This window comes from Coptis chinensis, chromosome 3, assembly GCF_015680905.1.
Source record: "Coptis chinensis isolate HL-2020 chromosome 3, ASM1568090v1, whole genome shotgun sequence".
NCBI classification, from domain to species: Eukaryota; Viridiplantae; Streptophyta; class Magnoliopsida; order Ranunculales; family Ranunculaceae; genus Coptis; species Coptis chinensis.
The window spans coordinates 90,369,120-90,492,605 of record NC_141458.1 but is presented as its reverse complement, the minus strand read 5'-3'; the positions used below and the strand labels follow the sequence as shown (position 1 = coordinate 90,492,605).

Below are 123,486 nucleotides of genomic sequence, written 5' to 3'. Positions count from 1 at the left end.
AACGTAGGAAATGCTAAGAAGCTTTCCCATGGTTAATGCCCTAAATGCAGTATGTAAAATATAAATCACGCACGCAACTATGCTATAGAATCTTGAATACAGTGTTCATCACAGTGAAGTTGCCATTACACAGTGCTTCCTTAGATGCAAGCATTCTTGAGATGTACGCTGGAAAATGTCCGCCATAAAGATAAAATACAATTGGTAAAATCCATACCTAGCCTTACCCAAAAAAAACTCCCTCAAATACATCTCACAAAAAAGGAAGTTGTTGAGAAAGGGGAAAAAAAAAGGTGGAGTCATAGGCTTGTAGCGGTGACACAGATGTACGTATTAAGTTATTAGCATGACCCAATTCAAAGTTTAACACTTCCAATGTAAAATCTTTCACATGTTCTATATATCCATTATTACTTCACAAAGTTTTGTTGATTATTTCAGTTATTAATCAATGGACTTATGTGGCATATTATGAATCTTCAACCTATATTATTAGTATAGTAGGCGGGGTGAAAAATTCCCCATCGAATGGCCTAATCTCAGGAAGCAATTGTTGTCTGTTATAACTTAGAACTAGGACATTCCTATATCTCCTCTAAACTAACAGATGATCAAATAATGACACAATGAAGCATAACGAAAAAGAAGAAAAACTTATTTTCGCAGCCACTCAACCATTCAAATTAAATATAAAGGATACACAGTTTATAAGAAGTTGTCACGTTAATTGAAATGTTGATTAATCTACTCGTAGCAACCCCAATCTATCCGCGTTCCCAAAATCCTACCCAGGGCTAGCTCATGGGAATCTTTCTGGGCTTCTGTTACGAACTCTTCCAACTTACTCTTCTCTATCAGCCTCTAAATCAACCATTTCAGTGCGTAACAATCATTAGTCTTATGGTTCATGATCTGGTGATACGCATAGTACGGTTTACCTGGCATCTCAACCGCGGTACTATGCGGCCCCTCGTAATATGCGGTTCGCCTAATTTTTTCTCCATGAGAATTGCGGCTTAACGTCTCCCCACTAAATATGGAATTGATCATTCGTAGAATCCTACCCTAGGACAACTCATGGGCGTCTTTCTAGGCTTCTGTTACGAACTCTCCCAGCTTACCCCTCTCTATCAGCCTCTGAATCCACCTTTTCAGTACGTAATAATCATTAGTCTCATGGTTCCTGATCTGGTGATATGCACAATACGGTTTACATGGCATCTTAATCGGGGTACTGTACGACCCCTCGTAATACTTGAGACCTTTGATCATTGGTAAGATCTCATTCAACGGCCTATTCAGTGAAGTGTGCTTTAGCTCGTGGTATGGTTTTCATTCTCTATTTTCTCTCTTGGCCACATCTCTGTTCCTCTCTGTCCGCGATGAGTCCCCACTATACCCACTCCCCCCCTTTTCTTGATCTCTCACTTTTCCGGCATCCTTCGATTTTCCCCAAGGATAGTATTAGCTTCCCCGACCTTTTGTGCTCCTTTTGCATAGTATCCATTGTCACCAAGTTAAAAAAAACGCGTTTAAAACCCGAGATATTGGCAAGGCGTTCCGGTTCGGTTTAAAACCGGGTTTTGAAAAACCCCGCGTTTTAAGTTTTAAACTTAAAAAACGTTTAAAACCCGAGATTTTGAAAATCTCCCGTTTAAATTTTTTTTTTTTTTTTTTTTTTTTTAATCTAAAAGAAAACACAAAGAAGAATAAGGGGTTTTGGAATTTACCTTTTTGAAGAGTGGGCGTTAGATTGAGTTATTGAGACATTTTTATTTTGTTTTGGACTATTAAGAATTAATTATAAATTTTAAAGTTATTAACTTTATTTGTAGAACTTGATTATGCCATTATGGTTGGTAATTAGTAGTATCTTATTTAGAGTCGTGTTTTGGTACTGAATCTAAAACTTCTAGTATTTGGATGAGTAATGATAATTTGATACTTTCATGTATTTGAATTTTCTTTCATTTGTATTATTTTTATTTTTATTTTAAGTGTCAATTCTTTTTTCCACTCTTATAAAAAAATCAAATTCTTTATCTATTATATTCTTTATCATTGGTTTTTACCGTTTTTTTTATGTATTGTACGTATTATACATTTTAAACCCGTTTTACCGTTTTAAACCCGTTTTTTATGCCCCACGTTTTTTTACGCTTTTTTTTTTCCGTTTTTTTCCCGAGACGTTTTGTTTAAAACACGAACTAAGTTTTTTTTTTTCAAATACACCGTTTTAAACCACGTACCGTACTTGGTGACAATGATAGTATCCTCATACCTTATGTATTTTTTCACCCGATACAAATCATGTAAGTCGCAATCTCATTTTTAGCCACAGATTCATGTACTCTCGTTCTGGGGTGTAACCCCCTTTCAAAACCTATCACCGCTGTCCTTTCGTCCAAGTTTTCCACCTTCAGTATCTCAGCCTTGAACCTGCATAAATAATCTCTCACTAACTCTGCGGATCTTTGATGAACATTGAACAAAGCCGCAATATCAACAATACACCTCTTTTGATGTATGAAGTGGTCTATGAATGCCTGCTCTAATTCTTGAAAGCTATTTATGCTCTTCGGTGTTAGTCAGTATTACCAATCCAAAACCCCACTCTTTAGGCTAGTGAGAAACATCATGCACTGCAGACCATCATATCGAGCTTCTTGCCATAACGGCATTTGTTGTCGAAAATGGTGAATGTGATCCGCGGGATCTCCTTTCCCATCATACCTCTTGAATATGGGTTGATTGAAGCGCTTCAGAACCTCAGAGGTCCAAACAACGTCTGCCAATGGGTTGCAGTTTAGACCTGCCACCACTTGGTTAGCCGCTCCTACTAACCCTCTCGTCTACTGTTGATTTGTCTTGCGGTCATTGGCTATCATCTCCATAACTTGCTCCATCGTGATGCCGGCCACTGGGTTTTCCACCAAGTTTGGTCTCTCCTCCTCACCATCCTCCTTTTTGCTAGATTCCTCTCTCTTTTCCTCTTCCGTTGTTTCCCTTTCTCTTCTGAGTCCGTCATTCTCTTCCCTCAACCTTGCAATCTCCTCTTGCAGAAGCATTGTTTCCTTCGAAAATGACCCCATGGTCTCTTCCTCTCCTTAGTCTCCCCCCTCCCTCATCTCTCACTAATTCCCCATCCACCTCTTGAACTACCACCTTCTTTGGTTTGCCTTCTCCTCTTTTTGCTATCGTTACCATCTTTGAGTTGCTTTGTTCTCTCGTATCCCCACAGACGGTGCCAAATGTTATATCGCCCTTTCTCTTCTCTCCTCTTTCTCGATCTCTAGGTTTTCCTCTCACTCTCTAATGAATTTGCTACCTCATCTCATCTAATCTCTTTTCCTCTTTATACCCCATCTCCTCTCCTCTTAGTCGTCCACCTATCTCCTTATCTCACGGTCTCCTATTCTCCACGTATGAGTTTTTCGCCCCGTGGTTTAGGTATCCGCGATCATGATACAATACCTCCCGATTCTCTTCATTGTCTTGCTTCCAGATCAATCTACCGCTGATTCTCTGTACTACCATGGATTGAGCCACTACAGAAGATTTCCTTTTTCACCCTCTTAATACTTAATATTGAGCTTTGGTTCTCCAGACCACCATATATTTTCTATGTAAGATACTTCATATGGATGGGCTGCTGGTGTTTGTAACTACCGTTTGGTTTAATTGATAAATTTAGCGAGTTTGGGCCATGTATCTACATTCTACACGATTCATAAACAGTACAGATCAACTCATTGCACAAACACAACAGCTTGTACATGGTGTTAAAATGCTGATTTATACACCAGACACCACGTTCAAAGGTATTCATGAACATAATGTCATTGATTGACCAATACTTCGGTCCAAAGCAAATCTAAGTTATACAAGAGCTTCTAGCTTAATTGGTTGTATACCCCTCTCCTCATAGGAGAGGTTGCAAGTTCGAATCCCACCAAGTTTTGGTTGGGATTTCTTTCTTGTGTAATTATGTGATAGGCCTTTAGGCCAGGTGAGCTTTCGGGCTAGAGACATAGTATTGCTACGATAGGTAGGCCGAGGAGCGAAAGCAAGTTTTCATGACAAGGCGGAGGTTGTTGGGTCTACTCAAAGTGGCACATCGGCGAGAGCCTTCGGAGTTGATGAGCCCTTCGGGCAATATAAGCCAAGTCTTCATGACAAGGCGGAAGTTGTTGGGTCTACTCAAAGTGGCACATCGGCGAAAGCCTTCGGAGTTGATGAGCCCTTTGGGCAATATAAGCCTTTGTGCTAGGGTCTTTCAATATAAATATAATCGATGTAGGTTTGCCTTAACCATCTAAATATTTCCCAAAAAAAAAAAAAAAAAAAAAAAAAATGGTTAACGAAACAGATTATTTTGATATATCCCCCAAAGGTTGGATCAAAGGCATTGAGCTCGGACTGGGCAGCCCAAGTTACAACTATTACGTATTGCCCAAACCAAGTCTAGCCATAGACCCAATGCAATCGATACATTTAACAAATAGAAATTAGCCTAAAAGAATTCGAAACAAAGTAGTTTCACTAATAAATGTTTATTAACAATAAATAAATAGGATCCAAACACCCCTGTTTAGAAAAACAGTTTATGTTAAATGTCTCTCAATTTCTCAAACCAATAAGAGGCTAATAGATGTCCAATAGGACTTCAGATTTATGGATATATGGAAATTTACCGAATTGGACTTAATTTTTTTTTTCTTACGGGCTTAGAGCCCATTCTAACTTTTAAAGTATTGAAGCATGTCATTGGGCCTTTGTTGAAGGATTATTATTTGCAGATCCAATTGCTTTCAGTTCAATAGAATCCATATTAGAAGTTCGAAAACGTTATCGAAAAAAATATATATTAGAAGTTCGAACTAATGTCGACTTGGATGGCTGGATCTGAAATTCAGTATTCAGGGCTACTTATTTGATGAGAAGTTCCAAAATAGAACGGGTAAATCAAACAGTAGTTAATCTCACGAACTTTGGATAGTTATGATGACGGTAGTATGAGGTGATAATCATCTCTGTATTTAATATTCAATTGATCCCTTGTCCACTTGGTCATTGCCAAATTTAACATTTTCAATGAGCCAACGGAAAGAAGAAATGTCAGGAACTTAAACAACATATTAAACTATTTACTTTTGGATCCACCAAGTTGTAGGACAACGTTCTTGGGCCGCTAGAAGTTTAGAACAGTACCTAAGAAGTCCAACTATCATTCATTGGGCTGAGAAGTAAGTAAGTAACTGATGAGACTCCGGCCAGCAAATTGGCCAAGTTGGTCTTGCTGGGGTGTGCAACTTGAACTTTTTGCTCCAAACTAGATATGGAATAGGATTTTTGTTTTATCTTATTTTTAATTGGAGTGTTAAGTTTGAAACAGATTAGATCGATCTCATAATAATACTTGTCCTAGCAAGTCTGGTCGGGAATCATACTAGGCCCAAGTGTCACCGACACGTCCCGAAACATGTGTTGAGAGGGTCCGTGCGGCGTACATGATCGAGTAGCTCGACCATGCATAAGCCTGATAAGTATCCAGTGCTCGAGTAACTCACGGATAGTCAAGACTAAGGGTTACTCTGTTTGCCCACAATCGAAACCTCGAATGCATCCGAGAGGAGACAAGCACACCAGTCCCATGTCATAGGACTGGATAACTAAATACACCATTGGGACGAGTATCTAGATGTTCCCACATGACCCAGCGACATGACATAGCGCGAAGCACTAGGACATGGTATTGGCAACCTCTTTTCCCTACAGTACTACGTATGAATGCTCCAAATGTGATGTCTCTAGACCCATCCTAGAGTCATTGAGAATCCATGACGCACCCTTCATTGTTGTCATGAATTGGTTATGGTATTGCACCAAAGAAGTTCCTAGCGATAGTCCGAAGACCATGACGAGTGATGAGAACTCATCCCTCTCTAATATAGTTAATAAGGATTTTCCACTGTAACCAAAAGAGAATATAAATCCAGGTGTGAACTTCTACTAGGCATAACTTCTAACTCAGTGATCCGAATTAGGCATTCGACCACTCCATTTGGTGTGTCTCGAAACATACTAAAAGATGGAAGTGGAATTAGAAGCACTCGACTCATGGTTTGACCATAAGCTGATTTTTGTTAATTGTTATCGCCCGTGATGTTTGGATAGGTTTGGGCCTTTCATTTGGTATATATAAGTTCACTTTTGTCACCCCGTCACAGTTCACACCAAGGCAGAAGCTATATATGGACGGGCAGTCATCCCCACAAGGATTTGACCTCTATGGAAATTTTTTGGAAGTATCATTCCCTAGCCCCCTCCTAAAAAAAATAATAGTAATAGTAATTTTCTACGATTTTGGCAACTTGTACTGCGCTTGCCCTTTTTATTTTTGTATGATTTTTTTTTCGATAATCAATAAAATATGTTTATTGGTTTAAAAAAGAAAAGAAAAACAACAACATGAAAGTAAACAAACAAGCAAACTTCGCATGCCCGGCTCAAGCCTAGATGTGGCCTTAGGCAACCAATCCAAGCGAGGCCTTTTTTTCTTTAAAAATTTATTTAAAAATTGAAAGTAGTGTGTGTGTGAGAGATGTTGAGAAAGAGAGACGTTGCTTAATATGCATTTAATATGTCTTTAATTAGTTAAGTTGAGAAAGAGTGGAAAATGCGCTATAGAATATGGAGATTCTAGCATATACTGTGGGATTTTATATTTTGTTTGATTCTTTCTAATTAAGATATCTAACTAAATTAGGGCCCTCCCACAAAAATTAAGATAACTACGCACTATCAACCATTAGATTCATCCTATAACTCCAAGATGCAAATTGTGTAGTGGTCTATTGGATCAAATTTTCTTCAAACCAATTCACTCCCAATATTTAGTGTGTGGAAGAAAACAAATAGACTCCTAGTATCCTTTTTTGTTTATTGTTTTCTTTATAAAATATGGTAATATCAAATTTATGTAAGGAGAAATAAAGAAATTTGGAGGCCGCCGCCTAAGTCGCCTTATGGATGAGTCGGCAAATAACTCATGCTCATGAAAATGTATTTGATCCGATATTACTCACCAAATGAAGGCAACAAAGTTTATTGCCATTTCTTGCAATGGGCTTGGGGCCTTGTTAGCAATTCGCCGAATTATTCACGTTTAATACTTCCGAATGTTTGAAAGATTCGGAATAATTCACGATTTTTTGCATTGAAACGTATAATACGGTTTTTGGCAAATTTTTCAAAAATTCGACCAAAAAAAAAGAATGAAAATTCAGTTGTGCTTTTGTTATTTTTTATGTACTTTATGTTCTCACTCTTACTTTAAGTCCATCACTCTTATATTCTTAGTGATAAATTAATCCAAAAATTTTGATTTTATACTTTTTGGGCAACATTTAAATTTTTATGTCGTGGTATGTATATTTTAAAGTTTGAACTATAATTTCAATCCAAGAACAAATAAATGAAGGTAACTATGTGGACCGTTCAATTAGCTAGTTTCAATATTTTCGTAGCTAAATTGTTTGGATATGTTGTAAAGAATGACAACTATTATTAATATTTACTAACATAATATCATGAAATTTTGACTTCCGAATTTTTGCAACCAAACGTTTAAAATGCGTATTAATTAAACACTATATAATTGCTGTATTGCGAATTTTTAACCGAATATTTGACCGTATCGTACTTTTGAGTCACCGAATAATTTTTGAATTATGTCCGTACCGAATTTTTGCCATATCTCAAATTGCTAACAAGAATTTGGGAATGAAATATTCCTGGGTAAACTCATCCGTAAGAGAAAATGGCTGATTGAGAATTTGAGACCAATGCTCGCCATCAAATGGCCCATGAAATAATTGAGGAGAGCTACTGCAACTCGTACAATTATACAGCTCAGTACTCTGTAGTCATAAAGATGACGTTCTTACCACCAACCAACTCTTGAATATTATCGGTCAAATATTCCGGAGGACAGGTTTTTACGTTTAAAGTATATAGCATAATGCAATCTGGTAGGTCCATTTGAGAATTGAGAAATTTGAGAGGAAATCTGGACTACTTTATTTCCCCTCAGGCCCTCACGTACGGTTTTACTAATAGTCAGCGCATGTGTGTCGTTGAAAGAAAAATTGATCAAACTAGTGCCTTCATCTGCAATGTTGAAATTTTGAATGTTAGGGACCACGATCAAGATGTCGACGACCAATCGTCAATGCCGACTGAATATAGCTTTCTTTGACAGCTGAATTACCTATTTATATGCAGAATAAATAGGATGGACGTACCAAGGATAATCAAAGCCATATCCATGTTGGTCATAAGCTCCACCCGTGGTCCACTACTGCTTCATATTATGTTGGTATACAATGCCTAACCGCTAAATGAATTTAATAGTTAAATTGAGCTGATATTTTGTGCGCAAATTAAAAGTACTCAGAAAATCAAATTATACTAGGTTACAATGGCCATGAGTATAACATGGTGGTGAGTTACATATATCATTGATACACTGATCGATCAAGTTCCCAACAATCAATATAGTTTGGTGAATTTTCGTTATTTTGAAATGCAAAAAATTAGGACTACATCACCAAATATACTTCCACTCTGTGGTGATTCATAAAAGGAGAAGAAATAACATTAATAGGTTGGTGAATTTAAATGGTGAGGTGTTGACACAGCGGCAGGAGATTGGGAATCATTTGATAGATTATTACTCCTCTTTACTGACCACCCTGACACTGATGAAATGCTAATGGATGTGATCCCACTTCTGGTCACTCAGGAGGATAATGCTTCTTTGAGTAGAGCAATTTCGCATGATGAGATTTGGCGGGCGGTTAAGAATATTGGATCATTCAAGGCTCCGGGGCCTGATGGATTTCAAGCAGTGTTCTATAAAACATATTGGGAGGAGATTCACCATAAAATAAATACCCTTGTTTAACACTTCTTTATCTCAGGTACCTTCAGTAAAGAGCTCAACCATACCAATATAGTGCTTATCCCCAAAGTACAACATCCATCTGCAGCTGAGCATTTCAGGCCGATTAGTCTAACAAATGTGAGTTACAAGATCATAGCAAAGATAATTGTCAGAAGAATGAGGCCGATTCTCCAACGAATTATAGGTCCCCAACAGAGCGCTTTTCTACAGGGGAGGTCGATACATGATAATGCCCTTCTAGCTCGTGAGGCCTTTCATGTTATCAAGAACAGAGCAAATGTGAATGCCAAACTCTTTGGTCTGAAGCTGGATATGCACAAAGCCTACGACAAAATTGAGTGGCCTTTTCTTGAGGAGGTTCTAACTAGATTTGGCTTTGAGGAAAGTTGGATCAGGAAGGTGATGTTCTGTGTAAAAAGCCCAACGTTTTCTATTCTACTCAATGGATCCATGTATGGTTTCTTCTCCCCAACACGTGGACTTCGTCAAGGCGATCCTATGTCGCCTTTCCTGTTTGTTCTATGTGCTGAGGTTCTCTATTTGAATATCAATAGACTTCAAGGGCAAGGGCTGATTCATGGCTCAAACTCTCCAGAAATAACTCACCGATCACTCATCTCATGTATGCTGACGATACCATTATTTTTGGAAAAGGATCGGTGGAAGAAGCAGAAGAAGTTAACAGATGCTTAGACAGATATTGTGAGGCCTCAGGTCAGAGTATAAATAAAACAAAGTCACAATTTCTTCACCACAAAAGGTTACCGGAGAGTGAAATAAGGATCTTTCATCGGATTTTTAGCACGCCATATACCTTTAAGTTCCCTACTTATTTGGGTATCCCACCGGTGTTTAGTGGAAAGAATAAACGGAGTCACTTCTTGCCGCTGCTGGAAAATTTTAGCAAAAGATTAGCATCGTGGAAGGCTTCCTTACTATCCAAAGGGGCGACTGACTTTAATCAACTCTGTCTTGTCGGCATTACCTACACATATCATGGCATGTATCCAATTACCGATGAACATTATTGAGGAAATGGATAAAATTAGAAGAAATTTCCTATGGGCGCAAGAACCGGGGGAAAGGAAAATGCATTACTTTGGATGGGACTTAGCGTGTACACCACTCCAGTTCGGAGGTTTGGGAATCAAGGACCTTCAGATGCAAAATTTGGTGTTATTGGGGAAGAAGGCATGGGAATTATGCAATCCCAGCTCATTATGGGCGACACAAATGAAAGATAAGTACTTCAAGAACCAACAATTTATGCATGTCCATCTTACCACAGGTGCATCAAGAACTTGGAGATCTATGCATTATCTCAGGAATATGTTGGTTATAGGAAGGAGATGGAAGGTTGGGGATGGCATCTCAATACGAGCGTGGAGGGATAACTAGATTCAGGGGACTCCTATTAAAATCCCCTTGATTGAAAAACCGAGTGGTTGCCTGATGGACCGTGTGTGCGATTTCATTGATCCAGTCCATAGACAATGGAATACGAAACTTATCAGGGAGTTCTGGCCACATGAGTATGCGAAAAGGATCATCTCTATCCCTCTTACAATCATAGCAAAAGAGGACTCTACCTTTTGGTGGCCTAATAAATATGGGAGATATGATGTCAAAAGCACCTATACTATGATGGAAGATTACTGTGAACCAAACAAAGAGAAAGTTCCTATCTTCTCCAAAAATGGAAAAACAAAATGTTAGACCTTGGCGGTTTAAAATGTTAGACTTTTTTCTTGTGGGGTTACCATGTTGAGGCTCGATGTTCAACGTGTTTGGAGGAGGAAGAATCATGAAGCATCTTTTCATCCAATGTCCTTTTGAGGTATGTATGGTTTGGGATTAGGATTTGTCATTATCCATTGCACACTTCGACATCACCCAGATGAGTGAATGGTTAAACCATATGATGAAATGCCTTGGAAGTTCTGATGATTCAAGAACATGGATTACAATATTGGGTGCTGGTCTCTAGTATATCTAGCTCACAAGAAATGAAAAAAAGTTCACCGATAAAAAGCAAGTTCCACTGGGATGTGTGATAAAATCCAAAAAGATGGCAGCAACAATGGAGCAAATTGATGGTGGAAGCAACTCTAACGAGCATAAGATGATGGAGATTGGTGTCAAATGGGACTGCCCTAAACACTGATGGATCGTCGCATGGGAATCCTGGAGCTGCTGGGGCTGGCGTTGTATTAAGAGATGATAGCGGGAAATTTATATTGGCCATGGCAGTTCCAATTGCATATGAATCAGCTTTGATGGCGGAGACTTTGGCTCTGAGGATAGGAATCAAAGCTGTCAGAGAATTAAACCTTGATAATGTGGTCGTGGAAACGGATTGTAGCCTACTACATTGAATCGTAACTAACAAGGACTCTCAAGCTCCAGCTCTAGTTCACGACATGATTATGGAAATTCGTGATATGATGAATGAGGGGAATTTTGTCATGCGATGGAATTATAGGGAAGCAAACTATGCTACTGATGATGTGGGTGGCTAACTTCGCAGCTCACAAGGCTGAAGAGATGGACTGGGAATGCAACACAGAACATTTTGGTCAACTTCCGGAGAGCTGGAGACATTGGATACCAAAGTTCGCTTTTGTTTGGAATGTAATTCCACCACCTTTCTTAGGAGGTTGGATTAATCATGATATGCAAGACATCTGTATTCCGAGGTTGATTCATAGATAATGAAGTTATCTTTAGCAAAAAAAAAAGACTTTTGCAATTAGTACTGTAGTAAACTTGGACAGGTTGCTTAAAATCTCAACAGTTGCAGGGATTGTATCTCTGTACGTCTTCCGTTATAAAGGAGCTGGATTCTTATATCTAGCAACAACAACGCATGCCATGAAATCTTTAGACTCCAAAACATTTGTATTGGCTTTTCCTAATCAATGCATGTTCATTTATAAATTAAATAACAAAAACCAAATTTCCAAATCACATAAGAATGTACTCTGGATCCATGGCACTATAGCGGATAATCGAAACGGTGGCTAAAGCGATTATTATGGTCAATTATTACCAATCCTACTAGAGAAATGTTTCACTTGTCAAATAATCAATATTGTTTTCCTCTATCAAAACAGTAATTCCAGGGTGACTGTGTTATGTTGTTTTTGCCATGTATACGACTGTTTATTATGTTGGTTAAAGTGTAGGGTTTTTACCGATATCTCATGCATGATTCCAACGATATGTATAATTACACTATATCACATGCATAAAATAAATAAATGTGAAACAGAAAGATCGTACATTGGTCACGACTTTCAATTTGAAGTTCCAAGCTTTGATCTGAGGAGAAGATGATGTTCTTGGCACACTCAAGATTTTCTTCTTCTCAACTTATTTGGAGTCAAGTTCCAACCACGAGCGGGAAGCAACCTTTGTTCACGAACCAAGAACCGACAATGGCTAGGGAGGTTACCACCTATGGAATCTCCACAAATTACTAGCTTTTTCTTTAGAAAATGTTGGAGGCCACCATTAAAGGAGAGAAAGCTTTTCTTTCTTGGGATGATCAATATGTGAGGGGTGGGGGGGTCTATTTATAGAGCTCTCCCACCTCTTCAATATTGGATAGGATAGAGTCCTATACTCATCTAATATCAGATAGGATAGAGTCTTACACTTATCATAATACCTGGTGGTTATCCTTATCTTGGTGGTTTATCCTTATCCTGGTGGGCGTTTATCCAGCCTTATTTCTAACATCTCCCACTCGCCCACAACGGCGAAGAAGGTTTCTAAGAGAAGCATTTAAGTAGAATGCTCAGCCATTTTTGTGTCTCACACGGCAAATGGTTCGTGTGACCCTAGCACACGTATCATGATATCTATGAAGTAGCAAGTCGCAATGAAAAGCGACGACGGTGATCTACCATGAAAGTGATCTTAAAGAAGATGAATCGAAACCTAATATCGGGAGTGTGTGTATACCCCAAGATCTGTTTGTTTCATCACTTTTACAAATAGCACTCATCCCTATGAGTCCACACCATAAAATCAAAAAACGTATCACATGATTCACAATTATCAACAATTGTCCTGGCCAGGTAGAATCCTAGTGATTGTGTGATAAACCTTCAGTTCTTTTACCCTTTGCACACAAGTCATTGTCGTCAGAGTTCTACCAACTTCCCAGTATGCATCCAGTCAGCCTTTTAGTAAGAGCTTGTGGGGAGCAAACCAAAGTTACGAGTAGTCCTCTTATTTTCTTGACAAGGTCAAAAGTTTAAGGAGGGTACCATTCGATATGTCTTAAACAAAAAACATATCAATAGAGCTCACATAGCAAGAATTTTTAGGGATATTTATTTTCTTGCTCTCAGGTGGTCAACTATACACATGTTGTGTGAAAACATGTCATGGCAAGAGTATCTAATTTGTTTACTCAACAATAGATATCTGTATGTCCACTCATACCATGCAAGTGTTGTCATCCCTAATGACAATTCAATGATACTTTGCTCCCACTTGGCAACAATTTGTTTGTAGGTTTAGGCAGAATCTTCTCTATGAAGCCTACTTCTTTTTATCTAATTATAAGAAGGGGCATGACTCGCACTAGGTCCACCCTTCCCATAAGGTTTAGTGACTTGTCAAGCTAAACTCCCAATTGTTTAAAATGGAAGTGACTATTCATGTGAGTGAACCGGTTAACCCCTTACCGACATACATATGAGATGATAAATAGTATAATGAGAATGCAATCGATCTGGAAAGAATGCACATTTATTCATTAAACCATCAAAGTGTTCTTAGCATAATCATATCCTCTTTAACCCCAAGCATTTTTACATGTGCAAGGAAGAGTTTCTTTGGAATAGGTTTGGTCAGTGGATCCCAGAACCATCGATCGGTGGATATATGTTGTAGAACCACTTTTTTTCTTCAGTATCATTTGTCGTACGTAGTGGTACTTTAACTCTATATGCTTGGTTCTTCCATGGTACTTTGGATCTTTAACATATGCAAGAGCGAGCAGCCATGCTGTCAGTCCAGATGTGAACCCCTAGTTCAGCAGCTCTTGAGAACACTGACAAGGGTTTGATGAAATCGTCGAGCCACCACTGACCTCTGTGTGGGTGGCGAGCAAAGATGCAATATACTCAGCTTCTATAGTTGAAAGTGCTATGGAAGTTTGCTTTTTGCTGCTCTAGGATATAGCACCTCCATTCATTATGTAGGTATATCCTGAAGCTAACTTCCTCTCATCAAGGTCTCCAGCCCAGTCGGCATCGGAGTACCCAATCAGCTTAAGATCTTTCCCTTGGTAGACAAGTGAGTAGTCCACGGTGCCTTTAAGATACCTCATTATCTTCTTGACAACCTTCCAATGTGCGACCCCAGGATTTGTTTGGAACCTTGATACTAACCTAACTGCATAGCAGATGTCTGACCTTGTACACAACATTGCATACATAAGGCTTCCGACTGCGCTTGAGTATGGTACATTTTTCATAGCCCGAGTTTGGTGGGATTCTTGGGAGACATTTTAGAACTCAAAGACTCTCCTAGACTTACTAGGAGATCCACTTGCTTGTCGGTCATGTTGAATCTTTCCAAAATCTTATTAATATATGTCTCACGAGACAAAGATAAAAGCGTTTGGGCGATCCCGAGTTATTTTAACTCCTAAGACATAACTAGCTTCACCCATGTCCTTCATTTGAAGTTTAATGACAACCACTCCTTAGTGGAATTTATTAATGCCTTATTGTTGTTACCGCTAACAAAATGTCATCCATATATAGAGATAGAATCACAAAACCATTTTTAGATGTCTTGACATATACGCAATGGTCCTCATTTACCATTTTGAATTTGTCTTGAAGCATAGCTTCATGGAATCTCAGATTCCACTGTCTAGAGGCCTATTTTAAACCATATATGGATCTATTCAGTTTACACACTTTGTGTTTCGAATTTTGATTGAAAAACCGATTGGGTTGATCCATATAGATTTCCTCTTGCAATTTTCCATTGAGAAAAGCAGTTTTGACATCTATCTAGTAAAGCTCTAAATCTAAGTGGGCAACCATTGACAAGAGGAGACGTATGGAGGCAAATCTCACTACTGGTGAGAAGGTGTCCTCATAGTCTATTCCTTATTTTTGGGTGTAACCTTTTGCAAACAAGCGACTTTGAATTTGTCTATGTTCCTTCTCGCATTTTTTTCTTGATCTTGAGAACCCACTTGTTCCCAATAGATCTCCTATTTGGAGGTAGATCAACTAAGTCCCATACTTTGTTTTTCTTCATCGACTTCAATTTTTCCTTCATAGCTTCCATCCACTTATTTGTATTGGACCCAGAAATAGCCTCCTTGAATGTTTTAGGTTCATCAGATATTTCTGTAAGTGCATTGGTCATATTTATCTCCCTTTCAATCTCAAACCGACGTTTGGGGATATGGCCTCTAACACTCTTACAAGGTTGGGATTGATCAATCAGTTGACCAATGCCATTGTCACTGGAATCAGGGTTGATGAAAGTTTCATCTTCGCCTTGTTCATTAGCAGTTATAAGGTTGTTAACTTCTTAAAGTTGTATATCCTTATCAACCTCACCCCTCATTGGGTATTGATCCTCTAAGAATCTGACGTTATGTGCTTCTATTTCTGTGACATGCCCTTGAGTATCCTCCCCTAGGAAGACATACCCCTTAGAAGTCTCACTGTATCTTATAAAGACACACTTCTTTCCAGGAGCACTCAACTTCCCAAATTCTCGATTTTGAGAAGTGACAAAGGCTGCACACCCCCATGGTCTAAGGTAGTTCAAAACGGGTTGTCTACCAGTCCATAGTTCATAGGGTATTTTGTCAACAGATTTTGAAGGAACTAGGTTAAGTATGTGTGCAGCCGTTAACAATGCATCACCCCAAAATGAGATGGGCAAGTTAGCCTGAGCTATCATAGATCTAACCATTTCTAGCAGGGTTCTATTCTTTCTCTCAGAGACACCATTCTGCTGAGGGGTATAAGGAATAGTTAGCTGTCTAGCTATACCCTTATTTTCACAGAGTTCCTTAAACTCATCGAAAGATACTCACGTCGCGCGGTGGAGTTCTTAAGGCCTTTATTGTCTATCAAGTTGATTATCAACAAGGTTCTTGTACTTTTAAAATAGTCAAAGGCGTCGATTTTGTGAGACATCAAGTACACGGTCCCATAACATGTATAGTCATATGTGAAGGTAATGAAATACAAAGCCCCATGCCTTGATGTTACATTCATTGGTCCACAGATGTCAGAGTGAATAAGTTGTAAATGATAAGTTGCCCTTTGGGCTTTCCCAAAAGGTTTCTTGGTGGATTTTCCAGCAAGACAACTTTCACAGGTTTCCATTTTAACAGAGGTTAAGTTACCTAACAACCCTCCCTTGCTAAGCGGTCTATCCTACTATGTCCAATATGTCCTAGTCTAGCATGCCACAATTGGCAACCAACCATTTTACACATAAAACTTCGGTTTGTGCTAAGTGTAATGTCATAAAAGAATTCATTAAATAAGCATGACCTATCAAACTATTATTTAAAGATATATCTCAAGCGAGTTCGGGAAAAATTAAACACATAGGATTCTTGAAGTAATTTCAAACCGATAAAAGATTTCTCCTAATTGAGGGTACAAAGAGTACTTCTTCAATAAGGATGGATCTCCCACTTGCAAAATCTAACCTACAAGTGCTGTGCCCAAAACATCAGCTACACTTTAGTTTCCCATGTGGACTCTCCGAAGTTCCTTGTGGAAGTTCAGGAAATCTTCAAACGGGGACCTATCGGCTTATGTGGTGCATCATTGCTGAATCTACAATCCAATATTGTGATGAATCGATGACATGATGACAAGATTTATCACATTGGCAAGATTACTTAAAGTAAAACTTACCTCGGGGAGAAGGACATAGCATAGTGTCCCATCTGATGACAACGGAAGCATTCAACACTAGTCATGTCTATCGACTTCCTAGGTTTCTTTTGTTGTGGGTCAGGCTTGGCCTTTTCCTTGCCTTTCCTTTTTCCACTTTTCTTGTTCCAAGGAGCCTTCCTCTTTTTGGAGTTGACAACATTTGCTTCAGTTTGAACAACATGCTTTTCATTGAGAAGCCTTTGTTCCTCAAGCTCACATTTCCTCTGCACATGTACAAAGTTTGTGATACTGTCGTCATGCATTAAGATAAGATGAAATTGTTCCCAAGTTTTAGGTAAATACCTAATGACAGCTTGAATTTGTTGTTCATTTGATAGGACCTGTCCTGCTTGGGCTAACTCAGCAACCATGTTCCTCATCACCGTGCAATGTTGTGTCATAGAGGTATGGGGCAGCTTGATAAATTTGTCAAAGCTCATTTGTAGCCTCCTCGGTTGTGCGATAATCCAAGGTACCCCCAAGGTCGCCTTTTCGCTTCCCATAGCTCTTTAGCCGATCCAAGGCCATCATACCGCATCATGAAGTCATTCCTCATGGTGCCAAGTATGACAATCGGGCAACATTGTCTTTGCTTGTATACTCATTGTACTTCCTAAGTGCGGCGATATAAAGCGACTTATGTTATTCCTTCCGACGGGTGGTTTACGCTACTATTTCAGGTTATTACGTCAATGACCTTCCTATCTGCCAGAATTAGCCTAACTTTCCTAGACCAAAGTTCGTAATTCTTATCGTTTAACAAGTCCTTTTCAGGTAGCATTGTAGACATGGATTTTCCATCGGGTGCCATTCTATCAAGTTTGAATTCCAAAACTAAGATACTACGAATAAGAATCACCTCTTAAAATAAATCTAAGTAATCCACATTTTCACATATGAGATGATCATGATAATCTACTAGCATGATTCTAGCCATTAAATAAAATCAATGCATTTGACTATAAATAGCATAGAATATGCAAAAAATATACTACTTAAATTTCCATTTAATAAAATTGTTTCTACACAAAGGAGTTTTCTATCTTTCAAAAACAATGTGGAACTAAAAGAGCTAGTCAACCATGAACATAGAAACGCCCCGGGTGCCTGGGGAGTCATCCTCATCCTCACAGTCATTATCGGCTATTTGAAAATTACTAGCCACTTCCCTCTGTTTCCCTGTGAGGTGGGAAAATAAACCCGATGACACATCATATGGATTTGGTTCCTCAAAGATCGTCCATAATCGATGTAGGAGAGATTTAAGTGGTCGAGCCTCATTCCTATCCCTGAATAGGATTTGGGGACCTTTGGTGTATATTCTAGTGATGGTGGCTCTGTCTTTATCTTATCAGATTTCAAGACAATGCTTTTTGCAAAACTCTCTTATATTGCTTTTGTCATGCGTTTCTTGGAAGCGATCTCCCAAGATCCGGTTCAATTTTTCCTACAAGTCTCGGGTCTATGCGACTTAGGCATTGTGCCTTAGTTTTCATATGACCCGTTGATAGAAAAACATACAATTTTATTTACATGCAATAGTAAAAATCCAGATTTAAATAATTACTGCATGGTAAAAATAAACATCCTAATGTCAATTTTTAATCGTGGAAAAATAAAAAATTTAAAGGAAAAAAATTTTCCTAAAAAAAAATTTCCACTAAAATAGCCAAATTATTTCCCATAAATAATTTATTTTGCAAAAAAAAATTAAGCAATTTCTAATTAATTTTAAACAACCTAATTATTTAAAAATTAATTAAAAGATTTTGAAAAAAACAGTTTTCCAAAAAAAAATGTAGATTACAAGATCAAAACTACAGACAAAAGCATGCAAACCATAGAAAACCTGGCTCGATGCCAATGCAGGGTTTTTACCGATATCTCATGCATGATTCCTACGATATGTATAATTACACTATATCACATGCATAAAATAGTGCAATTGAAAATAGAAGATCGTGATCTTGGTCCTGACTTTCAATTTGAAGTTCCAAGGTTTGATCTACGGAGAAGATGATGTTCTTGGCACACTCAAGATCTTTTCATTCTCAACTTAGTTGGAGTCAAGTTCCAACGCGAGCGGGGAAGCAACCTTTGTTCCGCGAACCAAGAACGGAACAATGGCTAGGGAGGTTACCACCTATGGAATCTCCACAAATTACTAGCTTCTTCTTTAGAAAATGTTGGAGGCCACCATTAAAAGAGAGAGAGCTTTTCTTTGTTGGGATGATCAATATGTGAGGGGTGGGGGGTCTATTTATAGAGCTCTCCCACCTCCTCAATATTGGATAGGTTAGAGTCCTATACTCATCTAATATCAGATAGGATAGAGTCCTATACTCATCTAATATCAGATAGGATAGAGTCTTACACTCATCCTAATACCTTGTGGTTATCCTTATCTTGGTGGTTTATCCTTATCCTGGTGGGCGTTTATCCAGCCTTATTTCCAACATAAAGTTTTGGCAAATGTTAAAATGATTAGAGGAGATCAATTTCTTCTCCTAAGAGCAAGTCTAATGGAGAGCTACTAAATTGGGCTGCTAAAAATGCCACATAAGTGTCACATAGGCTTTTTAGCTTGCCCAGCCAAATTCGATTCCCCAAAATAAAAAAACCAATCCAATCGTGTTTTCTATTTTGAAGTGCTAAATGATACGGACGGTATAGTTTCTGCCGTCCATCCATTATTTTTTGAATTTTTTTTGAAAGGACGACACAATTTCAGCCGTCCATCGAAAACACATAGATGACAGAAATTATGTCGTCCGTCTTCCGAACTTATTATAGCAGCTGCTAGCGAAGGTCTTAACTTTGACTAGATTTTTGACTCTTTCAAAATTTAAGACCCTTTTAGCAGCTCCATTAGAATGACATTTTTATGGTTGGGGTGCTATATTTGCCTTTAGCAGTCCATATAGCCCCCCATTGGACTTGCTCTAAAAGCATTCCCAATACAAGTCATTTTGAGGGGAAATAACAATTCGTCATTTTTATGAGCCAAAAACAATGGCCCAATACAAAGGCGATAATGAGGGCAATTTTTCACTAAGTAACAATGAGAATAGCACTTGCTACCGAGATTGATAAATTTCGAGTTGTGAACTTGAGCGGAACCTTTTATTATATATATATATATATATATATATATATATATAATATTATATATATATATATATATATATATATATATATATATATATATATTTTTTTTTTTTTATTTATTTATTTTTTTTTTTTTGAATTTGAAAATCACATTTGCATTGAACAATAACCTCTAATAGTTTCTCACCAAAAAGATAACTATAAGGGGAAATAGTTCTATGTGGCGTATATAAAGAGCCAACAAGTTATTGCTTGATAACAATCTTTCTTAAGAACAAAATAACATGTGTTAAGATTTCTATGAAGTTGGGAATTGCTTCAATAAAAAGCTTGTAACAATCTATGATAAAGACAGGGCGATGTGTTGTTGACTGGTTGCTAAAAAAGAGAACCCGATACTTTTGGCGGAACACAAATTTTCGACTCTTTTTATTTTTTTGGGTTTGCCTACTCTTTTTAATTTTTTAATGGGGTTTGAGTATGAACTGTCTTTTTGGACGGTTAATAATAGTCAAGTGTCTTTTAATTCAAGGAGAGAATTATCTCTCTTTATCATTTGCCTTTGTGTTGAAGTGTTGAACGACATAGCTAGAAATCATAGAATTGAGCTAACCAGTACCAGCAGACATGACGTACAAATTATGAGTTCTCACCTTTTTGCCGTTAAAGAAAGTTCAACAAATTTCAGTACGTACGATCAAGACATCAATCATGTCAAAGGAATATGATTGATTTCTGATGACTGGCATATGAGCTGTTGATGCGAGAAGAGTCTTTTTTCAGTACTGTACTACTGTCGACTAAAAGTGTTTGTATTGTTTATTGGCGGTGCAAACTGCAAAGTAAGTAGGTATTATTTTGATTTTTGCTTTTTAAGGCTATAGAAGTGTGTACTATTTAATGGACTCATTTGACAATGTCATTAATTAGGTAACAGTTGCAGAAATGGTACCCGGTTATAAACGAGCCGGACTCTTTATTTACCTTCAGCCTTCAGACTACAAGGGCAAATAACGTGGTCACAATTGTGGATTTCAAAATTTAACTAAATTACACAAGACAATGTCAGTGTAGTGGGCTGACATCTCTGCGTGTCGCCCAAATTGCAAGTGAACAGACGTGGCTTAGGTACTAAACACATATAGTCGTTGTCAACTTGTCATTGGGCTTAAAATATAACCACCGTCCTTTTCTATCGTTTCCGTTATCTTGTCTCAAAAATCAACAACCCGAACCCGGGGTCAGCGCGTTGCCATTCCCTTTTTTCGCAACTCATTCTAACGTCCAAACAAAGCTTTACAGATCCAGGTCATGCCAAACCGGCAAACCACGTCCATAGCATTTAATGTTTTTAAGATTCTTCAAAGTATGACGTCATCTGATAAAAAGGTTGTCAGATCATCTTCTCCTCTTCTAGTTCTACAGTAATTCCGTCACAAAATTGCTTGGATCCTAAGTAGCAATCTATGCCGTATGAGGTGAAAATTCACTTTATTGAAACTTAACTTTTTAAGACATGTCAAATGAAGAGTGTAAACAGTATAAAGTGGAAAGTTTACATTTCAAGTGCCAAAAAACTTCTTCCAATAGAGATTATATATCGTAGGTAATAATAGATTATTAGTCAATAGATAGAGTGGAGAATTTCCCATCCGGTTATTAGTTTATAAAAAAAAACCGGGACATTACTTATAGTAACGTTTGTGTAATTTAAAAATTCGGATGTCACTTCAAGTGACGCTTCAAGTTTTAATTTTCTGTTTGCAACTGTCTAAGTCCGTCGCTTAGGGAATTATAACTATTACAAAACATGGACTTTGTTTTGAGTGTCGTATGAAAGTGGACCATTATATGTTTTAAGCCTTTGCGACAGACCAAATTTGTCATTTTTTTATTATTTTGAATGGTCTATAACAGTTTAAATCTGTTGTTATCTCTTTTTACACATTTGCCTCCACCTACTATTGGAAGAGCCATAAGTAATAAATATATAATTTATGTATTTGGGAGATAGATAGAGTGTATAATCCTAATAGCGCCTATGTGAAGGTAGATTTTTACATTTTCCATTGGAGATGCCTTTAGTATGTACTATATGCAACGAACAGTTAGTGTTGTAAAATTTTTGTTTTCTAAATCTTTCAATATTATTCCAACTAATCACATTCATATTGCGGAATTTTAAAGTGTATTAATTCTTTTGTATATGAAAATGTACATTTTCCATCTTCAAATATGAGCAACAACTTTGGAAGTAGGAACTGCACCATTAGCAAATAGATATGGACCATGAGAAACTATTTTTTGTTTGCCTGTGTTGGACAGTGGGTTTAGTCATTCAGGTTGGGCTTTGGCCCATTGAATGTCTATTTCATCAATTTTAGGCTCTTAAGGCATCTCCAATGGGGGTGAAAAATTACACCTCCACATAGATTCTACTTAGGTGCCATTAGGATTTAACAACTCCACTTAGGGCATCTCCAATGGGGGGTGTTGTCAGGGCAAAAAGTTAACCCGACACTCCCGATGTAATGGGGCTTCCGAAAGCTTGAAAGAGATGAGATTATATATTTTGGAAGAAGAGAGACTGCACCAATGTTCTGGTTGCCTACGTACCCAGTAAGGAATTCGGGATCAAGTCTCTTAAAACGTAGTTCTGGAGGTTGCAGAAGCCTCCGTATATATAATAATCTCCTGCCTTGGCGGCCAAGAAAGTGATTCTCGGAGATTGCCTTCCTTAATGAATCCTAGTATAATCCTATCTAAAATAGGATCATTCCCAAAGATTTCATTCCATCCTTGTGCAAAATCTTATTGGATTGCACTAGGATTCCTCGCCTCCGCGGATTGGGTTACTAGATCAGAATCATCCGAACGGATTGGATCCATGAACTTGGGCCACCCGAATGGGCCCTGGACTTGTTGTGAACTCTGACGGATTAGAGGTCCGGATGATCCAAAAGTGTTTATTTGATAGCCACCCAACTAATCCGCCGCTGGTCCCACTCCCCATCCATGGCCCGAGTACGTTATGGATTGAAAATATAATGTAGGGTACACACATTGCCCCCTCTTCAACAAAGGAACAAATGAAGATGAAGGTGGTATGTTGAAGAATTAAAGAAACGTGAAAAAGGGATTTAATTGAAAAAATGTGAAAAGGAGGGGCCAAGTTAAAAAGATAAAAGTAAAAAAGGTTGGTGGGGTGGTGAAAAATGTGTAATAATTGGGTGGGGATGAGTGATATGATCATGGAAGAGGCTTATCCAGTTTAAAAACTTTGGACCCGGTAAGAAAACAGGCGGAATTGGCAAGAAAAATGCTGACCTAGCAAGAAAAACTGCTGACTCGGCCTGAAAACCACCTGAACCAGCTGGAAATAGCCTAGACCGGCTATAAACCGCCTAAACCGAGTGAAAAAATGCCTAAACCGGCCAAAAAAAAATGCCTGAACCAATTGAAAAAACACTGAACTGACCAAAAAAATGCTGAACCGGCCAAAAAACGCTGCCGGTGCCGGGCACCGGTGGTGGAGGGTCAGCATAAGACTGATGGAGTTTTGGATGGGCCGCTTGGTTTGTTTTGTTTTGTTTGTTTGTTTTTTTTTAACTGGCTGGGATCAAAATTGTACCAAGCACTTGGGCTTTACCAGCGCATGGGCTTCATAGGCCATCGCTAGAGGGGCTTTTGTTTGTTTGTTTGTTTTTTTTTTTCTTTTTTCTTCAAACAAAATATGATACCAAACTTGGATACCAAACAAAGCTCGGATTTTGAGAATATCTTATCCACACTCTGACAGTTCGGATGGGCCACATTTCTAGTATATGTCGACACTCAGACTGATATCAAAATATTTTTGTATCCACACCCGGAATTAAAATTGGACGATTCATAGAACCTTCGAAGATATCGGCATAGAACCTTTGAAAGCGTACGTAACACGAATAGGATATGTGTAATATCTAACTATCTTTAGAAATTATTAGACGGTGGTCTACCGTTGTTGTGACTATGTCAATGTAACTAAGTCACTTGAATAACAAGCGTAGTTCCATTGCGAAGATTCTCCACCAGACGATCCTTGTGGAGACCAAAAGACAACCAAGAAGTGTCTCATTATTTAGTTGGGTTTAAATTTGAGTGTAGTTCGGACTCCGCCACCAAGGGTATCCGCTTGATGTAATCGGAACAATCGCACCCAGACCATAAACGATACAATATCGTTCTTGGGTTTTCATTGTCGAACCATGATACTAGGCATAGGCACACTGCACCACGCAAGCCTAAACTGAAGTGCAAGATGGCCTTTGCCACCCCGGGTTTAATAAGTGTAAAACTAAATGAACAATTGGAAATTAAAACGCAACGTAAATGGAAATGAAATTTATTGATGATAAATGGAAGAAAAGTACAATGTATGTGAAATTTATTGGTGGAACTAATGATAAGTAATTTACTGGTGAAACACACGCAAATGAGATGCGTTCCAGGGTTTGGTTAGAACATCATCAGTCAAGTTCTTGAGAAAATAAGAACCTTTGGATGCGAGCCTTTCAATGATAAAAGGGCCCTCCCAGTTTTCACCGAGTTTTCCCATGTTGGGTTCTTCGTTGCTCCTTTGCCTTGTACGTAAGACCGAATCACCTGATTTGAATGCTCGTGTGCTTAACTTCTTGTCATAACTACACTTCATAGAGTCCTGGTAAGTCATGAGATTCTGCAGGGCTTCATCTCTAAGCTCATCCACCATGGCTTTGTCACGAGCCAAGATGCCAACACTCGTCTCTGTGGAGATGGTTTGTGTGCGCGCTGTTGGAGCGATTATTTCAGTTGGGAGTACTGCTTCCGTTCCATATGCCAATGAAAAGAGTAACATTCTTGTTGAACGACGGGGGGTTGTCCTGTAAGCCCAAAGCACCCCCGGTAATTGTTTTGCCCAGTTTCCTTTAGCTGATTCAAGCCTTTTCTTCAATGCGTCAAGAATAACATGGTTCGATGCTTTTGCCTGTCCATTTCCTTGGGGATAGTAAGGCGCAGAGAAGTTATGCCGTATCTTCAGGGATTTACAGAAGATATGGATCTTAGTAGAATCAAACTATCGTCCGTTGTCCGATACCATTTCGGCTGGGACGCCGAATCGGCACACAATATCATGCCAGATGAACCGTTTGACATCTGAAAACTGAATCTGACTCAAGGATATAACTTCAACCCACTTTGTAAAGTAATCAGTTGCGACCAAGAGAAACGTGACGTTACCTGGTGCCTTAGGTAAAGGACCCACAATGTCGAGTCCCTACTTAGCAAATGGCCAAGGGCTAAGAATGGGATGAAGCTCATTTGCGTGAAGCTTTAACGATCCGAACATGTTTACGCATGGTACACATAATTGGACAAATTGTTTGGCATCCTTTTGCATATATGGCCACTAATATCCTTGGGTGAGAGCTTTTTGAGTGAGACTCTTACCACCCGAATGATTTCCAGAGATGCCTTCGTGAATTTCTTTTAAGATATGTTGTCCCTATTCAGGAGTAAGGCATCGGAGGAGTGGGCTTGAACCCATGGGTTTTTTGTAAAGGCGGGATTCCCCCTCCGAGGACGGTAACAACATAAATTGCCACGCATCCCGTTTGACTTTGTTAGATAAAACCTTGTCTAAGGGGAGTTCTCTAGTCTGTAAGAATTCAACCAGATTTTGACGCCAATCGGGAAGAAGAAGTTCCATTGACTCGATGTCGGAAAACTGATCGTCTGGTACTTCAGGAGTATTGTCAGCAAAATTTGTTCCAGAATCAATTGCAGAATCTTCCTCCTGTACAACCTCAATTTCCCCTGTTGCCGAGTCAGTATCCATCGTGGGGGAGATGTTAGTGTCCTGCTCATGGCTGCGAGGAGAATCCTGAATGGGATGCTCTTGGTGCTCGTCCCGCGCTTTGCTGCGCGTCGTGACTGCGTAAATCTGCGTGAATGCCTTGCATTCGGCAGCATAGACGTTAGCCATATCTGGCAATGGGAGGTCGATGCTAGGCATTAACTGGACTTCTACCACTACACCAAAAAAGGTTTTTACTAACAGCTATACCCGTTACTTATATTTTTACTAACGCTTATATCCGTTAGCTCTGGGGTGTTATAGTCACTTAAGCAAAATTTAGTAACGGATATAACTGTTACTTAAATTAATCTTAGTAACGCTTATATCTGTTACTATAATTCTTTGTAACGGATAGCCAACTGTTGATCGGCAGTTTAATCTATTCATTTCTAACGGATATAAGTGTTAGTAACGCGTTTTGCTTTAGTTACTTTTCTGGCGGGAAATCAATTTTCATATGTCACAGATATATCCGTTAGTAATAGATGTGCCACTTGCTATTAATATCGATATGTGTAACGGATACATCCGTTAGTAATAAATGTGCCACTTGCTATTGATATCGATGTGTGTAACGGATATATCCGTTACTAAATTTTTGTCAGTTAAAATATATATATATATATATATATATATTTATTTTTTTCCTGGGTCAAAATGTCAAAAAAAGTTCACCCTGCACATATGAATATTCCATCTTATAGAGATATCACATTCCACAAACTTAATCAACATATAATAACAAAAAACAAAACCACTAAATCAATTAAACATTATTATAAAAATATAGACACTAGTCCAAATCCCAATTTACAAATCAAACTTATATAGAAATGACTTCACCTAACCTAATCTTGGGATGTCTAATATCTTTGTCATAGAATATCCCATTGTATTGGTAGATCATCGGTCGCTGTTATTGCTCTCTCGAAAGTGTTCCCCATCAATTTTAGGGGTGCACATCTGCAATTCCCATAACTTCTCCCACGATATCACCACTTATTTGACAAAGCCTGGCAAGAATTGAAATATCTAAGAAACATTGACACAAGTGTGTGTTGGTTTCTGACATGGCAACCTATATGAAGTAGGACATAGTTAGGTAAAAAAATATTTCAATCCTCTAGTTACACAAATATTTCTTGGGGTTAAAACCTTATAAAGCGCCTCCTTACAAGGAAATCAATGCTAGGGGCATCTCATGGAATTGTGACTATATGTTAACAGAGAGTGTTCTTAGTCTATCAGGGTAACCACAATTAGAAATTTTATGCGTCAATGTGTTTGTGTCCACACGGATATCACGGATACTTATCTTATTGGGCACATATTAGCATTTGTTTCGAGACACAACACAAACCTTTCCCTACTAGAAATTTTTTTTTTTTCTGCAAGAGTCAATTCATTCTCGAGGCTGTCAAAATATGAAGTATCCATGTCACATAGCTTAATGTGCTACTAAAGTACCAAAGAGAAAGGCCAAACCACCAAGGCAATGCCTTGCAATTTATCCTCTTTGCAGCCTAATACTTGTTCGGCAAAGACAATATTATTTCCTTAAATTCTAACATAAGCATAAGAAGTTTGTAACATCAATTGTTTGAATGAATCATTTAGCACAATAAACCACATCCCTAGTTGCTCAAAAACAGACATAAGTTTTCAAAGTTGGTACAAAGTTACCTGAGTACTACCTCCGAAGAAAATGGCACCTAAAATGGCAAGAAACCCTTGCTCTTGCACTAGCTATAGAGGGTAGACGTGATCCTAAAGCAGATGCAGATCGATAAACAACATTCAAAATTCTAGTATGCTCGACTTGATCCCGTAGATCACTTAACCAATTAAGATGATGCATTGACCTGCAAGAAATTTAAGGATTCTGATGTTAGCTAGCATGGTATGATAAAAGACAATCACAAAAACCACTCGCCATAAGCAGAACGGGAGAATCATGGAAAGCCATTCTTCCCTTACCCAAAATCTCTTTAGAAAAGCAGCCATATCCAAATATACTTTCCATAAAAATAGAAAGAAACTTCACAAAGTGAATAATGGGTCCATGCTCCCACAACATTTAACAAGCCCAAAATGATGTCTAGGACCCTTATATAAGCACCTGAAATGATGACATTAATAAAAAAAATTCCAGCCACCAGTATATCTAACAAAATGTAACCATCTAGTATGCTACTATAAAGGATCCAGTAGAGTACATGAGAAGTTTTGCGGTCATGTGAAGATGAAAATTGGATGTCTCATCTTTTAGAATTGATGAATCACTTTCTTCCCCCTTATCGAATTTGATATTACCAAGATGATGAATCACCGCGACAACTTTGAATATTGAATCCTGGAAAATAGAAGAATGAGGACGTGGCTCTTATCAATGCAAGTTGTAAAGAAATTAAAATATCCGGTTTGTGCACTGATTCGCTTCGGTAATTCTGTTATATACATAGCTCTGCGAGTGGCAAGGTATTCATGAGCATCGCTTACACCAACTAGTTCATAGCAATTTAACCGGGTTAAGATAACGAAATGATTGGGGATTTCCCAACTTATACTTCTCAATTTCTGTTAAGTTTTAAAACAATAGGCGATCGGCTATATTAGCATTGTATCGATCTAATAATGAAGGAACTTTCCCAAGGACGAGGAGGATCAAGTTCATAAGAAAATACACGTGATGATACTACACATAGAAGGTAGAAACAATGGTAGTTCTTTCGGGGATCGGAAATTTGACAAACACGAGATCTTTCAAGAAGATAATTTCTAATAGTAGCTCATGAAGCTACTATTAGAAATTATGTCATATGGTATCTGGAATCTACCAACACTCATATTTTAAGGCTATATTTCTTTCAACGGACATAAAATAATATCGGAAAAAGGTCACCATGCGTGAGAGGACTAGTCGCATGCAGTGCCAGACTTTGCGTGGTTGCTAAATCAAGCACAAAGTCATCGGTTATTTTATGGCCAAATTTAGCCACAAAAAATGAGAAATAACATTGTTTTTCTAGCATTTGACACAACAGTTGGGGATGCTCTTATCCAAGTACCGTTTTGTGATATCAAAGGATAATACTCTGCAAAACCACAAACCATTGTGATACTGTTATTTGCAGTGTTTATCTAGACTATAAACAATTCCCCTGCGCCTCTGAGATATTGACATTTATCCTTGTTTGCAGTTATGGGATGAACGCCTAATAATTTTCAAAATAACTTGTAAAGTAATTACAACACATAAATTGTATATAAAAATTCCCGACGATATCAATCTCAAACATACCTGCTTCTTAAGCTCATTTACACCATCAATATGGGAAAGAGCATCAACTGCTGCCAACAATGAAATCATTCCCTGAACATTGTCTGAAATAGCTATTCAATTTTTAACAATATATTCAACACACAGGAAAATTATCTCTGAATTTGCTATAAAGACTATAGGAATTGCAATAGAAGGCTTTCAACATACAGATAAAGGAGAATCTGCACCAGGACTTTTGTCACGGAATCCATGGACGCCACTACTAATAAGATAGGCTTGGACTATCCTGATGTAATACTAATTGGCGGGAGTGAAGACAAGACACTACCCTTCAGATGTCAAAAACATGCAATTGAAGGTTATAAGTCAAAAAAACAATGGAATGGTCCTTCAACAAACAGTACTTCATAGCATGTAACATTACAGACGATATAGAAACTAAAATGTTCAGGTCATGACCAACATTAAGAAACATTGGCTTATACACAAGAAAACATGAAGGTATGGGAAAATTCAGTTGCAACAAATATGTATCAATGAGAAATATTAGGAACTAGAGAGCAAATGAGTAAAACCATCCCATATGTCAATATTTTGGCAAATCAAGATATCCACCATTGAAAAAATCGTACTAAGTCCGCATTGAGTAAACTTCAATTCACATAATGTTACACATATAGCTTAAGCATTATACTTTCTTCTCCTCTAAAGATTCTTCATATTTTTGGAAAAGCAAGAACACATAAAATCTCCATCAACATAAAATCTTGAAATATTTCAAAATTACTAAATCATGTCAATCGCTGCCTCTTACTTAAACTAAGTGTGGCCTAAATTTATTATGAACCTCCCAAAAAATCATAATATCTCTCGAGATTTTGGAACTTTCTTTATTCTCAAATATGGATAAAAAATTGAAACATTTTTAACAGCAAACAAGGTTTTCATGTAGTATTTCTATTATCAGGCTGACTGAATTGAAAATCAACCCCATTATATATCTCATTATAATCTCAATTAAACTCCTATTTGTAACACATGCACAGAGAGAGATAGAGAGTACGATTTCTCACCTGTAGCCACCCAAAGGCAAACAAGACTGCTGCCTTTGACAAGATTCTGAATCATGGGTTCCCGCCTTCGTTGTCTAGTTAAAGATATCAAATTTAATGTGGATTGTTAAAGTTGAAGGACCTTATATAAAGCTTCCACCTAAAGTTATCAATATAAGAGTAAACATTTTACCTGCATCACAAGATCGAACTCATTCACGTCTACACTATATGCTCGCTTGTTCTTCTCATTCTTACCAGCAATCTGAAAATTTATAAGGAATTTCAGTATACAGAATCTGAAATACAAGCAAGAATAGATGCCAATCAACATAATCTAGACACTTTCATTCCATAGATTGTGAGCAAAGAAAATCACTCTCCAGTGGGCATGCATGTGCCAAGAACAAGAAGCTGAGGTCTTTACATTATTAGTTTATACACAATGGTTCAAAGATCAACAGCCATTAAAGGTCTTTTTTTCTGAGTTTAATGTTTCACAAACTTAGGTAACACCGTAACACAATAATTGGACTACTTATATACAAATACTTATATAACTGTGTTGGTCCTAATACTAAACTCGTACATTCTTCAATGTTGAGCATTAACTTATTAAATTGTGGGGAAATATACTAATCTATTCCCATTGGGAAAACTCAAAGTTGTAGGATATAGAAGAGATCTTGATGAATATAATTTTTTCTATGCAAACACTAAATGAGAGCGTCTTTAGAAAGATACCAGCAAGATCTTCCTAAAGATACCGTATCTCAGAATGCTATTTTCTGATACTCAGTCAAACTTGAAAGTTGAGATAACTAAGGCCACTGGAAAAGACTGATACATGGGTGAAGTTTTGTACTTAACATTAGCTTGGTAACGAAGTACATAAATATGACTCTAGATTCTAGAAACATTCAGTGCTTTATTATAAACACTCCATTGTGATACTTCAATAAGATCCCAAGATGTTGTTATGGGAATCAAAAGTCGCAAACCAAATTTGCTATTTTTACAGTCGGCCACCTTGGCTATTTTTACAGCTTACGGCATTACCTCTTGCAGGGTTACTGTACTATCCTGGGATAGAAGGAATACAGGAAAGTCATATTTGTTCCACATAATATTTGATCCCTGAAAAAATTGACAAGCTCCATCATTTCACCTTTCTAGAAGTTGGTGGAAAGGAGTGAATAGCTAAAAATATAGAAAGAAGGAACCCATTTAGGGATTCACCTCCCTATTTCTCATGCACTTCATGACTTACAGCTGGATTCCATATATAATCAACGTTCTTGTAAGGTGCAAATTTGACTTGTGGAAATTTTTCAACAAAGTGAAAATCCTATGAAGAGAAAGTTTGAAAACTATTAACTGTTTTGTTCAAACAGAAAGAAAATTGAAAATAAGGATAAAAAACTACAGAGCTAACCTCTTTCCGCGGTTGGGACTTCAGTTCCAGATTCAACCAAAACACCAGCTACTTTCTTCGCAAAGTGATGATCGTTTAATACACTGAAATAACAACATATATTACTTAACATTGATAAGTGCAAAGAATTTGTTCAAATCAAACATCAGCAATATTGAGCACCATGAATAATATCTATTGGTAGCTTAGAAGTTATAACAAGAAGTAACATTGTCGAGATGGTTATGCAATTGTAAAAGTCCCACTGAGAAGTGCATTTGCTATTTCGTCGTTTTGCACAACAACATCAATGTGAAGCATGAACTACTATAATAATAATAATAATAAATAAAACGAGAACATCCATACCTGTTAAAGAAGTTCTCCATTTCATGGGCAAAGTAGATAGATATTGCCCATGAAGCTGCATGAAATATACACAATTCATGAATCAAATACCACACAAATTTGGAAGAACTGCATATATATATATATATATATATATATATATATATATATATATATATATATATGTTTCCAAAGAAGATAATACTTACAAGCATACACCAATCGCATGTAGGGATCTTGATTTGTCCGCTAGATCTAATAAGTAGGAGTACTCCATTAAGCGCACAATACATGAACAATATGGGTATAAGCAGCAGTAAATAAACCAAGCAATTTGGCTTCCTTCTTTATAATCATCACAGGCAAGCCTTGGAGAATACTAAGATGGCATACCTCAACCATTTTCTGGATCATGGTCATTGGTTCAAATATGAGAACAGGAAGTGTGACCATGGAGGTGATATCTGCGCCAACATAGTTTTGCATCATCCTCCAGTAACTATCACGATCCTGGAAAAATAAATATGGGTCAAACATAGTTCATAATATCTTTTTGTGTGGAAAAAAAAACTCTTGCTTCCATCTTCCTTTATGAGCTTCTTCTTCTGCATCTTCTGTTCCTCCGTCGGGGTTTATAACTTCTAGGCCTTCATAACCAATCAATCTGGAAGGAACAAAGATGACAAAATTATACTTTTAAACTATAGATGCACAATTGAGTTGAATTTTCACCATACCCATTAACAGATTTAAACCGGGTGCATCGAAAAACAGACCCATCCTCAATTCAACGAAATCAAGGGTAGAGCTAGTGGCTGTGACCAAAGTTTGAAAGATTTGGAAGAAACCCGGGCCTTTAACAAAGCCAATATTGACCCATTTGCTACCAATTACCTCCAGATGAACATATAGAACAACCATGCAACTTGACAGCTCCAGCAAAATGAGCATTCAATGCTATAATTGTCCAATCAAACGCGTGTTTCATCATACCCTGATGCTATCACTATCTAATAACATCAAATCATACATTCAAATTTTCAACAACATTAAACTCAAATTACATAGAATAACAAGATATTAAACCTGTTTTACCAGGCTACAAGCTTTCTCTTGTGAATATTCGATAATCGATATTCTACTGTGAGCTTCAACTTCGTATGTGTATTAATTCTTCTAGGTCTTATATAAAAACTTGAAAATTTGATTTCATTGAGTTCCATTCAATCACAAAATTTGATTTGCAATTCAGAAAAAAAAAAGGTTATAAATAATATTTTAACTAACATTACTTGAACAAATAGGTAAATTGACACCTTCTTTCTATGGGGAGACACCTTCTGTTTCATTAATGAAGATCTCTTTTGTTTGGCTTCCCAGATTCATTGATTTCAATATAGGGTGTAGAGGGAGCTTGTAGCTGCAACTTCTCATCAGCTTTGCCGATGCTTGCTCAGAAGACAATGAATTTGTGACCGGAAAGTTAACTTTTGTTTTCAATAAAGCGATCAAACAATGAACCGACCGAGAAGTGGAAGAGTTCATGGAGAATTAAATGTGCAACAATTGGGATATGATAACAAAGAAACAGGTTTGGAAAACATCTAAGCTAGACATATTGGTTTGTAAAGTTTCATCTTTGCCTTATGCGACAAAAGCTCAAGCCGATGGACACGGCTGAACTTTATGAGAGCCATGTGGTTGAAGCGTAAGTAGAGGGGGCCAGCTTATAAGCGGGGAAAGATTCTAGATACACTTGATGTCTTGACGCATTCAAACTCGCAAATTTAAAAAACGGGAGGTGTATTGATGAAAATTTCAAGGAAGAAAAACACAAAAGAGTGAGCTTATACGAACCTTGGGACATCAGTTGCACATGCTTTCACAACCAAAACTAATCCGAAACGGCGGTTTTTAGCAAAGACTCTCCCCGCTAGCTGGCCGATCCATTTCTGCAAGCATGTAAGTATAACTGGAAAGGTGTCGAGCTGGAGCATAAACCCTATTTGTCAAATTCCCATGCTCTGCGACTATCGAGTAAAGAGAGACCTCAGCTGCAGCAGCTTCTCTTAGCTCTCTCTCAAGTTCTCTATTTTACACTCTAATTCTCGAGCTTTACCATCGGTGAAGCTATTTCTTACATCTTTACGACCAACTAGAGTGTCTTTCTTTTCAAAATTCCTGAAGGTATTAGCACCACTACAAAAGTCAATCAAGAAATCAATTTCCTTTATTTCTTCATTGCATGGACTGTTTTTAGTTGACTCATTGCTTGTAGCTGAGTCCAAACGTGTTTGAATAGACTTTGGATGCCTCGGTTTCTTCCTAGGGAAAGTACCACTTGCTGCAATACTTCCTTCATTACAAAGACGGAAGTGTAGCACTTTGGAAGATGTTATGAACTTTTGGGTAGCATCTGGTGAAAATTTAGCAGATCCCTTGTCTTACAGAGAATCATTTTCCTTTCTTCGCTTTGTTCTTCTTGTCCTTTCTCATGCCACCTCTCACCATTTTTGCTCTCTATAGGAGCAGGACGCTATAAAAGAACTTCTTACTTCCTTTCCATGCCAATTAATGCTTTCATCCCAAGCTCTGTTGTCCTCTGTTTGAATGACAACAGAGTCATCGAGCTTTCAAAAAACGTCTTCTCACTGCGTGAGGATCTTGCTCGAGCTTGCATGTTTGGCTACAAGAGAATTGGTGTTGAAACCCTTTACAAGTTGTTGAGCATTTTCTTTAAACTTGTTTTGCCTTTGACAATCTTTTTCATGAACCGGCCGAACCAAATCAATACTGTCCAAACTTCTCCTGGCTTTGTTGTTGGATATCACATCTGCATCTGTGTACCTTCAAAACCAACAATGGGGAAAAATTGAGGACTTACTTTTTCTTATGAGCTAAATGGTGTTAATCTTTCTTCATGGTTCTTAACAAAAGAAATATGCTCTTTTTAGCTACTACACAATCAGACTATATATCCATAGGTGATGAAAAAGGACTTTCATAACGAAGTTTGTAACTGAAGTCACATGCTTCACCTCCAATCTTTCGGCTCTCGGTTCCCGAGGCAAAGATCCTATCCCATTACCCCTTCCTGCGCTCCGCGTTGTTGGTTACGATGCATCCCGCAAGAAGTGAATATGAAAGCTGATTATGATCCCCATTGCACCTTCAATATTGGAGCTAGAAAGTATTCATCGGGTTTATTTCGAGTTGACAATATAGTATGGGCACAACCCCACACATTAAGACTAAGTGATAGGTGTCATTATTTGATCATCGAATAACTTCTTTCAAGATGTAATGCTATATTTTGTGTGACGATCGAAAATTTTGCATTGGCTCACTACCGTTATAGATAGAATCTAAAAATAGTGGATTCGGCATTACCAAGGGATAATATCTAATTATGAAAACCGATCCGGCGGCATTATTTGCCTTTGTACACGATCTCTTCATCATCCACGTCATATCTTTGGATTACAAAGACATCTGAGCAGTCTCCCTATGCCCGCCATGATTATATAACAACGTCACATAGTAATAACAATTTTCTAATAGCTAAGTGTGAAATATCTTTGTCTTCATAAGAGTGGCAAGTTCTTTTCTAGTTGGCGGTGTAAAATTTTGACTAAATTTTAGTTAATAGAATGCAACACTCTGTAGGAACTTGGCAACCTACATAATAAAAGGGCAAGGGAGTTTTTCTTTCCCTGTAGGAAGGTAGATGTGAAGAATAATTGGACATACCTGAAAGTGATTGCGGGGAGTTCGATAAGAAAATGCTCTTGGTGAATCCTCATGGAAGAGCTATCGAACCCGCTTGCATCTTCATAAACATCGAGTATGTGACTTAACATCACCGAGGGCCATTACCGTCTGTCTTAGATTGATGTTGAATGTCTTCTTGCGATTCTGAAGGTTGGAAAGCCCCTGGATCATTTTTTTTAATCAGCGATAAGCAAAATTCTATGAGTAAAGACCCAATGAGAATAGAAGCGGTAGAATGAAAATGAGATACCTTTTCTGCTGGCGTGACTTGTGACTTCCGGATGTGCCCTTTATTCGAACCCGGTTAAGTCAAAAAGGCACACCTAAATATATAGCTTTCTTTCCTAGCTCTTGTCTTTGCCTGTCTCACATATATGTAACCAATGGTGTGTAGAATATCAACTCCAAAAGCTGTATTTTCAACACATAAGAAAAGAAATCATCTATCATACTCGACCATTTTAGTCACATGATTAGGCTGGTTTGTGGTTGCAACCTTACTTTGTGGGCACAAGTCTAAAAAGCGAGAGGGTAAGCGGTAAGCCTCAACTCAATTTGAGGGGCCTCGGGGTGTGTGTGTTTCTCATTAAATATCACAACCGGGCAGAAACACATACTACTATGCAGAAAGCAATAGAGACGGATAGTACACGTGCCTTGTAATCACTTGTTTCGAGGAGCAAATCTTTGCATTCCTTTCTCTTGCATCCTCACCCTCCACAAACATTTAACTTTTCTTCCAAGCGGTCGAATTTTTGCGCTTTTGGTATTTAAGCCCTCTATTTTGTCTATCAAAGTCGGACTTCTCTTGGGCGATATATCGTGAACCAGGGAATAGGAAAATCTTCTTGCTTCTTGATGAGAATATCCTTACCAGTTTTGCCTTGTGCATTGTCCCCACGAAAAACTCACACCGGTGGTATTTCAAAGCATCCTCCTTGGCTGTCAGCAGATTGAGATGAAGCTTCTCTATACCCAGCATTTTTTGTGGTAACAACCTGTTCATCATTTGTACAGTCTACTTGAAAGCCATCCTCTCCAAGAACCCCTGACCACTTCCCTCTTTCAAGATATGGCATATGGCTCACTAGAGCGTGCTGAATGCTGTGAGTTGGCTAAAGGCCTAGCTGAATGCTGAGGATGAGGATGATAGTAACCAAATGATTCATGTGGATAACCACTAGGACGACCAGGGGGTCCATAAGGAGGCATACTAGACGGTCCCCTGTACCAAAGTCCATTAGGAGGATTATGAACAGGAATCATGTGATAGGGGTCAAAATGCTGAGGAGGCATATTGTGATTGGGATCTGGTGGGGTTCTCTCGCCACTTATCGACCGGTGGCACTCCTTCTCCAATATATGGAAAGTCTGTCTCTTTTCCAAGTATTAACAGATCCTTTATCGGTGGTTGCATCTGCAGATTCAACTTCGAAAATACAAGGCGTAAAACCAAAATCGTTCAATTAAAAATCTCAATTCTATCATTTAGAACTTCAAATTCTAAAATTTCAAGCAGATGACAATGGACCACGAGTCTCTTGTGTCATTGTAATTCTTTATAAAGAACTCCAAAATTTCAAATGAAGGATATCGGTCACGCAGTGCCCGGATAGAATAGTTAAGCATAAGCATACCCACCGATTCTGAAACTTCGGATCTCCCTTTCGGTGTTCCTAGTCTGCGAGGAGGTGAAGCGGAGTTGACCACGATCCGAGACACGGAACATGTGATTACAATAATTAACAACTAATGGAATTTGTAGTGAAAACCCACGCATGCAGCACGATATGAATAGAAAAAATCTATGAATAGAAAGTGACCCTGGAAAACCCAACAACTTGTTGCATGATATGCGATCATATTAAACAACCGAGGAACATTAGACGTGCAATATACCCATGCTTCATGAGAGCGGAAGTAAAAAAATCTGGGCTCTGAGCTAAACGAGCTAGATATCGAGGTTTCTAAATTTAAAATACAAAAAGGGATTCCGGAAAGGAGTCCGATTTTTGATGGGTTTTGAGTTGGTATGATGAACACCCTATGTTTTGTTTTTATAAGGTCAATGATTAACAATATTAGCTTTGATGGTAATTATAAATCTCAAATTGTTTCCCTTAACAATTTTTCTAAAGAGGCAACAAACCCTAAAACTGAAAAATGTCAAGAAAATTAATACTCTGCTGTTCAAGTATGGACTAATTTCTTATACGCAAAAAACTGGAAATGACCACATTACATTAAATATTAAAACATAAACTTAATGAGGTAAATATGCAAACCTTGTTGATCATGCGACTCGGTATTCTTTTCAGTACCAAGTGTTGGGAAATCTCCAGAACTCAAATCAAACCCATCAATCTTGGAGGATGGCACTCCCTACAGGCAATGTAATTATCGAAAATAATTAGACTAAGCATGATGAAATCAGACTTTCTAATTGCGGCATTGACAGAATCATATATTAAACAGCAAAAGCAAGCCATAATGTTCCAGCAAACCGCGATAGCTGAGAGCTCCCAGGTCTTGTTTCTGCACTATGAGGACGTGCTGCCGCCATTGATGTTTCTGATTGTTTACAATTCAACAGATCCAAACTCATCATCACAAATCATCATATGAGCAATGTAGAATCACCAAAGGCTTGCTATTTTAGACAATTAGTAGAATTCATATGATTATCTTAGTTGTTCGCACTTGATATAAGAGAAGCATAAGCTTTTCAAGCAATACACACACACACAAGAAAGTGATGAAAAGAGTTCGAGATGTTCTTGTGGTACCTTAGTGGCTTAGCATAAGTCACCACTCGACAGCATTTCTCCAACAGTATGAACCTCGCATGCATCAAATAATTACACATTTATTAGTGATATAAATGAAAATAAGAACTTCATATTAAAATAGCTAATAGAAAGAAGAAGAAAATAAACAAAACTAATCGGGGGTTTACGATCCCCGGCTGACTACTAATTGCTCAAAATATCTCGACATCTGCCATCCGCACGAAACTTAAAACACAAAAGGCCTTGGTTTGTTTACAACAAGGCAAGTCCATTACATAAAACCAATAAAAAGATTTGACAGCTAAAGAGTTCATTATATTATTACAACTAGACAAGACTAACCACATAAAAATTTCAAGGCATGACAACACACCCAAAAGTTCCAAGTCATGGCAACCACAACCACATAAAAATATGTCTTGAGCTTCAACTAAAGCAGGAAGAGCAAAAGTAGAGAAATCCAAAAAGGTCTAAAACCTACAAACATCAATCATACTTCAATCGCCCATCAAGCCAAGCTATATACCCTCCTTCAAGCCAAGCATTCAAAGTTTCATTACCATCTTGTGGACCATCATAAACAGTAGCATCGGGAACCAATACTTCATCAATATACACTCTTCTCTCTCCACCAACCAGAATTCTGCCATGACAAATTTTTGCACTTAAATCAATAGACCCCTTTAGCAACTTCGTACCAAACTTATCTAGTAATGTGACTCTAGGCTGTTCAAGCGACCAAAAGCAGGAGTCAAGTTTCGAGGGGTTGCTAGAGAATGGCGTTGAGCCGGAACTTGAACCAACTTCAGTTAAGGTGTAGTCACACCCATATGTGCTTTGGCATTGGGCTGTCACATTATTAATGCCGTCGTAGTATTGCCTAGTTGTTGTTGAAGGAGAACCTATGCGGGTATAGATGAAGACATGATAATTTTAAAGTGTGGTTCACATATTACTAACTCTAACCATTAACCATAATTGCCAAGAAAAAACTGACCTTGAGCATTGATTTGACCTCAGACATGTCTGTCTCGACCTTTGATTTAAATGTAGCCACATCGGCCTCAACCTTTGCAACTGATGTAGCAGCCATTTGGTTGAGTAAAGCACTTGCGACAGCAGCATGTTGTAGCTGCTTCCTAGAAACATTAGAACCAACTCCACGAACATGGTTCTTCTTATCCTTGCCAAGTACTTCAGTCAATGCATCGGAGTCGATGTCTCCCGTGTGTCTCTCTCGGATGCTAGTCTTCTTTCTTTAACTGCTTTCACTTGATCCTGCATTTATTTGTTTTTTTTAAAAAAAAAAAAGCAATCAAATAGCCCAAAATATACCCGGTAGCAATCAAAAACTGAAGTTACAAAATAGAAGCAGTAAAACTTCTACTCACATATTTTTCCCGAGCACTTTCCAAAATTGTTCCATCACTGCGTTCACGACCCTTAAGCCAATCATCAACTCGAGTTATTTTTGCTTGAGGGTTTTGTTGTTGCTACAGGCAAATAATCAATGCTTAGTAATAGTGCTTCAAAAAGGACGACAATAGTATTCATATCTATATACATAATCAAAAGGGTTAATAATTTAAAAAATGATACGTACCAAATCGTTATGCCTTTGGGAGAAGGTTCTCCTACCATTAGTACTACCAATAGTATTCATGGCCCTATTTGCCGCATTTTTTCGCATTCCTTTCTTTTACTTTAGTCCGAAGCTCATAGTCGACAAAATCTACCCAAAGAGCGGGGATTAATAGCGGTGGGCAGTTTTCCTTAGTTTGCTTCAATGCTTTCAGCTTTCTCCAAAAACTTTGCCTCCATGATGTCGCTTACGTGTCCTAAGTTTTTGAGAATAATTTGTCTCGACCAACGGACGAGCTTCAAAGTTTTCGACATTAAATTGAATTCCTCCTATCATGAGTACAGTTGATAAGAAACAATATATTAAGACATAGCTTAGCTTAATGGTAAAGTTGATTATTTAATTAACGCATTAAATAAATAAATAAAAATAATTACCGTCAAGGCTTTCCAAATTGCATCCTTAAAGCCACCATCCACTAGTCTCCAATCCTTGGTGTTGATAGGGATATTAAGCCTCATTTGGTTCCCTATTGCAGTTTTGAACTTGCTTGCATTTTGTCCAACAATTTGGCCATTAGGCCATAACTCAACAAGCACTTTCCCGGAGGGACCCATTAATTGTGTCTTCTTGGATGACTGAGAAGTACATTGAACTGTGGGAGAAGAGGCATCTGATGCAGTACGGTGTGCAGTTGTACCACCTGATTCCATTATTTAAAAATAGCCTAACAATTTCCAACAACATTTGAAAACAAATTATTAAGGATTTCATAACACTTAAAATATGACATAACCAATTATTCAAAAAGAATGAAAAGAAATAAAAAGAATATGCACTATCAAATTAACCATAATATCCAAAATTAATTTTCCTAACTACTAGAAAATCTTAAGATGATCATAAAAAAAGGAAGGCAGGCATTTGAACATATTTTCAAAATTATTGCACACTACAATCAACGACGTGGTTCTAGCAGTGATCTCAAATGAGGTTGCTCTGCAAGAGTAGATTGGAAGTCTTCTGGTTCTGGTGCTTCTAGCTTGTCCACTTCGTTAGTCATTCGCCTTGGTGAATGTATGACCACCCACCAATCAGGATATTTCAAATCCCTCGAATAGAATACTTGATTTGCTTCTTTGGCACAAATGGTTGGCTCATCTAACATTTTGTCGGAACTCTTGAGCCGATTAAAATTTACCACCACCAAGTTAGAGTCTAGGCATAACTTACATCCATTGGTCTTATCTTCCACCCTAACCCAATCACAATAAAACACCACTTCCTTGAAATTTGTGTAATTCACCTCTAGTATCTCGTTTGATGACTCCATACCACTTAGCAGGCGATCGATAGGATTTTTATCTTTCCTACTTGATGTAAATGTAGTAATTGCACTCATGCAAACACGCGGATCTCTTCGCGTGAAGAACGGTTTCATCGTGAGACTTAGTAGAAAATACATAACCATTGATCGATACTTCGAAAAGTTTTAGCTTTGAACAATGGCCCTCTAGCAAAGAACCACAATTCAGATGAAGTGTCGCCATTCTCCAACAACTACAGAGAAAACATACCACAATTCAAAAAGTGAAAATAACATAAAAACATAACTTACTATCCTAATTAACAAATACCTTCACTACAAGAAAACAGGTTTTTGCCCACGGTCCAAAACCGTGGGAAAAGGGCTTTTCCCACGGTTTTGGACCGTCGGAGGACCGTGGGCTTTTTGTGCGTCGGAAATGGTCTGCCGACAGTGATGACCGTCGGGAAAACCCAACAATAGCGACGGTTTTTGCGACAGTAATTGCCGTCGGTATTGCCACAGCCTAAAACCGTAGGAAAAGCCGTCGGAAAAGGTCAGTATTTCCCACGGTTTTAATCCGTGGGGAAAGATTAGTTGTACCAACGGTTATAGACCGTGGGAAAAAGTACTTTTGCGACGGATATGGACCGTGGCAGAGTTATTTATTTTTTTTAAAAAAAATTGATATTTTAATTCCTGGGTCATTTCACCTGCACCCTTTACCAATCAATAATAAAACGAAAAACAGTGAAAATCCCAAACAAAATATAAAGATTACAAGGCACCTTTTACCGAATCCAAAAATTCCATGAACCAAACCAAAATATTAAGGTTTAGTATCAATACAGTTAGTAAGTTTGTCTTCTAACACATTTATAAAGCAGACCATGAAACAAATGTAGTACATAACACAGACCTTGTTGATTTTAAGAATGTCCATTAGCTGGTCTTGATATTCAATTACATTACAAGGCTCAACTTGTTCTATAACATGCAGCATTGTCGAAGTTGCCAATTCAGATGGGCACCACATTATTTTGTGACACTAGCCAATTGAGAACCACCTGTATAGAGGAGAACTTGTTAGTTGACTTAAATATTTACAATGATCGATCCATAATGGAAACCGAATGAGCACCTTTATTACATCAAGACTAAATGTATACTTAGTTTGATCAAGACTAAATGAGCACCTTAAAATGCCCAATTAGTTTGATCATTTGTTCATATGATAGAAATTTGCATTAACCATACACTATATCAATTAGACCTTCTTTATGTTTTGAAAAGCTATACCTTTGGCTACCTCCGCAGGAGAGTTCCCAACCAAACCACCTCGCATTCTCAAATCGAGAGAGTTGGTTTATACACCTACAATACAACAACATCGATAAAAGATCACATTTTACACGGGTTTCTACAAGTAGGGAAGGGCACTAGGGAAGGCTATCGAAAACGAGATTATAGGGATCTGTTAGAAAAAACCATGATGGAACATTTTAATACTGATACCAAGAGTGAAATATATGCAGAGTAAGCTGACAAATATACCATTATGTGATTTACAATAGCTCTTCTGTAAGGATTAAAGAATAGTGTAGTGTAGTGTGTTTCAAATAATAATGGCTTTTCATGCAGAGCAATGGTATAGCTGTGCCACATATATATCTCCTAAATCACAAACTAAACAGACAAATACAGAAGGCATTCATGTAACTAAAATAAGTCTTACGTCGTAACCGGAAACGCAGAACTTTGATTTCACCAGATGAGTTGCCATGCCAAATCCCATCGCTCCAAGACCAATAAAACCAATTCGCTTCACAGAATTTGATGTAGCAGAAACTACATCTCCCAATTCCTCGGGATTGTAGCTTTCTTTATTACTTGCATCTATAATATTTACACCTAATATTGTCTCGATATCTTAAATCAAGCGATTGAGAAGAACAAAATGATAGTGGGATAAGTAATCAGAACCATGTCTTGGAAGTTCCTTGAGAACTGACACAAATATTCTATTAGAGAAAAGTAAGTATCAAAACCTTGACAAAAGTAGTGTCGTAATCGTCTCCACTTTTACGTGAACATCCTGAAAAATGAGTGACTCAAACGAATAAGAAACAGGTCAATCCTATGTTTAAGAATCTTCTACACATTGCATTCACTTTGATAGGTATAACATGATCGATTGGTACCATAAAGTAGTTGTTGATGAGCAACTGCCAAAAGTGGTAAGAGGAAATGTGAGTAATTTAGCCATATCCAAAACAGACCTCTACAAAATAATAAGGCATGCATTAGAAACACTTAAAAAACTATCATTTGAAAGACAAACTAGACCATGGTCCTTTAAGTGATGCAAAACCTATGGCTTTGATGTTTTGAGTAAGAAATGAAAATTCATTGGATAAGAGACAACATGTAAGGTGCGACAAGTATAACACAGTATAGCCCCAGCTGTGGTGAATAACATATATTTGATGTTTTGAGTAAAAACGAATTAAATTCATTGCATAAGGAGACAACAAATGTACAAACATAACCTAGAAGAGTCTGAATAAACAGCAGAAACACACAAAATATAATTGCTTTCAGTTATTAGAGAAGCAACAAAAACTAATTGGATGCCATGGTAAACTCGGGAAAATTAGAATGATGATCATACCAAATTCCGGACAATTGTATCCATGGAATAATGTTTAGAATGATCACCCTTCAGTAATTTGGGAACATGATTCTTGAAAACCCTGCATTCAAATAAGAGATATAATTCTATTAGTTAAATGGAAGACAACAAACTGAGGACAGAGTCCTAGTCTAACCAAAAAATTGCACTACATGAAAAAAAAAATGAATATATGCCAGCAAACGTTTAAAGTTCTTCAGGAAGTTTACAGCTTGAGCTCATAGTTACCATATTGTTCAAAATCAAGTATGCATGTTACAAGAGAATTGGTACTTAATACTCATGCTTAGTCAATTAGGGACATGAACGGGAGAAGAGTGACCTAAGAAGATGTCACTCATTGCTCCTCCGGAGACCGAGTCCTCCCAATAGTAGACAAATTTATGGTTTGGAGTAGATTAACTTAGGGATGAATCAAAATCAAGGTGTTCTTGGTAAGGTCAACTTGCAACTTTTGATGAGTGTGGTTTCTTTGGTTTAAACTTTAAGGTCTATTAGCTATCATTACTTTCTAAATTTATTATACAATCTTGTCAATTTGTTCTCGTGAAATTGGAAGCAAAAGTAATAGGTACTATTAAGAAAATCTAGAGACCAAAATCACTTCTCATCCGGAACTATGAGGAGGCAAGAAGGTTGAGGTAATCACCAAGAACTTCCAAAGCACAATTGGAAAGTATGTCATGAATTATCCAAGGATCAATCCCGCTTGAGCGGCAAGCATAATGCTCTTGATCCTTGAGGATACCATGCAAGAACTTCTCAAAAAGTTACATACCATCTTTTAATTCCTTCCATACATTTTATTCTCTTATTTATCAGTAAATATAGACTCTACTACAAGTACATTATAAAATTATGAAACCAACAAGAAAACACACCTTCCCGCACCAACTCCACCCTCCAAAATGTAAAGCCGTTCACACATTGTCAGATCCGTAACCCAAGTGGTTGATTTGGAAATATAATATGGAAGGAAAAAAGGCATAAAAAATATTTATATCTTCCTATCCACAACATAGAGTTTTCATATACTAATATTAGCATAATTTTACCAGAGAGAAACGGTACATTGCCTTTGTAATTGCCTCCTGAACTTCGGAAGAAATGATCTAGAGATCGAGAAAAAGGAATCAAAGACCCAACCCGACTATACAAACTAGGAGAAAGAAATGGAACGATGGGCCCAATGTGGCTCTACTTAAACTATATCAAATACTGTTATATAAAGGGTCAAGGCGTCACCATTATTTTCCCTTGCAAACTCTCGAGATGTTCCTTTAGAAACATGCAAGATCTACTAAAAAAGTTGTCTTAGCATCCTCTGCAAAAAGAGGTAAGACTACTGATTCAATAATCAAAGGTTAAAACCCACTTAACTATAAAAAGATCGAGTTGATGGAGAGGCATAATCATGTACATTTATCTTAATACAGATATATAATTTTCACTGATCAATTGAAAAAAAAAAAAAAAAAAAACTTAAGGTGAGGTACAAGGTTTCATGTCTATGCTTTCCTTTTTTCATTTAGTCATTTATTAACTCACAACAATATAGTACTAACAATTTGTTCAACAATTCTTTTCCTTAGCTTGTGATGATTGTAATAAGGACCTATATTTTAAATTGAGTTGTGAAACAAACTCAGGCCATCAGACAATTTTCTTTGTTGGAATTCTGTAAAATTATAAAATTGTGAGCCTAATAACATTTCACTACTAACCTTAAAAACTTCAGGTCACTACTAATAATAAATGAATGCACAAACCAAAGAAAGGACCAACACTAAAATAAACATAAACATAAAACAGAACCATTAATGCATATTAGATAATTGAAAAAAGGGATGAGAAATGTAATTGCCCCGCAAGGCGGTTTTCTAGTTTCCGAATATCTTTTGGTGACGTTGTGGAACGGAGGATGACGACAACATCATCGCGGAAAGCCTACAAAATGAAGTTCAAAATGATTGGGATATGGATAAAGCTACAAATAGGGCGATAATTCTTTCACAAACTAATGCACGGTCACGATTCATATGAACCTTTCAGAGCACCCTCCTCTCCGCAGTAAAAGAACATTGTTTACATGGTCGAAAAGTAGGTATCAAGAAAGTTATAGCTGTAGCATCTGCATCCAAAGGGGAATAACATCAAAGATATGAATAAGTAAACTTAAGATCTCAAACACAACGAACCACATTTTTCTTCTGGGGAAGAACAAGTTATAACTTGTCAAAAGTGAAAATGCACAACATTTCACATATAAGGAAACTCCAATATGATAAAACTATAGAATTGAAGCATGATCATCAAAGAAATCAAGGAAACATATAAGTTTAGTTTGAATTTAGACATAAGAGTATAACCATTGTAATGTAACGTGAAACAACGTTGTCAGATAGGATTCATAGACATCATTAGAGATAGAAATTAACTTAATTATTCTCAATTTCCACCATTCGAATTGTATATTTTGTCATACTTTACAATAACCCCATGGGCTATATATAGATAAATTGTGATTCCAATTAATAATAAGATTTCCAAATTAAAACCCAGAAAAATCTAGATTAAGAAAGACTCTGGTTGTGAATCCTTATTAAAAACAAAATTCCAAAACCCAACAAAATCTAGACGAATAAAGACTAGAGTACCAAGTACCTACCTGTGCATGCATCCTTGGGGCTGGACACTTTGGCTCCACCTAACTTGACAAACTTATCGATTATAGGACCAGATACCTGCAAATGGAGTAATACGAACAAACATATCAGGTAGACATACAAAAACTTAAATCTGCAAGCATAGACCAAAATTGGTCGTCTGTATATATGCATCAAATTGTGCATGTGTCAGTGTACGTAAAGTTCTTCAGCATGGGACATGTAGCAATGTAGCATAATGTCCAACAGCATTAAGTATCATGGAAATGCTAGTATGCATGTCAGAGTAAACTACCCACATTTCACTTCCTAAAGAGGTCCATAGATCAACTACGCTGTCGAAGTGTGTTAGAATTTGTGACACGCAACTAAACAAACACACATAGAGAAACATCAAAATGTAAGTAGAAAGCAAACCTCAAAAGCTTGAACACGAAAGCCAGAAAGAATTAAGGAAGCAGCTAGTTCCAAACTAAGTTCATCCAGGTCAAGGAAACCAACAGTTCAAAGAAGCGCCATATTTTTGTTTCTAAGCTACAAAGTACAAACGAACGAGTTTTGTGTCTGAGTAATCATTGTGTCTAATATATATAACGAGTTGGTTAGTACTGTAATGTATTCCCTATAAGCACTCATGCATGTATGCTGGCAAATAACAGGTAGCCGAAGATAGATGAGGTCAAAGTAAAATTGCATACCATTTTCCAATACGAATCCAAGAAAGGGATCTGCTTCTGAGACATAATGAACTGAAAAGCAAATAAATACTAGAGTAATTTACAAAATGAATTGTTACAAGTAGCACTCAATTATAAAAAAAAGTGAAACATACCCACAGCTGTACAAGATGGACAGGAACGCAGATTGGAATGTATTCTTAAGCATCTCCACATTGTACAAGCCTTATAACTATAAAAAAAAATAGCATTAAAAGTCTAATTAACCTTTGCAAATGGCTGTAATTATAAATTTCAAGACACATCTACATAATTAATCAAAGTTTTTACAACCCCCTATCTTCAATTGCATAGAAACTAATCATAACACGACTAATTCTACCAATAAACACTAAAACATAAAAGAAATTTGAACTTTGTGTTTATTTAAACATACCATAACTAAATTGGTGTCTGCTTCACTTCAATCTACCGAGAATCTCTGCAATTTTTTCACAAATTAGAAGAAGAGATGCGTCCACCCTCTACCTTCAAATACCAATGACTTAATTATAACTCTGATTAAGTCACAAAGTTGGGATGGAAGTTCATTTCGTTAGGTTGAAGAAGAATAGTTACGACCTAGGGATTTTGAGAAGGGACTAAATTCGTTCGTTCTTCCAATTTTAAAAAATCGGTACTTACCTTAAAAAATCGGTTCTTCCAATTTGAGATGTGAATGAGAAAGTGAGAAAAAAAGGTAAGTGGCGGTGGGGGAGAAACTAAGTTGGGGAAGTGGGGGAACTGTTTGCGTTGAATTATTTTGTTCTTCTTATTTTAGAGCCCTAATCCCACCTGGTCAAAACGAAAGCGCAATGTAGTGTGGTTAGGGTTAAAAAATCGAACCCGATGGTTTCGTCAGGCATTGGCACCCACGGTCCCGTGGAACAGATTAACCGTGGCTAAAAATATTAAAGCTATGAAACGAAAGCATAAACCTATTTGCTACGGTCAAAATCGTGAGGGAAAGTATGCAAGGGTTCATGACCGTGGCTAAAAAACCGGGCATCAGGTGGGAAAAAGCCCATTTTCTTGTAGTGCTTATTATATAACCAATCGATAAAATCTGTTTGTATCTCTACTTACTGTCTTTGTTATCCCTTTTCTTCGCCTCGCCGAACTAGATTGCAAAGACTCAATGATACTCACTACAATTTATTCAAATAAGTTAGTATATATGTGTGAATTTATTAATAGGAAGTAAACATTCATGCCAAAAACTAACACTGTAGTGATGATCATCAAGTCCATCGACTTCCAAACGGAAAAGTAGCCATCTACGGATTTGTACAAATTGCTCCTTCGACAAAATCACATCTTTACCTTCAAGCACAGAACCCTCATCGCTATATTCATCATTTTCATCTAGAAACACTTGACCATTGGTTTTGTGATTCTTGGGTCATGTGCATTTGGAATGTACTCCATTGCATACCTAAATGCACTCGAGACAAGATACTCACTGCAATCGATCCTTCAACAAATCGTTTTGTTACCGGGTATATCTTTGCACTCCTTCATTGACCTAATTAAGTGATAAACCCATGAATGCATTTATTAATTTTATTTAAAAGCAAGGAAAAAAGAATTAGCATTGAAAGAAGGATTATTTACCGTTCAAATGGATACATCCAACGATTTTGAGCCGGGTCCACACATCAATGCCTCATCATCGCCTAGATGCACAACAAGGTGAATGCTAATATCAAAAATGATGGTGGAAAGTACTTTTCCAAAGACGACAACGCCTCTACAACCATGTACTTGGCATCTTGGATTTCTTTCCGAATTACAACTTTCGAACACAAAAGGTTAAAAAATAAGCTTATCTGATGAAGAGCTTTCCGCAAATCAGGATGAGTTGGAAAAGCATGTTGAAGTAGCACGGGCAAAAGATATTGCATAATCACATGATAGTCGCGGTGACTTCATTACAAACAAACCAGGTGGATCAAGACCCGACAATGTTACTTTCGATTAGATGAAAAACCCGAAGGGAGCCTCAAAGTTTTCAAAGTTTTAAGGAAATCCATCTTCTCTGCTTTATCTAGGAAGAATGGTCTTTGTAGGTTTAACTTGTTTCCCACTTGTAGGGGTCGGTTTGCATCCATCGATCCCGTGTGTATGCCAAGTTCCCTCATATCCTCTCGCACCGGATCAGTATCTTTCGATTTGTCTTTCTTATTAAGGATCGTGTCTAGTATGTGCTCGCAACATTCTTTTCAATGTGCATCACATCAATAACATGGCGAACTTTGTGATAGATCCAAGTAAACAAGGAAAAACAATATGGACTTTCTATACGGGCCGATGTAACTTCATTACCTTCATTGTCAGCAACCATTAATTTGACCACCTCTCTTCCGCTTCCGACCACGTTTATACTTCACATAACTCAATGTTTGCAAAAGTACATCGCCATTTAATCGTTGAGGAGGATTTCTACGCTCTTCTTTCTTGCTACCCACTAGCCCCAGTACTTGCCGTTCCCGAGCGGGTGATTGCCTTTAAGAAATATACGATAATCTAAGTATACATTTTTCCTACTAGACTTCAAATATATGGAAGGAGTATTGTCACCACAAACAGGACAAGCTTTGTAACCATGTGTTACGCAGCCGCTAAGTTTCCATATACGCAGGCAAATCATGGATACCCCACATTAGCATAGCCTTCAAAGTGAAGTTTTTTCTCTTTGTTCATGTCATAAGCCGACACTCCTTTCCACAACTCTTTCAACTCATCGCATAATGGTTCAAGAAAAACATCTATGTCTCCTTTTGGTGCCTTTGGACGGGTATAAGTAAAGACAACATCTGAAACTCTGCTTTCATGCACATAGAAGGGGAGATTGTAAAGGCACGGTGATAACAGGCCAACAACTATAACTAGTAGATTGAATGCTACGTGATTAAACCCATCGGGTTGCAATTGCAAGCCAAACATTCGGTTGCTTTCATTAGCAAAGTTTGGCCACTTTTCTTTACAAATTTTCCATCGACTGAATCAATTGGATGACGCATATAAGCCGCTAAGAAGTCTCGCCGTGCATGCCATGTCATCTCATGCTATCCACGGTATAGTATACAACCGCTTGAAGTCTTGGAATTAAAGGAAAATGTCTCAGATTCTTGTTAGGCTCCTTGGAATTCTTCTTCCCTTTACTCTCCTCCTTAACTTTAAACCTTGGTGCTTGGCACTTTTCGGGACATTCTGTCAAATCTTTGTTCATTTTCCAATATAAGATACAATTGTTCTCACATGTATGAATGCACGTAGCCTTCATCCCTAAGTCTTTCAACATCTCCTTCATTACGGATACTTCTTCGGGGAGGGTGTTACCTTTAGGCAACCATCGCCTCAACAAGGATAAAGTACTTGTCATACCAGGTTCGGACCAACCAAATTCTTTCTTTACATTATGAAGTTCTACAAGTCTTTGAGAGAGTTGTCCGGGACCTTCACATGTAGGATACAATTTTTCAGTTGCCTTTTTCTTATAATCGTAATACCCTTTTTCCTAAGTCTGGTTCGGGAACATAAGGCTCATCAAATTCAATTCTAAAACTGTCATCACACCGCCACCGTGATCACCATGTAATCCAAAAGCGAGTCGACAAAGTTTCTCATCCCAATCCCAACATCCCCAATGGTTTCTTCCTCGGTGTCCCATCTCAAACCCATCATCATCCGAGGTTTTTCTCCAATATTTGCAACCAATGGAGGATGAACAAAGAAAGCCGTTAGATAAGTCCTCACCATGTAAAGTCCATACACGATAGGACTTCTCTATACCTTTTGAGATTAAATGGTATCCAACCTCTTTATATCGCCAACCAATACCTATTCCGACACTTCTTGCACGGGCAAGGACACTTCTTCCGCCCAACTTCCACTCTGCAAATTTAAGAAAAACCTCAACTCCCAATGAATAGACGCCGCCTCTTCGTTTTCACTCATCCACTCTTTATCTATTGGTTCGACATTCTATACTATATTTAGACACCAAGGGAAATAATGATCGAAGATAAATAATAGACAACTAGCTATCCAAGTACAACCAAAAAACAAGAAACAAACGGCATCATAAATATAAAAACAGAAACTTTATATACATAAAATAAAAACCAAATAAAACCAATAAGTCCAACACGTGCGCTAAATACAAACACGTTTAAATACTACGCAGCTCGCAAGATAAAACCAATGCATAAATGATCTGGAAGTTATGATTCTAATCATGCATAATTACTAGTTCATTAACCCCCATACTGAAATGAGCTCCATACTCAAACCTATATAATCCAATTTAATCTTCGTCTATTTTCGATATGATTTAACCTTACTTTTGAAACAATGTCGCCTAACATATCACTAGTCGTTCATAGGATGTGCAAATTATACAAGCATTGTTAGAATTCAGTAGCAACCTCTTATTTTATCATCAACATTGCAAAATATAAACTCGCATAATCTGATGAATTCAACCAAACTAAATATTCAAGTGTGCATTAATAATGATATATCTTTCTCAACAAAGATCGGAGAAAAAAAAAAACTGGAGAAAGAAAACTACTTCAATAACTATATCTAAGATAACATCCAGTACTTAAGATTCCAAAAGATTTTAAATTTCAGCACTTGACAATGTGTAACTCAATACATTGAGTACAATACCATAAATTGTTTGTGTAACATAGAGTTACCATCATCATAAAATGTACTTGGGAACAAAATATGTAATTTATTCTAAAAAACAAAAACATAAACCGTCGATTAAACCCCCAATTTACCCCTCTCTAACAACAGCATGAAAATTGTCATAATCAAATAGGAACATATCTTTTAACAACATGTTTCCCAAAGAAGAATAAAGACTAGCGACCAAACCACCAATAACACTAGTAACAACCACAGTTCTAGGACCCAACGCAACTTAATAAAAAGCCCCAGTACCCAAACCAGCTAAAACATTATTCAACAACTATATCTAGATTCATTAAACAAGGTAGACTAAAAAGTAGAGTGAGCACCGATTGGAAGCTTACCGAATTTTGAACTTCCACTTTTGATCAGTCCACTTCGTTACCAATAGTCCACTGGAATTCTACAAATAATTAAACTAGGAGAATGAGAGGGAGAAAGAAAAAAATTGATTTTTCAATCGATAAAAAAAACAATATGGTAAAAATTGATTTGACGAATTGGAATCGAGAGAGTCAACTCACTAACCTGGGGTTGTAGAAAGTTGGAGAAGTAGAGAAAGAAATCGCAAGATTAGGGTTCTTAAGAGAGTTTTTTCTTTTGTTTCCTTCCTAACTTAAAAACGGCGAAATTAGAATTGGCTAATTAAGTGTTAGCCGGAAAAAAAAACGGGGGGAAAGAATGAAAGCCAAGCCGCGATGACCAAACTTGGCCCACTTCGGTTTTTTTTTTTTCAAATTATTTTAATTTTGTTGCCTAATTTTCTACTTTTCTCACGGATATAAGTGTTAGCATATCCAAAAAAAATGTGAAAATATTATTATATTATAATTCAAGATTTTAAGTAACACTTGCGGTCATAAGTAACGGATATATCCGTTACTTATTGAGTAACAGTTATTTCCGTTACTTATTGAAAATTTGCCCTATTACAAAATAGCAGTTATGGTGTAGTGTACCCTTATATTTCGCGGTTCAATTGAATCAACTGTTGCTGAAAGATAGGCTAATGCATCATTCCTTGGTCTTTGCGAAATTGAGATGCACTCAAACTTTGCAGCGAGATCACGTATAACATCTAAATAAGTCGCCATTCATTTATCTCGTGCTTGATATGACCCTCCAAACTGACAAGCGACTAGCTTAGAATCCGTTACCATATTGATTTCCTTTGCCCCCATTTCGAGCGCCGCTCTCATTCCAAATATTGCGGCTTCATATTCGGCTTCATTGTTGGAAGTAGGAAAGCAAAGTCGGACGGACCGTTCGATTCGGCTACCGTTTGGGTCGATTATCACACAATCGATCCCAGACCCCTTCCTATTACTAGAACCATCGGTATACACAACCTACGCCTCGCCTCCGGTGACATTCTCTTCAACGGAGTCAGGTTGGTGGTTGTGAAAATCTTGCAGCTGTTCTTCTTCGAATAACTCGGGAGAAACCGTGATATCTTCAACCAGGAAATCCGCCATCAGAGAAGCTAATGCATGACCTTTTTCTGCAGTGCGAGGCTCATATAAGATGTGGTAAGCACTTAGATAACTAGACCAATCAACCGAGGCGGCAGACTCTTCGGCTCGTCCGAAGTGCCTGCCTTTATGAAGGGATATTATGTATATACTTTAACAATACGTCCCGAAAATATGGCTTAAGCCTGCGTCTTTGCATGCACCGCATGAAGTCGCGATTTTCTTGATTTTAGAATATCTACTTTCTGATCCAGTTAACATTTTGCTAATGAAGTATATTGGGCGCTCCTCCGGGTTTTCCTCGAACAATTTGGCGCTTACTCGATATCGGTCGCCAAATAAATTCAATGTCTTGGCGGTTTCGCGGGTTGACAGGGGGGTGATACCAAGTAAGCTTTAATTTCTTTAAAAGCCCTATCACAGTCCTCGTTCCAAACTAAGGCACCTTTCAACGTTTGAAAGAATGGCTTGCATCAATCCGAATACTTTGATATGAACCTATTTAGGGCTGCCAAATGACCAACGAGCCACTGAATTTCTTTTTTATTCGATGGTGGGGGCATTTTGAGAATGGCCTGAATCTGTTCAGGGTTTGCCTTAATACCCAGTCGAGTCATCAGAAATCCTAAGAACTTTCCAGACGCTAACGCAAAGGAACATTTCAAAGGGTTCAACTTCAGTTTGTATCTTACTAGCCTATCGAAAACCTCTTGTAAATGCTGAAGGTGGTCTGGTGTTTCTTTGGATTTGACTACCATGTCATCTATGTAAACTTCCATGATACGCCCAATCAGCTCGGCAAATATTGTATTCATCATCCTTTGATAGGTGGCGCCTACATTTTTCAAACCAAATGGCATGACTGTAAAATAATACAGGCCATGGTCCATGATGAACGCCGTGTGCTCTTGGTCTTTCTCAAGTAGAGGTATCTAGTTATAACCAGACGAAGCGTCCATGAACGACACACGCTCGAATCCCGAGGTTGCATCGACTAGATCTGAGATGTGAGGTAATGGGTATTGCATGGGGCAAGCTTTGTTTAGGTTGGTAAAGTCGATGCAAACCCTGAGCTTCCCATTCTTTTTGGAACCGCAACAATATTGGATACCCATGTAAGGTATTCGACGGGCCATCCTCCTTGGTCTTTGTCGAACTGGTTTGAATCTCGGGTCAATATCGAGCCTGTGGCAAGCAACATCCATGTCGATTCCGGGCATTTGGTTGATATTCCAGGCAAATATTTCTTGATAATCCCATAACAGAGAGCTCTTTTTTCGATTGGGGGTAAACCGGCAGCAATGAAAGTAGTTTCATGGCTCTCGCCCCCTATCTGAACTTCTTCCAACTGATCGATCAAGGGACCTTCTACAGAGCGTCGGGCTTCTTATACCTGATAAGCCCAATATTTCTGTAATTGCTATTTGGCATGATCAACCTGGAAGATCGTGTTGCCCCGGACTTCGGATTTCCTGGGTATCTTCCAGTGCCAAATCGTGACACTGATGTGACATCATCTGGTCACTGTGGACCTTACAGACTCCCGTTGGCGTTGGGAATTTCAACGCATGGTGGAATGTGGATACAACAGCCTGATTGGCATGGATCCAATCCCTACCGAAAATTGCATTATAACAAGAACCACAATCTACCAGAAGAAAATTTATCCCGACAGATTGATGCCCAATTGTGACAGGGAGATGAACCTTTCCAATAGCATGAGCTGGTTCAACGTTGAACCCAATGATTGGATTACGGTCTTCTATGATCAGGTCCTCTGATAGCTTCATCCTGGAGTAAGCCCTGGTGAATAACACGTTAGCTGAGCTTCCTGTGTCGATAAGAACCTTCTGCACCCTAAAGATTCCTATCCATGCAGTAATGACAACAACGTCATTGTGAGGGTAATAAACCCCCTTTTCGTCGTTCTCAGTGAACTTCAACTCGTGGCTTTCATAGGTCTCAGTATTGATACCTTGGTCAAAATTGAAACTGTTGACCTGGTAATGATCTTGTATATGAGGAAGTTTCAAGTGTGTTTCTATCTTTTGTTGACAGCGGGAGATGCTATCGACACGGGCATGGCATACATCAATAACGTTGTGTTCAACCAAGTTGATATGGGCTGACCTAGTTTTGTTTTGAACAAACTCAGTAAGTTGTCCATCATCAACGAGGTGTTGAACTTCTTTCTTTAAAGCTCTGCAGTGATCTGTTTCATGCCCAATATCATTATGATATCTGCATTTTTTATTCTTATCCCGCCTACCTGTAGGATCTTCTGATAGCGGCCGAGCTGGCAGTAACATTTTCTTAGTTCTGATTTTTTTCGTACAGGTCTGCAAGGCCAAGAGTCAAAGGGGTGAATTCCTTTTCATCTAGATTTGGGGCCTTTGTATTATTCTGAGTACTCCTCTTGTTACCTTGATTGGTAGGCTTATCCTTTTTGGAGTCTTGGAAGCGGGATTTGCGCCATCTCTTCTCTGTCGAGACTTTTGATCATCTTCCACTCGAACGTATCCTTCCACTCGGGTGAATAAATCAGAGAGGGTGGTAGGCGGCTTTCGAGTAAGAGAGTTGTAAAGTCCATCTTTGTCGAAATGCAACGCTTGATGGAATGCCTGTATTGTGAAAGCATCACTCACATCGAACCCGGCATGAAGCTTCTCGAACCGTCGTGTACCAAACTCTTAATTGTTTCATCTTTCTCCATAGCGAGATTGAATAGTGTGCTCGGACTCTTCTTCGTCTTCATATTGTATTGAAAACATTCAACGAACATATCACTGAACTTGGTAAATGAATCAATTGAACGTGGCACCAACTTGTTAAACCAAGATAGTGCGTATCCTTTCAACGTTGCTGGAAAAATACGACACATTAACGACTCATGAAATTCCCATAATGTCATAGCCGCTTGGTAGCTCATGACGTGCTCGTTCGGACAACCATCTACGACATCGTAAGTCGGAAGAAGGGGTTGTTTGAATGCCTCAGGATGAACATAGTCCCTAATGTCATTTACAAAGGGTGAAAATTCCAGACCTCGTATAGCCCTTTCCAAGAAGGGATCGTCTCGCATGGTTTACTTGGTCACGGCTTGGTTAATTAATTCCTTAACCCTTTGTTCATTCATATTCTCATAGCTGTCTTCATCTTGATTCTCTTCTCTCTAGATCCGTTCATCACGGGCTAAGATCCGATTGGGATTCAGTCCCTGCTGACGTTCAATTTTACCCCGCCTTTTACCTGCCACTCTATTAGCAGGTAGTGGACTCTCATTCCGATTTGTGCGTTGGGACTCATATCTTGATCCGGACACCTCCATGGATGCTAGCATGTCTGAACTGGAATTCAATGCAGTTGCTGGCGTTCAAGATTGTTGTGACTGGTCTGTCCGAGGATTTGTGCCCAAACGATCCCAGACATTGTTTGACTGTGAATGAGTGGGGAAACCACGATAGGGTGGATTGTCCGGCTTTGGCTTGGATCTCTAACTTCGATCATTATTGTGAATAAGGGTTTGGCCATTATTAGGATCTTCGCTACCGTTCTGTTCAGCCCTTTGCCTTTGCCTACGTTCGGACAAAGGGGACTCGACCGATTGGTGCTCCTCGGGGTCTCGGGCCGTTTGCCTAGTTAATTTCTCAAATTCTCGTTTTTCTCTCAACTATTCTTGTCAAAAGAGATAAGATTTGGATCCGATTGGTATTGGATTTCGATGGAGGCGTGGGTTACCATGTCGGCCTCCCGCCCCTTCAAGATGTCACGTGATAAGAGCCCAAAACGTAGTTTTAACCCTTAACCATCATACTTTTAGACCAATTATGTGAGTAATAATTAAGAGTTAATATCGATTCGTGTTTTATGCATTTCAGGCTTCAAAGTCCATTATGTGTAGAAATGTGCCACTTTAGCAAGATAAAGGAGAAAAGGTCGGTTGCTAAGGAGTTCTGTGAATAAAGGCCAAGATTCAAGGAGGCAAAGCCTTTGTAAAGCCCGGTCAAAAGCTGAAAAGTCAACATGGGCAGAAATAGTACACAAGTCAGCAGAACTTCCGAAGGCCGTATCTTTGGACTCAGACCTCGGAATTGGGTCTACCTTATGTCAAAACGACCGGCTCGGAAAGAGCTTTCCAATGGTCTAAGCCTTGGCCCAATCAGAGGAGCAAAAGTGGACGAAAAGTCTATCAAAGCCAACTGCAGCTGAAGAGGCCTTTTTGGACTGAAAGAATTGGGTTTTAGGCCTGATTCTCTGGCCCAAAACATGGCTCCAAGCCCATGCATGATTTTTGGATCTGAAGCATATAAAAACAAAAGCTTAGCTCTTTGTTAATGGTAAATAGTTAGGTTAGAAAATAAATTAGGTTAGGATAAGAAAAGTAGCCATTAAACCTTAGCTTTTAGATCTAGATCTAGTTTTTACATTCATTCAATTAGTTAGTTTAGAATCATATTTAGTTTTTAGAATAAAGTATTAGTTCTTCATTTCAATTTAGATTATTGCTTAAATTCTTATTTGGATTTAGTTGTCTTAAATTCATAATTAGTTATTCACAATCTTAGTTCTAAATTAGTTTTAATTTCAGTTTAATTTAATTATGTCTTGTTCTTATTATTGTTCTTGTGTTGGGAATGGTAGTATAGAAATTTCACATCAAATCATTACTCTCACCATTGTTCCTTTTGGGTTTGATTAGTTGAATTTGTTTAAGTCTTGAGAGTTAAGAGTGGGCCGAATCCTTACTCATTATATTGCATGATTATGTTTTGAGAGTAAGAAGAATTGATTTAAACGTAAGAACGGTAGGATTACGTATTAGTGTTGTTAACATTAATATTTAGGATTCTATTATTTTATGCGGTTATCATCACGCGATATATCATTACATGCGGGTTCATGGGACCATCCCGGCGTGTATTTCGGCAGCTCTTGTGCTCTCCGCGTTCTTGGCGAGGACCACGGAGACTAGATTCCTGAGTTCCTAGTGGCTTCAAAGTGTGTGGAACTGCTTCAGATAGTCTGTTTCCTTTGTTATGAGAGTAGGATCTACGACGGCTCGACTACCCCACCTCTGTGGTGGTGCCTAGAGTCTCCATGTTTTTCCGAGTCGCTACGTGCTGATTGGCAGCTTCTATGTTAGTCATCGCAATTTGTTCGGCCATGGTAATAGGGACGTATGAAAAATAAGACCAAGGATATCACGCTTCAACGGAACCACGTGGTCGTGGGTTCGTCCCCACATACGGCGCCAAAGAATGTCGGGGCAAAAAGTTAACCCGACACTCCTGATATAATGGGGCTTCCGAATGCTTGAAAGAGATGGGATTAGGTATTTTGGAAGAAGAGAGACTGCACCAACGTTCTGGTTGCCTACGTACCCAGTAAGGAATCCGGGATCAAGTCTCTTAAAACGTAGTTCTGGAGGCTGTAGAAGCCTCCGTATTTATAACAATCTCCTGCCTTGGCGGCCAAGAAAGTGATTCTCGGAGATTGCCTTCCTTGATGAATCCTAGTATAATCCTATCTAAAATAGGACCATTCCCCAAGATTTCATTCTATCATTGTGCAAGATCTTATCGGATTGCACTAGGATTCTTCGCCTCTGCGGATCGGGTTACTGGATCAGAATCATCCGGACGGATTGGATCCATGAACTTGGGCCACCCGGATGGGCCCTGGACTTGTTGTGAACTCTGACGGATTAGAGGTCCAGATGATCCAAAAGTGTTTATTTGACAGCCACCCGACTAATCCGCCGCTGGTCCCACTCCCCATCCATGGTCCTAGTACGTTCTAGACCGAAAATATGATGTAGGGTACACACAGGTGTAATATTACACCTCCACATAAGTTCCACTTAAGTGTCATTAGGATTTAACAACTCCACTTACACACTTATTTATAGACTATATATATCCACACTTTATAGCTCCCAATGGAGAGATGTAAAAAAAAAAAAAAAAATAAAAGATTTAAAGCTCGGACGTTACTTGGAGTGATGTTTGAGTTTAATTTAAAGAGGGACACGTTCAAGTTTAAAAATTAGAAATCAACTCTTAAGAACTAAAGAGGGACGTCACTTGGAGTGGCGTCCGAGCTTTTTAACAATTTATATCTGGGTGGGGAATTGCTCATTTGCTATATGTATTAGCTATTGACTTATTAACTACGGTTTACAACCTCCATTGGAAAGAGTTTTTTGAATTTAGGTGGTGTAAACTTTACACTTTATACTATTTACACCCTCCCCCCCCCCCCATTGGAGATGCTCTTACACACTAATTTATAGACTACTTATATCCACACTGTAGTTTCCAATGGATAGATGTAAAAAATTAAAATTTGGATTTTAAATTAAAAGAGGCGTCACTCCAAGTGGCGTCCGAGGGTTCAACAATTAGAAATCAACACGTTAGAACTAAAGAGGGACCTTACTTGGAGTGATGTCTAGACATGCTTTAAATTCACATGTCACTCACTCACTCCAAAGCGCCCTGCACTTTTAACAACTTGTGTCCAAGTGGGAATTCTCCATTTTATTGATAATGATAACGAATTTTACAAATAATTAGGACAAGCGTGCAATAAGCTACACCGCAAGTCATTTCTGAATAGCAAATCCTATCCTTCTAAAAACAAACTCGTGAGAATCAGCTGTCATAACGTTACTGTCCATAACTTTCTGAAGTCTCTTGAGAAGCTCAACAAACTGTTGTTCCAAGAAACCGAAAGTGTCAAAACTAAACGGAATGAAACAATGCTGGTTAGCCTTGCAAACTTCTTCATGCTTCTCCATCTTCCCTGTCGTTACTCTCTTAGCTACTTCTCCCACCTCAAAGTTACCATTCCCCAACCCTACCAACGGAGAGACTCCAGTTACATCAACACATGCATGTTTTCCCTCAGACTAATTGTAAATCAAGACATCCGTAGGCCGAAAAGTCGATCTTCCTTCATTCAGATCAGTGAGAAAGTTAACAGGAGCTTCTTTATTCACTTGTACCCCATCCTTCCAAAATGCATCACATAAAATGTCTCTGACATGATCATGTCGGTATTTGAAACCTGGAAAATGTCGAAAATGTGCTGCATGGTCCTCGAAAGCATCCAATCTACTTCTTTTGCAAACAGGGCATAAACCACCGTCAGAGTACAAGGGAATCATGAGACGGTACCGGAGAATAGAACGATACTCCACCGGTGACATACGCTGTCCAAGTCCCTCCATCAGAATAGCAAGTAGAAAATCTTTTGCGTGTTTCGAATGTAAGCATCATGTTTGGGCTCCACCTTCGGTGTGTTCCTAGACTCTTGATCCGGCCCAACACCTTTCTAGATTCTGGCCCAACACTACAGATCCGGCCCAACACTCTAGATCCGGCCCAACACCTTTCTAGATCAAGCCCAACACTCCAGATCTGGCCCAACACCTTTTCGGATTTTGGCCCAACACTCCGGATCCGACCCAACACCTTTCCGGACTCCGGCCCACCACTCCGAATCGACTTTTAACACCTTTCGGACTCACCCAATACTTTTCGGACTCGGCCCAATATTACGGATTTAACCCAATAGGATTCGGACTTGGTCTAGATCCAAATGTTTACATGTGCATCTAGCATAGGTTTAACAAAACATATACGCCTGGGCGGTCGGCGGATGGCGGATAAGTAGGAAAGATAAACCAAATCTTGAGGGATTTGTGGTCGAGTGGAATCACGGATTTTTCCCATAAAGAGTCCGCTCTCACTTTTAGAACTACGCGAAAGCAATCTTGTTGAGACTTGATCCTGTTTCGGACTTGCGTACATAGGTAGCCATCGAGGTTACGTCTCACCTTCTCCATCAATCCATCCACTACTCACAATCCTAATCGTGTTGGGGAATTTCTAGTCCAAACACATCCCGTGGAAACGCCCTTTGACCGGCCGGATAAATCAAACCCTCTCGAGACTAGCAACAATCTTACCATAGAGCGGCTTCCGCCAAAACATTTTGTGGTTTTAAGGGGCGGTAGCATTCCCAACCAAAGAATTGAGGTAAAACTTCGGGTGGCAAAGGAGACTCAATGCACTACTAGCAACATCAAGAATCTCATCCAAATGCATTGTACCACAACTCCTAAGAATGTGGTTACGAAGCTCGAAGTCGAAAGCGGGATGCCACAAAAGCAAATGTAGAGACATTAGTGGCACTGATAAATACCTAAACCACCTAGATGTAATGGGAGTGTCGATAAATGCCACTGCAAATCATTGAAGCCAGGACCATCAGAAACCACAATACCCAGCCTAGAGAACACTGCGGAGATGCCGATCAAAAGTTTGAGCTACCTCTCTGAAAATGGATGGTGGACAAGTACGAATCATGAAGACCAATTTAGAGAGCCCAATACAAGCTTATAAGAGCTTAACTCCTTTCGTGGATCTTCAATCTGACTAAGCGGGTTCATCAAAGTCATAGCCTTGTCAATACCCTTGCGAGTAAGACCCATGACAAAAGATGCATCAGTGTTAACTGCACCTCCAAGCAACCTGACCACCTGCTGAGGATGGGAAAAATATGAAGGAAAGAGACCGAGAGTAGAGCGACGTGGATCCAGTGATGGCCAAAATATCTAAGTTTTAGCCACACTAAGAACCAACCCATAAAAAGGACATTCTTCCTGAATCATACCCAAAGCTGTCGCCACCTGTTTTGTATCCTTGATCAAAGTCCCATCATCTAGGTACCAAGCTTGTCACTACACCATAACAGGCTATTAGTAACGGCAAAAAAGCGTTGCCATTATTTTTCATAGCGCTTTTTAAGCGTTGCGAATATAGCGTGGGTAAAGTGTTGCAAACATTTCTAACGATTCATAACCATTATAGTGCGTACATTACCAACGGTTATTTAATGTTTTTCTTAGTTGAATTTGTAACGCTTACCAAAAGCTGTTTTAACACGCTCTTTAAACTTTTGCAATGGTTTTCTAACGCTTTGTAACCGTTACTAATGTGGTGATACTGTAAAAAAAAAAAAAAAAAAAATCTTCCGCACCCCATTTTTTGGGGCTTCCATAATCTGAAAAAGTTTGTCCTTCCTGGCTCTATATACAAGCAAATATAAAAATTTGACATTCAATTTTAGCTATTGATCCATGAACCACATTCACACATATTACAAGTAAAACAACAGCATAGATGAGCATAATGCTGAAAGTAAAATGATACTCATTGAACCATATAACTTAACAACTTTGAAAGATTTTCTAGTGTACAATAGTCTTAAACAAGAGAAAATCACTTGTGGATTGAAAGGTACAAAAATCCACACATCCACTGTCATAAATTCTAATTCCAAGTACCTTCCAATTGCAATACCAAGTGCAAATATCTCCTTCAATTTCCAGCTACCAGGGAGGCATAGGTGATGGCTTCACTCATTACAAATGATAAAAAACAAGTCGACCATACACTCATTAGTGCAACTCCATAATTCCATTTATTTCCTGAAAATTCAATGTCAAAATACTACTTGTTAACTTGAAAGGACACCTAGCTACCTTATAATTACACCACTAACTTTATTTGCTTGTTTGTGTATGATGTGTGACAAAAGAATTCTACATCCCAATACCATATACTAGTAACTAACAGAAAAACAAAAACATCTCAAAACAATGATAAAGGACTTAAAAACATATCTTAATTCACGGTCGTGATATTGGAGCCATAACCATTGCTTTTGGGAATTTCTTCATATCCACCCCAAACCCTACTTAGATATTAAATTCATCAAAAAAGTACTCAACCAAGGTCATTTCAATATTTTGACCCCTCGAGCTTCGGTTCCATCTAACATCTTTCATCTATAATAATTCTAGAATAAGCAATAGGAACAAACACCATGTTGACCAAGTAAAAACACGTGTGTGAAGGTAACCTTTTTATTTTAGTAAGTCAGAACAACAATATTGAAACCGTCAATTTTAATAGCAAGACGGAGGTAATATCTAAAGACACCAATTTTTGTCCATAGGAAAATGTTATAAATAGGAAACTCATTGCATGTTATGAGCAACAAAGTAATTCCACATTGGTACACAAGTAACTAGAAGGTATATTTTCGTTTAGTTGTATATGCTTTAAATAATAAAACATGTGAGTAATAAGTTATCATAAGATGATGCAAACAATTAACAAAATGACATGATAGCGGCTTAAGTACCATATCAACAACCTATAACTTAAATTCAAAAGGTAGTAGTCCTTACCCGTTTTGCACTAAGGGCATATATTGGTTAACCTAAGATTCCATGAACTTATGAGGCTCTGTGTATGTGTTCAACCCACTCAACAATTGTGCATTGGTCACACTCCCTTTTGCATGGGTAGAAATGAATGGATTTTATTACCTTAAAACAAAAACAAAAAGTATTACTTTCTGGAAAAAGCTTTGGGCATAGGCTACATAAGTAAGGAAAAACCAAGCATATGCAAGGCACTTAAGGGAAAGATACACCACACTATCAAACATTTATAATATAGAGAATGAATGGTCTTGAAAAGTGAAAATTGCTATATCAAAAAACTATGCTATCCGTTTGTGCGTTACAAATAACACATTCTTTTGGAAAACCCGCCAAGTTGGTTATGGAAAATCAATTTAAGGCAATAGTGAAAATAACAATTTGTAAGTCTTCTTGCTCTTCATTTTTCCCTTTCCTAAAAACAAAGAGGTGCCCAGATTGTATTTCAGCTGCATACTAGGGAATGATCAGTGACTTCTTTGTACTAAATTGGGAGCATCTAGGTTCGCTAGAGGCTATGCAAAAGAAAGTCATTGGTACATCTGACTTACTTAAATGGCCAACTTCGATAGATATCAATCCCCTTAAGTCTTAAATTGTTAAACAAGAAATTTATGCTCAAAAGTAAAGCTAATATTGATGTGTAGGTATCTGAAGTTTTAAGATAGTGGTGGTAACTTCAAAAGAGTTTGTTTTAGAAGTGAGGTTCATCCTAAATTGTTTATAGTTTGAGTGTGGGAGTTGTGAATAAGAAAGGTAGACTCTTGTATAAATTATATTGGTTTTAAGCTAATGAAAACATGAAAACTTTAGTTGTTGGTATTGAAATGACTTGAAAACATTGAAAGAAAGATTGATTGAAGATTGAAATAGAAACAAGTAAAATAAGATTGAAGATTGAAATAAGAACAAGTAAAATAACAAATTTTGATTGAAAGGAAATAAAACAAACAATAAAGTAAAAACTTGAATTGAAAAACTAGACAAGAAATTAAACAAACCAAATGGTTTGGATCCTAAGACAATGGATGGTTTCTCTCTCTCCCTTAATTTTGGGTTATATACCCCTACTTTTGCCTTTTACAAATTTGCCCTTCTCTATTACAAATTAGACACCTCACACTTCACTTTTGCTTTTGCTTTTTTTGATTTCTTCTTGACCAAGGTAGGTTTTGAGAGAATGTCATATTTTGAGATAAGGGCCTCCATCTCTGGTCTTTTAAGTTGAGGGCTTTGACATTTGACTTTGACCGTTGACTTTGATTTTTTCAACACATTTCCATAGCAGCTTCTGGTCTTCATACTAAACGCGGTTAAGACTCTTTTTGGTGTTAAGACGCAGCTTTTATGATAAGTGGTCTGAAATACTCCATAACTTGAAACAAAACAATAAAAGCTGTGAGTTATTTTTTCGTTAAGTATAAGAAGGGTTGTAATGTAGCAATATACGGGTAATAAAATGCATATTTGGGGTGATCAATTATCCTAAGTCCAAACATTGACTTGCACTCTAAAATCCTCTTTCATTGAACCAATTTGAAGTTCTAGGAGCAATGATAGAGGGAGAAAGATGTGTGAATAAAGACTGAGAAACCGACCACTTTGGGTAGGAGTTGATTTGAGGGGTCAAATCCAACTTTGTGATAACGATATATCACCACGTTATACATGCTTCCCTTGAATATAAATCATAGAAATGAACAAGGATATATTTCAGGAACAAATGCGCACTAGTTTACGCTAAATTGAACTTTTTCCCAACCAATTCAAACTCAAAGGTGTTAAGACTGTAATACACAAAATGTAAGTTTTCATAAGTTTTTAAAGAGCTTACACTTCCAGCTCATGTTCCTGATCAATGTTAATAACTTCTACGATATTGCTCCATCTACATTACTTGAACTACTATAAATTACAGTTGTACACTCGCAAAAGTCATGTATACTGTGTTTCTATAATTTCTTCCAAGAACTGATTAATTGTGAGTTACCATACATGTGTTTTAAATTTAATGTTGTGCAAGTCATTGCAATTAAAGGACATCCTGGCCATTTGTGCCAAATAGTCCAAGCATGAAGCATATAGTCTCAAGTCATGCGCAATTTAAAATCTTGCTATACCACTCCTTTGTCCATCGAAAAATGATCAAACTGAACACTCATTAGCTTGAATTTTCTCTTATAACACTTCACGGCCCAACCTCTCCCTTATAATCCTATATTACTAAGAACATGATATACATTTGGATACGATAAAAGACGATAAAAGGGTATACATTTGGATACGATAAAAGGATATACATTTAGATACGAAAATTCTGGAAATGAAGCATTTAGAGTACAAAACACACAAGCATTCAACAGCTGTGACCCCTAATTGCTAGTACAAATTGTGAATGTAGTTTTTTATACATGAATTTAATGGGGGTATAGAGGTCAAAAGGCAATAACAATCTCTTTGCACACTAAAAACAGTTACATTCACCATATTACATGCATTTACTATATATTCAGCAATAAAATATGATAAAATGCATAGAAAAATTCAGCGAAGCTGTTTGTTCCTGGATAGAGAGATAGAGAGTGTAAGAGAGATGAGCGTTAGTGAATAGAACAAAACAAGATCAATAAAAATAACCCCAGAGTTGCAACAACTAGAAATGAAATGCCATCCATCAATAAAAAGCCAAGAACCTAAAGCAAATCATCATCTTAAGTGAACATTTCAATAAATTGAATAGACAAAATAAACCTAATTTCAATTAAAATCGATACAGTATCAAGCAAGCAGTGTCAACTGAAATTCAAGCAAGCAAACAAACAAAAGATAATCATAAAAAATGCACCTTTGAGTCGAAACTAAGCGGAAGAAACTCTAGAAAGGGAATTGAAACCAAAGAAATTGAAAGAGGATGAAAGAGAGAGCTCAGAGATAGTGGAAAATTCAAAGGAGAGTGAAGGTGAATGATACTTACTAACCAACGATATTGAGAAAGATTTGGGCTTTAATTTTGGAGGAATTATTAGATGAGCATGATTTTTTTTTCTTTTCCCTCCCCAAATTTCCAATTTGTTCGGTTTTAGAATTTGTAACCCTTATCACACGCTTTGGTCCAATTAAAGTGTTACAAAGTAATTTAGAAAATAAATTGGAATTAAAGTAACACTTAACCATCTATCTAACGGTTATAAAGTGTACAGGGAGGTTAGCAACGGTAAAGAAGTGTTAGAAAGCTAAAAAGGGCAGTGTTACAAATATCCTGTTATGGTGTAGTGTATGCATATATTTCAATCCCACAAACAAGAGTATAAAATATTTAAGCATACTAAAGTTTATATAGAAGAATAAACAAAGAAGTTATTTCATGCATAAATTGCAACATATTCAAAATATCATATCTTTTTTTTTTTGGTAAAGATAGTCTTAAAAAAAAAAAATCATATCTAACACAAAGCCAATGCATATTCTTATATTTGTGTGGTCTAAAATGATATACTGAGAAAAAAAAACTATTCAGAATAGTAAGGCTGCCTCATGTATAAAATAGTGTGGCATACTGTGATGAAATCAAATTACTCACATGCCTAAGAGAATAAGCACGAAACTGCCGATCTACACTAGCCATACTAGAAGTAAAAGTGCAAATCAATACTTGAGTATTAGTTTGGGAGGGGGGAGCAATGGAAAACCATATTTGCAATGGACAAATACTTGTAACCATTACAAGTAATTTAATGCACCACTAAGGCATCTAGATGCAAACACTACAAAACACCCTATTGTCGATCCTTTTGACTGTCTTCTCCATCCTAGACCTTATTAAGATGAATACAAAACTTGATTAACTTTGTTTTTTATCAGTAAAACAACACTATTCATAGAATGTGAACATATTAATATGGCCATATATAGGACTGAAGCTGAGCATCCTAAATTAAGGTTGAGAATAAACCATACCCAGCTAAAACAAAGGGCATACAAATAAAACACAAAAACATATACAAGGGGCATCACCAAGCACAAGCACATCAACACTTGAAAAAAGATAGATATGAGACCTTTAATTCAACAAGAAAAATATAATAAAAGAGAACGGTGAGGCCAACAAAGTAATTACTAAATTCAACAATTTTCGAACCCTTTTTGTTCAAAAAAGAGATCAAACAAGATTTGCAAAGGGTGAAAATTAGAAAATTTTCAGCAAGATTCTAATTTAGATCAAAACTATTTACGTTATTTAGCAAATATAGAGAGCTTAATCATGATTATTAACCATAAAACACATTTATACTATCATCAGAAGCAATATAACAATGATCTACCATACAAACATGAAGATTCAACCACATTAACATCAAAACTCAAAGATCCAGTTAAATTTCATTCGAAAACTAACATACTAACATGATTTGAGACAAAAACATGAAAAACAACAAGATCTGACAAGTGATAGAAATGAAACTTACAAAGATGCAGAAGATTCATCAGAGGAATCAGAAACAATGAAAACAGAAGAATCAAGCTTAAGGTCAGCAGAAAAAATAAGAGGAAGTTCATGAACAACTTTCCTTTTAGAATGAATATCATGTTTCAGTTCTTTAGCAGCAAAAATAGTCTTTTAAAACTGAACAACATCACTAGTTTTTGGTGTGTCAACAAATAACTGTGGTTTCAAACCAAAAAAGCTCACACTATTATTAACACCAGAAACAACAACCTTGTTTCCATTTCCGTTTTCACCATTGTGAAGATATGATGAAACAACTTGAACAGTCTCTTGTATTTATAGAGCGTGGACAGAAATGAGGAACTGTTATCAACAAACCAACAAAAAAAATCGACAATTCACAAATCCCTTACCAAATTTGCTGAAAAAATTGGAAATGTTCTCAAATCGAAATCCAGTCATGCCCTAACTAGATAATCCAAAAAAATGAAGAAGAAAATTGAAAAGAAACGCACAAAAATAAAAACCATAACAAAAGAATTCAAGAATTTGAACATACCGATCATCTCGTTTTTAAAAACAGGTATGAAGAACTCAGTTCGAGCTATCCACCTAAATTCTGTTTCACCGAGTGTGATTTTTTTTTGGTTTCTCTCTTTCACGAAATTTTGAATTTGCTTTTGTTTTTTGGAATTGTAACACTTATCACACGGTTAAAAGTATTATAAATTAATTCTTGAAATTCATCCGATTTAAAGTAACACAAGACCACATTCCCAATGTTTAGATAGTATTGGCAACTTACCAACAGTAAAAAAGTGTTACAAAGCAAAAAATGTGCGTGCTACAAATATCCTGTTATGGTGTAGTGGGTAGCAATAACTAACAACTGGACTGGATCCGTAGAATCAGATGATGTAATACTAGTGCAAATAGAAATAGACCCAAAAGATCGCCTTGCTGGACCCAGTCTGAGTTTTTTTTTTGTTTTTGGTGCAAAGAATGTTTGACTGTGCGCCTTTGAAAATTGAAATGACTTGCAATTGTCATTATGGATTTCTTTGAGAAACTAGGTACCGCATTGTTTTTGTATTTTTTTTTTGTAGGAAATGGGATTTCATTAGTTCGTTTTGAGTACGAAATAGAACACTTGGAAAACTCATTATTACATCTGCAAGGACAAAAATAGCAATGGCACATCAGCCCACGAAAAGAGCAAGACCATTTACATGGCTTAAGAAAATTAGAATGGCGGTACAAAAGCTGAACAAATGCGTTGGCCGAGAATTTTGTTAACTTAAGCTCATAGCCCATGTTTATGGCCGAACGTTGTAGTGGGTGAGAATGCAGATATGCATCAATGTTGGATTCTTTGTTGAACAGTAAAAGAAAAAAAAAAATGGTAAAAAAAAAATTCGCTTATAGGCGCTCATGATCGTAAAGTCTCTTAAGTACTCATCTACTATCTTTTTAACTATAGAGTAACTCTAGTTAATTTAAATATAACCAAATATTTATTTTATTCTTTCTCCAAATCATTCCATTTTTTTCTCTACAAATTTTTCATTTCTTTATTTTCAGCAAAAAAAATAAAAAAAAATATTATTTTCAATTAAAAAATAAAAGATTTCCAAAATTTTATTTAATTTTGTATTGCAGACATTTCAAGGGGTTTACGTTCATTCAATTACATCGCGAATTTCTCAATTTTATTTTTTATTGGCTATTATCATATGTATTTTGGGTTGTAATAAAGTTGCAATTTGTAATTACATTTATGTTTCTTTCAAAATTATGATTTTTTTTTTTTTTTTTTTTTTTTTTTTAAATAAGGTTTTCATTGTAGATATATTGTTTTTTATGGAAACACAAGGAGAGATTTGTGGAGAAAAAAATGGAATGATTTAATTTGAAGATAAATAAAATAAATATTTGGTTATATTTAAATTAACTAGAGCTAATCAATTGTTAAAAGGGATAGTTATATGAACTCCACTTGACGTGACTCCAAAATTATTCCACCACTAACTACAATAGAAGCTGATTTTTGGTGGAGATGTTTTCCACATAATAGAGATCCTCACAAAACATTAGTTTGTTTGAAGATGTACAATTATCCAACGACTCAAGTTTTTTTAATTTCATGACAATTTTTGACAAGGTTAAACATATTTAATTGAGCTGATTTTTTGTCGGGTGTGCTTCGTCATGTGATGTATATCTCCACAAAAAATTAGCCCTCAATTCATCTTGCAAGTGTACTTTTAGGAGTGGAGTAACATTGGAGTCACTATAATTAATGTGGAGTTCATATAATCATCCTCATTGTCAAAAGATGGTAGATGCATGTGTGGTGGATGAGTGCTCAAGAAACTTTTCTCTCCTAAGCGCCTAGGAGCGAATTTTTTCACCAAAAGAGAATAGTCCACAAACTTATTTGCTATCAGCCATCTTAAACCCAATAGCAATACTTAAACATAGCTATCAGCTCATTAAGCCCCAATAGAAATACTGACCAACAATAATACTTGTTTATAATTTAAATACTTAAAACAAGTATTTAAGCCCAAAGGAGAAAAAAGGCAAAGTATTTAACACAAATTTGTCATTTGTCATTTTTTGTTTTTTGTTTTTATTTTGTGAATGAAAAAATTTTATTTGATATCCAAAATTAAGCATATATATACAAAGGATTTGGAGGTCAAGCGGGCTACAAATTGTATCACAAACCCCTTATGAATAGCAAATTTGTAGTTTTGTATATAGCCCTGCGCTGCCCAAGTAATCAATTGATAATACAAGAGTACCATTATTTTCATAGTTCATAAAGCTAATAGGGGCGTGTGTTGTATACTCTTCACTGAATTTACAAACAAAATTTGTTGTGGAAACTCGAACTGTCCCCCCCAAGCCACTAAACACTTAAATATACATGTTCTCCAAGCCCAGCCCGTGCCGATTATTTAGAGCAACGGTCAAGCCCAATCTAAACTCAATGCTACAATGGATTTTTACAACTTTTTAGGCCTCCTTTTTTGAGCTCACCTTGGGCCCCCGAATTCTTAGAGCCGGGCCTGGTGTCCCAGTGTTTGAAGCTGCATATTTGACCAAAATTTTGTTCGACTTTTCATAGTGCCGCCATGTTAGATCTATTATGACGAGTCATTGCTTTCGAACCACCTTATATTTTGACACAACATATCAAGAACATTTATTTTAAGAATTGTATGTGCAACCTGGACGTATGGGGTATCTGCTTCTTTTGAATGCATATTCTATATGGATGGTTGGATCGGTTGGTCTCTGATAGGGTTAGTTTTTGGCCTATAATGACAATGTTTTATTCGTTTAACGATACTTATGGCATATGTGCTATGATTAGGGGTGTTAAATGGGCCGGGCTGGGATGGCCCACCCCTCAAATAACGAAACCCTCATCATTTGAGAGTTGGGCTGATTTAGACGAATTCTTTTCGTCTAGAACTGTTCAATCAATAAAAATCTAAAAAACTGTAAGATAATCAATAAAATATTATTAGAATAGCGGTATGCGAAGTATCGATCTTCATCTTGAAGTGAATAAACGAGAAAGAAGAGATTTCATAACCAATAGCTAACTTGGTAATTAATATTAAAACAATTGTTCAGAATTTCTAATTTCTTATCTAATCTAAAATTAAAAATAACTTGTAAGGAAATAATGACTAACTAAAGCAATTAATTTTCAAATATCAATTTATCAAGACCCTTAGAAGAAAGTTACTAACTCACCAACAATTCTTGTATTTCATTTTTATACTTCTTGTTAATTTCTCCGATTCACTAAATCTTAAATGCTAGTTTTAGAATTAGTGGAAAATGTAGCTTTAAAAACATAATAAAATATCTCAATATTAAATTCAATCATCTATTCTCTTTGACTTCAAATTAGAAATTTTTGGGCATTCAATGTCCACAGTAAGAAGTACAAAATATCCCCAAAACCCCTTAATAACTAATAAAGTTGTGTCTAAAAGATTCTTAACAAAAAAAAAAAAAAACTAACAATAGCTTGTATTTTCCACGGTGATAGAAACCATGCACATTTAACTTTAATGTAAAAATCAATTAAAAAGAGATATCATTGGATTTCATGAAAATCACATATAGTGGAGATTTTAACAAAAATGACATAAACAAAATAACAAGAATTTCATGGAGAGCTTTCACTTTCCACCATGGGGTAAGCTTAATTAGCCCTCCATACTATTAATTAACATGAAAAAATAATTAAAGACAAAAGATATAATGAACATTGAAACCGCATTTATTGCTTTGACGTTGATCTTCAGAAAATTACACACTTTAGAGCACTCTTCCTCACTAATTAAATGAACTAAAACTGCAAAGTAAAATTTCTACTAATTGAACACTAGAATGAGATACTAGAATGGCGATAGAATGAGGGTTCCTAGAATGGAGATCCTTTTCTTTATTTATAACTTCTATGAAAAAGATATTGGTGTATATAATACCTTCACACAAAATGGAAATAATCTTTGGGATATGGGAATAAAATATAATTGTAAATGCTATATTTCGTTTAACCTTACTGATGTAGGCAATTTGGGGGAGAAAGATTGTTTGACGGGGGTTTTTTTTTTTTTTTTTTTTTTTTTTTGCTAAGTGGGTTGGAATTGTATTAATGACAAAAAGAAAAAGAAAAAAATGTACACTACACCAGAATTGCTGAAAAACGACACTAGTTTAGGACTGTCATGACCGTCCTTAATTTAGGACGGCAAAAACCGTCGTATATGGCATAAGGTCGTCGTATACTAACCTAACCTAAAATAGGGGACGGATTTTGGTGTAGTAAATACACGACGGTACAGGTAGTTCGGAACTCGTCGCTTAGGTGGTGGGCTAGCTTTTCATTCTCGTTCTCACTGCCTTTTCACTATTGCACTCATTTTTTACCATTCTCGTGCTCATTATTTTCACTAACACAGCCCAAATACACTAGTGGAAAGTGAGAGAAACACTAGTGGAAACACTAAAAAAAAAGGTGACTTCTAACAAACCGTTCAGAGCTTCTGCAAGGAACACAAGGAGCACAAAGCAAGAGCTTGTGAGCTTCAGTGAAATTGTAAGCTCTCTCTCTCTCTTCAAAACATAAAATTTAATTAGTTAATGATTTTAAAGCTTCAAGTTTGTGTATTTTCGTCTTATTTTTGTTTGTTAAATTGATGTATTGTTCACTAAACTGAAATGGGTATCTGAAACTTGGATCAAATCAAAGTTCCTTTTCCAAATTGAGGTAAAGTTTCTTTCTTTTTTCATTCTTTTTCATTTATTATTGTTTTATTACTATGGATTCAATGGGGTTCGCTGAATCTATCATGGGTATTTGTTATTTCGATTTTTCTTTGATGGGTATAAAATATTCATCTACTTTTTGGTATTTGGGTTATGTTAATTTGATTGATATTGAATTATTTGGTGTTGGCTGTTTTAGGGTTGCTAGATCTTAGTTGTTACTGGTGACATATGTTATTATTAATTAATCTTGTTCAGTTTTTAGTTGTAAACTAGTTTTGCGTTGTAGAAATTATTTTCATTTGTTAAAATTTGGTTTGGTTATTTGCTAAAAAGCTATCTTTGTGTGATTCTTATGTTGTAATGTTTTTGTATATGTTGAAACATACATGAAGTGTTCATTACATTCCATGGCTTAGATAACAAGTTCGTATGAGTTATATATTCTTCTTTAGTAATTTATATAGCTCTCTCGTATTTTCTGTCATTTAGGTTCTACAAGAATTCTAACATTATGCATTTTCATCCCACCAGTTAGAAAAGGACGAGATGTCCATTTTGAAAAGGCTTGCCGAAGGCCTGTCTTTCAAAGCTATGCCATATAATCAGTATAGCATAAATAGGTATACATTTTGCACAACAAAGTCTGAAATTTCTAAGACAACACAAAACAGCGGGGTTATTATGAATGACAAACTTTAGAGCAAGTGCAAAAGATAAGAACTATATTGATGGGGACATAACTTATTATGGTGTTGTAAACTTGATTCTTGAGTTGGATTATATCGAATTCAAGCAAACAGTTTTATGTTGTGATTGGGTATGAACAAGAGATAGAATAAATGGATGTTCGAAAGGACAACATCATTTTTATTATGGTCCATTTGTTTGTTTGTACTTCATGTGTCGCATTCCTTGTTTAAATGCAGCTCCTCTTTGTATGTACTAGTTTGTACTAGTTTTTTTTTGTGTGGACTTATTTTTCTGGGTGCAATTTCATGTTTGTATGGAATGGTTGAAGGTTTAATAGATGAAAGTGTACATGTTATGAGTATTTTTAAGTATATTTTTATCATCTATTTTTTCCCCCCTTTCAAGTTAGTCATTGATGTTTTGTGTAAGATTTCAGCATAATGTACGTCTTCCAAATCTCAATATTCAGAGGGTGGGGATGGATCTGGACAAAGTGAGCATGGTGATGATGGTAATTAATGTATTGTTTACTTAATGGAAATTATATGATATGTGTATTTTTTTTCTAAGGTATTTTTTTCTTTGTTATAGTAATTGTTGAAAAGAAATGTGTTCTATTTGATGAAGATGGAAGACCTATTGGAGGCAAATATGCAGAATTCTCTACTTCCCTTGGTGAAATCAGTCGTGCCCATGCTTCAATTGTATTCCAGACGTGGAAAGCGGTACCCAATGAAAACAAAAACCTCATATTGTGTATATAACATAGATTTTTTCTTCTAATATTTAAGAAAGAAATGAATCCTAACACTCCGGCCTATTACTAGAACAGTCTTGTATGTGGCTTTACATACCAATGACAACGGCACTTGCCCCATTGAAAAACATTGCGTTGAAGTGGTAAGAATCTTAATAAGTGGTAAAATTTTTAAGTTAATAAAAAGTTGTTTTCTTTTTATAGGAAAGCATAAAGGAAATTGCTGCAAATGACCCCTCTAGCACTTTGTTAGATTTGGATCCTAACCATGTTGCACATGTCTATGGTCGTGATTCTAAGTGTCGTGTGCGTGGTATGGGTAGCAGGATTACTAAAAGGGGACTTGATGCTCAGCCCCTGCAAAGTATCAACTCAAAAAGTAGAACGAAATAGAATCAGCTCTTATGGGAGAGGTTGAAAACCTGAAGTTGTTATACCAAAAGATGCAAGAAGATGTCAACATCTGGGCAAGGGTCGCGCATTTCTCACCTGCTCCTGGTTCTTCTCATGTATGTTTTCACTTTTTATGCATGTGGTTATTGCGTACTTGACTCAAACTTTCAATGTTTTAACTTTGCCAATACATTTTAAATCTTTATCTAGGTTAGACTTGATGTAAATGTATTATAACTAAATCCTTATATATGTTTTACATACAATATTAAAAAAATATTAGGAAAATTATTGTTATTACTCTATTAGGAAAACCTATAATTAAATAGGGATGTGCAATCCCTTTCCCGAGTTAAATAGTTGACTATAGAATTGTTTGTGTTCCGTGAGGATCACAAAGAAAAGAGAAAGGGACAAGGGGATGACTTAATGGTTTCCATATGGTCCTAGAAATTTATATATTATCGAAATAAAGGCTACAAGTTTTATCTTCAAAAGTTTACTGCAGAAGTCTCTGGCTATCATGGGCATGAAAGCTAAGCCACCGAGAAGGTACTTTTAATTTGCTGATTTCCAGAAGTTGTTTGATACCGATGCTTTTGTATTAAGTTGAATGTATTCCCCTCTTTTGTATATCGGTTCATAGAACACGAATTTGAAGTTACTAGCCTACTGGTTGAAAGTTTGAATCTAGATCTCGTATCCTATGAAAATTACTAGCCTAGGGAAGTCACTCCTATCACTTGAGCATTGTGGTCTCGAAAAATTATTCTTCACACCTCAAGTCCCGGGTTTCAACGGATGATCCATCAAGATAGCTCTCACATAACCATGGTCTGGCGGTATCCAGCTGACTTCTTTGATGTTGTTTGAGGGTTGTGCTCTACCTTTGATATTTAGTGAGTGGAGTATACTCAAGTCATCAACTGTGTTGAACATGAACCCATTTGCAATCTTCCCTACAAATTTTAGTTCTTTAATGACTTGCTTCTTGATGTTGTTTTTGTTCATCACCTTGTCATCAAACTAGCATCGATTTCTTGACTTCCATATTTGGGACATTAGGCTTGTTGCTGCTAACTTCCATAGCTGCTACCGAATGGGGTTGAGAAGTTTAAAGGCATTGATTATACCATGCAGAGAGAGAACTGGTTGAACTTTCAAGAAGTCGAATAGCCACTGCCACAATTCTGTAGCATAGTTACATTCCTAGAGCATGTAGCTGATGTTCTCTTCTTCATTTCTGCAGCGAGAAACCATGTGTATACCTTTAGTTCGTACCTTGTCATCTGTTGGGGCAGTGTTTTGAATTAGTTTCCAGATTATACTTGCTATTTTGGGGTGCAAGTATGTATTCCATACCCATTTATACCATTAAACAAGTTATAGCTTCATGATGGGAATTCTTGTTGTTGTTGATTTTGTTTCTTTGGTTATTGTGTGCATTTTATAATTGTTAGCTACTAAAATGTAATGGATGATGAAACACACCAAGTCTTGTTTCTTATCTTTGGATGATGGAGGTTGGACTATGAGAACTAGGGAATTTTCTTTGATAACAAGGTAACACTCCAAGTCCTGTTTCTTATCTTTGTATTATGAAATTTCTTTATTGTATTAACTTACATTGTATTAGATCGTCTAACCTCTCATATTGATTAAAGTGATTGAAAAATTCTTATAAAGGACACCATCCCATGGATCTAATCTAGAATTAGCTTGGTATGTTTATTACAAGGTCAAATCCACACCACTATAATTATATGCATGTCCTGATTTTGTCATTTCCAATACCTTTTATTTGTTTTCTAGTGTAACCTTCAATTTTCAGGGAATGCACATGGTGTTTGTGAATTGTGATTAGTATCCTTAAGGTTTGTTGCTTAGTAGAACTTTATTTCTGAATCAAGCTTTTCTTCGATATATTACATTTTTATTACTTACTTGGTCTTTGTTGCTCATTCACAACCAATCTCAACTAACTCTCTCTTCGCAGACTCCCAAGTTTGAACGGGTAAGTTTCTATGAACACTACACCAGAATTGCTTAATAACGACACCCTGTTGTGGATTGAATCCCAGGTAAGGATCTAATTTGTGGATTGAATCCATTTGTGTGACACTAGTACACATTCTTGGGTTTTTTACATTCTTGTTTGCCTATGCTTGGGCTGCTCGTTCAATCTCTAGAAGACTCTCAAGGTTGCTTGTTCTACTTTCTATGTACACAGTGCTGGACTTAAATTTTAATTAAGATTATTAGATTATGCATGTTCACTTGGTTTCTATGGTTGATCCGTAATATTGATTTCTCAGTGTACATAATTGGTATTGTGCCATATGTGTACTAGCTCTACTTGTTTCTTGTTTCTCATTTTTAAAGTTTATATGTAATAGTGTCGTCCACCCTTAATAATATGGTGGCATTTCATCTCTCCTTAATAATATAGTGACAAAATGGTGAGACTTTTACTAGATACGATTTATTTGATAATGGTTTTGATGTTGTTGTTGAATGTACACGTTCTTATTCATTATATAGGTACGTACGTATAAAGGAAATTGCAGTTAATACTCCCTCAAGCACTATGGTTGGATATGGATCATGATCCTGTTGCACAAGTAATGGGGCATGATACCAAGGATCTAATTATGCTTTAAGACTAATTTGGTGGGTTCCAGCCTTGCAGGACCAAGAATGAGACTGAAACTAGTTGCTTCCTAAAGTTTAGAAGGACTTGAGGATTATAGTTTGGATGGTAAGTAGCCTACCCAACATACCCTAGAACCTACGATCTGGTACACAAATGGATTCCTGTCGCTTGAAACTAACCAAGCAAAGAGGTGTATGCGGCTGAATTATTCATAGAGATAGATAGGCTTCTATGGCCTGAGGTATATTTCTTTCTTTCACTTTTTATTTTTGTTATGGCTTATTTGCATTGAGCTTTTTATTCACTGTAGCCTACATATTGCTCTTGATTTTGGTGAATTTCACCAAAATCTCAAACAGTAATAGTTTAAACAATAGAGATATCTAATCCAGTGGAAATGCTTCTCTAGTTTTAAAAGTTGAAACAATGTGATTTGTGCAGAGTTGGGTGATACTATAGCTCCCCTTATTGAAACAATGAGAATGAAACTAGTTGCTTCAATCGATTTGCATATCTTAAAGGTTATTTTATCTCATTTTTAGTTAATTATCATTGTCTAAATTAGAATATCGTTAAAGTTCTGAACTTTTACTATTCTTTCATCATTTTTGGGTTTATATGATCTACTGATTAATGGTGGTAAACGTCCATTGTTTGACTGCACTTCATTGTTGGTGCAAGCTTGATTTGTTAAAAGAAGTAGTTTTGCTAGAAGCTAGATCTACTCTGACAATAGGAACCATAATCCTAACTCGGTTATCGCCTTTCCGTTATATTGTGTACATTGGAGAAAAAAGAAAAAGAAAAAGAAAAAGTGCTTGAATTTTGTAGTTATTTAGAGCCACAAGTCATTTAAATAAGCTTAGTTATGTTCTGTTTACATTTATGACCTTTTGATATAGAACTTTGAACTTTTTTTTTTTGGCTTGGTTGAGATCTACATTTGTTTGATGGGCCATTATTAGCATCAATATATTTCTGATAGTTGCATATGATCTGATTAGCTTGGCAGTGTCATAGTCTCTCTTATTGCCACACACACAACACATATTTACTATAGAATGACGCAAAAATCTTTCCTTTGAGCATGTGTTCTTGATGGTTTATTTGTTTGTTAAAGATGTTTAAGGCACTACCAATCAAGGCATGGATGAAGGTGCCGACGTTGTCTACTAAATTTATAGGAGTTGCTAAATCATTTAATAAATACACATAAGTGAGTTTGTACAAGGCTAAAGTCTAGCTATATGTTTTCGTAATTTAATTTTTTGGACTCGTGAAGTTATCTAAATGTTTAGGTCCTAACAAACTAGTTCAATACAATAGTAATTGACAACCTGTTGGTCCTAGTTCAACGCAGTTTGTCGCTAGGCTGTTGATCTCGGAAAGCCATTGGATTTAGGATAGTGTTCAGCACGACCTCACTAACTGCTGAATATTTGGTTGTGTGGTTCATAACTCCTCTTTGTAGTTTAGTTAGACATATATCACTCATCTTTTACGATTTAGGAATAAAGTGAATCTCTGCTTTCAACTTTCTAGAAGTCTGCTAAGATAAGAACAGAAGTGCACTACTCTATAGTAAGTCAGCTAAGCCAGGATCTGATCGGACGGGTCTAAAGCTAAGCCGATCCTCGAATATAAAATCTTACTCTGTTTCGTCGGGCTTTTCAGATCAGAATTAGTTCGCATCCTATTTTCGATAAGTCAGACTAGAGTTAAGTTCAAAATTCAACTATATGAGGTTTCACTTACTACGGAAAGAACGCGTAAGAAGCCTACTTTCCAGGCAGAAGACAGAGCTGACTTTTCTAAGCAATTACCTATCCAATACAAAGGAATCTATAGTATAAAAGAGGACGAGAGCCAATAAAGTGCAAAGCTTAAGTGGTGATGTATAACTTCCCGTCACCAGCAATTTAATGCAATGGTCGGTGAGCAAAACCCCAGAAGGGACGTGCTAATGTTCACTGCCACTAACAATAGGATTGACATGACCAGATTGAGTGATTGAGTAGGTTCACTTCTTGAACCTTGATAAAATATTTCTTAACTTCACTTTTTAAAATTAAATTTTATGTTTAGTTGGTGCATGAGTAGTATGCATATATCAGTTTTAACTTTGAGATTACCGTATGCTATAATCCCTTTTCATATTTTGTGTAGGTTTTTCCTTGGAGATTACCGTCCCCTTATCCAAGATACACATGGAAATGTTCTGGATCAGGTTAGCTTCCTGTCCATTATAGTTAGTGAACTCTATTGATTTTATCTTCTCTCTGTTTGTACTTAGTACAACCCCAATGCTTGATCTGTGTTTTATGCTAAAGGTTATGTGTGAAAGATGCCAGAAATTGTAATTTTTTTTTGACCTCCTCTAGTATTAATTTGACTGACAATAAACCAATTAACAGAAAAGACAAGCAACAAAAAAGGAAATGAAGTTGTCCTTACAAGCTTGTTAATATATATTGAGACATTCAGTATGATACTGCTCCACTTGCCTCACCTCTCAATGCCGTACTTGATCATATTATAATGTTATATTGTTGATCCATTACTGAAGAGTGTCCTTACATCTATTGGAAAATGCCTGACATGTGTCTGAAATATAGTACAATGTTATATAATAAAATGTCATAATAGAAGTATTATTCTGTCAGTTACTGATAGAAGATATAGAAAATACTTTCTGCATGTATTGCCTCACCACTTAAGCATTTTAAAACGTAATTTTTTATGTATATCCACTCTTCTCATAGTCTTTTTTTATTGTTAGTCAACCAGTCCTCTTATGTTGGTTTCTTGAATGGTTTGCAGATTGATAAGAGTAGAGGCGATAAGGGAGGATTTTCGTTTATGCAGTCAATGGGTTCAAGTAGAATAGCTTCAGCGATATGAGCATATCCAATAGTGGAGGTGGTTTTCCATTATGTTCTTATTATGGCTTGTGTACTTTAAAAGCCTAGTTATTTATTGGCAATCAACCACTCAAAAACATTGTAAATTTTGGAAAACCAATGTATAATATATCAATTTTTGAAATGTGTTGTTTTAGTATGTTGTTTGTGTAATTGATTTTATGATATGAGAATGAGAATTAGGCAATATTTAGTATTGATGTCAGGGAAAAGTAGGTTCTACAAAAAAAAATTAATTATTAAAAAAACATAAATTTAAACAAATACGACGGGACATAGTGTCGTTAAATGACTTCCCAACAACAATATATCACGGAAATGTGTGTCCTAAATTTAGGACGCAAATTTACGACGGGTGGGTACGTTTTAGATTTGAAAATATGTAGTTCCCTAGAAAGGAGATTTGCAACGGTTTTGAATGTCCTATAATTAACGACGACAATAAATGTCTCAAACCCATCACATTTCTAATTGAAGTTACCACGCGGTTTCCCGTCATTAATATTAGCGACAGAGCTATTCGCGAACCTCCCATTTATATAGCCATGGGGGTTTTCCTTCACACAAAAAGGTGGTGTTGTTAACTAAGTTAGTCCCATAATTTTCCACCATATCAGCTGTCAAGTTAACCTCACGCCACGTGCTGGTAAAGGAAATCAAATTTAATTTGGTCTCGAGTACCTGCCATCTCGCTTTCAGTTGCCAGGGTATGTTCTTGGTGTTGTAGGTAGCAACAACATCTTTAGAATCAGACTCAACCCAGATCGCTGTATGTCCTTTGCTCACTACTATTTCAATGCCTTCCAGTATTGTGATACATTCTGAAACATAGCTAGTTGTCACACCAATGTTTCTGCAGTACACGAATTCAAAACTTCCACCTGAATTCCTTAAGAGACACCCACAGCAGGTCTAGGATTTCCTTTAGAAGCTCCATCAGTGTTGAGTTTGAGCACTCCATTATCAGGTAGAGTCCACTAGCACGGTTTGATTCTAGGTGCCTGTCTTAATTTCCCTTCAATGCCCCAGTTGTTTAATACATCCTTGTCTTGCAAGTTGCTGAAGCTCTTTGAAAGCGAAGCAGTGGTTAACACCTGTGAGGTGACGAAAGACTTGCAGAACCTGAGGTTGCTCCGAAAATTTTCATGAAACAATTTGTTTCTATGTTTCCATAGACTGGCAGCACCACCAAGGATAGCAGATAGCCATAAATCTAGCAATCTAGGGCTTAGGCATGTTCCCATATTGATGGCCTCGGCGAAAGATGCAAAGGTTGCTTCAACCTGGAATTTCCTGCTATCCATTTCCAAAGGCCATGTGCAAAGGCACAATTCCATAACAAGTGATCCAAATCTTCACTATTACATCTGCACACACAACATCTAGATGCTAATTGGACCCTTTTCTTTTTCACCGATTCTTGAGTGGCAACACACTTATGAACCAACTTCCATGCAATTGCTGACAATTGTGGATGTATTGAATTCTTCCACACAACTCTGCTCCAGCATGTTGTGGCTAAAGTACTCCGAATCTCGACAAATGCAGATTTGACAGTAAAGTTTCCTCTAAGCTCAGGAGTCCACACTCTCTCATCCGCTGCTGAACTGTTGGGCTTTTAAAGGGAATGGAGGTCAATCCCATGCTCATCCAACAGAAATTGCAGTTCCTCTGGGATTCTCCATTCATCATTGTGCATAATCATATCAAGGGTTGTTGTACATCCTTTCAAAATATCACTACTCAAGTTCATGATATGTTGTAAGGATTGACCATGAAGCCAACAATCTCTCCAAAGATCAATATTCTTGCCATTGCCTATGATCCAGTGAGTTCGTGGCAGTACTTCAGCTAGTGCCAATTTGATCCCAGACCATATGGTACTTGGTTTGTGAAAAGCAATAGTTTCTCCTTCCTTGTTGAAGTATTTTCTTCTCATGAATTCTGGAAAGTCACCCTCATCATTAAGAATACTCCAAGCCATCTTCATAAGCATTGCTAGATTTGTATCTCTTAGTCTCTTGATGCCCAAGCCCCCTTCATTTAGCGGTGTACACACCTTGTTCCAGTTCACAGTAGTTGATTTTTTCTCATTAGGATCTCCTTACCACAAGAAGTTTCTAATGATCTTCTCTGCTTCTTTAATGGCACTGATTGGCCATTTATAAACAACCATGTTGTAGATTGGGATACTACATAAGACAGAGTTCACCATGACAATTCTACCTTGAAAGGAGAGGCATTTCCTTTTCCAAGCAGTAATTTTTCTCTTGATTTTGTCAATTAGTGGGGCAACTGCTTCTCTAGTTACTCTCCCCTTGATGAGAGGTACACCTAGATATCGTTCAGGTAGCCAGCCAATACCAATTCCTAGCTCTTCTTGAATGAGTTCCTGTCTCCCATAAGGTATGCCCCCCATAAACAGCTTACACCTGTCTTTGTTCACAAATTGCCCTGAAATCATGGCATACCTATGGAGCAAATCATTAATGCATCTTAGGCTCCTCATGTCACCCTTTGAGAAAATGATAATGTCATCTACAAAGAGCAAATGGCTTGGTCCAGGACATCCTCTAACAACAACCATAGGCTTTATGAGGCCATTAGTCCTACACCAATTTAGTGCTCTACTAAGAGGGTCCTCAGCAAGAGCAAAAAGGAGTGGAGCAAGCGGGTCACCTTGATGAAGTCCTCTCCCCACACTAAAAAATCCACATGGGCCACCATTGATAAGAACTGAAAGTTTGGCCGACATAATGATCTTCATAACCTAAGCAATCCATCTTGTTCCAAAACTAAATCTCAAAAGAACTCTTTCCAAATACTGCCAGCTCATAGTATCATAAGCTTGAGCAATGTCTATCTAGAGTGCCACATTTCCTGCATATCTCTTCGTATTCAGCTCATTTACCATCTCATATGCTAAACCAATGTTAGCTTGTGCACTTCTTCCAGTAATGAACCTGCTTTGTTCTTTACTTACCAACTTCTCAATGATAGTCTTCAATCTAAGCTGCATGACCTTAGATAAAATTTTGATGAAGAAATTTGCCATACATATAAGTCTGTACTGCTTGATCTTTTTTGCTTCATTATCTTTGGGAATCAAGGCTATAAAGTTTGAGTTCATGCCCTCAGGTATGTTGCAATCTCTAAAGAAAGATTCACTGCTTCATAGAAGTCCCTCCTTACAATATGCCAGCAAGAGTGGAAAAAATGGCCTTGAAAGCTGTCTGGCCTAGGTGAGTTGTCCACATCTATAGCAAAAATGGCCCTTTCAATCTCAATAATTCCTGGAATAGTAAGTAACATGTTGTTGTCTTCTTCAGTTACTGCTTCAGGAATGAAGTCCAGGATCTGGTCATTTGCTATTACAACAGACTCTTTGAATTTCTACTTGAAATGCTCAATAATATAATCCTTAAGAGTTTCATTGTCTGTAATAATAGTATCATCTTCTTTTTGAATTTTAGCTAGAAGCGATTTCCCTTGCCTGAACTTGTAGGTTGCATGAAAAAATGTTATGTTTCTGGCCCCTTGAGTCCTCCACTTCAGTCTTGATTTCTAGTGTCAAATCTCTGCTTTTAGTTCTAGAGCTTTTTGCACAGCTTGCTCTTTATGGTACAAACTATCACAAAGTTCCTCCAAAATCACTTCTTCACCTATTTGCAGCTGCATAGTAGTTAATTCTGCTGTAGCCTTAGCAACGAGACTATTGACATGGCCAAAAACTTCCTTGTTTCAAGTTTTTAGCTCCAGTTTCAATCTCTGAAGCTTTTTCATAACAATCACCATGGGCCCACCGATGACCTCTTGATTCCAGCTATCCTTAACCAAATCCATGAAAGTTGGATGTGTGATCCAAATCTTGTTGAATTTAAACGGAATGTTTTTCAGCTTGGGGACCTAAATATCAGTGGAGACTAAAGGAGCATGATCTGATCCAAATCTACCTTCTACTTTATATCTCCAGCCATTGTACTTCATAAGCCATGCATTATTTACAAAAGCTCGATCCAACTTACTGAAAATTCTTCGAGAGGCTTTCTGATTGTTGGACCAAGTGAGTTTCACTCCCATATAGTTTGCTTCCATGAGGTTGCAATTATTGACAGTGTTCCAGAAATCTTGCATTGTAGTTCTTAAAGGTGGCTTGCCCCCTCTCTTTTCTTCATATCTCAGAACACAGTTGAAGTCACCTAGAATCACCCAGGGCACATTACATGCCATTGCATTGAGCTCATTCCATAGACTTCTTCAATATACAGAGAAGCAAGATGCATGTACCACTGTAACTAAATTTCCATTCACCGAAACAGTAACTTGTTGCTGAGATAAATATGTCAGTGACAGTTTAACATCTAATCTAAAAATGATCCATATATTACCTACTCTATCATGAATATCATTGTGAATACATTGACAATCATAATTATTTAAACCAAGTCGCGCTATGTTAACAAGATTTGGTCTGACCTTAGGTTCAACTATGCAGACCAATTCAGGATGGTGAGCTTGTACCATCTCCCTTAATCTTGTTACTACTGAATCCTTTCTCACACCTCTTATGTTCCAAAAAATGATCTTCATTAGGGAACAAATAAGTTAGGGTCTTGCATCCGAACTTGTGATCTGGTTGCAAGAGGTGGAGCACTGGGTGCCCTTGAACCTTGTTTACTTCCTTTAGGCCTCCCTCTCTTGGTTTTGGGTTGTTGCTGTTGTGGACAAAGGTCATCTTCCTCAGATTCCACCATATCATCTGACCACCTACCACAAACTGTATGCACTTCATTTGCTACTTGACTTTGTGTTTCAGGCACCGACTCCTCATCATTCAACAAATCAAAGTTGTTTGTTGTATAGATTTGAAATGGAGGTTGCCCAGTACTTTTAGTAGGTTGAATACATTCCACCACATTCTCAGGATGATCCTCTGGTTGTCTAATCTCAACTTGTGGTGGCTGTGTTGTTTTGGAAAAATGAACACAATTGAAAACTCCCTGATTTGCAGGTGGAGAAATGACAGTGTGGACCTCCGTTTCAAATCGTGCATCACCCTCCAAAATAGGGGGTTGCACCACTCTAGCCTGATCTTCAGATGGCTATGCTTGATTATGTTCAGCTACACCTAGTGCACTAGTCCCAATAGCATCCACCTCTGTTATTTGTTGCTCTTGTTCAGTCTCTGGTACTTCTCTTGCTTGATTAGGTTCACCTACTAGACCCCTATGTCCATCAGATAAACCTACCATCTACTGTTCCTGCTTAGCTGTGGTTGCTGTCTTAGGATCAATATGAATTATTTCTGTTGGCTCTTTACTTGTACTAGCTTCTTGTGCTTATTGTTGCATCTCATTGCTCCTTTGTTTTCTTCTCCATTTCGTTTTTTGATTTCTTGTTGGTTCAAAAGGTGCAGCAGATGCATCCTTTGTTGGTGCTTCCACAGCTGGTGCCTTTGCTTTGGATTTGGCCATTTCTGCTTTCAAGTGTCGGCATTCCACCACCTCATGACCAATACTTTTGCAATGAGTATAGAATTTAGGAGTCTTGCCCATTATGATCGTTTGCTAGAATTTGATTTCAATATCTTCTACCTCAACCCAGATTCGATCAGGTAGTTTCTCAGACAGATCGACATCAACTAGTACTGAAGCATAGTACCCACTATCTCGAGTAGCAGTATTGCTATCAAGATGAAGAGGCCTTCCCACTCCCCTAGCTAGCAACATTAAAGTTTTAACTTCCCAATATTCAAGGCTAAGCCCAGGGAAGCGAACCTAAACCAGAGCATGTGATTGAGTTTGCTTGTCGATATTGAAATTATGATACCATTGTCTGAGTTTCAGAGGCTGGCCATCCAAAATCCAAGTGCCTTGTACCCAGAGCAATTTGTAGTCTTCCTCACAAGCAAGCCTGATCAGAATGAACCCTCTCCCAAGTGGAGTGATACACCAATCCCCCTTCAGGTTCCAAGACTGCTTTGCAAGACTGCGTACCAATTCAATCTTAGTTTTTACCAAATCCAGACGTCCTACTAACGCCCACTTCATGTATTCAAGCCCTTTGTCAACTTCAGATTTCATCAAGGTAATTTTGGGGTAATCACCTTGTTTTCCTGGGCTTGGAAGAGTTGCTAGATCCACCTCTCTACCCACTTTTGCAAGTGACGATGCAGCTTCAGCAAAAGTTTTGCCATTTGTTTTGTGATCAGCAGCCAAGATTGTGGCTTTATCGACACCACCACTAGCTACCATTTTTGTTGTCTCTTATACAGTATGGGTTGCAGTTCTAGTGAAAAAACTCTGGTTCCTTCCTCCACCAAGGCCAAAAGGGATATTAGCCATTGTAAAAAAGATAAAAAACAATCAATGATCACCAAGGTAGGTAAGCATTAAGTAGAGATCAAAGAGAGTAAATTATCAAAGAAAGTCTGGGTCGAAAATGAGAAGCTGATTGAAGTTTCCCTCTCTTTTTTGCCAAAAAAGTAAGGTTTAAATATTACGATAGTATAAGATGAAGAAGGGCATTAGAAAAGTTACTAAAAAAAGCCCAAAAGGATAATATTTTGGTGTTGCTATGTGTTTTCTAGAGAGAGAGTGTCAGAGCATCTCTCACTAAAAGAAAACATCTCTCACTCTTATCCTCTTTAAAGAGGGGTGCAACACTTGATGGGGTTTAACCGAGTTTGTTTGGATGAACTGCCTACGTATCAAGTTCTCTTTGCTAGGGGGAGACTTGAATCAGGTCAGACGTAGTTCCTCATCCTCTTTATATAGACAAGGTACCCGCGCCTCTTGCTTTCCTGTGTCAGGTTAAATCTAGGTCTTCAGGTCACTTGCGAGCCTTGATGGCGAGTTAAGGACATTTATTGTTAAGCGTGCCTGAAGTCTCGGTCTTGATGGCTGTAGTCAAGAGATATGTTACGAGCCATTGTGGACGAGAGGATTGAGCTATGGAAATTAAACTTACGGGTGAGATCGTTTACTCGACTCGAGTCACTTAGAAACAAGCTCGCAAGACGAAAGCGATGAGATCGGTTGGTGGTGACATTGTTATGGATGCGAGTTGAATAGGTTTCTTGCCTAAGTCGAGTCACTATAAAGCGAGCTCTAAGGACAAGGATATAAGGTCTATTGGTAGTTCTATATATGCTGGACAAGTGTGCGATATTCATTGGATGTGAATATTACTCCCTCACATAGGCCCATCTTAGTAGGTCATTTTTTTACAAAGAAGTGACTTGCTGAGAGAGAACGATAGCATGTGTTTAGCACATGTGATGATGCGAACAGGTGTAATGAGAAATTTTAACCGTCTCGTTTTATGGAATTCAAAAAGACGCTATAAAAGGTGACGTGTCGTCTAGGGTTTGAGTGCAATCATGACTTGCCTTGGGAACTGAAAGGTTTTTTTTACAAAAACGCTGCTGGTGAACTGAAGAGCCATCGTTCCCTTATTTTTCAGAACTTTGCAAAGGTTTAAGAGTACCAAGTTAGTTTCTCTACCATTTTTGTTTCTCCTACTTTTGTTCTTTCTCTCTTAGTAGTCTGGTGTAGGTCTTTGTTCATAAGGAAAAAAAACAATAATCAAAACATGTTTGATTCAGATGACACACGATCTAATGAAGTAATAGCATAGTCGGTAGGTTTCGAAAGTGAGGAGGTAGAAGTGAGATCAGTGTCTGTAATAGCTATAGTGAGTAATTCCAGTTCTGCTATGGCATCTTCTTCTTCTGGTGGTTTACCTCCTAGAATTGTAGATAGAAATGCTGTAAATAACTTTGTAGAGTTAAGGGAAGCTTGTGGTATAACAGTCAACGAACTAGCTATTTACGAGCTGGGGTATGTAGAGAACGTTTTTAGTTCATAGTTAGTTCAAGAGATTATGGGGTGGTGGTTTGTGAGGGACAAGCGAGGAATGGAATGAGGTTACCGTTCTCGGGTTAACCTGTGATTTTTTAAATTTCGTGAGAAAGCCACCGCCAATTCGTTGGTATCGTGGGCTTTGTTAAGGGTATTTGATCTATTGAATGAGAGTGGTGAGTATCGCATTAAAGGTCATTTGATATCGTGGAGCACTATCTTTGTGAAATGGTCCAGGGCCAACAATTTTAGTTTACAGACACTGACCGGGAAGTCGAGCATCCTGGATAAGGTTAGCAACGAACCCTGGGAAAATAGACCATTGTTGGTGGTTGGAAATTATTGTGCCGCTGGGTTTAGTGTTGAAACTAGGGTTTGTAATTTTGCTGGTATGTATCGCTTTGTTGTATGTTGCTCATATGTTTTGGTAATTGGTTTTGAATTTGATTAATTTCTTTGATGTTTTGTAGAGGTCGATGTTTCAAGGGGGAGTTTGCGTGGGGTTATTGAGAAGTTCGCGAAGCTAACTCGAGCTCAGAAACATAAAAGGCTGCCTGAAGTAGCGAACTACTTTGTGGAGAGGGGAGGTCGTCAGATACATTTGAAGAGAATGAACCAAAAGAAGCGAGCACGTGGTCGAATTGATAATGAGTCGTCTACTGAGTTAATAATGGAAAGGGGAAATAGTGGAATTGTCACTAGGGAAAAAAGGAATAAGAACCGTTCTGGGTATGGGCGTCTTGTCAGAGGAGTTGAGACCTCTGGGTCCGGGGGTGGCTCGGTGAGGTGACTTGTCCACGGTGGCCCTGATGGTGTGGGGGTCGCTCCACAGGAGAGGTCAAGGGAGGGCTCGCCTCTGGACCTGGAGGAGATCAGGTTCGTGCTTCACCGGCCAAGCAGCTTGGCTAAATGGAAGGCAGATGCACCTGATCCTAGGGCCACCAAGGTGGCTAGGGTCGTTGACTGCTCTGCTGGGAGTGGGTGGGGTGCTTTGCTCGAGCGAAGGATCGGGAAGGCGGCCAGGAGCTCGAGGTCTAGGGGCGGGCTCGATCTGAGCATACCCGACCTGGATAGTGTTGAGAAAGAGTTGAGTTTGGGAGTTAATGTGGGAGGTAAGGGAAAAGCGGTTGCTAGAGAGAGTGGTAAGCCGGCTTCTGTAGGAGCAGGGGTGACAACCTGGATCGCAACCTCGTCTACGTTAGTGAGAAGACGGGGAAGAAGCATGCGGTTAAACTATCTGACTGCAGCTTCAGGTCGGCACCCATTACTAGTTGTATCTTGGATGGAGTTGTGCTGGATGGTGACAGGAAGGAGCTGGACGCCAAAGATCTGGATGAGAATCTGAGGACCATGGATATGGCTTATTGCTTGGTAAACCTTAATTTTATTTGTCATTTTACTATCTTGTGGCTAGAATTAACATTGGTGTTTCTTTTTTAGTTGCTTGCTGGGTATCAGAAATTGAAACACACAGCCCAGATAAGTGAAGCTGAGAAAGGCAAGCTGGAGAAGGTTAAGGAAGAATTGGCGAACGTGTAGATCGTTCAAGAGGTTGAAAAGAAAGAAATGGAGGGTCTGAGGAAAATGTACAACGACGTTGTATTGGAGAGGTCGATAATGGCCAACTCGATTGATGAATTGCAAGAGAAGGTTGGTACGGTAACTGAGTATGCCAAGAACTGCAAATCGGTTGCTCAGAAAGCTCGGTAAGCGTATGATGCTGTGTGCCAAGATTATGATGAACTGGAGCAGACGTACTTTCAATTAAAAGAAGAGCATGAACATGGGGCTCGAGGTACAAGTGTGTTTGACGTACCTAGAGATGCTAGTAATGTTCCATCTACTAGTATTGTTGTTGCTGCTGAGCGAATTGAGGTGCTTGTCGACATTCCAGAAAATTCTGTTGTCGTTCTGCCTGCTGATGTTGAGAGTGGTATTCCTGATGACTTGGAGCCGTTGCAGACCAAAGCTATGTCCAATGTTATTTGATTTATATTTCTTATTCTGAGAGTTATGAGGTTGCTGAATTTTTAAGTGGTTATGATACAATAGAATTGGTTTCCTGGGCTCGCCTGGGTAGTTCGCCTAATTCTTTTTGTTGCGTGGCATGATCCAAATACATTAAGAGCTGATAACCTAGGGCGACTTAAGCAGTTCGCCTTTATTATATGCTTTTAATTTTGGTACTTGGATGAACTGGTTTCCCAGAATTTTCTGGGCAGTTCGGTATGCTTTTGCGATCGTGCTAACTGAGCTGGTTTTCTAGGATGTCCCGGCAACTCGGTTAGTATATGAACTGGGTTCTTGAGTCTGTTCAGGCAGTTCATAATTGACATTTATAAACTGCATATGCATTTGCTTTCGTCTTTTTGCTTATGTCTTGAATGCGATTGGCTTTGATTGTGATATTTGCACTTAATTTGAAGTTAGAAGTGTGTATTTTGCAAGAGCAATAAGATTATGGCTCTAGAGAGCTTTGGGCTCGAGTAATAGAGTTGTTGTGTAGCCCTTAGAGATGGAGTAAGTGTTTTACTCCAGTGAACGTTTTAGCCTATGTAAGTGTGTTGCTTTTAGTGGGCTTTCTACACGTAGTTGACCCCAGAAGTGTAGATTTTCAACTAATGAGTAGCGTTTGAGCTATGTAGCCGGTGAGCTCGAATGAGCATTTGGCCGTAGAGAACATTGTAGCTCTGGGGAGCATGTTAGTTCAAGTAAGCATTCTGACTACTCTAGAGAGTGTTCTACACTATGTTGATCCTAGAGTTGTAGGTCTGCAACTAGTGAGAAGTGTTGGAGCTATGAAGCCTTTAAGCTCGAGCGAGCGTTTTATCGTAGGGAACGTTTGACCTCTAGAGAGCGTTTAAGTTTGGTTGAATGTTTTACTCTTAGAGAGCGTTCTGCATTGAGCTAACGCTAGAGGTGTATGTAGGTCTCCAGCTAGTGAGAAGTGTTAAGGGTAAGTTGCCTGTGAGCTCGAGTGAGGATTTTATCACATAGAACGTTTTAGCTCTGGAGAACGTTTCAGTTCGTTTAAGCGTTGTGCTCTTAGAGAGTGAGTTGTGCGTCTATTTAATAACATAGAGAGATTGCAGTGCATTGATGCAAAATAAAAACTATGTGTATAGTGTTAAGAGTTAGATATAATGGAAATGGAATTTTTTTTATTTATAAAATTTCTTTAACAAGAAAGTATTCCAAGGACGTGGTAATGCATGTCCGTCTTGGGTTTTGATCCAATATGCTCCATTGCCCACGACTCGTTCTACTATGTAAGGGCCTTCCCATGTTGGTGCAAGTTTCGAGTCATCCTTAGTCTTTTTCAAGACTAAGTCGTCAGGTTGGAAACTTTGAGGGTTAACTTGCTTGTTGTATGTCTTCCTCAGAGTTTGCTGATAGGATGCCACTCGAATAGCGGCTAGGTCGCGTCGTTCTTCAAGTAAGTCGACCTCTCGAACAAGAATAGAATCATTCTGCTCAAATTTGACGATTTCAGATTGAGTCATTGTAATTGTCAACTCAGTAGGAATGACGGCCTGAGTACCGTAACATAGTGAGAACGGTGACTCGCCTGTGCTAAAATGAGTTGTCATTCTATGAGCCCATAAAATGTTTTCTATCTACTTTGGCCATTGGCTCTTATTCTTTTCAATCTTCTTTTTTAAGTTATCTAGGATTGCCTTGTTGCTGGCTTCTACTAGACCGTTGCATTGAGTGTATTGAAATCGCGTGAACGATCTTCCACTTAGCTAAAAGTTCCTTGACTATTTTTCCCTTGAAGTGGGAGCCATTGTCCATTACTAATGTGTGGGGTAGGCCAAATCTGGTGATGATGTTGGTCTAGATGAAGTTACTAACATTAGATTCTTTGACATGAGCCGAGGGGATCGATTCCACCCATTTGATAAAGTAATCTGTTGCAACTAGGCCGAATTGGAAGTCTGTGCTTTTTTGTGGAATGAATGTACCCATGATGTCCAAGCCTCACATGTGAAATGGCTAAGGGATGGCAATGTTGATGAGCTCTTGAGATGGTTAGACAATATTGTGGCCAAATGTTTGGCACTTCATTCATTTGAGTACTTACTTCTTGGCATCAATATGCAATATTGGCCAGAAGTATCCTTGTGAGATCGCTTTGTGGGCCAAAGAGCGACTTCCGGTGTGGTTTCCACATTCTCCCTCGTGGATTTCTGCGAAAATCATCTGACCCTATTCTCGGCTTATGCACCTCATATGGGGTCATCCGGTGGATTTTCTGAAAAGTTTGTCGTTTACTAGGCAGTAGTGACCTGACTGGTTTTGAACTTGTCTGGCCTTGGTGCGATCTGTTGGCGTTTTGCCTAGTTGGATATAATCTATGATAGGTTGCATCCATGTTTGACTCCTTTGAGTGTCAGAGAGTAGGCATATGTCACTTATTTCTAGGACGTGCTCATTTTGGTAAGTAGGTCTATCAATTACCGATGAGTAACTTACTAAAGGCCACAATTCGGTGCTTGGGTTGCGAAGGTAATTTGTCGGGGATGGTGATTCTCTTCCCGTAGGAAATGATGTATGGTGACTTTCTTAAAGGAAGGTAGTAATTGGCTTACAACTTGAAGGTATTTAGAAAGGCTACCTTCATTGGTGGTGTACTCATTAGCGACCTGGCGAACGACCAGTTGTGAATCGCTGAAGAGCTTGAGCTCCTGAACTTTAATCTCTAATGCCATGTGTAGTCCTATGATCAGGGCTTCGTACTCAACTTCATTGTTGGAGGTCATGAAATCAATGTGAATTGATTTTTCCGCCATAGAGCCATCTGGTGACACTAGGACTACTCTGACACCGCTACCACCTGGATTGCTAGCTCCATCTACGTAGAGTGACCATACCGATGAGTCGTGTTGCTTAAAAGATGGGGTGGCGACCTCTGGTTCCCAGTTCAGGTCGTCAACTGGGTAATATGCTAAGAAATCAGCAATGACCTGACCTTTCTAAGAGGTTCGAGGGGTGAACTAAATATGGTGTTTGATAAGAGCCCAAAACTGTAGTTTTAACCCCTTAACAATATTGCTGTTAGACCAATTATATAATCAATAATATATGTTTATCACTAATTACGTGTTTTTGAGAATTTTAGGCTTTGGAGTTGAATAAATGTAAATTCGTTACTAATTAGGCGCTAAAGGGAGCTAAAGGGATTGCTATGAAAGTTCTATGAAGAAAGCCCAAGTTTCATGGAGAAAAAGCCCTTAAACAGCCAAAATCAAAGTTGTTAAGTGAAAGTCAAACCGGATTAGAAAGCTGAATAAAAGTCAACAGAACTTCAAAATGCCATATCTTTGGACTCAGACTTTGGATTTGGGCCCATTTTATATCAAAATGACCGGCTCAGAAATCTCTTTCCAATGGTCTAGATCTTGACTCGATCAAATCAGTATAAGTTGGTAAAAACTCGCGCTACAGTAACACGACCAGAATGGAAAGTCCTGGATTCAACAGATTGGGTTTTGGGCTCAATTTTTCGGCTCAAAATATGACTCCTCAGCCCATGCACGAATTTGGGGATCTAACTCTTTTATATCAAGAGACAAAAGCTTAGCTCTTAGGCTATCTAGATCTAAACCTAGTTCTAGTTCATAAAATTTAGTTTTTATAATATAAAATTAGTTTTAATTCATTAAATTAGTTTATATAGATTAATCTAGTTAGTTGTCCATTTTATTAGTTGTTAGAACAAGTTTTGAATCTTAGAATAAAATACTTAGTTTATATTTCAATCTTTAATTTCGAATTCAATCTTGCATTCATAGATTTAGTTGTTTTAAATTGATAATTAGTATTTATAATCTTAGTTCTAAATTAGTTTAAATTTCAATTGTAATCCATTTTTGAATCTTAGATTATTGTTAATTTAGATTAATAAAGTTTAATTAGTTATTCAATAATAACTTGTTTTTACTGTTCTTGGTTTAGAAATGATAGTATGATGATTCAAGGCTAAAACCTCCATTAGAGGGGTTTAAGGAAGCCTTGATGAAAACTTGATTTTGTTAGCTTAGAAATTGTCGTGATAATCTATTCAATTCTAGAAAGTAATTAGTTCACCATGAGAATGAGTTTGATTGCTTTACATGCTAGTTATTATTTGGTAGAGATTGCCATGAATAACTAGGGATTAGAATACCAGTTGTTATGCGAAAGCATTGACTTTTGGATTACGACATTTCATTGTTAGTTGATTAAGTCGAATTAAGGTGGAATCGAATTCCCCTAATTCATTCTCTATTGTCAAGTTAGTATTTGAATTCCATCATTTCGTTATTTGCATATTGTTTTCTAGTTTCCCATCATAGTATAAATTCACATCTATAAATATTGCTCTCACCATTATTCCCTTGTGTTGATCAATTGATTTCTATTATGTCTTGGTAGTTTAGGAGTGGAACGATTCTGTACTCTATATATTGCATAAATCTATATGTGAGAGTAGGAAATAAATAATTGATAATGTAAGAATAAGGTTAGAGTAAATCTAATTGAGTTTTTATGGGTTATCGGTGTTCACCAAGTTCTTACGCCCATCTTGCTATCTGCGAGTTGTTTTGTTGGCTTTAAGAAGGATCTTCTTTAGTGGGAGGTCGGTGAGCACTTTGGTTGGATGTGCATGGAAGTATGGTGCGAACTTTCTTGCTAAGTAAAGTAATGCCGATCTTGCTTTTTTCAATGTGGGAGTAGTTCTTCTCACTAGCAACAATGTCTTGCTTATGAAGTAGATCGGTTTCTCTGCATTATGTTCCCTTTGAAGAGAACTAAACTGATAGCGAAGTGAGACACTGCTAAGTACAGCCCCAGTGTTTCACCATCATTTGGTTTTACCAGCACACACTACACCATATGAAGGAATTTCTAACAATTGCATTTTTTCATTTGTAACACTTACTCGGCCGTTAGTAATTTAATGGCAGTTAGTATTCCGTTACTAAGTCATGTAACCGTTAGTAAATTAGTTGAATAATTTTGTGACCTTTATCGGTTATTAACTAACGGATCGTAAGTGTTACCCTTTGTTAAAAAACAAAACAAATAGCAATATCGGACTAAATAAAAAGGCGAAAATTTAAAGCGGGATTATTTTCATTTCAGCTTTCGTTAGGTCAACTGCCATTAAGTCCTTATCTAAGAGAAAACATAAGCAAAAAGAAGCAAAGGGTTGCCTTGGACTGCCACGATAAGTAATCATCTTCCCTCTCGATTTCTTCCTCGTTGTCTTCCTCGATTTCTCCCTTTTCAATTAAGTGATTAATAAGATATATTTCTTTGAGTCATGGTTCTATACATCTCCAAATTATCCCCTTCCGCAGGGGAGTTCTATTCTGGATTGACATTGTTTTATTGCTTGATTTTGATAAATTAGGGATTTTGGTTTTGATAATATTGTTTGTAAAAGTTAAAATGAGGACCTTTTTAAAAAAAAAAAAATTTTTGTTTTGTTTTTTAGGTTTGGGTTATTTTTTTAGGTTAGTTTGATTTTACCCCTTTCATGCAAATTTCCATTTTTATGTCACTCCAAACTTTAGGATTATATAGGGCAAGGAAAATAACTTTCTTGATTTATCTTTTTTGTTTATGGAAATATGTAAAGTGTTTGAACTCTATTTTATCTCTTGTTGGTTTATAGCAATTTGTTGAGGTATATTAATGTGTGGGAATTGTAGGGTTTGATTTTTCTTTACTTGTTAATTCATGGCCTACCTTGAAGCCCCACTGATAGAGGTTTCAAACCTAAAGTTTTCTTGTCCCAAGTAGCCATGACTAAATGAATGCCCTTTTGTCTTGATTTCTAAATTTTGCAATGTCAAATTTGTTGGTAAAGTTAGAAGTGAAGGAGTGTGGTAGAATTGCAGTGAAAAATTTAAGACATTAGTTAATTCACTTTGATAAATTTGTTATTTTTTTTTTTTGATATCTGACTTTTTGTACTAAAGTTGCATTTGGGTGGTCCCTTTTTGTGGAAAAGCGTTAATATCTCTCCCAAATCGAAAGTTGCATACCCATCGATGTAGCGGATAGTCAAGTTGATTCTGAGATGAACTTGAATGCCTCTCGAGATGGATGGAAATTGCAAAGGTACTCTTTTATATGTAAATGTTTTTATTAGAATCCTATCCTCTTTTCTCATATCTTTTCATGATGTTTTGTATTTCTCAATTGTATTTGAGAGAGTGAAGTGTTCATTCTGTTTATGCTGAGAATAATAATGTTTTCGAAAAGCAGTGAGCATATTATAGAGGGGTAGTTATAGGGGTAATGGGTAGAGTTATAAGTGTCATTGTCAAGATAGTTTATTTATTTAACTCTTGCTAAATTAAGAAGGGGAAACAAATGAGGAGGCTCTCGTTAGCGGTAAGTAAGCTAGGAGGTGCTCATAGTGAACCTCGGTGCATTTGTATAAAAGGTAGTTGCCTTACTTTTATTTTGGTCTGCAAAGCGATTGGTTGCTTTGATATTTCTCCCTTAGGATGGGCATTTCAGCTTATGGTTGCTTGAAGTCAGAAAATCATGATTTACTTCATCTTTCTCTTGATTCTTGTTGTGTAAAATTGAGAATGCCTTTTCTTTTCAACTATGGTTTGAAGTGATCCATTAGACCATGCAAATGATAAAACTTGGGTGCCAGCTCACATATACAAACCTGATTCAACAAAAATTGGTTTATGCTAATAGTAAAATGGTTTATGCTAACTGGTCATTTCATATACTCAACTTTTTATATTCAACTATGCAAAGGAGAATGGGCCATGTGAGGAGTGATTCACAAATTTGTTTCTTTCTATGGAGGGGCTTACTATTAGTTCCCATTTTACGTATTGCAACTATGGGTTGGGAATTGGTAACTAAATAAGTTTGGAACATAGTTAAACTCTATAAGCGACATTTTATTTCTTAGTCATCATTAATAGAAGCTATGCCATTCATGGTTATCGATTTGTGTTAGATTAGTCTTTTATGCTAGAACTTCTTTGATTGCTTTGTTTGAAATGATTTTTGTTTGTAGTATTAGTATGCCTTTGTTTGGTGGGTTTATGGTCTTTACTAAATAGTTGGTCTGCATCTTGAAAGTGGATAGATAGTAGTAATATATATAGTATAGCATGATTGCAGACATATGCATCTTGTAGCTTTCGATTTTAGCTTTTAGTCTCATCTTTGTTGTTTTATTTGCCTTGTTGCCTATCACTTACCAATTTGGATCGGATGGTTCAAGGCTTATTGTTTCATTGGCATGTTTACCACTTAGTTACTTCAAATTGGCTTCTACATGTTGTTAATTTCCAATTCTATCTCGTCTTCTTTTATGATTTAAAACTTAATTTGTTACGCCTCGCATACCTAATTTCTTATACTGTTTATCTAGGAAATATAAAATTATTGAATGAATATCCATGTGCTTGAGAAAATGTTATTTTCATTGACAAGGGTTGTGAGTATATTTACCCCTATCTTACTCTGCCAATGCAAACGTAAGAAAGTTTCTGCATTGCCAGTTCCAAGCCCAAACAAAGGAGGAAGGAGGGGGTCTCTTGGACGTCTCTTTCTAAACAAAGTATATATGTGTATACAACATGTTGGGCTGGTGGTTAATATATCAAGGTAATGGTGGTATTCTGGCTGTGATGCTTGTCATTTTTTTTTTGAATGTAGAATCAATGTTATGCTAGTTTTTTTTTTTTGCTAATGTGTAGATGTGCCATATGGTAATTTAGCGTCTATATTTTGATGAATTGGTGGAGTCTGTCACATGCATTGGCAATGGCAGTTCCAAGGGGGGGATTGTATGTGGGGTAGTGAAAGGTGAGGTAACTATTAAACTTGTTGAAGTGAGATCTGCGAGGTTTTTATTCCTTGGTTGCCACACCTTTGTTCTTTAATTACTAGGCTTTTTAATAAACTTTGTAGGTTCCCACTCAGATTTCTCTGGGCCAACTTCTAGAAGCACAACTTGTATTGCAATTGTTCCAAACAACCATGTTGTTGTCGCAAATGCTGGTGACTATCATTGTGTGATATCAAGGAAGGGTGAGGTAACTATTAAAATTGGCACAATCTTATTAACATGTGATGCTCTTGTAAACATGTGTTAGAAGATATTCATATTGTTACAAGTTTGGGTAGTTGATAGTGTTCAAACTTGCCTTGTCTCCTGTTGATTAGTTTTGGTAGTTGATGTTGTTGCCTTGTCGCATAGGGTTCTTTTATATTCAAATATTGTGTAAGTATCCAGTCTCATGTTGGTATTTGATGTTGGTATTTTTTTTTTCTGTAGCCAAATTATGTTTTCGAGTGTGGTTAACTCATCAATTTTTATTGTGGTGAGGTCAGTGCTTTTACCCGATTCTGTTAAATTTTTTGAAGTACTATTTATGGTAATACAATTCAGTCCTCTATTTGTGTCATTTGTTTGGTATGTGGTAGCTTTGGATTAACATAGAAATGGGATTGCTTATGGAAAGTATGCTCTCTAAAAGTCTTAAATTGGTGAAATAGTTTAGTCCTCCACATTAACAAGTGTCGAGTCCTTGAGAATAGGCAGGTTCTTGACTCTCTATTTTGGTGACTTCGACATTGATGGTGGTATATGTTTGACAGTTCTTTTGGTGGGAAGTTGGAATGCAACGGATATTGCACATCCATCGGCCTGGCATTTTATGTCTGTTGGGGATGCTTGGTATGGGTTGTCAACCCTCAATACACATTACTATACATGAATGTCGGTCATCTTTCAATTGAACTGTGGTGTGGATTTGTTATTGTACACTTTTTGCATGCACTCTTGCAAATCACTCCTTTGTATATATTTCAAAGGTCGACTATTCAATGTGTAGGATCGGGCATGAGAGTGCATACATGGAGAGGGCTATCATCAATATATATAGTATTCAATCTATACATTGTATTCTTGATGGTACTTCTAGCAATATACAAAGATTGCGGATGAATCTGAGAACTATCATGGTGACTTTGGAATATATATAAACATGTCACATAGGTATTTGTGGGTAAAACGATGTGCATGTGTCTCTTTTATGTTGGTCTGTTATTGGAGAACATGGGTTGGTGGGATTTTTATATTGTTATTAAAATCGAAAGTTTCATAATGAAATTCCCATCTATTAAAATATAGATAACGATTGCCGGAAGACTCTTGTTACTTGTTAGTTACCCCATGATAGCATGTTGTTCAAACTGAATAAATAAATGCAGCAAATGCTCAATATTTATGTCCAACTCTTTTTAATTTTTCTATATCCCAAATATACCAAGTCCCAGATATAATCTTTTTCCTTGGTTTGTTAAGCGCCCTAGGCTTCCGGTACCAAGCTTTGGATGTACGGATGGTGGCGGTGGGATATAACTTGTTCGGATTTCCCACCCTAAAGAAACTTTATCCTACCAGTAGCTTAAGGTTTTAAATTTAAAGTTCTGCTTTGTAGGTTCTTTTCAATTTTCAGGTTGTTGAAAAGGTATACTTTGACAGACAATTTCTTTGATGGATTCTTTTTAGATCGTTGGACACTCATTAGCTAGGTGGAGGCAACTGCAAGCACTTCTAACATATGCATTAAAGGGAGCAACGGGATTTCTCGATGGCTACGTGTGTTGCATTTTCTCGGTATGTATGCGTTGTGCAATATATGTTTGACTTGTAATAATTGTTCGGACACTATTTTATTGTTTCTTTTTGCTTTTTTTCATGTCCCAGTTGCAAATGACTTTCAAAACAAAACAAAACCAAGAAAAAGTTTGCTCTGTTTCTAGATTTAATTTAGATCGAAGCTCGCTCTCTATAAAGTTGTTTGTTGGAAACAACTTTCTCACCATCTTCATAACTGATTAGATTTTAACTTAGCGGCTGCTTGCATTTGTATGACATGGGATCCGGCAGAGTCGGGCAAACACTTTATTTACATTTGTAAATGGAGCAGATTTGGTGCCTACCATTTCGGTTTGCTTGATAGATGACTTTATGCTTTGTCTTGGGACTTCCATTCTTCTAGACTTTATGTATTACTATTATTTCTTATTTCCTCATATATGAGCGAAGCATTATATACGAGTAAGCATAGAATTTTGGGCCGACTAATTTGAATTGTCAAATCGAGATATTACTCGTCATTGTCTTATGTTTGTTTCTCTTTCCTTACAGAGGTAACAACATATGCTTGGCTAAATGATTTGCATAGCCAGATTGAGCACACAAGAATCCTAAGCATTGTCTATCGTTATGCATCAATTTTGGGTTCTCGCCTTCCCTCCATTGCTAGTGCTAGGTAAAAAGTTCTTTGGTCTTTGAGGGATTTCTGCGTCCCCATTTCAAATGGTATTTTCGGGTAAGACCTAACTACTACCTTCCACAAATAAAACAAAATATTGCATGGATTTGTACTTGGCATTTTAAGCTTTGCCTTGTGTAAGGAATTTAATTTGGTAATGCATTATGAGCCTAGATTAAAATGTTGACAATATAAATAATTATATTCTTGACAATATAAATAATATGTTGAGAAGTACTAGATTAAGATATAGCGTTTTGTTTTATGAAATGATTGAAAACTTCAGATTTTGGGATTGGATGTATGTCTGATACCTTGGTTGGAAATGATATGTTGAGAGGTATCTTTGGTGGACAAATGAAGCGAGTCACGATAGGTAGAACATAGTCGATGTGTAGTCAGAATTCCATTCATATGACTTACCTTTGAACCATTTATTCTAAGCCCTATTGCCTAATGTTTTATAGGGGAAATGCTTCTTTGGAGCGACAAAGGCATTGTTCATGGATGAAATATCTATAGGTTTGGACAGCAAAGGCATTGTTCATGGATGAAATATCTACAGGTTTGGACAGTTCAACAACTTTCGGATAGTGAATGCTTTGAGGCAAACCATCCATATTCTCCAAGGGGACTGCCGTCATCTCGCTCCTTCAACCAGCTCTAGATATTTGTGACCTTTTTAATGAGATTATTCTAATCTCGGATGGTCGATTGTGTAATACCGGGGTCCCGTGAGAATGTACTTGAATTCTTTGGATTGATGGGCTTCCAATGTCGACGACAGAAAAGGAGTTCTTGACTTTTTGCAAAAGTAAGTTTCATTCAGAAAACTACCCTACTTTTTCTTTATTTTCCATTTGCTATTATCCCATGTGAGTCTTTTAGAAAGACTGGGGTTGAGATTGAACTTTCGTTTGTATGATAGCTAGGTGACCTCAAAGAAAGATCAAGCTTGAGTATTAGATGCGTAAAGATGACAAGAGCAAGAGCCATCATGCAACTTTGACAATGAAGAAGTTTGGGGTTTAACAAGAAGGAAGGAACTCTTAAAAGCTTGCATCGCAAAGAGAATATTTGAGGATGAAGAGGAACGGTTTTGTGTACATCTTCAAATTGACATAAAGTGAGTTTCATGTTTCCGGATAGAAAATCTTGCTCAATACTGTTGATCTCTTTGATTTTTTTTTATTATTCATGTTGCAGCTTACCATAATGGCATTCAACACATCGACACTCTTCTTGTGTCTGAAATGTCTTGTGATGATGTAGCGAGATGGTGGTATATATATGGGAGCTCTATTTTATAGTCTTCTTTTGCATATGTTGTATTTGTGATTGGGCTATGTTAATTGGAAATCGTTATATATGTATGGTAAAGATTGTTAGTTTTATGGATGAATAGAAGAATTTTTTTAATATATTGTAGAGTGAAAAGGTGCATGTGGTGCTTGTAAAAGATTGTGTTGTAGCATTCTAGGTGGGGTGACAAAAAAAGGGCAGGAAATTCAATTTTCTTTTAAAAAAAAGCGAAAAAGTATTAGTAACGGATACAAAACCGTTAGAAATATTTTAACCAAACAGTTCTAGTAACGGAAAAGCAAGCATTTGGAAAGGGGTAATTACCAACCCTTCTATGTGTTGGGAACGAATCCTTATCTAAATTAATAACTGTTACTAATTAATTGTAACGGTTGATATGTGTTGTTGAAATTAATTTTAGTAACACTTATGAATCGTTAGTAAATTTCCTAACGGATACTATCCGTTACTAATATCTGATTCTTGTTCATTTGTCCGCGATTTGTGTAAACGCAAGATAACCGTTACTAATATTTTTTGTAACGGATGTGCATCCGTTACTAATGTCCTATTATGGTGTAGTGACAGGTGGTGTTAACAAGTAGTCCTTGAGAGTAGAGAAAGCCTGGTGGCATTGCTCATTCCATGAAAATTGTTTACCCTTCTTGAGAATTTGCTGGAAAGGTCGGCATTTGGCTGATGCTCTTGATATGAATTGGTTTAGAGCTGCCACCATTCTTGACAGTTTCTATATCTCCTTCTTTGTTTTTGGGTTGGGCATGTCCAAGAACGCTCCAATCTGATTTGGGTTTCCTTCTATCCCACGTTGTGAGACCTAGCTAATACCCCAAATATTTCCCAGAAGACTCTCCAAAGAGACATTTCTCGGGGTTTAGTTTCATCTGAGTTCACTGAAGTCTAGAGAATGCTTGTGTGAGGTGATCTAAGTGATCTCTAGCTTTCTTGCTTTTGACGACCATGTTGTCTATGTAGACTTCCATGGTGTAACCTAACATGTCTTAGAACATATCGGGGATGAGTCGTTGGTAGGTCGCTCCAGCATTTTTAAGGCCGAATGGGAGGATGTTGTAACAGTAAATTCCTTGCTCTATTACAGATGAGGTTTTCTCTTGGTCATCTTCTGCTAGTGGGATTTGGTTGTAGCCGCTGTAGGCATCCATGAATGACAAGAGCTCGTGGCCACAGGTCTAGTCCACGAGTCGGTCGATTCTTGGTAAGGGGAAGCTATCCTTAAGAGTTTCCTGATTTAGGTTGGTAAAGTCTACACAGAGGCGAACTGTGCCATTCTTTTTTGGGACTGCTACTATGTTAGTGACCCATTCAGGGTAATCGATCTTCCTAATAAAGCCAACTTTTTAAAGATTTTCAACCTCTTCATTGATTGCCTTTTGAAATCTAAGGGATAACTTTTGAGGTCGTTGGCGAACTGGTTTAGCATTTGGGTTAACTTTTAACTTATGGCATGCAACATTGGGATCAATTCTAGGCACATCGATGTACGACCAAGTAAAAACACCTTTATTCAATGATAAAAAGCTTACAAGTTGGGCCTTGAGAGTAGGATCAAGGTTAGCTCCTACATAGATGAACTTAGGATCATCCTCAGTTCCTAGGTTGACATTTTCTTTAAATTTGGGTTGTGCAGGTGCCTCAGTGGATTGAGCCACTTGTGGGGTCTTGGTCTCTTGAGGTGCCTCCGTGACCTGAGGAGGAGGGGCGACCTCTGGGGGTCCTAGCTTCTGGAAGGATGTTTTTACTGAGCCCCTATTATTCCCCTTTGTCAATTCACTTCGAAGGGTCTTAGTTAGGGTCTTGGCCTCAGAGATGAAGTCTTCTGTTGGCTTGGTTTTGGCGATCTCTCCCTTGTTTTATAGTTACATGCCTATTTAGAAATTTATAGTTAGAGTTTTGTTTGCATGTTAATTGTCCTATAATATATTTGTAAAACTAATATGGCATATCAATATGTAGACGAACAATCATGTGATTCTTATGCAAACCCTTCACCATATTCATGCTGTGGTAGTCCTTACCATTGGGCTTCTCATTGTCCATCATATCAAGAGCAATTATGTAATTATTATGAAACCCCTTCACCATGTTCATGTTGTGGTAGTCCTGACCATTGGGCTTCTCATTGCCCATCATATCAAAAGTTTGAGCCTACTTTAGGATATAATAATAATTATGAACCTCAATTTTCAAATTTTTATAGTGACCCATACAATCAAGAGTTTTCTAGTCATCCAAACTATACAGGGAGTCAACCCGATGTCGCGTCTACTTCTAGTTCGTGATGAGTGTGTACAACAAACCAAATACTTTTCGTGCACAATTTGTTCGGATCGGACCACACAGCCCATTCATGTCCCATATTTATTCAGCCTCAACCTAACCCATCACAGTACGAGATCAACCAGAGTAACTCCAACACCAATAACTATGACTATCACACACCATACCAGCCAGACCCTTCCACCATGCCAGAAATCACCCACCCATCTAGTTCGCCACTCTTCCCAGACCAAATTTCTCAAGCTATGCTTCAGAACCTAACTATGCTTTAACATAGCCGGATGAATTCCATGATCTCCTCACCTAACAAAGAACTTTCAACCTTGTCGTTGATCGACACACAACTAGAACAACCTATTCCCATAACCACACCATTCGACCTAGTTAAGACCTATCTTGAATTTCATGAATCATTACCTTCCCATGACCCTCCCATTAACCATTATGTTGACTCCACCTCACCTGGATGAGGAAATTCTTGAAGAGCGACTCTTTAGGACATGTGTTGGATGACCACTCCAAATTGAGAGATGCCACCGAGGAACCTCCCATTGATCCATCTGAAGATGAATATAAGGATGACACATTAGAAGATATTTATAAAGATGTGACGGAGGAAGAATTTGATAACTATTGACATTCTCTTAATATGGACCCCCTCTGTTGAGCATGTCCAAGCCTTTGAGGTTGCTAACCGCACTCGGCTGGATGATTCCTTGACACATTCAAATGATGCCATTGAGGATACTTATTGTGTTTTAGAGGAAGAGGGTGAGGAAATAGAGATTAACAATTCTAATATAAGACATGAACAAGGCCATGTCGCGGGAATTAAAGGAAGTAACTTCTTTATCGCAATGTGAATCTCAATTTAGTTTGGCAGCTGAGGAAATAACAATGGAAGAAATTGATGAATTTCTTAAAGATAAAGCCACGAACCACAACTTTATGGATTCAACTAAGCTAGATGAAGACTTCAATGATTTCTTAAGAGCGTGTGAGGATCCACCAACTGATGAACCACCAACCACCCACCATCCACCTGAGTTACCACCTCCTAAAATCCAACCATCTATCACAACTAAACTATCAATTCACCCACCATTTTAGAGGAACCTCAAATTTTCACTTGAGCCTATTGCCTTAGAGACACTCTATAATTTTTTCAACCCTCACGGTGAAGAGTGTTTGCCTAGCACACAATCCCATGAGTACACCATTCCTGTAGTTGAGAGCCAAGATTTGATCGAGTGTAGTGAGAAACCTACTTTGTCTTATTTTTCCTCATCTGAGCCTCATGAAAGACATCATGATCCATACTTCATTACTTTCTCACCTAAAGTATCGCTAATTCATCTTTTGGGTCATTCTAAGTTTTTAACGCAGTTATAACATGATTCATATGTTCTTTGATGGGTTGCCTAAGTTTTCTTTCATTCTTCTAAATGATTGCTTCCAATTATACAACTTCATTCTGTTTGGAGGTGCATTTAGTATCATGTTTTTATAGCTAGCCCCCAACTCTTTCAACTATTAGTTTATAGTTGACCACGCATCATCTATTTGGTGCCACCCTAGTTTCTTGCTTGTTTAGGGGTGTGCAGAATCTAGGGGAATCTGACTTAAAACGACCATATTAAGTCTAGGGGAATCTGACTTTAAGAGACCCACGTTTAAAACAAATTTTCTAAACTCTGTTCTATAAAATTTGTTTGGGGAATCAATGGTGTTTGGTTTTTCCATTCTTGATCACTCAACTTCCTATTCTTATCCCTTCCTCATCTCGTAGCTAGATTTCTTGTTGTTTGTTGTTTTGATGTTGTTTTTATTTTTTTTAGTAGATTGGATGTTAAGTTGTTAAATTCAGTAGTTAAATTTGAATTTGGTAGTTAAATGTTGTTTGAATTTCAATTTTAATATAATGTGGTTTTTTTCAAATTGTGCGTTGTTTTATTGTTAATCCCACCTTCCCGAATTGTTTGGGGGTGGTATTATTTATTCTAGCATGATTTTTATATGATCCTCATTTTTCGAAGTTGTTTTGGAGTGATTGTTGAGAATATTGCCCTATGATTAGATGTGGTGGTAGGATGAAATCTATAAGAGTTAGAAGTTACTATTATAAATTCAGTCTAAGAGATATTAGGTTTGTATTAGAATCAAGAATATGGGTTGTTTCCATTTATGGTTTTGGAAATTTTTGTTTCCGGCAATTGCCTTAAAACTTTTTGGAAACTTCCTGATTCATTTTGGAAACTCAAACCTATATAAACTTCATTCATTCTCCACACAAAACTCACATCTCTCACATTCATCTCTCACCTTTCCCTCCTAAGTCTTCCTTCTTTTTCCTTCTCACTTCAGCATTTTAGCACCTCATGGCGGCGCTGCGCCTTCGGTGGAAGCGCCCTGCTACCATAACTGCCGATCCGGTTTACTCACGAAAGCACCTACCAAGCCCAAACCTGAGTCGCGACTGCGCCCAAAACACTTTGTAAGTCCAATTCTCCGTGCAGCGACCTGGCCCATACAAGGCTTCAGGTTGAGCACCTCGGCATACCGACCCTGTGGGCAACGAAATATTCAATTTTTGTGGGTTGTTCGGGATCATTTGCAGCTGTTCCAAAGGGTAGTTTTGAGATGACATCTCCTATAGTCATACCAGAACAGTCTTTCGAAGATTTGTTCCAAAGCACCACCTATGGTGCTTGGTTTCGCGAGGTGATCATACACGTAAGCTGGGAACCGCTAATGGTAAGACCTGATGAACATTATTCTCCAGCACTTACATCTTATTTTTATGATAATTGTATGTTATTTGATAGAGCGGATAGAGAACAAGTGTTCTCCATCACTATTGAGAATGAACCAATGGAAATTACCAGGTTCTTACTAGCCTTTGTTCTTGGACTTGCTATGCCCATTGAAATACAAGACTCATGGGCTTATTTGGTAGATAATATGTACCTCTATAACTATGAGGATTTGCAAGAGCATTATGGGGCAGGAATCTTTAGGATAGAGGACCAAGGGGAATATAACGTCGCCCTTGGTAGCCTGTCCATGAACGTGGGCACTGTTATGTTTTGGATAATGTTAAACATTAGAAGGGAATGTCGTTATTCTTCTGCGAATGATGAAACTTGTGATATTTTACTTGCTTTAGCTGGGGGATGTATTCTCTATGATATTCCCCAAACCCTTATGTCTAGTTTAGCACAAGCCCATAACACGAGGCATAAGTACCTTCTTATGCCTGTTTTAGTTTGCCGTATTATGCTATGTTTCTTCCCTGTTTTTTGTGCCCGTTTCACGAATTGGGTTGGGATCGACATTGTGAGACCCACCAATTGTATTATTCGATCTTTCCGTGCAATGACTTGGCAAGGGTGGAGGATACAATCTCATCAGGTTGCACCTTACATCCGACCAAGTGGCGCTTAACAGGTTAGCATCCGTAGATGATAAATGGCGTCAAGCCTGGCAAATTATCATGGCATGGCAGGACGTGAAGGAACCTTAATTCTTTATAGAAGGAGAGGATGAGGAGGACGATTAAGCGGGAGATAAGGTAAGTTTTTAGTTTCAGTTAGTGTCTGCTTATGTCCCAAGCAATTTATTTCTTATTAACCCCATAATGGGTGGAACTCTTATAGAGTTGCATCAGTTTTATTTGCTATATTAGTGTGTTATAACCTTCTTTTGCAGATGTTCCAGAATTTCACGCATTTTCATGGTATTTTTCTACCATTTTTATTTAAATACTTTGAGGACAAAGCATGCTTCTTGTTTGGGGGCGGGCATAGAAACACGTGTAATTAAGGCATCTATTAGGATATAGATATGTATAATATGCACTTGTTTTCTAGTAAAAATTTGAAAAATTTAAAAATATAAATAAAAAGTTATGTTATACACTTAGGAATATTGATATTGTTTTCTTTCTCTATGCTCTTAATAATCTAGAAATCTCACGTAGCTTTTGCATTAGAATAGTTTTAGAAACTTAGGTTAATATATATGTAATAATCTTTGCATCTATCTATAAATATATTACATGAGTATCTATGATTGTTTTAATGATAGTTTCAAAATCTAGGCTAGAGTACTTATTCTACAAATCCTGTGAGAATATAGCCTAAAGCCTTATATGAGTGAAACATTTGAGAAATGACACAAGAGAGAAGTAAAATCTGGATAGAAAAATCACACGTCCACTTGCTTGATCACTATGCCATATCCTAAGCGAGAATTTAGGCCATCTTTGGATCGATATAGCCATAAATTCAAACCTTATGAAATTATTTTCCGCTAGTCGCCCCTCTGAGCATTTCTTTAGCCTTTCATAAACCACAATTCCTTTACCGTTTTACAAAATAAAATAAAAATAAAAATCAGCCTACCCATTCTTTGAATGAGACTGAGAATAGAGATGAAGAATAGAAAAGAGAAAGACCTTTGAAATCAAGAATTTGTTAGTCGCTTCAAATAAGAAAAGAAAATTTCCATCCAAATAATAAAAAAAAAAGTAAATAAATAAAAGAAAATAAAGAGTTAGAATTCCAAAAATAGAATCAAAGGAGTCAAAAGCCAAAGAAAAAGAAAAATATGGCTAAGGATGGAGACAAAGTATAGAAGCAAAAGTAAAGAACAAAGTTTTCTCTAGTTACATAATATGAAGACTCTATTATTTTAGACTTGTCCTTTTTGAATATCCATTTCCTTCCTCTTAAACCATCTTCTAATCTCCACAACACCTAATAAAGACCTCTAACTCAATTAGGAATAGGTTAGTGTGATAGTAAGTGACAGATGTGTTTGATCGACTCCGGCTTCCTTGTGTGGCATTTAGATTGTAAGGTAAAGTGTGCCCACTGCACACTGGAGTAGCAAAACTTGAGCGGAAAAATCAGAGTGGTTTTTATCTTGACATTTATGTGACGACCTACTTAAGGACGCTATTCCAAAGTTTCAGAAACGGACCTGTTAGTGCAATTCATAGTATTACTCATTGTATATATGTTTATTCGTAGATGATTGATTATTATGCATATATTAGCTTATGTTACGACTTGATTATTTTGTATTCATTGCTAGTGAGATGTATAGATAATTGGGATATAAATAAGGAAACAATATTTTTATTTCTTAGTTGTAGTAGTATAGATGAAGTTTATGAGTACCTTCACTGGATAACTATCACGAGGCTATAACTCGTCCACTAGGGAATTCCTAGTTGTTTAAGGCTTTGTTGCATATGGTCAATGCAATCGCACTCGGTGAAACGAGACTAGTTAGAACTCCATTTTTGGTCACTTATTCTAATTTCTCATATTTGCTTGAGGACAAGCAAAATGCTATTTGGGGGTGGTTTGATAAGAGCCCAAAACTGTAGTTAGACTAATTATATGATTAATAATATAGGTTTATTACAAATTATGTGCTTTTGAGTATTTCAGGCTTTGGAGTTGAATAAATGTAAATTCGTTACTAATTAGGCGCTAAAAGGAGCTAAAGGGATTGCTATGAAAGTTCTATGAAGCAAGCCCAAGTTTCATGGAGAAAAATCCCTTAAAAAGCCAAAGTCAAAGCTATTAAATGAAAGTCAAACAGGATTAGAAAGCTGAAGAAAAGTCAACAGAACTTCAAAATGCCATATCTTTGGACTCAGACCTCGGATTTGGGCCCATTTTATATAAAAATGACCGTCTCAGAAAGCTCTTTCCAATGGTCTAGACCTTGACTTGATCAAAGTAGTATAAATTGGTGAAAACTCGTGGTACAGTAACACAACCAGAATGAAAAGTCTTGGATTCATTAAATTGGGTTTTAGGCTCAATTTTTTGGCCCAAAACATGATTCCTCAGCCCATGCACGAATTTGGGGATCTAGCTCTTCTATATCAAGAGACAAAAGCTTAGCTCTTAAGCTATCTAGATCTAAACCTAGTTCTAGTTCATAAAATTTAGTTTTTGTAATATAAAATTAGTTTTAATTCATTAAATTAGTTTATATAGATTAATCTAGTTAGTTGTCAATTTTATTAGTTGTTGGAACAAATTTTGAATCTTAGAATAAAATACTTAGTTTACATTTCAATCTTTAATTTCGAATTCAATCTTGCATTCATAGATTTAGTTGTTTTAAATTGATAATTAGTATTTATAATATTAGTTCTAAATTAGTTTAAATTTCAATTGTAATCCATTTTTGAATCTTAGATTATTGTTAATTTAGATTAAGAAAGTTTAATTAGTTATTCAATAATAACTTGTTTTTACTATTCTTGGTTTAGAAATGATAGTATGATGATTCAAGGCTAAAACCTCCATTATAGGGGTTTGAGGAAGCCTTGATGAAAACTTGATTTTGTTAGCTTAGAAATCGTCGTGATAATCTATTCAATTCTAGAAAGTAATTAGTCACCATGAGAATGGGTTTGATTGCTTCACATGCTAGTTATTATTTGGTAGAGATTGCCATGAATAACTAGGGATTAGAATACCAGTTGTTATGCGAAAGCATTGACATTTGGATTATGACATTTCTTTGTTAGTTGATTAAGTCGAATTAAGGTGGAATCGAATTCCCCTAATTCATTCTCTATTGTCAAGTTAGTATTTGAATTCCATCATTTCGTTATTTGCATATTGTTTTCTAGTTTCCCATCATAGTATAAATTCACATTGTTCCCTTGTGTTGATCAATTGATTTCTATTATGTCTTGGTAGTTTAGGAGTGGAACGATTCTGTACTCTATATATTGCATAAATCTATATGTGAGAGTAGGAAATAAATAATTGATACCGTAAGAATAAGGTTAGAGTAAATCTAATTGAGTTTTTACAGGTTATCAGTGTTCACCAAGTTTTTCTGCGCATACTGCCATGTGAGTTATTTTGTTGGCTTTAAGAAGGATCTTCTTTAGTGGGAGGTCGGTGAGCACTTTGATTGGATGTGCTTGGAAATATGGTCTGAACTTTCTTGCTAAGTAAAGTAATGCTAGTACTGCTTTTTCAATGTTGTAGTAGTTCTTCTCAGCTGGCAACAATATCTTGCTTGTGAAGTTGATCGGTTTCTCTGCATTATGTTCCCTTTGAAGAGAACTAAACTGATAGGGAAGTGAGACACTGCTAAGTACATCCCCAGTGTTTCACCATCATTTGGTTTTACCAGCATAGGTGGTGTTAACAAGTAGTCATTGAGAGTAGAGAACGCCTTGTGGCATTGCTTATTCCATGAAAACTGTTTACCCTTATTGAGTATTTGCATGAAAGGTCAGCATTTGTCTGATGCTCTTGATATGAATTGGTTTAGAGCTGCCACCATTCCTGACAGTTTCTATATATGCTTCTTTGTTTTTGGGTTGGGCATGTCCAAGAACGCTCGAATCTGATTTGGGTTTGCTTTTATCCCACGTTGTGAGACCTAATACCCTAAAAATTTCCCAGAGGACTCTCCAAGGAGACATTTCTCGGGGTTCAGTTTCATCTGAGTTCACCGAAGTCTGGAGAATGCTTGTGTGAAGTGATCTAAGTGATCTCTAGCTTTCTTGCTTTTGACGACCATGTTGTCTATGTAGACTTCCATGGTGTAACTTCACATGTCTTAGAACATATCGGGGATGAGTCGTTGGTAGGTCGCTCCAGCGTTTTTGAGGCCGAACGGCAGGACGTTGTAATAGTAAATTCCTTGCTCTATTACGAATGTGGTTTTCTCTTGGTCTTCTTCCGCTAATGGGATTTGGTTGTAGCCGCTGTACGCATCCATGAATGACAAAAGCTCATGGCCACAGGTCTGGTCAATGAGTTGGTCGATTCTTGGTAAGGGGAAGCTATCCTTAGGAGTTTCCTGATTTAGGTTGGTAAAGTTTACGCAGAGACGAACTATGCCATTCTTTTTTGGGACTACTACTATGTTAGTGACCCATTCAGGGTAATCGATCTTCCTAATGAAGCCAACTTTTTAAAGATTTTCGACCTCTTCATTGATTGCTTTTTAAAATCTAAGGGATAACTTTTGAGGTCATTAGCGAACTGGTTTAGCATTTGGGTTAGCTTTTAACTTATGGCATGCAACATTAGGATCAATTCTAGGCACATCGATGTACGATCAAGTAAAAACACCTTTATTCAATGATAAAAAGCTTACAAGTTGGGCCTTGAGAGTAGGATCGAGGTTAGCTCTTACATACACGAACTTATAATCATCCTCAGTTCCTAGGTTGACCTTTTCTTTAAATTTGGGTTGTGCAGGTGCCTTAGTGGACTGAGCAACTTCTGGGGTCTTGGTCTCTTGAGGTGCCTCCGTAACTTGAAGAGGAGGGGCGACATCTCGGGGTCCTAGCTTCTGGAAGGATGTTTTTACTGAGCTTCTATTGTTCCCCTTTGTCAGTTCGCCTCGAAGGGTCTTAGTTAGGGTCTTGGCCTCAGAGATGAAGTCTTCTGTTGGCTTGGTTTTGGCGATCTCTCCCTTGTTTTTGATTGAAGCCTCAGCAGGCTTGTTAACTGAGAGGATCTGTTTGCAGTTATGAGCATCAAGCTGGTTGCTTATGAGCTCCATCATGCCTCTGGGGCCAGGGAAGCATAAAACCTGATGGAGTGTTGATGGCACTGCTTGCATCTTGTGGGTCCAACGACGTCCTACAATAGTAGTATAGGACGAGTTGACATCCAGAACATTGAAGCGCGTGTTGATGCTGACTTTATCTTCACGTGATCCAACCGAAATGGGTAGAATTATGTCTCCAATTGGGTTAGCTCAAGATCCATTGAAGCCATAGGGGGCGATTAGATCAATCATGACCGACTTGGGCAGGTTCATATCCTTGATAGTCTGATAGAACAAAATATCGCATGAGCTGCCTGGGTCGATTAGGACATGCTTTACTACCTAGTCACTGATTTTGACATGGACAACTAGAGCGTCATTATAAGGGAGACACACCTTGTTGAGGTCAGCCTCAGTGAAGGTGATGTCTCTGAGTTCGCGACCGGTTATTATTGTGTGGGGAGGGAGCCACTTGTGAGGAGAACTGGTAAACTTCATGTAGAGCCTACCCGTCTCCTTTTTCTCCCTTGTGGGCGTGACATAGTCATCCTAGAAGGTGATCATGTTGATCGTTGTTTGTTCTCTGTCGGATGAGTCTTTGGTGGCTTTTATGACGAGATTAGTCCATTGAGCGTCCTCGAGCGTGGGAACGATCTTTGTTGTGGTTGCGTGGTGGAGTCCGGCTTCGCTCTTTGTAAGCCATGAGCTTGTGGCACAGGTCGCCATCAACAATATTAGTATAATGCTTGATATGCCCTGCCTCAATGAAGTCTTGAAGGTAGTGCTTGAGCTCCCAGCATTCGTTGGTCTCATGGCACTTTGATCTATGGAAAACACAGTATGGCTTTCCTGCAGCTAGTTTGTCTTCTGGCCAATTTACCTCAGGTCGGTAATAAGCCATTTTTTTTTATCTTCTCCAGTATGTAACCTGGAGATCTTGTAAGCACAATGAACTCTCTTTTGATTTGGGTTCGGGTGCTGGTCTATTGACCTTGTTGCCTGGGTGATTCTTAGACGATGGGGCGATATCTGAGATCGCAAGGACCTCATATTCTTCCTTCCATCCCTCTTTTTTTAGGCCTTCTGCAAGCTTGATGTACTTCTCTACACGTGCGGATAGTTCGGCCAGTGTTTAAGGGTGTTCCTTCATGAGCGACCTGGACAGACCAGTGTTCTTCCTGATCGCGTTGGTGAAGGCCACTGTGGCGAATGACTCCTTGAGGCCGCTCTCCATGGACAATAGTTATGTCTAGAAATTCCCCAAGAAGGTGCGAATTGGTTTGTCACTCTTCTAAGACAATTGGAAGAGTGAATTGAGGTTAGCCTTCTTCACGATTATGTTGTGATCGTCTTGGGCTTAACCGGGTCGGGAGTTAGTTTTTGAAGTTGTTGATTGAGTTTGGTCCGGCTAGTAGAACCAATCGAGAGCTCCATCTTTTAAGCTTCTTTGGGAACAAAGCAAAGATCGTAGGTGGTCAAACTCCTCCACAATGTAGAGTGCGAGGCTCTGAATGTAGCGAGCTATGTGCTGACCAGGGCACGTGCTGCCATCATACATTGCGAACCGAGGTTGAATGAAATCTTGGGGGGGAAGGTTAATTGAGTACCTCAGTTGTGAAGGGGGACGCTCGATACGTCTTCAGCATCTTCTTAACGACCTGAGTGGCGTCTTTTTTATAGGTGCTTTGTTCGATCCGCTGGGAGAGGCCGTTGATTTGTTAGTTGACCTCGTTAATCCCGTCATCAGTAGTGATTCCATTCGGGTTCTGGGACTCAACCTAGGTTTTTAGTGTTGCGTTCTCCTGCCGGAGCTGGGTGATGCTACCGTTCATAGATTCTATCTGGGTGGTCATACTCTTTAGTTAATCCTGGAAGCTTTCCATGCTTCGTGGGCTTGCGATTTTGTTCGAGGGTTTTTTGTTTAAAGGTTTGTGAACTCAAGAAATCAAGCCACAGATGGCGCCAATGTAAAGGTTATATTTCGTTTAACCTTACTGACGTAGGCAATTTGGGGGAGAAAGGATTGTTTGATGAGGTTTGACCGAGTTCATTTGGATGAACTACCTACGTATCAAGTTCTCTCTGCTGGGGGGAGAATTGAATCAGGTCAAACGTACACTACTACATAAATGCTCATTAGCCACGGTAGGTCAAAGTGCATATACCACTGTTTCTCTAATAACAGTGGCTAATAGGCATATGCCACGGTAAGAAAAACTTTTCTAATTCGGTACAAGCAAAAGCCACTAGTCGTAAAAGCGATTGGTATATAGTATGTCATATACCACGGAACAAACCAATATCGCCTAATTTGTATTTTGATGTTCATATACCCCACGATGTGAACAAAAAGGTGGCTAATGTCTGCAAAAACTTAAGCATACCGTGGACAAAGTCTACCAAAACCCAGCGAAAAATTATTAGAAAGTAGGGCCAAAACCGTCCTCGGCTCAAACTTAGGTCTTTTCAACTTCCAAAACTCTCTCTAAACTTCTAACTTCAGACTCTCTAACCTTCTCTCGGTCTCTCTTTTTTCTTCAACTTCTATCCTCCATTCTTCTTCAACTTCTATCGGTCTCTCATCGTCACCCGGTAAAAGCGTGAGAATATCGTCACGATAAAAGCGGTGAGAATCTGACTCTCCCAAATTTGGCCTCGGTATTGTTTTTTTTGCTCTATTTAAATTCAATTTTGGCTGTAAAGTAATTGTTTTTGCTTTATATCATTGGTAGCTGTTGATAGAGTTCACAAAAAAAATAAGAAATTGCAATTTTTCTTTGCAAAATTTGGGGATTTTAGTGTAAAAGGAAACTCTGTATTTGTTCGATGAGGCTAGATATCAAATTTTTCTTGGCCGCAACTCAAGGTGGTGGAATCTAATTTTTTAGCACGTTGATCATGATTGGAAAGAACTCTTAGTTGGCAGCCTAGATCCCAACCTCCACGATCACATGATCCGCCCGATCTCCATCACGCCGAAAGCGAGGTGAAGGTAATCCCGTAGGTGACAAGCCATGAACACCACTAGGAAGTACAGCTAGAATGCTAGAAAGGCTTTGACTTCCAAAAAAAGGTCCATTCATTACATATTCAATAGAAGAGAGTTTCTTATCAAGTGATTTTCTCTCAGAGTCTCATGCCCGAAGAAGTCTTCCACGGTTATCAATTTGTTGTCTATCTTTGTTTAGACTTGCTTCCGTCTCTTCGGAACCTTGATAACAATGGCTGCAAGCTCCACATTTGTTAGGAAACTTGATGTTTCTTGATCTGCCTTTCTAGGTTCAACCTCGAACAAAACAAACTCTCTCACCATTAGTTGATTTTTGAATCGGATCGGCCGGACTTGGTGCGAGAACCATTCACTTTCATTTGACCGACAATGTTAGGAACATAGTCGAGACTTTTAGCTTTACTTCCATGGCTCATCCAACCACCACTTTTTTTCTTACCACGCTGCGGAAGGAGTAAAATGTGTATATCCATTGCAGATCATACTTCTCGGATGAATTAGTTTTCCTCATTGTAGCGGCAAGAATGTCACCGTTATTGTCATTTGCAAATGTAAACCAAGGAAGTCCATTCTTAACGGTGACCTGCAAAGCGCTTGCACCATATTGCTTTCCTTAAGAAGCAAAGAGAAAAAGAAAGAGAAGGAAGCCGAGTTGAACATAAGATAGAGTTTTAGTTCCATTGAAAGCCCCTACTCCTAACAAGTTGGAAAGTGAAGTTCAAGTCAAAGATAAGTTTCTTATTTCTGATTTTTTCTTTTGTTCGGTCATGGGCTGTTAACCCGATTGGTCATAGCTTGAAGTTGCCTTTTCAGCTTTCCCGGTAATCTTGAAGATGCGGAAATCGGACCGAGTGGGCGTTGACATAAGCCTTAGATGAGTCTCACGAGAGTAGTAGTACAGGAAAGTCCCTCAAGATTAAATAAACTCTTTCTCCCTTGCGAATAGGTTCCCTCCCTAAATTTGATTTCCTCCTCTACAGGTGCATCCCCCCCTGCTATGAGTTCTCATCGAATTGAGCCAAGCTAGCTTCTCCACATGAGCTAGGTGCCTAATGGTACATAATCACACTCACATCACCACTTGCACACACTCACACACTAGCTAGCAGTAGTACCCGCATCACCAGTCCACTGCACTACCAGTCACACCACTACACCACCAGTCCACCACCACACACTGCACACCAACAATCCACATACACACTGCACCACCAGTCCACACAATGCAAACCACCACACACTTTACACCACCAGTTCACACACTGCACCACCAGTCCACACAATGCAAACCCGCCACTAGTCCCCTAAACCCATGCCTTCAAAGTTCGAAGTGAATAGAGATTCTAAGAACTAACCAACGGACATGAATAAAAGTCATTACCTCAAGCTCTGAAGCTTTTGCTTCAAGTTTCAATTGGTTCTCTAGTTTCTTACGCCTAATCCGCCCTCGGCTACCATAAATTGTTGACAAGCTCTAATCGGCCTTGTATTTGGCTCCATGAATGGATATAACTTAGAGCTGTTGATGCTTGTTTTGTAACTGCATAAGCCGGTTAGAAACTTCGAGAACTCCAAAACTTATTACGCTACCCAAGAAACAGAGCGGCTCCAAAAATCCAAAACGAAATCCATCCGGAACTAAACAAACACCTTTCGGAATACCCAACCATACAAAAAGAAACAATTTCTATAAGCAAATAAGAAAAAATAAATCAACTGCAAAACTTGTTCAAACTTTTCCGCACAAAATGAAAAAAAATCCATCCCAATAACACGAAGTAAACATAAATTGACCGAATTCAATCAATCACGCATGACAAAGTTACAATTTTTTCACACCAAACATTAATGTATTCAAACTAGATTACACTAGAATAACGAACTAAGTAAATTAGAAATTTCAATACCCTAACTTGATTTCAAATTAATCACAAACTTTTATGGCGTCCGATTACCTTTCTCCATTAAATCAATCGTGATCTTCGAGCTCCTTCTTCAGCGTCTTTTGCCTTCGGATACTTCAATCGTTTAATGGCTTGACAAGTAAAGAAATTTGAAGCTTTAGATCTAAATACTTCAATCGTTTCCACGGTGACCGACCAACCATCATTTCTAGATTTACGTACGGAAGTCGGTTTCTCCATTTGTGATATTCAAACAAAATTAACCTTGAACAAAATCATCTCAAGGAACAAGAATTTATACTTTAAGCCTATATGCGTCACTATTTTTTTTTAATATTTACTTGGTGGTTTTAAATATCATCAAGGAAGGAACCGCGTTAAAAGAACAACCTTTAACTTATTTGGTTTTAATATTTTATTAGCTAAAATATTTATACTTTAACGCCTATATGCCGTCACTATTTTTTTCCCGAATTATCTAAAGAAAAATAAAATAACTTTTTGATTTATTGTGACGTTAAAACCGAATCTGGCCTAATTACCGTCCACAAAATTTCGACGCCATTTTGGCATCACAAATCCTCAAAACCTCTGTCACAAAAATCCGGTTATGGTGTAGTGTATGTTCTGTTGTGGTTCCACTACTACATAAATTTGAGCGAATCATTGAATAGATTTTGTATCACACCGCCCGTAGTGTGTTTAGTGCTTTTCTTCCCCAATATAGTAGGTGCATTGATCGGTGTTTGCATTCCTCAAATTATAATTCACTGAACCGCTTGGGGATATTTTTCATTGAATTCCATGTGAGGTCCCAAAATTATATGAAATCCCATAGCACCTTGTCTCGATCGTCAAAATGTGGTCCAATGAAAGGTTTAGCAAGGTTTTAGCTCTCACCAAATACTTGCCTTTTTAGTAGCTGGTAAAACTTGTAATGGCCTGGTGATGGCATGTAGTTGCCTATATAGTGGCTTTGGCAGGTTACAATTTTTCTTAGTGGCTTAAGTTGTTTGACTAAAAGAATAAGATATGGAGACTATTTTTCATTACATAAAACTGGTTTTAGAAACTTATGCCTGTTGTTTTATTTTTATTTTTAGTTTGCAAGTTTGCTTATTGTTAATTGATATATTGGCCTAGTGATGGCATGTAGTTGCTTGTATAGTGGCTTGGCAGTTCATGTTTACGGTTTTTGTTAGTGGCTTAAGGTGTTTGACTGAATGAGTAAGAGATAGAGACTGTTATCGTACATAAACTGATTTTAGAAGCTCTTATGCCTGTTGTTTTACTATTAGTTTGCAAGTTTGCTTATTGTTGATTGATATATTGGGCGGTGAACGCATCGGTCGATCGTGATTTGCATGATTTTATCTTGCTTAATCTTTTTTTTCATGTGTATGTAGTACTTGTGTATTGAATTTCGACATTGAGTATGGATAAGCCTTGGATGACTATGGATAGACTTTTCGATGAATCTGAGGAAGCGGGTCAAGTATTTTATAGAATGTGCTTGGAGAGCATGCAGGCCCGGACAATCTTAATTTCATAAGATGCCCATGCCTTAATTGTGGGAACCACTTGCATCGAGTTTGGACGATATCAAGGATCATCTGTTTCGTGTTGGTTTTGAAAAAAAGTTACAGAACGTGGATATGGCATGGGGAAAAGCCTCACAGTGGAAAGTCCCGGCGTCGACACGCATGAACCTCCATGTCAAGACTTTGATATGGAAACCCCATGTGATTTTGGGGACACGGTTAGAATGGTTAATGATGCATATGAGAGTTTCACGGGGAATCCTGAAAAGCTTTGTAAATTGCTTGAAGATGCTGAGAAACCTTTGTACAAAGGTTGCAAAAGCTATACAAAGTTATCATCCCTTGTGGAATTGTTCAACTTGAAAGCCAGTAGTGGGTGGTCAGACACGAGTTTTACCAAGCTATTGAAGGTGTTGGGAAAAATGTTGCCGGATAATAACGAAGTGCCACAATCCATGACCAAAGCTAGAAATGTTTTGTCTACGTTTGGAATGGAAGTTCAAAAAATACATGCATGTCCCAATGATTGCATACTTTACAGAGGAGATGAGTACAAGGATTTAACTAGTTGTCCAACTTGTGGAACATCGAGATATCAGGAAAAGAAGGGTAAAAAGCGCCTGCGAAAGTTTTGTGGTACTTTCCGCCTCTCCCAAGGTTTGCAAAGATGTTTCAATCCATTTCGGACATCAAAGGATTTGGTATGGCATGCAGATAGAAGAGTAGAAGTTGATGGTCAAATCGTCATCCAGCCAGATTCTCCAAAGATGGAAAGAGGTTGATAAAAGGTGGCCGAGCCCGGTTGAAGATCCAAGAAATCTGCGACTTGCTCTTTTCGACAGATGGGATTAATCCACATAGTAATCTCAGCTCTAGGCATAGTTCTTTGGCCGGTTATGTTGATCACTTACAATCTTCCTCCATGGTTATGTATGAAGAGAAAATTTCGATGTCGACAATGTTGATATCAGTCCCCCAAGAACCCGGTAATGATATTGATGTTTACCTTAGACCTTTAATTGAAGATTTACAGTGCTCTTTGGAATCCTCGGTGTGGAGGTTTATGATGCCTACAAGCAAGAATCTTTTACATTAAGGGCTGTTCTCATCGCGGATCGATCAATGATTTTCCCCGCTCTTGGAAATTTAGCTGGGTGTAGTGTCAAGGGATATCTTGCTTGTCCAATATGTGGTGAGAAAACTGATTCTACAAGATTGAAACACTTCGAATAAAACATATATCAGTCCCATAGAAAGTTCCTTCCAAAAAAATCATCGTTATCGAAGGCAAAGGAAGGCATTTAATGGTCAAGAAGAGTTAAGATCACATCCGCACCGTTAACTGGAGAGGTGATTTCAGAGAAGCTCAAAGGGATGAAAGTTAGATGGGGGAAACCAAAGCTGGTGATTCCAAAGCCAAAAACATCAAGAAAGAAGTCAAAGGCATCCAATGAAGAGTCACAAACACGAGAGAAGCAGCCTAGCACTTCTGATGAGAATGAAAGTGGTAAATATTGGAAGAAGAGATCCATATTTTTTGAGCTTGAATATTGGGAATTCTTGCTTGTGCGACACAACTTGGATGTCATGCATATTGAGAAAAATATTTGTGATAGCATCATCGGCACACTACTTAACATTAAGTACAAGACAAAAGATGACCTCAAAAGTCGCCTAGACCTCTTAGAAATGGACATGAGGAAGGAACTAGCACCAGAGAAAAGGGGAAATAGGACTTATCTTCCACCAAAGCATGTCATACGTTATCTAGAGATGAGAAAGTAACAGTTTGCAACACTTTGTGAACTCAAAGTGCCGATGGATATTCTTCACATTTTAGACACCGGCGTGTCAATGCAAGATCTAAAAGTGTATGGTCTCAAGTCTCATGACTGTCACATATTGATGCAAAGAACTTCTTCCCGTGGCAATACGATCAAGTGTTGCCAAAGCACGGAGGTATACCATCACCGGTTGTGTTTCTTTTTTCAACTCTCTTTGCACCAAAGTAGTGGATGTGTCAAAATTAAAGGAAATTCAAGACAATTTGGTCCTCACTTTATGTCTACATGGAAATGTACTTTCCACCATCGCTCTTTGATGTCATGGTGCATCTATCCGCTCATCTTATAAGGGAGGTTGAGCTTTGTGGGCCAAGATTCTTTTCGTTGGATGTATCCATTTGAGAGGCAAGTACACGTAAAATTGAATTAACTACTTTCAATAATTTAGTAAAGCTTCATCAATTTGATTGTTTGTTTGTTTGTATTTTCTCTTTTTTGTTACTTTTTGAATATTAGGTTCATGAAAATACTAAAGGGCTAACGTCTTGAATCGAAATCGGCCCCGAAGGATGCATTGCTGAAAATTATATCCTTGAAGAAGCCGTTGAGTTTCTTAGCGAAAGTACTTATCCGAGTGAATGCCGTGGGAGTCCCATCGGTTAGAAACATGGATACTAATGATACGGAGAAAGAAAATACAATTTCTAAGGGAAAGCCTCTTGGTGGTATGAATGTTGTTGAAGTCGACGAGAAGACTTGGGAGCAAGCTCATCAATGTGTTTTGGCAAACACTAATGACGCTCAACCTTATATCGAAAGCACGTTAGTATAGGATTTTGTTTTTCCTTATTTCACCTAGACAGATAATGGTGACCAAGCTTTTTCTTAACTTGATAGGAAGCATATGGAACACCTAAAGCTTACTTATCCCTCGTAAGTCACCAAATGGTATCAAGATGAGCACACTCGCACATTCATTTATTGGATTCACAAAGGGTAAGATTATCTGAAATTATTTTACATCTAATACAACTTTGCTAAATTCGACTAAGATTCTTGGATAACTTGGATAATCGGGTTAATGAGGAGGAGGCGTTAGCATCGGTAACAAACTTTCAAACACCTCGAAAGTTATAGCTCAAGGACCTCGCCGAGACGCTCTAAAGTGTTCAAGCTATGTTATTAGTGGATACCGTTTTCATAATGAAGGATCATGAAGCTTCACTAGTAAACCAAAATAGTGGTGTGGGTTTAATGGCTACAAACAACAAAGGCAAATTTCAAGTGCCAAGGATAAGAACCCGTTGTTTTCGTAAAATGGGTTACTACGGTGTTATAACCGAGATATGGTCGCTTTCAATTATCCGGTACTCAAAGTCCCAAAGATTTAAGTGTGACTGGGTTGACAACAGAAATGGCATCAAAGTAGACGATTTGGGTTTCACTTACTGGCTGACCTTGGTAGAATTGGACATAAGGAAGACCCCTTTGTGATGGCCTCGTGCCAAGCAAGTCTTTTTTATGTAACCGACCAACTCGATCCAAAATGGTCAATAGCTTTGAGGACTCCTCGAAAGAGACTACCTTGAGGAAGAAGGAATGAGGATGAGCTAGATCATACAAGTAGTAAAGTCTTTCCAGATGTCGACTTCCTTAGTTCAAAGTGCATCAAGATCATCTTATGCGTGTAGATTGTGAGGGGACTTATGTCGACCCTACCCTCAAACGATTAAGTTAGAGCATGTTATG

General features: G+C 37.7%; 3 protein-coding genes and 6 long non-coding RNA genes across 10 annotated transcripts; 1 reads left to right on the top strand and 8 right to left on the bottom strand.

Moving 5' to 3' along the window:
* Nucleotides 1-27,900: 27,900 nt before the first annotated feature.
* LOC147511563 (uncharacterized) lies at nt 27,901-28,247 on the bottom strand. The gene is made up of 2 exons (XR_015217025.1): nt 28,114-28,247; nt 27,901-28,016 (listed from the first exon to the last, which is right to left on the bottom strand). It is a non-coding gene; the product is annotated as an uncharacterized LOC147511563 (long non-coding RNA).
* Nucleotides 28,248-29,461: 1,214 nt separating this feature from the next.
* LOC147511562 (nicastrin-like) lies at nt 29,462-32,222 on the bottom strand. Its single transcript, XM_086598505.1, has 8 exons — nt 32,204-32,222; nt 32,016-32,070; nt 31,687-31,750; nt 31,503-31,580; nt 31,292-31,369; nt 30,426-30,497; nt 30,254-30,327; nt 29,462-29,504 (listed from the first exon to the last, which is right to left on the bottom strand). The coding sequence occupies exons 1-8, from the start codon at nt 32,220-32,222 to the stop codon at nt 29,462-29,464; spliced, it is 483 nt and encodes a 160-aa protein (XP_086454631.1).
* Nucleotides 32,223-42,193: 9,971 nt separating this feature from the next.
* On the bottom strand, nt 42,194-43,360 carry LOC147511561 (uncharacterized). Its single transcript, XR_015217023.1, has 3 exons — nt 43,178-43,360; nt 42,742-42,780; nt 42,194-42,509 (listed from the first exon to the last, which is right to left on the bottom strand). It is a non-coding gene; the product is annotated as an uncharacterized LOC147511561 (long non-coding RNA).
* A 34-nt stretch (nt 43,361-43,394) lies between these two features.
* Nucleotides 43,395-45,064, bottom strand: LOC147511560 (uncharacterized). Its single transcript, XR_015217024.1, has 4 exons — nt 45,016-45,064; nt 44,114-44,195; nt 43,644-43,723; nt 43,395-43,537 (listed from the first exon to the last, which is right to left on the bottom strand). It is a non-coding gene; the product is annotated as an uncharacterized LOC147511560 (long non-coding RNA).
* A 1,167-nt stretch (nt 45,065-46,231) lies between these two features.
* On the bottom strand, nt 46,232-48,302 carry LOC147511559 (uncharacterized). 2 transcript variants are annotated; one of them, XR_015217021.1, is made up of 6 exons: nt 47,914-48,302; nt 47,633-47,709; nt 47,499-47,549; nt 47,218-47,334; nt 46,803-46,878; nt 46,232-46,265 (listed from the first exon to the last, which is right to left on the bottom strand). It is a non-coding gene; the product is annotated as an uncharacterized LOC147511559 (long non-coding RNA). The 2 variants fall into 2 exon arrangements; XR_015217022.1 differs by lacking the exon at nt 47,218-47,334.
* Nucleotides 48,303-55,125: 6,823 nt separating this feature from the next.
* On the bottom strand, nt 55,126-56,001 carry LOC147511558 (uncharacterized). Its single transcript, XM_086598504.1, has one exon. The coding sequence runs from the start codon at nt 55,999-56,001 to the stop codon at nt 55,126-55,128; it is 876 nt and encodes a 291-aa protein (XP_086454630.1).
* A 10,270-nt stretch (nt 56,002-66,271) lies between these two features.
* LOC147511557 (uncharacterized) lies at nt 66,272-69,599 on the bottom strand. Its single transcript, XR_015219433.1, has 2 exons — nt 68,996-69,599; nt 66,272-66,552 (listed from the first exon to the last, which is right to left on the bottom strand). It is a non-coding gene; the product is annotated as an uncharacterized LOC147511557 (long non-coding RNA).
* Nucleotides 69,600-82,769: 13,170 nt separating this feature from the next.
* LOC147511556 (uncharacterized) lies at nt 82,770-83,135 on the bottom strand. The gene has a single exon (XM_086598503.1). The coding sequence runs from the start codon at nt 83,133-83,135 to the stop codon at nt 82,770-82,772; it is 366 nt and encodes a 121-aa protein (XP_086454629.1).
* A 13,924-nt stretch (nt 83,136-97,059) lies between these two features.
* Nucleotides 97,060-99,318, top strand: LOC147511555 (uncharacterized). The gene is made up of 3 exons (XR_015217020.1): nt 97,060-97,125; nt 98,544-98,649; nt 98,742-99,318. It is a non-coding gene; the product is annotated as an uncharacterized LOC147511555 (long non-coding RNA).
* The last annotated feature ends 24,168 nt before the right edge of the window (nt 99,319-123,486 follow it).

Bases quoted from the DNA above. Each gene is read 5' to 3' on its own strand.
- LOC147511562 (XM_086598505.1), bottom strand. The intron at 30,328-30,425 runs GTAAAATGTTTA...ATCTTTAACTAG, and splicing joins AGTTCGATCTTGTGATGCAG to ACAACGAAGGCGGGAACCCA. The intron at 29,505-30,253 runs GTGAGAAATCGT...TCTGAAGGGTAG, and splicing joins TTGCCTTTGGGTGGCTACAG to TGTCTTGTCTTCACTCCCGC.
- LOC147511558 (XM_086598504.1), bottom strand. From the start codon at position 56,001: ATGTTACTGCCAGCTCGGCCGCTATCAGAAGATCCTACAGGTAGGCGG.
- LOC147511556 (XM_086598503.1), bottom strand. From the start codon at position 83,135: ATGGCTTGGAGTATTCTTAATGATGAGGGTGACTTTCCAGAATTCATG.